At 38.9% G+C, this 112,903-nt stretch overlaps 1 protein-coding gene across 1 annotated transcript; it reads right to left on the reverse strand.

Moving 5' to 3' along the window:
* Positions 1-13,454: 13,454 nt before the first annotated feature.
* LOC124079746 (zinc finger protein 724) lies at positions 13,455-93,302 on the reverse strand. The gene is made up of 4 exons (XM_046425442.2): positions 92,563-93,302; positions 36,556-36,682; positions 34,216-34,335; positions 13,455-33,214 (listed from the first exon to the last, which is right to left on the reverse strand). Exons 1-4 carry the CDS (start codon positions 92,641-92,643, stop codon positions 31,515-31,517), a joined length of 2,028 nt encoding a protein of 675 aa, XP_046281398.1. The 5' UTR covers positions 92,644-93,302; the 3' UTR covers positions 13,455-31,514.
* Between the last annotated feature and the right edge of the window lie 19,601 nt (positions 93,303-112,903).

Below are 112,903 nucleotides of genomic sequence, written 5' to 3' on the forward strand. Positions count from 1 at the left end.
GTTGACTATTCCTTTTATTTTTCTGGGAAGTGCATGTTTAGTTCCTTTGCCCATTTATTGACTGGGTTTTTTTTTTTTGGTGTTAATTTTTTGAGTTCTTTGTATATCCTGGTAATTAATGTTCTAAGGATCAGGTGGCAAAGATCTTCTTCCATTCCGTAGGCTGTTTCTTCATAATTATTTCTTTTGCTTTGAAGAAGCTTTTTAGTTTTATTTCATCCCATTTATAGATTCTGGACTGTCTTCCTTGAACTTTAGGAGTCTTGTTGAGGAAGATGGTTTCTAAGCTGAGATGATGGAGAGCTGGGCCTACATTTCCTTCTAGAAGGAGCAGGGTCTCTGGTCTGTTGCCCACATTCTTGATCCACGTTGAGTTTGGTTTCTGTGCCAGGTGAGATTTAGGGTTTCAGTTTCATTTGCTACATATGACTTTCTATTTTTCCTAAAACCATTTCCTGAAGAGGCTATATTTTCTCCAATGTATGTTTATGGCATCTCTGTCTAGTACGACTGTGCTTCCATGGATTTGTTTCTGTGCCTTCTAACCTGTTCCTTGGTCTGCATGTCTGCTTTTGTGCCAATACCATGCTCTCTTGGTTACCATAGCTCTGTAGTATGATTTAAGGACCAAATCGTGTTGCCTCTGGTGCCCTTGCTAATGATTGCTTTTTGATGTTCTATGTTTCCAAAGGAGTTTCATGATAGCTTTTTATTTCTATTAAGAGTGGGAATTGTAAGGAAATTGTAAGGAATTGTAAGAAATATGTAGAGTGCTTTTGTAGGTATGACCTTACTAATTCTGTCTATGGAAGAACTTGGTGTTTCTCTCCAGCTTCTGAGGTCTTCCATTTCTTTCCTTAGTATTCTCTAGTATTTATTGTAGAGATCTTTCACCTCTTTTGTCCGATTGATTCCCAAGTATTTTAGTTTTGAGGAGACTATATATATGTATATGTATATATATGGGTGTGTGTATATATAGGTATATAAATAAAATTTGGACACAATACCTTTATTTTTTATTTATGTATTTTTATGTGGTCTAAGGATCAAACCCAGCACCTTGTCCTTGCAAGGGAAGTGCTCTACCCTGAGCCCCAGGCCCAGCCTTTTTGGGGCTGTTGTGAATGGGGTAGTTTTCTGTCTCCTTCAGCTGATTCCTCATTGGTGTAAAGGAGCACCGTCGATTCATGGTGTTGATTTTATATCCTGCTACTTTTCTGAATTTATCAATGAGTTCTAGAAGTGTAGTTTTTGGGGTTTTCTAAAGATAGAATATGTTGACAGCAAATAGGGATATGTTCAGTTGTTATTTGTATTCTTTAACTTCTTTTTATCTGAATTCTCTGGCCAGGATTTTAAAAGGACTGTTTTTTTTTTCCACAAAATAATATTCTTTATTCTATTTCATCTTTTTCGAAAATTCTGGTTGTAACCCACTAAATAGTTCAAGCCATAGGGAGCTCACCATGTACAGTTTGGAAAATGATAAGTGACAAATGTGTGACTGACTACTTTACAAATACAGGCAAATAAGTGAACTGCTGTAGGCATGGTTCCAGTTATTAGTTTTGCTTTTGGTTGCATCACTGTTTGTAAAATTTTACAAAGTTCTTCAGCTATTCTTTTCTTTTTTTTTTTCTTTTTTTATTGGTTGTTCAAAACATTACAAAGCTCATGACATATCATCTTTCATACATTTGACTCAATTGGGTTATGAACTCCCATTTTTACCCCAAATACAAATTGCAGAATCACATCGGTTACACACTCACATTTTTACATAATGGCATATTAGTGACTGTTGTCTGCTACTTTTCCTATCCCCTACTATCCCCCCTCCCCTCCCCTCCCTTCTTCTCTCTCTACCTTATCTGCTGTTGTTCAATTCTCTCCCTTGTTTCCCCCCCCCCTTTCCCCTCACAACCTCTTATATGTAATTTTGTGTAACATTGAGGGTCTCCTACCATTTCCATATGCTTTCCCTTCTCTCTCCCTTTCTCTCCCCCCACTTGTCTTTGTTTAATGTTAGTCTTTTCCTCATGCTCTTCCTTCCTGTTCTGTTCTTAGTTGCTCTCTTTATATCAAAGAAGACATTTGGCATTTGTTTTTTAGGGATTGGCTAGCTTCACCTAGCACAATCTGCTCTAATGCCATCCATTTCCCTGCAAATTCTATGATTTTTGTCATTTTTTAGTGCTGCGTAATACTCCATTGTGTATAGATGCCACATTTTTTTTATCCATTCATCTATTGAAGGGCATCTAGGTTGGTTCCACAGTCTAGCTATTGTGAATTGTGCCGCTATGATCATTGATGTGGCAGTATCCCTATCGTACGCTCTTTTAAGATCCTCAGGGAATAGTCCGAGAAGGGCGATAGCTGGGTCAAATGGTGGATCCATTCTCAGCTTTCCCAGGAATCTCCATACTGCTTTCCAAATTGGCCTCACCAATTTGCAGCCCCACCAGCAGTGTACAAGTGTACCCTTTTCCCCACATCCTCGCCAGCACTTGTTGTTGTTTGACTTCATAATGGCTGCCAATCTTACTGGAGTGAGATGGTATCTTAGGGTGGTTTTGATTTGCATTTCTCTGACTGCTAGAGATGGTGAGCATTTTTTCATGTACTTGTTGATTGATTCTATGTCCTCCTCTGTGAAGTGTCTGTTCAGGTCCTTGGCCCATTTGTTGATTGGGTTATTTGTTATCTTATTGTTTAATTTTTTGAGTTCTTTGTATATTCTGGATATTAGGGCTCTATCTGAAGTGTGAGGGGTAAAAATTTGTTCCCAGGATGTAGGCTCTCTATTTACCTCTCTTAGTTTTTTCTCAGCAAGAGAAACAATATTTAGTTTAAGTAAGTCCCATTTGTTTATTCTTGTTATTAACTGTTGGGCTATGGGCGTCCTATTAAGGAATTTGGAGCCCGACCCTACAGTATGTAGATCGTAGCCAACTTTTTCTTCTATCAGACGCAGTGTCTCTGATTTGATATCTAGGTCCTTGATCCATTTTGAGTTAACTTTTGTGCATGGCGAGAGAAAGGGATTCAGTTTCATTTTGTTGCATATGGATTTCCAACTTTCCCAGCACCATTTGTTGAAGATGCTATCCTTCCTCCATTGCATGTTTTTAGCCCCTTTATCAAATATAAGAAAGTTGTAATTTTGTGGATTGGTTTCTGTGTCCTCTATTCTGTACCATTGGTCCACCTGCCTGTTTTGGTACCAGTACCATGCTGTTTTTGTTACTATTGCTTTGTAGTACAGTTTGAAGTCTGGTATCGCTCTACCTCCTGATTCACACTTCCTGCTTAGAATTGCTTTTGCTATTCTGGGTCTTTTGTTTTTCCATATGAATTTCATGATTGCTTTATCTATTTCTACAAGAAATGCCGTTGGGATTTTAATTGGCATCGCATAAAACCTGTAGAGAACTTTGGGTAATATCGCCATTTTGATGATGTTAGTTCTGCCTATCCATGAACAGGGTACATTTTTTCATCTTCTAAGATCTTCTTCTATCTCTCTCTTTAGGGTTCTGTAGTTTTCATTATATAAATCTTTCACCTCTTTTGTTAGGTTGATTCCCAAGTATCTTATTTTCTTTGAGGATATTGTAAATGGAGTGGTTTTCCTCATTTCTATTTCATAAGTTTTGTTGCTGATATACAGGAATGCCTTTGATTTATGCGTGTTGATTTTATATCCTGCCACTTTGCTGAATTCATTTATTAACTCTAGCAGTTTCTTTGTAGACCCTTTTGGGTCTGTTAAATATATTATCATGTCACCGGCAAATAGCGATAATTTAAGTTCTTCTTTTCCTATTTTGATGCCTTTAATTTCTTTTGTCTAATTGCTCTGGCTAGTATTTCAAGAACTAAATTGAATAGAAGTGGTGATAGAGGGCATCCCTGTCTTGTTCCAGATTTTAGAGGGAATGCCTTCAGTTTTCCTCCATTTAGGATGATGCTAGCCTGAGGTTTAGCATATATAGCTTTTACAATGTTGAGGTAAGTTCCTGTTATCCCTAGTTTTTCTAGTGTTTTGAACATAAAGCATTCGACAAAGTACAGCATCCCTTTTTCTGCATCTATCGAGATGATCATATGGTTCTTATCTTTTAGTCTATTGATGTGGTGAATAACATTTATTGATTTCCGTATATTGATCCAACCTGCATCCCAGGGATGAATCCTACTTGATCATGGTGCACATTTTTTTGATATGCTTTTGTATTCGATTCGCCAGGATTTTATTGAGAATTTTTGCATCCAAGTTCATTAGAGATATTGGTCTGTAGTTTTCTTTCTTTGAAGTGTCTTTGTCTGGTTTCGGGATCAGGGTGATGTTGGCCTCATAGAATGAATTTGGAAGAGCTCCTTCTTTTTCTATTTCTTGAAATAGCTTGAAAAGTATTGGTATTAATTCTTCTTTGAAGGTTTTGTAGAACTCTGCTGTATACCCATCCGGTCCAGGGCTTTTTTTGGTTGGTAGTCTTTTGATGGCTTCTTCTATTTCTTCCTTTGTTATTGGTCTGTTTAAATTGTGTGTGTCTTCCTGACTCAATCTGGACAGATCGTAGGACTTAAGAAATTTATCGATATCTTCACTATCTTCTATTTTATTGGAATATAGGGTTTCAAAATACTTTCTAAGTATTTTCTGTATTTCCGTAGTGTCTGTTGTGATATTGCCTTTTTCATCCCGTATGTTAGTAATTTGAGTTCTCTCTCTTCTTCTCTTCGTTAGCATGGCTAAGGGCCTGTTGATCTTATTTATTTTTTCAAAGAACCAACTTTTAGTTTTATCAATTTTTCAATGGTTTTTTTGTTTCAATTTCGTTGATTTCTGCTCTAATTTTAATTATTTCTTGTCTTCTACTACATTTGCTGTTTTGCCCTTCCTTTTCTAGGTTTTTGAGGTGTAGTGTGAGTTCATTTATTTGTTGGTTTTTTCTTTTTTTGAGGAAAGAACTCCAAGAAATGAATTTCCCTCTTAAAACTGCTTTCATTGTGTCCCATAGATTCTGGTATGTTGTGTCTGTATTGTCATTTGTCTCTAAGAATTTTTTTATCTCCTCCTTTATGTCTTCTGTAACCCATTGATCATTCAGTAGCATATTGTTCATTTTCCATGTGATGTAGGATTTTTCCTTCCTTCTTTTATCATTGATTTCCAGTTTCATTCCATTATGATCACATATGGTGCATGGTATTATCTCCACACCTTTATATTTACTAAGAGTTGCCCTATGGCATAATATATGGTCTATCTTTGAGTAGGATCCATGTGCTGCTGAGAAGAACGTGTATCCACTTGATAATGGTTGATATATTCTATATATGTCGGTTAAGTCTAGGTTATTGATTGTGCTGTTGAGTTCTATAGTTTCTTTATTCAGTTTTTGTCTAGAGGATCTGTCTAATGCAGAGAGTGGTGTGTTGAAGTCACCCATAATTATTGTGTTGTAGTCTATTTGACTCTTGAACTTGAGGAGAGTTTGTTTTATGAACGTTGCAGCTTCATTGTTTGGTGCATACAAATTGATAATTGTTATGTCTTGTTGGTGGATGGTTCCTTTTAACAGTATATAGTGTCCTTCTTTATCCCTTTTGATTAACTTGGGTTTGAAGTTGATTTTATTCGATATAAGTATGGCCACTCCTGCTTGCTTCTGAGGGCCATGTTAGTGGTATGATTTTTCCCAACCTTTTACCTTCAGCCTGTGTATGTCTTTTCCTATCATATGAGTCTCCTGAAGGCAGCATATTATTGGATTTGTTTTTTTTTTGATCCAGGTTACTAGCCTATGTCTCTTGATTGGTGAGTTTAGGCCATTAACATTTAAGGTTACAATTGAAATATGATTTGTACTTCCAGTCATGTTTGTTTATTTATTTATTTTAGTTTGGCTAGTTTTTACTTTTTGGTTATTTTCCTCCCCCTTTACTGAGATACCTCCCGCTGTTAGTTTTGGGCACTATTTTTCACTTCCTCTTCTTGTAGTATTTTGCTCAAAATGCTTTGCAGTGCTGGTTTTCTGGCTGCAAATTCTTTTAGCTTTTTTTTATCGTGAAATATTTTAATTTCATTGTCAAATCTGAAGCTTAATTTTGCTGGATATAGTATTCTTGGTTGGAATCCATTATTTTTCAGCGTTTGAAATACATTGTTCCAGGATCTTCTCGCTTTCAAAGTCTGTGATGAAAAATCAGTCGTTAACCTAATTGGTTTACCCCTGAATGTAATCTGCCTCCTTTCTCTCATAGCTTTTAATATTCTCTGTTCTGTATGTTGGCTATCTTCATAATTATATGTCTTGGAGTTGGTCTATTATGGTTTTGAATGTTTGGGGTCCTGTAGGCTTCCACGATTTGGCAATCCAATCCATCTTTCATCTCTGGGAAGTTTTCTAGAATCATTTCATTTAATAGGTTGTCCATTCCTTTGGTTTGCATCTCTATGCCTTCTTCTATCCCGATGACTCTCAAATTTGGTTTCTTTATGACATCCCATATCTCTTGAATAGATTGCTCATGGGATTTAAGCATCTTTTGTGTGTTGACTATATTCTTTTCAAGTTGATAAACTTTGTCTTCATTATCTGATGTTCTGATTTCTACTTGATCTAGTCTATTTGAAATATTCTCGTTTGAGTTTTTAATTTGGTTTATAGTTTTCTGCATTTCTAGGATTACTGTTTGATTATTTTTTAAGATCTCTATCTCCTGGTAAAGCTCGTTCTTTGCCATTTGAATTTGTTTGTTTAATTCATTTTCAAAATATACTTTTATTGCTTGGACTTGCTGCCCCATGGCTTCTAATATTCCTTTCCATCTGAGTTAGGTATGCCTTGAGTTCTTTCCCTATCCCTGTTTCTGATGCTTCTAGGTCCTCCTGTAGAGTTAAGTTGTCCTGCATTGTTTGTACTCCTTTTTTCCCTTGTTTTTTCATGTTGTTCACGTTACTTTCCAGCTCTATTTGATTGCTGTGTTTCTGCTCCCTTCTGATTTATTTTGGTTTTGTATATCTCTGTTGTCTCTCCTTTGTGTTGGTAGACTATGCCTGCTAAAGTGGATTCCGCTGGGAAGGAATTCTGACGGCCGAGCTCCAGTGACGTCACCTCTCTGCTATGGCTGGCCCCAGGCTCCTTGCCGGGGTGTCCGAATGGGGGGGTGGGACTGGACTGTCTCTGGTTGGTTTCAGCTCCTGGTCGCTGGTGGGCGGGCGGTCTCCAGCTGCCCAGTCGCGCGGGCAGTGGGCGGGTGATAGGTCGCTGGTGGGCAGGCGATCTCTAGCCGCCCAGTCGCGCGGTCGGTCGCCGGCGGGCGGACTCCAGCCGCCCAGTCTCGCGGGCAGCTGGCAGGCGATCGGTTGCCGGCGGGCAGGCGGTCTCCAGCCGCCCAGTCACGAGTGCAACGGGTGGATTGTCGCTGGCGGGCAGGTGATCTCTAGCCGCCCAGTCGTGCGGTCGGTCGCTGGCAGGCGGGCGGTCTCCAGCCACCCAGTCACGCGTGCAGCGGGTGGATTGTCGCCAGTGGGCATGCAGTCTCCAGCCACCCAGTCGTGAGGGCCTGGCCTCTAGTCCCCTGGTTTCTCCTGCTAGTCCTGGTTTCTCCTGCTAGACCAGATTTCCCGAGTGATGCCTCTCGGCAGTTCAAACTGTACTCTGGCCCTGCCGTTTGTTGGGTGTGGAGGGTGTCTATTGGGAACCCCGGCACTCTATTGTTTTGATTTTTTTTCCACTTGCCCCTCCCCCAGCGCTGGCAAGACAGGTTTCGTTTTCGCCGCTAATGGGAGGGGGAGTTGAAGGTCAGGTGTCTCTAGTTTTCCCCGCATCTTTATGCAGGCTCGCTCTGATAATCCCTCCCCTGGAAAGCCTAGGAAAGATTTTATGCGAATTCCCCGCTGTATGGGAGATGAGCTGAGTAACACACACCTGTTTTATTGTTGCAATCTGTCGGAGAGTGGCGGTGGTTACTTCAGCTCTCCAAGATGGTGGCCGCTGGTTTCCTTGGTGGAGTTTCCGTTGTGAGGGATAGAACTGTACCGCTTCCTTCCCCGTCTGAAATCCCGAACTCAGCCCAGGGCTCAGTGGGGGCTCAGCCAGCAGGATTCCACAGAATCCGCAGCAACGTTTCTCCCTGCTTGCTGGTCGCTTCCCGGTGGTGCCCTGCCATCTGTAGCCGCGGGATGGGCCGCGCGGATCAGTCAGCCTGGATCTCCAGAGGGAACTAAAAAGGACTATGTTGACTAGAGGCGGTAAAAGAGGGCTTCCCTGTCTTGTTCCTACTGGGGAGGGACTGATTTCAGTTTTATCCATTGAGAATGATGTTGGCTTGGGGTGTAGCATATATACCTTTTCTCATGTTGAGTTTTTTTCCTGCTATCCTGATTTTTCTAGTGATTGGAGCAGGAATGGATGCTGTGTCTTGTCCAATGCTTTTTCTGCACATATTGAAATAATGATGGGTTTTGTCTTTAAGTCTGTCCATGGGATGAATCATATTCATTCATTTCCAGATGCTGAACTAACCTGCCACCCCTGGGATAAGGCCTACTTGATCTTGATTCATTATCGTTTTAATGTCTTTGTATGCGACAGGCCAGTCATTTTAACTTTATTTGTTTTAGTTAATTGTACAGGCACTTTGACACATTGTACACAGACGGAGCACAACTTCTTCCTCTGAACATGGTGCAGAGTCACACCAGTGGTGTGGTCATCCACGTATATAGGGTGATAATGTCCCTCTCATTCCACTGTCCTTCCCATCCCAAGGCCCCCTCCCTCGGTCCCTTCTGTGTAATCCTCAGGATCTGACTCCCCAGCTGCCTTCAGGCAGGTGTGCATTAATCCCTGATGGCACCTGTCTCAGCTCCTGGCTGGTGGTTGGTAAGCTCAGGGCATGTTCCCTGGGCAGGTTTACTGAGTCCCACAGCCTCCCTATTGGCCAGGCTAGGCGGCCTTCAGTCTCGGGGTCTCCTGTACTAAGCCTGTTTCTAGAAGTTCTCGGCTTTTCCTGGGCTGTGTGGTATTCCTACGCCTCCTGCAAACAACTTTCTCTGTTTTTTTTTTCCTTTCTCATTTAATGCATTCGCACTCATTTAATGCATTCACACTATCTATTTTTCTTGGGCTCTTTGTCCTCTATTGAGTACTAGTTCAATCCCTTTCTCATCCACCTTGGGGGAAGCAGGATTCCCACTGCTGGAGTCCCAAGCAGGTGAGCTCCGAGAAACCCTGCATCACTGAACCCGCCACCTCGCATCTCCCTGTGTACATTGTTGGGACTGGGGCTGAACTTCGAGGTGCTTAACTACTGAGGCCGCTCCCCAGTGATCTTTATTTACTTTTTATTTTGAGCCAGGGCCTCTCTAATGTGCTTAGGGCCTCACTAAGTTGCTGAGGATGGCCTCAAACTCGGAATCCTCCTGCCTCAGCCTCTTGAGCTGCTGGCATTAAAGGTGCCACCCTGCAGCCCCTCAGCTGGGCCATTATTTTAGAGCCACCCCACATCTTTTTCTCCTTAAGCCTGAGTGGTGTAGGATCACTTGGAACACATTTTCCTCCATAGTTAAGGAATCACTAGTTACATTACTGGAAAATTACTAATCATTCTTGGGTGACAGAAGGGTGTTTAAAAATTTGGGGACCTAAGGAACTGGTGTCCTTCCTAGGGACTTTTCTTCATGTTTCTGTATAAAAAGGAATGAAAATATAAAAATTAATTTGTTGGATGTACTGGTATAAAAGGACCAGCAAAACCTCAAAGGCAAAGTCAGTAAAGGTGAGGCTGGGTGCCGTGCATAATTAACTCAGGTACAAAGGCATCTGTGTGCCCTGGGTGAGGGCTCCTTCTGCAGACGGGATGCTGAGTCCACAGAAGTCCCTGAGCGTATTCTGTATGTTGCACTTAATTGACTTTATTTTTTTTAATGACATACCTGGACAGAAAAATGCAGACATACTCTAGAGTCCCCATACGGCTATCCACCACAGGGTTCTCCTTATTACTTACATCTTGCACTTCTGTGATATTTGTCACAATTACGGGGCCAATGTAATGTTGATGTGGATAGATCATCATTAATCAACCTCTTTGTTTTGTATTTCTATAAATAGTGACAAAAGCACAGCATTGAGTAGCCACCATGAGTAGCTTAGGGAGTAGGTCCACCACACCAGGCGTCCCCCTCTACAGATGTCCACCTCCCCCTTTTCCCGGAATCCCCAGCAACCTTAATGTTTCCATGGTCTACTGTTTCCCCATTTTATTGGAGTCATACAGTTGGAGCCAAAGCAATGTGACATTTTGGACCAGCTGTTTCCCTTGCGGTGCATTTATGTGCCCACGTGTCTATTAGCTCATCTCTTTTGATTGCTGTGCTTAATCCAGCCCTTGTCCCCCCAGAACTGAGGCAGGAGCCCCCCCAAGGGGAAATGCCGTGGGGACGGGCTGCCCCATCCTCCTCAGGTGCAGCTCACTAGGAGGCTATGGCCACCCAGGTTGGTGGGCAGCTCACGGCTGAGGGGCCCACCCTGACACCTGCCTGTCCCCCATGATGTCTCTGTCCTCACTGAGGAGAGTTCCAGTAACTTCCAAGATGTGTCCCCACGACCCAGATCCCCTGAGCCACCTGGCAACGTTTTTTGGCAAGACATTACTGTTTGCTGCCCGTTTGACCTGAACAGACACCTGAGCTCTTGTTAACGAGCCCTGCCCACAACAGGACAGGAGGTCAGGGCTGGCCCTGTGGTGATGGCCATTCATTCTCGTGGTCTTTTTCCTTCTTTGTAGATACACATGACAGCAGGACGCAGGCTGATGCTGATTCTTGTGGTCCCACGTGTTGTGGGGTGTCACTGGTTGTGTTCAAGATGGAAACAGGGAGGCTGCGTCCCCTTCATTGTCTCCTCTTTCCTGTCCCCTTCCCCTCTGTCCCCTTCCCCCCCCCACCCAGGGGACCTCTGTCTCCCCACTCAGTAGCTACTTTAAAAGCTGGGGCTCTTGCTGGTGACTTGCAGCCTCAACAAGCCAGGACACATGTCTCCTCGTAGCACAAAGTGACCCATGCCCCCCCCAAGCCAAAGAGATCAGGGAGCTTAAGACCGAGGGGGTCCCCCAGGACTCATGGGGCCTTGCAGGCCAACAAGGACCCCAAGGGGAGGGGTAACGCCTTCCTGTGTTCCTCTGGGGCTTCCAAGGGTTGCTAGAAGCTTCCCTCAGTCTCTTCCTGTGGCAGCCAGAACTCTGGTGGTCCTCTTAGTCATGTCCAGGGCTCGAGGGGGAATTCTACATCATCCGCAGCAAGCAATGTCACCAAGACAGGAAGCAGACGGGGACCAGGGGTCAGTGTGGCGTAACTTAAGTTAATGAAGTTTTTTCTATTAAATACAAACCACGTCCTGGTGGGAGAGGGCAGGGAGCAAAACCCAGAGTGACAGAGAGCAGGGGGCAGGGTCCCCGAATCCCACCAGGGTTTGCTCCCAGTGACCTGCTGGGCCCATCATTCCTTCCCTCTGTGACCCTCGGGATGGAGTAGCAGGCCCTGGCACGAGCTCGGCAAGTGTTCGGCCCTGAGCCCCGTCCTCAGCTCCCAGGTCCCCCCCACTGGTCCCCCACCTCCCAGCAGCTCCATCCTCGACCACAGACATTTGGGGCTGATGGAGTTTAAATTCAGAGCTTTGCTATGGCTTTAGCCAAGGACACCAAAGAGGAACCGAGCACCCCAAACCCAGGCCATCCCCACAGGATGCCCGAGGGGCTCTGCCGCCTGTTGGGGGGTTACAGGAAATGAGCAGAGTGGTCCTCGTGGGCCTGGGGGTGCATTGGGTAGCTCCCAGGGGCACCTCTGTGGACGGGACTGTGGGACAAGGGAGGCGCAGGCTGTTTCCAGATGTGCCATACCATGAAATGTCGTCATTGACAGAGCCACAGGGAAAACAAAGAAACTCCACAGGAACTTTCTCCAACAGGAAGACGAGTTGTCACCAACGCTCTCTTCAGCTTCCTGTGAGTTCATGGACCTACTTGGCTGTAGCACAGAGTTGGCTTCCCGGCAGCAGAGCCCCCAGCACCTGCGGCCACAGGTGGTGTCACCCCGTGGGACCAGGTGTCTGGGGGTTGACGTGTGGCTCATCTTTGCTGCTCCTGTTGGTAATAAAGTGCTGGAATCCACCTGGGCTAGTTGTCTCCTCCATGCCAGTGGGGCAGCCGCAGGTGTGATCACTTCTCAGCTTGGGGACCGCTTGACAGTGGCTCATCCACAATGGCAGATAATTGTGAATATAGTGAGGAGGTGATGCAATCGGTAGCAATGGTTTCGTGCCCCTGCAGGCGACTTACTGACGTCTCCAGTACTTTTTAATTCCCACTGGGAACCAGACTAGAAAAGAGTTTGCATTATATGATGGGTGGTGACGACGTTGACCGTCTGGCCTTAGTGCTGTACCCATTCTCCTCCTTTTTAAAAAGTTTATTTCATACATGACAATAGTGGAATGCATTACATTGATAATCATCCATTCACAGCACGATCTTTCATAATTCTGCATATAAAGTATGTTCACGCCAAATTATGCTAAGATACATGAGCTCTTTTTTTGCATTACAATTCTTAATACACCATTATACCCCAATTAATCATATCTTTGTATATAAGGTATGTTGACACCAAATTCACCTCTTCATATGTGTATTTTGTATGATGATGAACATCACCTTCCACCATCCTTGCTATTCATCTTCTCCTTCCCTTTCCCTCCTACCCCTCTTCCCTATCTAGAGGTAATCTTCCTCCCATGCTCTCCCTCCCTACCCCACTTTGTGTCACCTCCCCCCCTTATATCAGAGAAAATATTCGGCATTTGACTTTTTGGGGATTGCCTAACTTCACTTAGCATAATCTTTAATGCCATCCATTTCCCTGCAAATGCCCTGATCTTATTCTTTTTTAGTGCTGAGAAATATTCCATTTTGTATAAATGCCAGTTTTTTAATCCATTCGTTCACTGAAGGGCATCTAGGTTGTCTCGACAGTTTAGCTATTGTGAATTGTGCTTCTATAAACATTGATGTGGCTGTGTGCCTGTAGTATGCTGTTTTGGGGTTCTTTGGGTATAGTCTGAGAAGAGGAATAGCTGGGTCCAATGTTGGCTCCATTCCCAGCTTTCCAAGGAATCTCCATACTGCTTTCCAAATTGGCTGCACTAATTTACAGTCCCACCAGCAGTGTATGAGTGTTCCTTTTTCCCCCACATCCTCGCCAGCACTTGTTGTTTGTCTTCATAATGGCTGCCACTGGAGTGAGGTGGTGTCTTAGAGTAGTTTTGACTTGCATTTCTCTGATTGCTAGAGATGATGAGCATTATTCATATATTTGTTGGTTGTATATCCTTTTCTGAGAAGTGTCTGTTCAGATCTTAGACCATTTGTTGATTGGGTTATTTTTTTATTTATTTTTATTTTTGGTGCTTGGCTTTTTGAGTCTTTATATACCCTAGAGATTAGAGCTCTATCTGAAGTGTGAGGGGTAAAAATTTGCTCTCAGAATGTGGGCTCTGTGTTCACCTCACACATTGATTTCTTTGCTGAGAAAAAACTTTTTAGTTTGAATCCATCCCTTTTGTTGATTCTTGGTTTTAATTCTTGTGCTATAGGCATCTTATTAAGGAAGTTGGGGGCTAGCCTCATGTGATGAACATTAGGGCCTACTTCTCCTTCTATTTGCTGCAAAGTCTCTGGTTTAATCCCTAGGTCCTTGATCATTTTGAGTTAACTTTTTTTGCAGGATGAGAGATAGGGATTCAATTTCATTTTGTTGCATATCGATTTACAATTCTCCCAGCACCATTTGTTGAAGATGCTTTCCTTTCTCCAGTGTATGCTTTTGGCATCTTTGTTTAATATAAGGTAGTTGTAATTTTGTGGGTTAGTCTCTGTGTCCTCTATTCTCTACCTTTGGTCTGCCAGCCTGTTTTGCTGCCAGTACCATGCTATTGCTCTGTGGTATAGATTAAGGTCTGGTATAGCAATGCCATCTGTTTCACTCTTCCTGCTTAGAATTGCTTTAGCAATTCTGGGTCTCTTATTTTTCCAGATGAATTTCATGATTGACTTTTCTATTTCTATGAGGAATGCCATTGGGATTTTGATCAGAATTGCATTAAATATGTGTAGTGCTTCTGGTAGTGTGGTCATTTTTAATAATATTAGTTCTGCCTATCCATGAGCAAGGTAGACCTTTCCATCTTCTTTGATTTCTCTTTAGGGTTCTGTAGTTTTCATTGTGTAGATCTTTTACCTCTTTTGTTAAGTTGATTCCCAAGTATCTTACTTTTTTTTTTTTTTGAGGATATTGTGAATGGGGTAGTTTACCTCATATCCTTCTCAGAGGCTTTGTCACTGATATACAGAAATTCCTTTGATTTATTGGTGTTGATTTTATATCCTGCTACTTTGATGAATTCACTTACTAGTTCTAGAAATTTTCTGGTATAGTTTCTTGGGTCTCCTAGGTATAGAATCATATCATCAGCAAATAGTGCTAGTTTAAGTTCTTCTTTTCCTATAGTTATTCCTTTAATTTCTTTCATCTAATTTCCCTGGCCAGTGTTTCAAGAACTATGTTGAATAGAAGTGTGAGAGAGGGCATGCCTGTCTTGTTCAGATTTTAGAGGGAATACCTTCAGTTTTTCTCCATTTAGAATGATGTTGGCCTGGGGCTTAGCATAGATAGCCTTTATGATGTTGATATGTTCCTGTTATCCCTATTTTTTCTAGTGTTTTGAACATGAAGGGGTGCTGTATTTTGTCAAATGCTTTTTCTGCATCTGTTGAGATGATCATGTGATTCTTATCTTTAAGTCTATTGATGTGATGAATTACACTTATTGATTTCTGTATGTTGAACCAACCTTGCATCTCTGGGATGAATCCCACTTGATCGTGGTGCACAATGGTTTTGATACGTTTTTGTATTTGATTTGCCAGAATTTTATTGAGGATTTTTTGCATCTATGATCATTACAGATATTGGCCTGAAGTTTCCTTCTTTGAGGTGTCTTTGTCTGGTTTTGGATTCAGGGTGATATGGACTCATAGAATGAGCTTGGAAGTACTCCCTCTTTTTCTATTTCCTGAATTAAATTGAAGAGTATTGGTATTAGTTCCTCTTTATAGGTCTTGTAAAATTTGGCTGTATATCCCTCTGGTCCTGGGCTTTTCTTGGTTATCAATCTTCTGATGGCTTCTTCTTTTTCCTCACTTGATATTGGTCTGTTGAAGTTGTGTATGTCTTCCTGACTCAATCTGGGCAGGCCATATGACTTTAGGAATTTATCAATGCCTTCACTGTCCTCTATTTTATTAGAGTACAAGGTTTCAAGATGATTTCTAATTATCCTCTGTATTTCTCTAGTGTCTGTGTGATATTGCCTTTTTCATTATGATGCTGGTAATTTGAGTTCTCTCCTTCTCTTCGTTTGCATGGCTATGGGTCTGTCAATTTTATTTATTTTTTCAAACAACCAACTTCTAGTTTTGTCAATTTTTCAATTGTTTCTTTTGTTTCATTTTCATTGATTTCGGCTCTGATTTTAATAATTTCTTGCCTTCTGCTTTTTTCTGCTGATTTGCTCTTTGTTTTCTAGGGTTTTGAGATGTAGTGTGAGGTAATTTATTTGTTGGGTTTTTCTTAAGGAATGAACTCCATGCAATAATTTTTCCTCTTAGTACTACTCTCATAGTGTCCCCAGGATTTTGATGTTGTGTCTGTGTTCTCACTTACCTCTAAGAATTTTTAAATCTTCTCCTTGATGTCTTCTACAATCCATTGTTCATTCAGTAGAATATTATTTAGTCTCCATCTTTTGGAGTAACTTCTATTCTTATCATTGATTTCTATTTTCATTCCATTATGATCTGATAGAATGCAGGGTAGTATCTCTACTCCTTTTTATTTGCTAAGAGTTGCCCTATGGCAAAGTATATGGTCTATTTTAGAGAAGGATCCATGTGCTGCTGAGAAGAATGTGCATTCACTTGTTGAAGGATGAAATATTCTATATATGTTAAATCTAAGATATTAATTGTCTTATTGAGTTCTATAATTTCTCTGTAAGCTTTTGTTTGGAAGATCTATCCAGAGATGTTTAAAGTCACCTAGAATTATTGTATTGTGATCTATTTGACTCTTGAAATGATGAAGAGTTTGTATGATGAACATAGATGCTCCATTCTTTAGGGGATGATATTTATAATTGTTATCTCTTGTTGGTGTATGGCTCCCTTGAGGAGTATGAAATATTATTGTTTGTCCCTTCTGATTAATTTTCACTTGAAGTCCACATTACTTGATTTGGATGGAAACCTCTGCTTGCTTCCACAGTCTGAGTGGTATGTTTTTTAATATTCATTTTTTAGTTGTAGATGGACACAATACCTTTATTTATTTTTATGTGGTGCTGAGGATCAAACCCAGGGCCTGACACGTGCTAGGTGAGCGCTCTACCCCTGAGCCCCAGCCTGATGAATGTTTTTTTACTGTTTATTTTTTAGTTGGACACAATACCTTTATTATTTTTATGTGGTGCTGAGAATCGAACCCAGGGCCTTGCACATGCTTGGCTAGTGTACTCCCACTGAGCCACAACCCCAGCTCCCAAGTGATATGTTTTTTCCCAACCTGTCACCTTCACTCTGTGGATGTCTTTTCCTATGACATGAATCTCTGGAAGGCAGCATATTGTTGGGTCTTTTTTTTATCCAATCTGCCAGTCTGTCTTTTGATTGCTGAGTTTTGGAAATTAACATTCAGGGTTACTATTGAGACATGATTGGTATTCCCAGTTATTTTTGTCTATTTTTTGCATTTATCTTGACTTGGTTTCTCTTTGGTAGGTTTTTCCTTTAGTGTAATACCTACCTCTTCTGACTTTCATTGTTGTTTTTCATTTTCTCCTCATGGAATATTTTGCCAAGGATGTTCTGTAGTGCAGGCTTTCTAGTTGTAATTTTTTTTATATATTATGGAAGGTTTTTATTTTGTCTTAAAGATAACATATCAAAATCAAAATATAATTATTAATCAAAATTTAGTTTTGCTGGATGATTCTTGGATGCCATCCATTTCTTTCAGAGCTTGGTATATCTTGTTGCAGGATCTTGTAGGTTTCAAGGTCTCCATTGAGAAACCAGAGATCCTAATTGGTTTCCCTCTATATGTAATCTGGTTACTTTCTCTTGTAGCTTTTAAAATTCTCTTATTCTCTATGTTGGGCATTTTAATTATGATGTGCCTTGGTGTGGATCTGTTGCGATTTTGTACATTCGGCATCCTGTAGGCTTCTCTTATTTGATTTTCCAATTCATTCTTCATGTTGGGAAATTTTTCTGATATTATTTCAGTGAATAGATTGTTCATTCCTTTGGTTTGGACCTCTATGCCTTCCTCTATCCCAATAATTTTAAAATTTGGACTCTTCATATTATCCCATAATTCATGCATCCTCTGCTCATGGTTTCTTACCATCTTCACTATGGTCAACTTTTTTTTTCAAGGTTATATATTTTGCCTTCAATGTCTGAGGTCCTGTCTTCCAAAGTGATCTATTCAGTTGGAGATGCTTCCTATTGAGTTTTTAAATTGTTTTTATTTATTTTTCATTTTTCGGTTGACACAACATCTTTATTTTTATGTTGTGCTGAGGATCAAACCCAGTGCTTTGCACATGCCAGGCAAGCGCGTTACCACTTGAGCCACATCCCCAGCCCTCCTATTGAGTTTTTAAATTGGTTTACTCTTTCCTTCATTTCAAGGATTTGTGTTTGTTCTTTTCAGAATCTCTATCTCCTTATTAAAGGAATCGTTTGCTTTCTGTATTTGCTTATCTCTTTATCAAAATGATCTTTGCTGCCTATATTTGCTCTCTTATATCATCCTTTAATTCACAGAAAATTATGTACCTCCTCCACTCCTTCTGTCATTTCTCCTGCTGTTCTGACCATGGGTTCTAATAATGTAGCATCTTTGTTTGGGGCACATTCTTGCTTGGTTTTTCATGTTGTTCATGCTTCTTCCCTTCCAGCTCTGTGTTTTCAAGGTGTTACAATTTTTACCCTGTAGGCTTATAGTGTCCCCAAGGAGTTCCAATACCTTTCTTTTTTGTAAATTTATTTTTTTTAATACATGGCAATAGTGGAATGCATTACAATCCTTATTATACATATAGAGCACAATTTCTCATATCTCTGTATATAAATAATGTTCACGCTAATTTATGCCATTAAACAAGTACTCTTTTTTGCATTACAATTCTTAATACACATATATACCACAATTTTTCATATCTCTATGAAAGGTATGTTGTCACCAAATTCAAATCTTCATACATGTATTTTGTATAATGATGTCTAGCATATTCCACCGTCCTTGCTAATCGCCTTCCCCCTCCCTTTCCCTCCCCACCCCTCTTCCCTATCTAGAATTAATCTAATCCTCCCATGCTCTCCCTTTCTACCCCAGTGTGAGTCACCCCCTTATATCAGAGAAAATATTTGGCATTTGTTTTTTTGGGATTGGCTAATGTCACTTAGCATTATCTTTTCCAACGCCATCCATTTACCAGCAAATGCCATGATTTTATTCTTTTTTAGTGCTGAGTAATATTCTACTATATATAAATGCCAGTTTTTTAATCTATCCACTGAAGGATAGCAAGGTTGGCCCAGTTTAACTATTGTGAATTGTGCTGCTATAAACATTGATGTGGCTGTGTCCCTGTAATACGCTGTTTTTAAGTCCTTTGGGTATAGTCCAAGAAAAGAAATAGATGGGTCAAGTGGTGGTTCCATTCCCAGCTTTCCAGGGAATCTCCATACTGCTTTCCAAATTAGCTGCACCAATTTGCAGTCCCACCAGCAGTGTATGAGTGTTCTGTTTCCCCCACATTCTTGCCAACACTTGTTGTTGTGTGTCTCCATAATAGCTGCCATTCTGACTGGAGTGAGATGAATCTTGGAGTAGTTTTGATTTGCATTTCTCTAATTGCTAGAATGATGGGAATTTTTTCATATTTGTTGATTGATTTCATGTTCTCTTCTGAGAAGTGTCTGTTCATGTCCTTGGCCCATTTGTTGACTAGGTTTTTTTTTTTTTTTTTTTTTTTTTGTGCTTAGCTTGGTGAGTTCTTTATATACCCTCAAGATTAGTGTTTGATCTGATGTGTGAGGGGTAAAGATTCACTCCTAGGATGTAGGCTTTCTGTTCACCTCACAAATTATTGTTATTATTATTTTGCTGAGAAAAACTTTTTAGTTTGAATCCATCCCATTTGTTGATTCTTGTGCTATAGGTTTCTTATTAAGGAAGTTGGGGCCTAACCCCACATGATGAAGATTAGAGCCTACTTTTTATTCTGTTAGCTGCATAGTCTCTGCTTTAATTCCTAGGTCCTTGATCCACTTTGAGTTTTGTGCATCTGAGTTTTATCTTATATTGTCTAATATAAGATAATTGTAGTTTTGTGGGTCAGTCTGTTTCCTCTATTCTGTACCATTGGTCTACCCTCCTGTTTTGGTTCCAGTACCATGCTGTTTTTTTTTTTTTTTTTTTTTACTATTGCTCTGTGTTATAGTTTAGGGTCTGGTATAGTGATGCCACCTGTTCTGCTCTTCCTGCTTAGAATTACTTTAGCTATTCTGGGTCTCTTATTTTTCCAGATGAATTTCATGATTGCTTTTTCTATTTCTATGATCAATGTCATTGGGGTTTTTATTGGAATTACACTGAACCTGTATAGTTATTTTGTTAGTATGGTAATTTTGATAATTTTAATTCTGCTTCTCCAGGAGCAAGGTACATCTTTTCATCTTCTAAGGTCTTCTTTGATTTCTTGCTTTAGGGTTCTGTAGTTCTCATTGTATAGATCTTTCACCTCTTTTGTTAAGTTGATTCCCAAGTACTTTATCTATTTATCTATTTTTTTGAGGATCTTGTGAATGGGTAGTTTTCCTCATTTCCTTCTCAGAGGACTTGTCAGTGATATACAGAAATGCCTTTGATTTATGTGTGTTTATTTTATATCCTGCTACTTTGCTGAATTCATTTACTAGTTCTAGAAGTTTTCTGGTGTAGTTTTTTTGGGTCTTCTAGGGATAGAATCCAATTGTCAACAAATAGTGCTAGTTTAAGTTCTTCTTTTCCTATACTTTTCCTTTAATTTCTTTCATCTAATTGCTTTGGCCAGTGTCTCAAGAACTATATTGAATAGAAGTGGTGAGAGAGGGCATCCCTGTCTTGTTCAATATTTAGAGGGAATGCCTTCAGTTTTTCTCGATTGAGAATGATGTCGGCCTGAGGCTTAGTGTAGTGTAGACAGCCTTTAGAATGTTGAGATATGTCCTGCTATCCCTATTTTTTCTAGTGTTTTGAACATGAAGGGGTGCTGTATTTTGTCAAATGCTTTTCTGCATCTACTGGGATGATCATATGGTTCTTTAAGTCTATTGGTGTGATGAATTACATTTATTGATTTCTGTATTTTGAACCAACCTTGCATCCTGGGGATGAATCCCACTTGATCATGGTGCATGATATTTTTGAGATGTTTTTGTATTTGATTTGCCAGAATTTTATTGAGGATTTTTGCATTTATATTCATTAGAGAGATTGGTCTGAAGTTTTCTTTCTTTGAAGTGTCTTTGCCTGGTTTTGGGATCAGGGTGATATTGGCCTCGTAGAATGAATTTGGAAGTACTCCCTCTTTTTCTATTGCCAGAAATAGGCTGAAGAGTATTGGTATTACTTCTTTAAAGGTCTAGTAAAACTTGGCTGCATATCCATCCAGTACTTGGCTTTTCTTGGTTGGGAATCTTCTGATGGCTTCTTCTATTTCCTCACTTGATATTGGTCTGTTTAAGTTGTGTTATATCTTCCTGACTCAATCTGGGCGGATCACATGACTTAAGGAATTTATTGATGCCTTCACTAACTTCTATTCTATCAGAGTATAAGCTATTAGAGTATACGGTTTCAAAATAATTTCTAATTATCCTTTGTATTTCTGTAGTGTCTGCTGTGATATTGCCTTTTTTATGACTTCTGGTAATTTGATTTCTCTCTCTTTGTTAGCATGGCTAAGGGTCTGTCAATTTTATTTTTTTTCAAAGAACCAACTTTTAGTTTTGTAAATTTTTTCAATTGTTTCTTTTGTTTCAGTTTCATTGGTTTCAGCTGATTTTTTTTTTCTTGTTTTCCTGCTGATTTTTTTTTTCTTTTTCTAGGGCTTTGAGATGTAATGTGAGGTCATTTATTTGTTGGATCTTTCTATTAAGTTCTTTCTATTAAGGAATGAACTCCATGCAATGGATTTTCCTCTTAGTGCTGCTGTCATAGTGTCCCAGAGATTTCGATATGTTGTGTCTGTATTTTCACTTATAAGAATTTTTTAATCTCCTCCTTGATGTCTTCTGTAACCCATTGTTCATTCTGTAGCATTTTCGTCCTTATTGATTTCCAATTTCATTCCATTATGATATGATAAAATGCATGGTAGTATCTCTACTTCTTTGTATTTGCTAAGAGTTGCCCTGTGGCATAATATATGGTCTATTTTTGAGAAGAATCCATGTGCTGCTGAGAAGAAAGTTTATCCACTTGATATTGGTTGATATAGTCTATAGATGTCAATTAAGTCTAAGTTATTGATTGTGTTATTGAGTTCTATAGTTTCCTTATTCAACTTTTGTTTGGAAGATCTGTCCAGTGGTGAGAGGTGTGTGAAAGTCACCCAAGATCATGTTGTGGTCAGTTTGACTCTTGAACTTGAGAAGAGTTTGTTTGAACATAGGTGTACCATTGTTTGGGGCATATATATTTGATTGTTATGTCTTGTTGGTGATGGTTCCCTTGAGCAGTAGGTAATGTTCTTCTTTATCTCTTTTGATTAACTTTGACTTGAGTCTACTTTATTTGATATTAGTATGGAGACCTGCTTGCTTTCAAGATTCATGTAAGTGGAATGTTTTTCCCAACCTTTCACCTTTAGTCTGTCTTTTCCTATCAAATGAGTCTCCTGGAGGCAGCATATTGTTGGATTTTTTTTTTAATCCAGGCTGCTAGCCTATGTCTTTTGATTGGTGTGTTTAAGCCACTAACATTTAGGGTTGCTATTGAGACAGTTTGTATTTACAGCCATCTTTGTTTATTTTTGCTAGTTGAAGTGTTAATTATTGTTTAATTTTTAATTTGTACCTACATATAGGATCCAGCATTTTAATTGAACATGTGTATTGATCAAATCAGTGCAATTTCTACCTTCTAAAATAACATTTGGTTGTTTGAAACCTGCAAAATCTTGTTAGAATGTCCACAGTCTAATAATTACTTATACAATTCAAACTATGGGCTATAAAACCCTCTTAACTGCTTTTCGGCACTCCTTGCCAACTGTCTCTTCTAACAGATACAAAAAGCTTTTCTCTCTTGTGGTTCTTTGTGATCAACTTTTTCAGCCTCAACATATGAGTGCAAACATACAAGATTTGTAAAATATGAAAAATCAGTAGAAAAAGACAATCTCCCATGGTAAGTCCAGAAAAAAAGAATATAAATTTTAAAATTGTAAACTATAATCCCAGTGCCTTGGGAGGCTAAGACAGGAGGATGGTGAGTTCAAATCCAGCAACAGCAAGGCCCTGAGCAACTTGGTGAGATGCTGTCTCTAAATAAAATATAAAATAGGAGTGGGGATGTGGCTCACTGTTTGAGTGCCCCCGAGTTTAATCCTTGGTACCCCCCAAAATATTTTAGGGTTCACATTTAATCACTAGGCCTTAGGTCTTTTTTGGTGAGATCTATATATAAATGGCATATGCCAATTCTTATTTGTATAATATTTGACTTATGTAAAATATTTTTTATAGTATAAGCTTAAATAGATCTATATTAGCATGTAAAAATAACTTAAAATTGTTTTAGGTGAGGCTGAATGCCTGCAATCCCATTGGCTCAGGAGTCAGAGGATTGCAATGCCAAAGCTCAGTAACTTAGCAAGATTTTCCTCCAATATGAAAAGTGGCTGGTGAGATAGTTTAATGACTAAGTGCCCTGGGTTCAATCTGTGGTATACAAAGGAAAGAAACAGGGTTTTAAAATTGCCTTGTCTCAACACCAACAAAATGAAAAAACTGTATTTAAAATGAAAAACTGCATTGTATCACTTTTCTGTGACACACAGAATCTGCTTTAATTTGTTTTAAACATTTGAATCTTACACAATCCAAGTTTTCTAACAGTCATTAAATGACATGTTTTAATCACGTGCATCTCAAGGCCATTGGATGAATTTAAGGTGTGACTGAGGAATCTGCAGTCATACCTACAGGAGTGTGCAGGTGCCATGAATTTGCAGTAATAGTCAAGAACTCAAGGATGGATTGTTCATTGCCTTGAAACTGTTGGAAAATTGTTTTCTGATGGTAAATTTCAATAACTGTATCAGGAAAAATTTAGACCCTTTCCTGATAGTATGCTTCAAAGAAAGGGACACAATTTCATGCAATCATAAGGAGAACTAATCTTCATACAGGTAGTTCCAGGAGAAAGCAGTCTGCAGGATGACCAATCTCCAGTTTTGAACTACAATCATATCACTAAATAATGACCATCAAGTATATATGATTAAAATTGTGTACATATATCATGTAAATAATGAGGAGAACTAATCTTCATACAGGTAGTGCCAGAAGAAAGCCCAGTCTGGTGATTCTACTAGCTCCAGTTTTGAACCACAATCATCACTAAATGATGTGCATCAAGTATGATTAAAATTGTGTAAATATATCATGGTAGTGTTGTGAAGAGATATCTATAGTAATGTGCCTGCTGAGTTCCATTGTTGTTAAGAAGCATCCTGGAGAATGGGAATGATTCATAGATGACTGAAATCCTGAGCTATGTACCTTCCCAGCTGTGCACATTATGCCTGGCACAACATAGTCCAGGAGATCATGAGACATAACACAAGCTCTCTGACATCAGGGAGGTAATCTGAGAAACACCCCTCAAACAAGGGTCTACGGAGTGATGCTTCCAGCTTGGTCCAGGAATGCCCTATCGTACTGGGCACTCATGTCCTTTATGTACTGGAGAAATCAAGCTGCCTCCCAGCTTGATTGGGCATTCTGTGTGGAAGGATGTGTAAATCACAGGGAATCAAACAGATTTCCGACATTGATTACATTTGAAGAATTCACATATGGTAAGAGGAAGAAAAGGCCAAGTGAGGAGATGAGAAAAAACAGATCACACATGAAAAAGAAATTTTCAAAAAAAAAAATCAGAAGTTTTGTTTGTTAGAGCTGATAGTAAAGACTCCCTCTAGTATCTGGATCTAGGAAGGAGTCATGTTAGATATGGTGCTGTCACTAAAGTCAGGGGAGGCTGTGTGATACATGCACCATCATCTGTGTTGCAACCATCTAGTGAGGACTGCTCAGGCAGTGGACACGAGCTGGTGGTCAGGACAGATGTAGAGAGAATTACAGGAGAAGGACACCCTGCTGCATGTTAGGGTTATTTGGATCCTCTGGGTGGGCACATTCTAGGGTGAAAGTGAGAGGAAGAAACATCTCTTCTCCCGTATGCAGTGTGAGCACCATCCTGCTCACAGGGGTGACAGATCCTATTTCCTCAACCCTTATCAACTCAAGTGCACACTTACAGCTTGCGGTTGTCCTCATCACAGAGCTCAGCTTCACCACTACTGCCAACCCTCCCCATGTCCCCTTGGTATTCGGTAACATAAAAACAGACAAAAGGGAGATGGAGAATTGAGACTGGACTTGCTTCAAGCAAGTAGGATTGGGACTGATGTCAGCCTCGGCAGAAACCTCTGACCTGTGGCTCTTTGTGTGCTGGGAATCTATGAAGAGCACTAGGAAGAAATGACTGCCACCTCAGAGGGCAACACCATCACCCAGCACCTCTGCTTCAACACACACCCTCCAGTAACATGATGAGCAAACCCTAGGCAAGACATGACTGAATGAATGGCAGCTCTTTGTGAGAAGTAGAGGTGAGATCCATGGGTTGCTTTTGTAAATCTAAGGTATTTATATTACTATTATTTTAAATATCTCCTGAGAAAGGCCACTAGAAGAGAAATTGTTCTTTAAAGTCAAGAAAGAAGAAGCCTCAGAGGTGCTTCTCTGTGGGGACGAGTGCATGGAGTACTGCATACAGGGCATAGGTTAAAGGTGTCTGCATGGCAGGCCACTCCCCATGCTAGGCGTGTGAGTGGCAAACTGCTTACCCCATCAGCACAGCTCTGGGCACAAGGCCATGTGTTGCAGTCCCACTCCTTGATTGTTCACTGCAAGGACTGTTAGCAGACATTGCATTGGTGGTTGCCTATATTTTGCTTAGGCACTGCCTGAGTACATATACATGGTAACTACACAATAAAATCAGACCTGCTTCCTGCTTGGTGTCTGGAGGTGTTGATTAGAGACTCCACAGCCACTCTCCTCTACCCTGTTCTGTGGACCTCCTCAGGGTACGAGAGAGCCCATGCACTTCTCTACAGACCCCAAGCTCTCATTACGGGGAAACCCAAATGTTCCTACAGGAGGGTCTGTTTTCCTGACTGATATTGCGATGGAAGATGTTCCAGTTGTAGAAATCAGAAGATAGTTCTTAATCACCACCATTATCAACATGTGAAGGGTTAGTACAGGCATGATAATGAATCAAACATTTGTTCTTTCTAGAGGTAACTGGAAATTTGGACTAAATGGAAATATATAAAATGAAAACTAATATCCACAGACAGAAATTCCACATGGATGGGCTGAAGGAGGTTGTAAAACTGAAGACAAAAGTCACAATAATTGCCAAAGCATGAGAACTCCAAAACCACATGAGAGGGAAACATAAAATAGGAAGAGTGCAAGTCGTTGAACAAGTATTTCAGTATACACACAGTTAGGCAAGACACATCAAGGGCGGAGGAAAAGTATCCCCTCAGGCAGCCCCTATCCTGGACCAGCCACATGAAAGTTTTGAGCCTCTGACATGGACTCTGCCTTAATCCATGGCATGGCCCAATGATCATCAAGGTGCCACCTGAAATGCTGTCCCTCATATACACTCGCCTCCTGGGAGGCTTCTGGAATGAGCATGGCAGAGGGTTGGTGAATACTCCTAACTTTGTGGAGCCAAGAAGAGCTCTTTGGAGAGGAGAATTGCAGACCACACCTTTATTATCATGTGGACTTGCTGTGTAACTAGGCGCTGTTTAATCCAATCTTTGTGTAAGTTGCCCTGATTTTTAATAAAGAGGAAAGTAATTTCATCTCTAATTGTGAGGATTAGGCCACAATACACTGAACAAGTGGGTTCCAATCAGTTAAGGAAGGCTCTCTGGGGAGCTAGGCATGGTGGCACATGCCTGTAATCTCAGCAGCTTGGAAGGCTGAGGAAGGAGGATCATGAGTTCAGAGCCAGCCTCAGTGAAAGGATCTCACTGAGCTGCTTAGTAAATCTCTATCTCTACATAAAATAGGGCGAGGGATGTGGCTCAGTGGTTGAGTGTCCCTGAGTTCAAACTTCATTGTCCCCCCTAAAAAAAAAAAAAAAAAGTCTGGGGAGTGTGTCTCGGGCTTTGGATTTATAACAGCTTTCACGGAGGTTCTAAAATGTAGAACTAATATAGAATAAGTGTTCTGGGCCAAGCTCTGGAGTGGATGTGCATGCATTTGAAATCAGGCTTTTATATATTTTTATATATATAATGTTGATCTACTGATGGAATATTTCCTACACAAGGCATGTATGTGCTTTAATTAAAGAGTCTGAAATAGTAGATATCTATTTCAAATAATCTGAAGCTACATATTGAAAAATAACAGTCATCAGAAAATCATGCATGTGAAGCTAGATAATTTCATGACCTTTTAGAACATGTAGATCTATAAGGCAAGATAGTAAGAGAAACAATGAAAGTGAAACATTCATGAAATTGGGATGCCATTTAAAAATCTGAGGTAAATATTAATCCATAATCTGACATCCATAACAAGACCCCTACAGCACAAGAATTAAAAATCAAGAATCAATAAATGGGATAGATTCAACCTAAAAAGCTGCTTCTCAGCAAAAGAAACAATAATGTGAAGAGAGAACCTACAGATTTGTATAAAATCTATACCACATATACCTCAGATAAAGCATTAATCTCTAGGGTATATAAAGAACTCAAAACTTAATTGGTTTGTTGTTGTTTGAATTAACAAATGGGCTAAGTAACTGAACAGACACTTCTCAGGAAGAAATATAATCCATTAACAAGTACATGAAAAAGTGTTCAACACATCTAGCAATTAGGAAAATGTAAATCAAAATTACTTTAATTTTTTTATCTCACTTTAGTCAGAATGGCAAAGATTAATACAGGCAACAATAAATGTTGGTGAGGATGTGGGGGAAAAGGAACACTCACACATTGCTCATGGGACTGACTGCAAATTTGTGCAACCACCATGGAAAGCAGTATGGAGACTCCTTGCAAAACCACAATGGAACCACCATTTGTCCCAGCTAGCCCTGTCCTCGGACTATACCCAAAGGACTTAAAAACGGCATACTACAGGGACACAGCCACACCAAGGTTTACAGCAGCACAATTCACAACAGCTAAACCCTAGAACCAACCTAGGTTTCCTTCAACAGATGAATGGATAACAAAATGTGATTATATATATTCCCCCCACCAAGGGAATATTATTTAACCTTAAAGATGAATGAAACTATGCCATTTGGTGGTAAATGGATGGAGTTGGAGAATATCATGCTAAGTGAAATAAGCCAACACACACGCCAAATGTTATCTCTGATAAGTGGATGCTAACTCACAATGAGGGGTGGGGAAGAATAGTTACTTTAGAATAAGTAGAGAGGAGTGCAGGGAGGGGAGGGGATATGGGGATAGGAAGGATAGTAGAATGAAACAGACATTACATATAATATAATTATATATATATATATATTATATATATATATGGATGTTAAACCACTCAACGGTGGGGGAGAGAATAGAAATTCACTAGATTAGACAAAGTTGGAACGAAGGGAAGAAAAGGGAAATAGGAATAGAAATGACAGTAGAATGAATCAGACACAACTTTTCTATGTTTACATACAAACACATCACCAGTGAAGGTTCACACCATGTACACCTCAAGAATGGAATGCTAACTAAAATGTTTTACTCCATGTATGTGTAATATGTCAAAATTTGCTCTACTGTCATGTATACCTAAAAATAAGAAACTTTAAAAATGATGAGGGAAAGTTTGTATACAGAGAAGTTTTGTGAGTTAAAAACTCTTCAATAAATGCTAATGTCATTAAGGTTAAAGAAAAGTACCTTGAGCCCATACAAAATAACAAACATTGGTAAATAGAGTTGCCCAAGTCAGTCTGTGCAACTATCTATTATCACAAAATTTTTGGTTTGCAACTCTTTTCTATTTGTTTTACAAAGCAGCACAAGAACAATACTTACAAGTTGATTAGAGAGAAAACATTACATAGCAGTGTTATGAATACTATTAATAGTGCTGTATGCACTCAAGAAAGCATTCTCAATTTCCTCCCGCATGCAATAAAAAATCATGCAGTTGAAAGATACACTAGTTACTGATCAGATAACACATATATGTGTTTGTGACATTCAGTATGTGGGCAGTTGCTCAACTTGGCAGGTCAGGTCCAATAGATAAGGACGACACTCTCTTCACACCAGACAGTGTTTCTTTGAGTAATACTATGAAAGCAAGAGAAAGCAAAAGTAACAGACACAGGCAACTGTATTGCCAGACTAGGAAAACCCCAACACTGAACCTATGTACTGGAAAGTCCCAAACAGCTTTTCAGGGTCCTGACTGGGAAGTCCTGGGCAGAGCATCCTCTCCACAGGTGAGAGTCTGAAGTCTTGTTCTAACTTGTATTTAAAGTGCGGCTGAATAAATACAAGTTAGAAACGGCTTGCATGTCCTAGTGATCCCCTGAAGAGCACTGTCGAGAACAGGTAAGATCCCAAGGAGGGAGTGATAGCCTTGAGATGACCAAATAAATTGGGGTTCCAATGACTGAGCCAGATGTATTGAGAAATCGGCAATCTTTAGCTGTTTCATAAAGGATATGCAGACTCATAAAGGCACATGCAAAGGGAAGATCTTTAGTATTTTCCTTAGACCTCTAGTACTGAATCTTCCCTCTGGGCCTAATAATAGTTAACTCTCACATGTAAAATGAAGCCAGTTCTGTGTAAAATAACATGGCATGGAGATAAGCATGAAACCTAGAGATTTACCTCTTGGAATAAAGAATGGTGTCAATATTATTCTCCTAGAATTTATCATTTCAATATTTATTTTTCCAAATAAAGTTAAATGAAACGTTTTTGGATGGTGTTTTCTTGACCCAAAGACATATGCAGAGAATATTGTGTTTTTACTTTTTGAACAGGACTTGTAGATGAGAGTCTGGAGGTTTATTTCAATCAAAATTGTGTCTCTCTCTCTTTGGTGTCATGGGCTCCTGGAGCTGTAAGATCTGAGGAGGGACAGGGTTAGTTTATAGTATCTTATAATCACTGGTTGCAGAGGGGTCTGGGAGACCATGACACATGCTATCTATCGTATAATCCAATAAGTATAACAAACGTTACATTGTAAGTAAGTAGAACGAAAATGGTCTACAAAATCCAATGAAATGAAAAATACTATAGGAGCATTTATGCCCCCACATGTCTTTTTATTTTTACAGTCATTTTACATGTATCTGGTTACACTTTTCTACTGGGTATCGAAGACTAAAGGGGAGGTCCTATATTGTGATGTTTTTCCAACATTTGAGGTCAGTACAGTCTCCTCAGTGATGACTCTCATAGAATTCATGAGCAACTGCAAGGTTTCTTCAGTCCAAAAATCAGGATGGGCCTTTGGACCAGGGTTTTCCCCAGGAAACAATGAGACTATTTCCCCCTTCTGTAACCCTCCTTTTTCTACCTGAATATGCATGTTGGCTTCTACTCTCTGGGTCTTTCTCATCTCCCTGATTGGGAGCTTGTATAACTCTCCAGATTTGTAGATCCCTTAGGGAGTACTGCAACTGTACAAGGTGAAATGTTAAAGTTGTAATTCAAACTAGGGATATCTGGGCATCATTTTAGTATTCCTAGGTCCTTCCTGTACCTTAATTTTTGCATAATTACAAACAACAGTATATAATCTACATAAATATTCCTCAAATAAAACTTGATTAAACATATGAAATAATCCATGGAGACGATATAGCATTATTTACCCAATAGAATGTTTTGCTATATTTGATCCATTAGCAAAGTGAATATTGGGAGGTATGTGACCTAATAATGTCATTAAATGCATGACAAGGTTAACATTAAGAAATTCACTTTATTTAGTAACAAATTGCATCCGTAAGGCAAATATAAGTAAAAATGCTTTGTAAAATGGGCATGGTGGTCCATGCCTGTGACCCTAGGGACGTGAGAAGCTTTGAAAGTTAAAAGCCAGGCTCCATACCTTGGTGAGGCCCTAAACAACTTAGCAAACCCTATCTCTAAATAAAAATGAAAAAAAATCTGGGGATGCAGTTTACTGATTAAGTGTCCCTAAGTTTAAGTACAAAAATAAAAACTAAAAATTTAAAATTTCATATAAACATTAAGAGACTTCTGTAATAATCAACAATGAGAATCATGTTTTCTCCAGCTGTGAAAAATGAGAATATTTAGTAATTGTTGATTTACAGTAAAATTATATCCTTTTAGGGATGCACTATTCTGTATTTGTATTGTAGAAATAAGGAAATATCAGTTAAAGATGTTAAGAAAATTTTCAGCAAATGTCAAAAGCAATAACCCATTTTCTACATTTAAATGATTTTTTCCCTCCTAGGTCCCAAATACTTCAAGGGATGGGCTATAGATAAGAAATTTACTACAAATTTTTATACTTGTCAAGGTGTTTTTGTAAATATTTTGCTGTTATCTATGGTACATACTTTGGACAAATGGTATACCACATTTTCTACAGGTATGAGGTAAGAAACTGAAAAATGTCTGAAATTTGAATACAGTCTTGGACACATTCTCTGGGTTTCTATATGGTATAAATCCTCCAGTGTTTCAAAAATGTTTGATCAATGGCCAAAAGCTTTGCAAAAGTTTTTCCACATGTCCTCTTACTTGTATGAATTCTGAGGTGTTGAGTAGGGTGTGAACAACTGTTGGAGACTCTGACACCTATTTTACACTTGTATAATTTCTGTGCTATCATCTCTCTGGTGTGAAATAGTGTTGAACTACTGTGAAATAAGGGTTGATTCATCGTTAAAGACACTGATGCAATGTTTTCCTTGTAAAACTTCTCTCCAGTATAAATTCTATAATGTTACTAAGATGTGATCTTCAATTTTAAAAGCTTTGCCATTCTTCACATTTATAGGACTTCTCTCTAGGATGGGTTTTCTGGTGTTGAGTAAGTGATGATTTTTGATAAAAATCCCTGCCACATTCTTCACATTTGTACGGCTTCTCACCAGTATGAATCCTCTTGTGGCAACTAAGACGTGAGACGTTATCAAAAGCTTTGCCACACTCTTCACATTTGTAGGGCTTCTCTCCAGTGTGGATTCGCTGGTGCCGAGTAAGTGATGATGATTGATTAAAAGTTTTGCCACACTCTTCACATTTGTAGGGCTTCTCTCCAGTATGAATCCTCTTGTGGCAACTAAGATATGAAAATTTACTAAAAGCTTTGCCACATTCTCTACATTTGTAGGGCTTCTCTCCAGTGTGGATTCGCTGGTGCTGAGTAAGTGATGTTTTTTGAGTAAAAGTTTTGCCACACTCTTCACAGTTGTAGGGCTTCTCTCCAGTATGAATCCTCTTGTGATAATTATGGTGTGAGACGCTATTAAAAGCTCTGCCACATTCTGTACATTTGTAAGGCTTCTCTCCAGTATGAATCCTTTTGTGATAATTACGGTGTGAGATGCTATTAAAAGCTTTGCCACATTCTTTACAGCTGTAGGGCTTCTCTCCAGTGTGGATTCGCTGGTGCTGAGTAAGTGATGTTTTTTGACTAAAACGCTTGTCACACACTTTACAGTTGTAGGGCTTCTCTCCAGTATGAATCCTCTTGTGGCAACTAAGATGTGAGATGGTATTAAAAGCTTTGCCACACTCTTCACATTTGTAGGGCTTCTCTCCAGTGTGAATCCTTTTGTGATAATTATGCTGTGAGATGCTATTAAAAGCTTTGCCACACTCTTCACATTTGTAGGGCTTCTCTCCAGTGTGGATTCGCTGGTGCTGAGTAAGTGATGTTTTTTGACTAAAAGTTTTGCCACACTCTTCACATTTGTAGGGCTTCTCTCCAGTATGAATCCTCGTGTGGCAACTAAGTTTTGAAAATTTATTAAAAGCTTTGCCACACTCTCTACATTTGTAAGGCTTCTCTCCAGTATGAATCCTTTTGTGATAATTATGCTGTGAGATGCTATTAAATGCTTTGCCACACTCTTCACATTTGTAGGGCTTCTCTCCAGTATGAATCCTCTTGTGATAATTATGGTGTGAGACGCTATTAAAAGCTCTGCCACATTCTGTACATTTGTAAGGCTTCTCTCCAGTATGAATCCTTTTGTGATAATTATGGTGTGAGATGCTATTAAAAGCTTTGCCACATTCTTTACAGCTGTAGGGCTTCTCTCCAGTGTGGATTCGCTGGTGCTGAGTAAGTGATGATGATTGATTAAAACGCTTGTCACACACTTTACATTTGTAAGGCTTCTCTCCAGTATGAATCCTGTTGTGGCGATCAAGATGTGAATTTGCGTTAAAACTTTTGCCGCACACTTTACATTTGTAGGGCTTCTCTCCAATATGAATTCTCTGGTGATTTTTAAGGCTTGGTTTTTGACTGAAAGCTTCACAAAATTGTTTACATATGTGGGGCATCTCTCCAGTGTATGTCCACTGGTGACAAATAAGATTGGAGCTTTTATTTGAAGTTTTTTCACATTCTTTACATGGCATATCTCCTGTATGAACACTGTGATGTTGAATGAAGTTCTTCAGTATGTTGCATTCTTCACATTCGTAGGTCTTCGCTGCAGAATAAATTTTTTGGTGTTGAGTAAGAGTTGAACAATCTTTTAAGGCTTTGCTATACTTTTTACATTTACATGTCTTCAGTATAAATCCCCTGAAGTTTAACCAGTTGTAACCTTTCACTAAAGGTTTTTCTGCTTTCTTTGACAGTGATAAACCCTACAAATTTAAAAGTATTGGCTTGCTCAACATCTTCTAAACTTATAGGGCTCTCCTTCTCTATAAATTCTCTTGTATTGAGCAAGCTCTGCACTGTCATTAAGAGCCCTTTCACATACCTTACACTTGCACATTTTGTCTTGACTATGAATATTTGGATGAGTAATAGCTTCTGAGTACTGAAGCAAGACTTTCCCACATTTTTCATTTTGGTAAATTTCCTTTAGAAAATGACTAGGAGTTTCTCTATATTCGTAATTTTTATCAGCAATGTAAATATCCTGGTAATTGCTCAGGGTGGAGACATGGCTAATGGTGTTACTTTATAGCATTATCTATATAGTGCACTTTCCAGAAATCTGTATCAGAATTGTCATTGAGCAATAGTGGGGAAGTAGGAACCTTTCTACAATTCTTAATATTGTCTACTTGGGCACAAGGAGAAATTACTGTTTTGTTGCAGAAAAATGGACATTTTGTAAAGAAACTCTCCAAAGTATCACTTTAAGAAATTTGTCTTAAATATCTTCTCTGTGTGAATGTTTGACTGGAAGTTTAATTTAGTGCTACATTAATAATTGGCCAAGTTAAAAACTGATGCATGGACCATATTTCTTTTCAAATTTTCCACATTTACTTTCAGAGGAAATATAGTCTTTAAAATGGCTGTGGTATATTCTTAAAGACATATAAAGCTCCTCAAAAGTAAGTGGAATAAATTGAATTTTTTTTTTTTTAGATATTGTTCCTGGTGTGTTTTGACAATATAATTTTTATCATAAATAGGGACTACTAATTGGTTTTTGTCTATTATAATATAATTTTTGAACTTTACTCTCACCTATATTTTCCCATTGTTTTCTTAGTTGTAAATAGTCAAGGTCACTCTTTCCATATCTTCCCTCTCTCTCTTTTATTCCCTGCGCTGGTAAAATTTCTTGAGGATGATGAGAAGTCATGGCTGAAATAAATAAAAATAACCATCTTGTTTACTTACTGTATGGGGCTGAGCATATTTTGCAAACATAGGAAAGTACAGCAATAAAGGAACATTAGCAGGGGAGTGGATTATTAAATCCAAGTCCATCATTACTGCAGAAATATATAAATCAAAAATGTACACAGGAAATTACTTTGAGAACTTTGCAAACCATCTTAATGTTCACAGTATCCAAGATGAGTACATTCCTATGTAGAGTAATATAATATAGTAGTGGAAGATAAATTGTGTTTCACAGCCTTTCCTCCTTCACAATATATTTTAAAAATCTACCAACTTTCTTCTGTTTCATTTAAAAAAGAAAAATATGAAACATGCAAATATTTGGGGACTGTTCAAAAAGGGATTGCTGCTTACCAACAGAAAAAAAAACAGGGCTAAATCAACTTTAAGAAAAGTTATGAATTACTCAAAGGGAATAGTAAATTATCATTTAAAAGAAGTTTACTGAACTAAACCAACACACAAAAATAAAGTTTAGTCAAGAATTTTAGACATTTTCTGCTTATTACTATTAACAAGAGTCAGGGGTGGTTGTACACAGCAACATAGGAGGTTTTGAAACTATTGTAGACTAATAGAATCCCTGTTCTTAATCACAAATGGGATATTATGCTGGATAGACAAATTTTATGTATTAAAACAAAGGTTAATATTTAAGTGATAGTTATTTTGTAACCAACATGGAATAAAAATTTGAAGTCAATAGGAATGTTCAAAAATCCCTAAATATGTGTCAGTTGATTAACAACAGCATGCCCAAGAGTGTTCAAAGAATTGAAAGATAAAATTAAAAGATGTTTATATTACTTAAAGTTATCTAGAGGCTCCAGGTAATATTCATCAAATTCCCGTTGTTAAATTTTCTTTTACAGAGAAAAATTAAATTGTATGAATATCCCCCAAAATGCAAATAAAATTAGAAGAATATTTTCCTGCTAAAAAAAAAATACTAAAAGTTACAGCATTCAATTGTAAATGCAGACATGGAGTCAGGTAGACAGACTTCTGAGTGTGGTAATAAGCCCTGACATCAATAGCAAATTAAAAACATTGAACACCAGTGTTGCACAATGTTATTCAACAGAGCCATCATGGGGGATGCAAACCAGTTATCCCTTGAAAAGAACAGATGAGCCAATTTACCATATTAAACTATAGAACTTTGAAGTGAAAGAATTTATTCTAACTATATATCTTACAAAATGTATGTACACTTGGTTAACTGAAATATGTCACAGAAAGAATACTGCAGAATCATATGAATATAACATCTCTAAACTAAAAAAGAAGCTTTCTGAAAAAAAAAAAGAAATGAGCCCTTGCTTCCTAGGAATTGATTTTTTTTTTTTTTTTTTTTTGAGATGTAAACTTTTTAGAGATACATTGCATAACAATTTGAATTAATGTTACCGAATATTTAAAATTTTGGAGACAGTAAGTTTTATTGTGTGGTTTTGGTTACAATGAAAGTTAAGATAAAGAGAACTGCAACATTTCTCAAAGCTACATTTAAAATAATGTGGTCTTTATGCTATAAATAAGAACAAACTCATCCACATACAAATGATGGGTATGCATGTAATTTCGGCTACTAAGAAGTCTGAGGCAGGAGAATTGCAAATTCAAGACATCCTCAATAACTTAGTGAGAACCTCTCTCCAACAATGAGTGAAAAGGAGCTTGGGGTGTAGTTCAGCATTAGAGTATCACTGCCATTAATCCCCATTACATTTACATATAGAAAACTTCAATTTGCATGTACATGGGCAGAATGAAAAGCCAATCAAGATAAAATACAAAAGTCAGACAAAAGAGGCTTAATATTTATACAACCAGAAGCACATATAACATGATTGGCAATACAAACAAGAATCATGCATAACTTAATTTGTGAAGCAATTAACTGATATGAGGAATCCCAGTCTATAACATGGATCCTACTGTACACAATGGCTGGTTGGCTTTTTCTTTATTTTTTCAAACTGTAAATATCCATTGATGTATTAATTTACACATCCTCTTATTCAAATACAACTTACACCAACTCTCAAAAGAGCAGTCTTTTTCCATCTTGACTTTCATTCCATGGCAGATAATTTCACAGAAAATCCATTACACATATTCAGAAAGAACTCTGATGAGGACGTTTTAGTGAAAAAAAAAAAAACTTATGCTCACCCACAAAGACCAGGTTACTGTAGGTCTCCAAAATCACTTCTCTATATAAATTCTGCTGGGCAGGATCCAGGCATTCCCATTCCTCCTCAGAGAAATCAATAGCCACATCCCCAAATGTCAAAGGCTCCTGAAATACAAATTGGTAGATCAATAGCACACGGACTAAACTGTTATTCAGTTTTTAATTTGAATTAAGAGTTAGTAGAACTGACTGTCATGTAGGAGAGTGACCTTAATTATGTAATATGTATTTTCCTCTGAATTAGATAATGGAAAGTATCTTAAGTCCAAAAACATTGTATGTATTTCATATCAGAATGAAGTGAAGGATATATACCATAATCCAAGAAATGATTAAAAGCCCAACTCCTAACTCTTCTGCCATCAGTGAATGAAATTTGGGGGACATTCCAGATGCAAATCAGACTTGTCAGAGACATTCTCATAAGGTGACTGTGCCCAAGGGAGACAAAAAGAGTGGTAAAAAAGCATTTGAAACCAGTCTGGTAGTTATTCTCTCTGCTTTGTATCCATGAGATAGATTGAGCTCCTGAATATAATTAGTATCAAGTATGATCCATGACACATTCCCAATGTGTAAAATATTCATAAAATATTAACATTTGGAGACATGTAAAGTGATTCTTCCACTTTGTGAATAGACAACCTTGAAATATTTCAAGTTCTACAAGCAGTTCAACGAGTGAATAAATTTGGTTCAATAGAGGCCCAGACAGCAGCATGTATGTGTTCAAAAGACTGAGGCAAAGTAATGGTTAATAAGACCTTTTAATATAATTGTAATGGAAAAGTAATAACAATAAGTTGCTTAAAATTCATACAACTAAGGAAATACATAATACAATTATTACCCATAAAACAGGCACAGGACTGTCATCTTCCTTTTGCACACAGAAATGATGAGATCAGTAAGACACCAGAAGTGTCCACACAGGTTTTCCATGTGGGAACTCCATGTGTGGATGGATCCTAGTTACTTAAACATAGCTACTTTATTGGAAGAATTACCTTGACATCAGAGCATAATCACCCCATCTACACAAATAACCACTTAAAAATCTTCAATAGCAAAGTATTTAAATACTTGAGCCAATTGGAATTGTATGGTATCAAGATTTCATGAAAGGAATGAGACAAATCAGGTTAGCAGATGATTATAGTCACTGTTTACAAAATGCAAAAAAATAAAAAAAATAAAAAAATAAAAATCCTGACATGTTAGAATAAATATATTTTCCAAACTGTGGAGCACCCTCCCTGTAACACTGTGGCCTTCTGTGACTCATTCCTAAGCAGTGAGTCGGGCAATTCTGGGCAGCTAAAAGTAAGGTCCACATACCTCAGATTCCTTTTGCAAAGAAAGGAAATACTTAGTCTTCCAGAGTCACAATTCTCACCAGTTAAAAGACACATAGCTGCAGTCAGTTTAAGGTCCTCACCTACAATGTCCTTTAAAATTTGTTTCTCGAAGAAAATGTGTGAATTTGCAGAAAATTAAATTGGAGTTGTGGCTCAGTGGCAGAGCACTTGCCTAGCATGTGTGAGGCAGCAGGTCTGATCCTCAGCACCACATATAAATAAAGAATAAAAGTACATCAACAACTAAAAAATATTTTTAAAAAAAGAACATGTTGTTTGCACTGGTTGGCACAAATGTCACTAGTTCATGTCTCAAACTTGCAGTCTTTCACCTAATTCTGATGCCACTTATAAGTCCCAGAATGTCATTTATACTGCTGATCAACTTCCTGTAAATTGGGGGACCCTACAACTACCAAACATAGAAAGGAGCATTCAATATTAATATATTAGTTATCTATAACTCTAATAAATGAATTAAACACAACCATGATAAAATCCTAACAACCTGTTGCACAAATATTAAAAAATTGCTTCTAAAGGCTATATGGAGAAGGCAGGCATACAGAGTGATCAACAGTTCTGTAGAATAAGGTTACAGGACTGAAATATCTGATGCTGAGATTTACTATGAACTTATAGTAACTCAAAAGGTGAGATGTGGCAAGGTGAGATTAGTGGAATGAAAACCTAGAAATAAACTCAAACACACAAGAGAAGTCAGGACTTCACTGGAGATGATGATTTTTTTAATGAATTATGAACACCTTGGCATCTGTATGCAAAGAAATGAATTAGACACAGAACTTACAACTAAGATATCATCTCACTCCAGTCAGAATGGCAGCTATTATGAAGACAAACAACAATACTGTTGGCGAGGATGTGGGGGAAAAGGTACACTCATACATTGCTGGTGGGACTGCAGATTGCTGCAGCCAATATGGAAAGCAGTAAGATTCCTTGGAAAGTTAGGAATGGAACAACCCTTTGACCCAGCTGTCCCTCTTCTAGGATTATACCCAAAAGACCTAAAAATAGCATACTACAGAGACACAGCCACATCAATGTTTATAGCAGTACAATTCACAATAAACTGCAAAGCCAACCTAGATGCCCTTCAGTGGATGCATCTATAAAGAAAATGTGTTACATCTACACAATGGAATATTACACAGCAATAAAAGAATAAAATCATGACACTTGCAGGTAAATGGATGGAGTTAGAGAAGATAATGCTAAGTGAAGTTAGCCAATCCCAATAAGACAAATACTGAAACTTTTCTGATATAAAAAGGCTAATTCCTAGTGGGGATGGAAGGGAGCATGGGAGAAATAGATGAACTTTAGATAGGGCAGAGGGTGGGAAGGGAACAGAGGAGATAAGGAAGTAGGAAAGACTGTGGAATGAGATGGATATCATTATCTTTAGTACATTTATTAAAACAAATGATATGGCTACTTTGTGTACAACCAGAGACATGAAAAAAAATGTGCTCTATTAGTATAATATGAGCTGAAACGCATTCTGCGTGATATATCAAATTAGAATAAATAAAGTTTAAAAAACGTATTTCTTCTAATCCCTATTAAAAAATTGAAGAAAATTAAAACCGGGTACTTGCACAAGCAAGGCAACTTCTGTACCACATCCCTAGCACAAATGTACCTCACTAATATTGGTTATTTCTTTTTAAAAGACTTTCTTATTTCCCTCCTTCATGTCCATTGTTTTATACCATTTATTAAAATCATCTTTTCTCCTATCTTAAGTAACACTATACTATTATTATGAGTTTCTTGACACAAGCTAAGAACACCAAGTGGTCGACCACAACCTTATCCTGTTTTACACCTACTTTTTGTAGATTTGCCTGTGTGTCAAACCCAAACATCATTTCCCTGCTGATCAGTGTCCTCAATCTCAGAAGGCATTCAGTCCCAGGGGCTTTCCAGTCTCCTTGCTCTTGCATTAGCCCAAAGTGCATCTCCCTCATCCCCACTAGGACATCAGCCCTGCATTTGTACCTACCACACCTAGATACAAGATCGGGCCAGGAAGACAAAACAGAGAAACAACCCAAGGACGGTAAGCTGTGTGAGACAAGAGTAAGGTTGCCCATCTATAGGAGCAAACCAAACCCTGTCACATAAGTGGCACATAGAGAAACCTGATGTGCTATTTTCAGATTGCCCTTCACATGTATGTGCTTATGAAAAAATCCAACTTACACAATCATTGTAATTTTTTGTACCAGGAATTGAACCCAACACTTCTCCACTTAGGCACAACCCCAGCTTTTTAAAACATTTTACTTGGACACAGGATCTTGTCAAGTTGTTTAGGACACCACTTGACTGCAGAGGCTGGCTTTGAACTCACAATCCCCCTGCCTCCCTGGAATCACAGGTGTGAGTCATCAAACCCAGTTATCATCTTTCAGTTTGATCATTGTATTACCAACTCCACTCTCTCAAAATCCAGTGCCAACAGATTTGCCACCATTTGTTAATCCAAGTTCCTGAAATCATGTGAAACTGATTATACGTGCCCACATTTACCTTTCTGTTACAAAATCAGCCCTCATTTTAGAGGAAAAAAAACTGACCTGTAGTTAAAGCACAGTATACAAAAAATGGACATAACAAATATCTGAGATACTTTAACAATAGCTAATTACACTTTATTGTCACCTGTTGATGAAACTGTCTCCAAAATAGATCATATCTAAGGTCACAAATGACTTTCTAACAAATATGAACATGAAGACTTCATGCTTTGTATGTTATCAGGCCATTGTAGCCTGAAAGAAGAAATCAACAGCAAGAAAAATGCAAAATACTACAAAAAAAGTCAGTCTTATTAAAAACACAAAGGCAAACTATTCCCCAAATCAGCACAAGGGAAGAAAAAAGATCAGAAATAAAATTAAGAAAATGGAGAATGAAAGAATAATACAAATGACGGAAGAAACAGTTTGTTCTTTGAAATGAATAAAATGGAAAAAAAAAAAAGCCCTTAGACCAGCAAATCAAAAAGAAGGTTGAATTCTTAAAATCAGAGGGAAAAGAGGAGCTCTTACCAAAGAAACCAATGTAGTTCAGAGGATTATCAGGGACTACTGTAAAATATTCCAGGGACTACTGGAAAATTGAAGTACATTGGAAAGTCTAGAAGAAACGATTAAATGCATAAGTGTATATAATCTACCAAAATTGAAGCAGGTAGATTGACAAACCCAAAATAAAAATAAAAAGCAGGACTGGGGTTATGGCTCAGTGGTAGAGCACTTGCCTAGCATATATGAGGCCTTGGGTTTAATCCTCAGCACCACATTAAAAAATGAATTTAAAAAATAATAAAGGTCTTTCACCTATAGCACAAGAATTAAAAACCAAGAATCAACAAATGGGATAGATTCATACTGAAGTTTTTTTTCTCAGCAAAAGAAATAATCTGAGGTGAACAGGGAACCTACATCCTGGGAACAGTTTTTTTTTTTTTTTTTTTTTTTTTTTAACCTCACACATCAGATAGAGCTCTAATCTCTAGTATATATAAAGAGCTCAACAAGAAAAGTACCAAAAAACCAAATAATCCAATCAATAAATGGGCCAAGGACCTGAACAGACATTTCTAAGAGGATATACAATCAATATGAAAAAATGCTCATCATCTCTAGCAATCAGAGAAATGCAAATCAACACTACTCTAAGGTACCATCTCACTCCAGTCAGAATGGCAGCTATTATGAAGACAAACAGTAAGTGTTGGCGAGGAAAAGGTACACTCATACATTACTGGTGGGACTGCAAACTAGTGTGGCCAATTTGGAAAGCAGTATGGATATTTTTTGGAAAATTGGGAATGGAACCACCATTTGACCCAGCTATCCCTCTTCTTGGACTATACCTAAAGGACCTAAAAAGAGCATACTACAGGATCACAGCCACATCAGTGTTTATAACAGCACAATTCACAATAGCTAAACAGTAGAACCCACCTACATGTCCTTCAGGGGATGAATGCATAAAAAAGTGGCATTTATAGATAATGAAATATTACTCAGCACTAAAAAAGAACAAAATCATTGCATTTGCAGGTAAATGGATGGCATTGAAGATAATGGTAAGTGAAGTTAGCCAACCCCCCCCCCCAAAAAAAAAAGCCAAATGTTTTCTCTGATATAAGGGGGTGACTCAAAGTTGGGTGGGGAGGAAGATTATCTCTAGGTAGGGAATAGTGATGGGAGGGAAAGGGAGGGAGAAGGGGAATAGCAAGGATGGTGGAGGGTGATGTTCATCATCATACAAAATACATGTATGAAGATGTGAATTTGATGTCAGCATACCTTATATGCAAACAGATATGATAAATTGTGTTATAAATGTGTATTAAGAATTGTAATGCAAAAAAATCAAGAGCTCATGTATAAGGGCATAATTTGCTATGAACATACTTTACATACAGAATTATGAAAAATTGTGGTGTGAATGGATAATTATGTAATGCATTCCACTATTGTCATGAAGAAATAATAAAGGTCCTCAAAAGAATTTTTTTAAATAAAACAGTTCTATACAACAGGAATTTTATACTAAATACTGAATCATTAAGAAGGAATTAACATAATGCTTCTCAAATTATTCTATAAATAGAATAACTTTGAGAGATTTTCTTCTTCTCTATGAAGCCAGCATCACGATGTTATCAAAACTAGAGAAGAGCCCAGCTATTTTGTACACCTCTACTCACCACAATTTGGGAAGCCAAGGCAGGAGGATCACAAGTTTAAGGCCAGCCTCAGTAACTTAGCAAGACCTTATCTCAAAATAAAATTAAAGTGGAATTGTAGTTCAGAGTTATTATATTTCTGGGTTCAATCCATAGTACCATAAAAATAATTCCAAGATCAAAACCACATAATAGGAAAGAAAACTACAAATATAATTAATGAACTTAGATGAAAGCCTGCTCAATAAAATACCAAATCAAATCAAAATCAAAGCACCTTAAAAATCATTAAACATGATCCAGTTGTTTGCTTTTCAGGCATGCAACAAACACAAGTCAATTATAATACACATACAAATAGAACAAAATATAAAACTCATGTGATCATCTTAATAGGTGCTGGAAAAAGCTTTTGTCGAAATTCAACATCACCTCTTGATAAGAATCGTAAAGAAACTAGGAGTAGAAGCAACTTGCCTCCCATCATAAGCACTATATATAACAAACTTAAGCCAACATCCTACTGAATAGGAAAGAGCTGTGTGCATTTCTTCTAAAAATAATGGGCAGTCAAAGAATGTGCACCATCACCACTCCTGTACACTAGAGTACTTAATTGTTAGTTGGAGTGTTTGGCAAGAGGCAGATATAAAATGTTACAAATAGGAAAGAAAGGGGTTGGGGCTGTAGCTCAGTGGTAAAGGGCTTGCCTCACATGAGTGAGGCACTGGGTTCAACCCTCAGCACCACATAAAAATAACGCGACTGTGTTCACCTACAACTAAATATTTTAAAAAGACAAATCATCTGTTTGCAATTTATATGATCTAAACTTTAGAAAATTGTACAGTTTTCACCAGAAGACTTTTAGAGCTGATGAACAAGTTCGGAAAAGTTGCAGAATAAATAAATAATCAAAACCTTGGGCCAAAATAATGAATCTATTGAGAAACACATCAGAAAATTCATTCTATTTCAAATAACTTAAAATGCTTCATTACAAGTCTTAGCAAAGATAAGAAATACCACTACAAGCAAATTTTACAAAATGCTAAGAAAATTAACATCACTGACAGATTAATTAAAGCCATCAGATTGTATAGATTCAATACAATCTCCTTCAAATGACCCATGGTATTATTCTCAGAACTAGAAAATCCTAAAAATCATATGGAATAATAAAACCCCAGAAAAGGGAGCAGTTCTGCAACCCTGTAAATTCTGTAGACCGTCAACCCAGCGCCCTCACTGTTCCTGACTTCAAGTTCTATGACCGCACCATGGGGACAGAAGCAGAGTCCTTCTGGGAAGAGACACAGAGACCAGGGAGAGGATACCAGCTACAGCGACCTACAGAATTTCCTTCAGTTGATTATTGACAAAGGTTCCAAAGTATGGAGAGAAGAAATCCTCTTTAACAACTTATGCTGGGAAAATGGAATATTCACAGGTCAATGTCAACCGGACTGAAGACCAGAGAATACACCCCAGAACTTTAAAATTGATGAAATAAAACCTAAGGGAAGCACTGGAGTAGGCAGGTGTGGGGAGCCGCCCTGAGCCCAGGGGATTCTGGTTTGGGTTTGCAAGCAATTTCGTGGCTCCTCCCACTTAATGGATTATGCAGAGCAGGGACCTCAGTCTTTGCTGGGCCAGGGAGGCTGCTCTGGTGGCCCTGGAGTTGAGCATCACCCATTGGGCCTGGACAGCCCACCTCCTACCTTAAGTGGCCAAAGAACATTCTATGGCAAAACCTTTGCTGTTCCCCCATGTAAATAAACCAAACCTGGGCTCTCATGCTCCCCTTCCAGTGTGGAAGCTCGACCCCTAAGAGCCATTCCATCCCCACTTTCTACCATTACTTCCTGTGTACTTTATTTTACAGCCACCTCACTCCACGCAGGGGAACCCAGCTGCCATTGCCTGAGAGGGCCTTGGTGAGAGGCAGTGACACTCTAAAAAATACTCCGAGCACAGCAAATAATATCAAGGACCAGTAGTGGTTATGGCTATGCACAGCAAAGGGGAAAATAACAGCATAAAGAGACAACATACTGAAAGAGAAGATTTTGCCGTTTACTACTCTGACAAATGACTAGTATCTGAAATATCTATCTATATCTGAAATCTTGCTCACATCTCTCTGAAGTCTCTCTATATCTCTGTCTCTGAAATATAACTCTCTCGCTCTCTGAAATCTCTTTGAAATCACTGTGTCTGTCTCTGTCACTGTGTGTTTCACTGTCTGTGTCTGTCTCTCTCTCAAATCTCGGTCTCTGTGTCTGTGTCTCTCTCTCTCTCAAATCTCGGTCTCTGTGTCTGTGTCTCTCTCACTCTCAAATCTCGGTCTCTCTCTCTTGGTCTCTCACTCTCTCTGTCTCTTACATGAGATCAACATGAATGAGTTAATTTATATTTTATTTTCAAAACTTGGGCAAACACCATGATCAGCCAAAGTAAAATATTCCTTCCTCCAAGTTGTTCTTCTCAGGTTCTTTGGTCACAGTGATTCAAAGCCACCTGAAAGCAGGGGTTCTGAGAAAGTAACTGTTTATTTAATTAGTGAAATAAATTTAAAGGGTGAATGTGGCTTCCTGTGAGATGTAGTAAATTACATTAATAAATAAACGAATCATGTTTCAAAATGGAGAGAAAATAGGGTACAAACATGGAAAATATTTATAGAAACTAGTTTAGGAAGAATGGCACTAATGAGGACCTAAAATAACTTCCAAAGTATAGTGGTCAGTTTCTGAGTTAATTTTGTAGGGGTAGAGAATTTAAAAAAAATTCACCTACACATGAACCTTAAAAATGATAAAAAGAAGTGTAAATAAATGAGAAATATTCTTTCTTAGCCCATCAGAGGAATGATATCACAAGACAATCTGGCATTTTGAAGATAATGGATTTATGAAAACAGGCTACATATCTTTGATTTCTCCCTGAAAACTAAATAAACTAGTAAAGTTACATCAATATTTTTGAGCCAGTCCAGAAATATATACATGTCTGTGTGAGAAAAACTGAAGTCCTTGAGCCCAGCATGTGTATGTTCCCCACGACCATCCATGCTATTCCTCAGGAATCACAGAACATGTGTCAAGAAAAATGGGGTGACACTTTCAGAATGATTCCCACCTGGTGCTGATGTGAAGACCACTACTGACTGCTAGAGCTCTGGAGTAGTCTCTCACATATTTCCGACAGCATTAAAAAACCCTTACCTGCAAAGAAGTAGCACCAAACCTAGGCCAAATGACACATGGAGAAAACTCACGATAGGTGAGGATGTGAGAATAAGGCCATCGCCTGGATCCCTGCAAACTTCCAATTCCCAACAAAAAACCTAAAACTTTAATGTACAAAACACTATTGAAAATACACTTCTGCTCGTGGGTCTGGGGTGTTGTTACTCTATAGGTTTGTAGTGCTCTTGTAGGGTTCCAAGATCCCCCCTTGGTGGGGAAGGACAATATTAACTGATCCCAATATCAACAATATAGCATCTATGAAAAAATCATTGTTATTAAGACATTTACAGTTCAGTCTCAATGTACAAAAATGTTGGATTCAATTATTATCTAATTATAATAGTAGTTAAAATACAGGATGTTAAATGGTCAAATTTGAGGGGGGAAGAAAAATGAAAGAAGAAAAAACAAAAGGGCTATACAATACCTCTATATTATACAGATGACTCAGTCCTCCTATTTCATGCAAAGTTCCTGGTTTCACACATGTTGGGGATGTGAGGTGGGAGGATAGAGGGGCAGAACAGAAAACAAAAAGAAGAAACCAGGGTTGTTGCTAGCTTTAGAGATCCATTTCTTTTCTGTTTGTCTTCTCATCCAATAGATGCGGTTGTCTGTTTTAAGCTGGTGTCTTCTGGATGGTGTAGGTAACCAGGGTGGGAAGTCTGTTCCTGGTGTAGGGTGTCTGGAAGCGAGTAGTGCTACCCGCCAGTCTCTGCAGAGAGATTGCACCTCACGGGTCTCTTTTTGGGACCACTCGTCTGACTTGAGCACCCAGTATTGTCTCCCTCTTTTGCCTGGAGAATTCCCAGCTCCTGGTCTCTCTGAAGGGCTCCAAAGTTTATTCCCATTCCCTCTCACTTAGCAGTTCCCCACTGTGGGACCTCTCACAACCAGGCTCACACCAGGTGGGTGTGCCCTGGTCACACTGAACAGCTGCCCAACTGGTAGGAAAGGAAGACACACGTGCAACATGAAAAGACATGAAAAGAGTACCCCAAACAAATCAAGACAACATATCATTAAAATCATTGGCAGCCAGAGCAGAAAAAATGACAGAGGAAAGACTTCAGGATATACATGATTAAAATGTTCTGTGACCTCAGGGAAGATGTAAGAGAGCAGATACAAGCAGTGAAAGGTCACTTTGACAAGGAGCTACATAAACAACTCCAAGAAGCAAAAGATCACCTCAACAGGGAGATAGAGGTTCTAGAATCAAACCAAACAGAGATCCTGGAAATTAAACAAACAATAAACCAAATTAAAAGCTCAAACTAAAGCATTACCAACAGAGTAGACCACTTGGAAGACACAACATCAGACAATGAAGATAAAATAAATAACCTTGAAAAGAACATGGACCACACAGTGATAATGGCAAGAAACCACAAGCAGAACACTCAACAAATATGAGATAGCATGAAAAGAACAAATTTAAGAGTTATCAGGATAGAGGAAGGCACAGAGTCCAAACCAAAGGAATGAACAATCTATTCAATGAAAAGATACCAGAAATCTTTCCAACCAAGAAGACTTGGAAATCCAAATTCAAGGAGCTTACAGGACACCAAAGGAACAAAATCACAACAGACCCACACCAAGGCACATTAAAATAAAAATGCCCAACATGCAGAATAAGGAGAGAATTTTAAAAGTTCCAAGAGAAAGGAATCATATTACCTATAGGGGAAAACCAATTAGGATAACAGATTTTTCAACACAGACCCTGAAAGATAAAAAATCCTGAAACAACATATATCAAGCTCTGAAAGATAATGGGTGCCAACCAAGAATCTTGTATCCAGCAAAATTAACCTTCAGATTTGAAGATGAAATAAAAACCTTCCACAATAAACAAAAGTTTAAAGAACTTATAGCTAGAAAATTGGCACTAAAAAAAACATCCTTCACAAAATATTCCATGAAGAGGAAATGAAAAACAACGATAATCGGCTGAGGGAAGTAGTACCCTAAAGAAAAAACTAATCAAAGTAGAAAAATCAAGTCAAGTTAAACAAAAATACAGAAATATGTCTGGAAATACAAACCATGTCTCAATAATAACCCTGAATGCTAATGGCTTAAATTCACCAAACAAAAGACATAGGCTAGCAGACTGGATTAAAAAAAAGAGACCCAACAATATGATGCTGACAGGAAAAGATATACACTGACTGAAGGTGAAAGGTTGGGAAAAATCATGCCACTCACATGGACTGCGGAAGCAAGCAGGGGTGTCCATACTCGGACTTCAAGCCAAAATCAATCAAAAGGGATAAAGAAGGACACTACATACTGCTCAAGGGAACCATACACTAACAAGACATATCATAAATATAACTGCCCCAAACAATGGTGCAGCTATGTTCAAACAAACTCTTCAAGTTCAAGAGTCAAAGTCACCCAAGATTATTGTGTTGTGGTCAATTTAACACACCTCTCTCACCACTTGACAGGTCTTTCAAAAGTTGAATAAAGAAACTATAGAGCTCAATAACTTAGACTTAACTGATATATATAGAGTATTTCAACTTGTGTCAAGCAGATACACTTTCTTCTCAGCAGCACATGGATCCTTCTCAAAAATAGACCATATACTATGCCACAGGGCAGCTCTTAGCAAATACCAAAAAAAAAAAAAAAAAAGATTCTGCCATGCATTTTATCAGACCATAATGGGATGAAATTGGAAATGACAAAATTAAAAATAAAAATTTTGCCAACACCTAGAGACTAAAAATAACAATATGCTACTGAATGAACAATGGGTTACAGAAGACACAAGTAGGAGATTACAAAATTCTTAGACGTAAACAAGAACAGACACAACATAGCAAAATCTTTCGGACACTATGAAAGCTGTACTAAGAGGAAAATTCATTGCATGGAGTTCATTCCTTAAAAGAAGAAAAAGTCAACAAATAAATGATCTCATACCTCATCTCAAAGTGCTAGAAAAAGAACAAACCAACAGCAAAAGCAGTAAAAGGCAAGAAATAATTAAAATCAGCGCTGAAATCAAAACAAAACAATTGAAAAATTGACAATAAGTTGATTCTTTGAAAAAAATAAGTAAAATTGACAGGCTCTTAGCCTTGCTAATAAGGAGAAGGAGAGAGAGAGCCCAAATTACTAGCATGCATGATGAAAAAGGCAATATCACAACAGACACTACAGAAACACAGAGGATAATTACAAATTATTTTGAAAAAGTATACTCCAATAAAATAGAAGATATTGAAGGCATTGACAAATTTCTTAATTCATATGATTTCCCAGACTGAATCAGGAAGATATACACAATTTAAACAGACCAATATCAAGTAAGGAAATAGAAGCAGCCATCAGAAACTTACCAACCAAGAAAAGCCCAGGGCCAGATGGATACACAGCCGAGTTCTACAAGTTCTTTAAAGAAGAACTAATACCAATACGCTTCAATTTATTTCAGAAAATAGAAAATGAGGGAGCCTTCTAAATTCATTCTATGAAGTCAATATCACCCTGATCCCAAAACCACGCAAGGACACAAAGAAAACTTTAGACCAATATCTCTAATGAATGTATATACAAAAATTCTCAACAAAATTCTGGCAAATAGAATAAAAAAAAACTTATCAAAAAGATTGTGCATGATGATCAAGTGGGATTCATCCCAGGGATGCAAGGTTGGTTCAAAATACAGAAATCAATAAATGTAATTCATCACATCAATAGACAAAATAAGAATCATATGATTATCTCAAATGCAGGAAAAGCATTTGACAAAATACAGCACCCTTTTATGTTCAAAACACTAGAAAACCTAAGGATAACAGGAACCTATTCTCAACATCATAAAGGCTATCTATGCTAAGCTCAGGCCAACATAATTCTAAATGGAGAAAAATTAAAGGCATTCCCTCTAAAAACTGGACAAGACAGGGCTGCCCTCTTTCACCACTTCTTTCAAAATAGTTATTGAAACACTGGCCAGAGCAATTAGACAGATGAAAGAAATTAAAGGGATACAATATAGAAAAGAAGAACTGAAACTAGCACTATTTTCCAAACATATGATTCTATACCTAGAAGACCCAAAAAGCTCCATCAGAAAACTTCTAGAACTAATAAATGAATTCAGCAAAGTAGCAGGTTATAAAATCAACACCCATAAATCAAAGTCATTTCTGTGTATCACTGACAAATCCTCTGACAAGGAAGTGAGGAAAACTACCCCGTTTACAATAATCTCAAAAAAATAGTTGGGAATCAACTTAAGAGGTGAAAGATCTATTCAATGGAAACTACAGAAACCTAAAGAGAGAAATCAAAGAAGAACTTAGAAGATGGAAAGATCTATCTTGTTCTTGGATAAGCAGAATTACTATTAGTAAAATGACCATACTACCAAAAGCACTATACAGGTTCAATGCAATTCTGATCAAAATACCAATGGCATTCCTTATAGAAATAGAAAAAGCAATCATGAAGTTCATCTGAAAAAAAAAAATACAAGGCCTAGAATAGCTAAAGCAATTCAAAGCAGGTGGCATCAGTATACCAGAATTTAAACGATAATACAGAGCAATAGTAACAAAAACAGCATGGTATTAGTACCAAAACAGACTGGTAGACCAATGGTATTGAACAGAGTACACAGAGACAAACCCACAAAATTACAATTATCTTATATTAGACAAAGGTGCCAAAAACATGCACTGGAGAAAGAATAGCATCTTCAACAATTGGTGCTGGGAAAACTGGAAATCCATATGCAAAAAAAAAAAAAAAAAAGGAAATTAAACTCCTATCTCTCACCACGCACAAAACTCAAAGTGGATCAAGGTCCTAGGAATTAAACCACAGACTCTGCATCTAATACAAGAAAAAGTAGGCCCAAATCTCCATCATGTGAGATTAGGCCCCAGCTTTCTTAATAAGACTCCTATAGCACAAGAATTAAAGCCAAGAATTGACAAATGGGATGGAATCCTACTAAAAAGTTTCTCCTCAGCAAAAGAAACAATCTGAGAGGTGAACAAAGAGCCTACATCCTGGGAGCCAATTTTTATCCCTCACACATCAGAGCACTAATCTATAAAAAACTAAAAAAGCCAAGCACCAAAAAACAAAACCAAAAACAAACAAAATAACCCAATTAAAAAAATGAGCCAAGGATCTGAACAGACATGTCTCAGAAGGGGATATACAATCAATCAACAAATATATGGAAAAATGTTTATCATCTCTAGCAACTAGAGAAATGCAAATCAAAACTACTCTTAAGATATCATCTCACTCCAGTAAGAATGGCAGCTATTATTAAGACAAACAACAATAAGTGGCGAGGATGTGGGGAAAAGGTACACTCATACATTGCTGATGGGACGACAAATTAGTGCAGCCAATATGGAAAGCAGTATGGAGATTCCTTGGAAAACCAGGAATGGAACCACCACTTGACCCAGCTATCCCACTCCTCAGTTTATACCCCAAAGTCTTAAAAACAGCATACCACAGGGACACAGCAGCACAATTCACAATAGCTAAACTGTGGAGCCAACCTACATGCCATTCAGTGGATGAATGGATTAAAAATTAATATTTTATATATATCTCAGAATTTTACTAATAAAAGAGAATAAAATCATGGCATTTGCAGTTAAATGGATGGCATTGGAGAAGATAATGCTAAGTGAAGTTAGCCAACCCCCCCCCCAAAAAAAAAAAATGCCAAATATTTTCTGACATGAGGAGGCTGATTCAAAGTGGGGTAGGGAGGGGGAACACGGGAGGAATAGATGAATTCTAGATAGGGAACAGGGGTGGGAGGGAAAAAGAGGGGGCAGGGGGTTAGCAAGGATGGTGGAATATGATGGACATCATCATCATCATCCAAACTACATGTATGAAGACATGAATTGGTGACAACATACTTTTTATGCAACCATAGATAAGAAAAATTGTGCTGTATACAGTAATAAGAATTGTAATGCATTCTGCTGTGATTTCTTTTTAAAAAATCAATAAAAATAAAATACATACACTTCAGCCTGCGTGAGAGGATCAAGGAAGAATCTTTTCAACCACTCACCAAGACATTAAATTGCATTTTTGTTCTAGAGGTCAGCTGCAGGAAGAGCAGGAATATATGTGGATTTCAATAATGATACCTACTGGGATATACTTGGGTGAAATACGAGACAGAACACCGATGGGAGGAAAGGTGCAGAAAATCTGGGAGGAGGAAAGGTGCAGAAAATCTGGGAGGAAGAAAGTTATCATGAAAGCAATGGAAATTCCCTCAAGCTCAGCAGGTAGTAGCTGTGATGAAATGTCAATCCCAGCCCAATTCTTCCTAGGTTAACACAGACCCTCACTTCATGCATGGGGAATACTGCTCATCAGCAGTTTAAGAAATGAAAGAACGATCAAAATCATCATTGGAGAAAATGCCCATTTATTGAGGAACAGCTCTGCATATTTATAGAGCCGGGGGTGGTTTCAGTTATGACAGTTGAATGGTTGAACGGTTTGACAGTTGGCATGGGGTGCTTTCTGATTGGTGGGTAAGATCATGTGAGCCAGCAGGGCTAGTCTGATTGGTGGGTAAGGATCATGTGAGCCAGCAGGGCTCACCATTGGACGGCTCTTCTTGGGGGATGGGGAAGTTAGTCTTTGGAGCCAGGGAGACTCCCAACAAGAAATATTTACCCAAATTTAATATCCTACACAATGTATTTTGCTTACAATGTACATTTTTATTTAAAAGACCACATTTTTTTACTTTAATATTGAGTTATTTTTTTGCATTTTTATGATTTTTTTTTTTTTTTTTTTAGAGTCAGCTGGGTAATTTTTACAAAATGAATTTTGGATTTTGGCTTAATTATATTGAATCTGCAGACCCACTGTGAAATATTGTGGTTTTAACAAAATCAAACTTTTGATCATTGGATATTAGCTGTTTTCCAATTTTGTTTCCGTAATTTTTTTTTTATATATTTTACTTTCACCTTTACGTTGCAGTGAACAGTTCTTAATACTTTTGTTTTAAATTATTTTTCCTATATTTGTGAATGGACTTATGCCTCGATTTTCACACTGCCCATTGCTAGTGTATATAATTTACATGACTTAATGTTGACCATTTAACCCATGAAATTATTGAACCAATTTAAGTCTTCTGTTTCATTAGTGCATGGAAATTGCTTAGAAACATAGAAATAATAGAATCATCTGCATATGCTGACTGTTGATGTATAAAATCCTATTCAATGTTCTCAGAACAATATTTAGAAGTCAGGAAACAATACTTTTTTCTAAAACTAAATTTCGAAACACTTAGGTTCTCACTATTAAATATGAAAACAGTTCATAGCTGCCCTTTAGTGGATGGAAAAAGAATTTTTCTCTGGTCTTAATTGGCCATAGGTTGTACAGTAATTTGGTAAGTGATCTGGCAAAAACTTTTCTCTATGAAAATGATTTTTTGGAAACTGACCATATTGTCCCTCTTGGTCATGAAGTCCAATCTTTCTTTTTGTTGTTATTCTCAGTTTGCTAGGGGTTTGAATATCTGGGTCAACATCTATAGGAAGATGGTCTGCCATTTCTATTCTTATGCTGTGTTATCTGGTAATTCTGGCCTCACAGAAAGAATTAGTCAACTTTCTTTTATTTTTAGATGTAATCATGAATTACTGTTACTGATTCCTTATTACATGTTTGGTAGAAATGAACTGTGAAGGCGTCTTTTTAAAATATGATTGCTGTTTGGTTTTTTGGTGGGTGGATTTTTGGAGCTGGGTTTTTGCCAGGTTGGCCTCACATTCCTTAGCCCAAATCCTCCTCCTGCTGTAGCCTCACAGGTAGCTGGGACTAGTGGAATGACTACCATATCAGCTTTTCAACTTCTCAAAAATATTTGCAATTAAGTTAAATGTTGATTTGTAGGTTTATTTTATATTTCTTCACATCTGGGTCTACTAATGTATTCTCTTGATTCCTGAGGTAATTTTCAAAGTTCATGATTATCTAGCAAATTATCTATATTTGGTTGTTGTCCAGGCTTGAGACTTTCTTGGCAATTAAGATGGAGTGATGAGCAAGCAAATGTGGGGAAATGAGAACCTGGCATTTTGTGAATTGAGCAATGTCTCAGGATGCCCTGTGCATGTTGGAGACTGTGCACCCATAATACTGTGAGACAAATGAAGCAGAAAAGCTAAATTATCATTTTATTTAGCCTAGTAAGTGACCTTGAGTTGCTTTTATATGTCTTTACACACTTGTTTAATTTTTAGGGCAGAATCTAAGTATTTTACCATATTTAAATTAGGTTATTAAAGGTTTTTTATTTTTTGGTGAGGTAAGTTAACAACAAACAAAAACAACCCATCAAAAACAATCCTTGTATCTTCCTTTGATATTCTTTTTCTCTTCTCTCTCTCCCAATTCTTCCAACCTCACATCCCCAACATTTTTAAAACCAAGAAATTCTCATGGATTAGGCTACTGAGGTCTGGGAGGTGTCAATAGTATACCACAGTTGTGTTGTATTCTTTTATCTCCTATTTCTACATTTTTTAAATTTTTATGCTTGTTTTTTGTTCTCTCTACTGTCTTTCCACCTACATGTCTCCTCAAATCACTTTCTTCTTCTACTACTATCCAACTTCTTTTGATTTCTGTTTCACCCTTCCTCAGATCTAATAACTCTATATCCTTAACTCTTACTCCCTCAACATCTCATCCTACACCCTACTCGTGGTTCTCCCTTTGTCCACACTAGAAACTGCAGCCCCTTTTGCAAACCTACTATTTATATTGTGGATAATGATTGAACTCGCCTTTTCTGTATATTGTGAAAAAGCCATAAACACCTTAATAGGAGCAATTTGTTTTAAGTCTTCATATTGTTTGTATTGGATTCTGTGTATATTGATCTCCCCCTTAAAGGAGAGGTATTGGAATCCTGCAGGGAAACTATAAGCCTACAGGGTAAAAACTGCAACCCCTTCTAGCTCTGTTTTCAAGGTAAGATGCATGAACAACATGAAAAACCAAGGGAAGAATGTGCCTCAAACAAAGATGCTACATTATTAGAATCCACGGTCAGAACAGAAGAAGTTACAGAGAAGGAGTGGAAGAGGTACATCACAACAGATCTACACCAAGGCACATTATACTGAAAATGCCTAGCGTACAGAATAATAGAGAATTTTTAAAGCCACAAGAGAAAGGAATCCGATTACTTATGGGGAAAACCAATTAGGATGTGTGCTGACTTCTCAACTGAGACCCTGAAAGCTACAAGATTCTGCAACAAGATATACGAAGCTCTATAAGAAAATGGATGCCAACCAAGAATCATATCCAGCTAAATTAAACTTAAGAATAACATCTAAATTGAAATCTAATGACAAAATTTAAAAAAAAAAACTTCCATGATACACAAAAGTTAAAAGAATTTACAGCTAGAAAACCTGCACTACAGAACATCCTTGGCAAACTATTCCATGAAGAGGAAAAGAAAAACAATGAAAGTCAGAAAAGGGAGGTATCACTCTAAAGGAAAAACCTATCAAGGAGAAACTAAAAATGACTGGGAATGCTAATTTCTAAAACTCAGCAATCAAAAGACAGACTGGCAGATTGAATGAAAAAAAGAAGATCCAACAATATGCTGCCTTCCAGAGCCTCATCTCACAGGAAAAGACATCCACAGACTGAAGGTGAAAGGTTGGGAAAAATCGTACCACTCACATGGACTGTGGAAGCAGGAAGGGGTTTCCATCCTTATATCAAATAGTGTGGACTTCAAGTGAAAGTTAATCAGAAGGGATAAACAACAACATTTCATACTGCTTAAGGGAACCACACACCAACAAGGCATAACAATTAGAAATATATTCCCCAAACAATGGAGCATCTAAGTTCAAACAAACTCTTCTCAAGTTCAAGACTCAAATTGACCACAACGCAATAATTCTGGGTGACTTTAACAAATCTCTTTCACCCTTAAATAGATCTTCCAAACAAAAGCCAAACTATAGAACTCAATAATACCATCAATAACTTATATTTCACTAACATATATAGAATATTTCATCCTTCAACAAGCAAAGACTTTTTTCTTAGCAGCAAATGGATTCTCTAATAGACCATATATTATGCCACAAAACAACTCTTACCAAATACAAAAAGTAAAGATACTACCCTGCATTCTCTCAGATCATAATGGAAAGAAATTAGAAATCAATGATAAAAATAGAAGCTACTCCAACACCTGGAGACTAAATAATATGCTAGTGAATGAACAATGGGTTGCAGAAGACAAAGAGGAGATTAAAAATTCTTAGAGGTGAATGAGATCACAGATACAACATATCAAAATCTCGGGGACACTATGAAAACAGTACTAAGAGGAAAGTTCATTGCATGGAGTTCATTCCTTAAAAAAAAGAAAAAGTCAACAAATAAATGACCTAGAATTACAACTCAAAGTCCTACATGGAAAAAAAATCACCACCCAAATCAGTAAAGGACAGAAAACAATTAACATCAGAGCTGAAATCAATGAAATTGAAACAAAAGAAGCAATTTAAAAATTGACAAAATGACTGGGAATGGAACCACCATTTGACCCGGCTATCCCACTCCCCGGTCTATACCCAAAGGATCTAAAAACAGCATAATACAGGGACACAGCCACGTCAATGTTTATAGCAGAACAATTCACAATAGCTAGACTGTGGAGCCAACCCAGATGCCTTTCAGTGGGTGAATGGATAAAAAAATGTGGCATATATACACAATGTAATATTACTCAGCAATAAAAGAGAATAAAATCATGATATTTGCAGGTAAATGGATGGCACTGGAGAAGATAATGCTAAGTGTAGTTAGCCAATCTCCAAAACAAATGCAAAACGTTTTCTCTGATATAAGGAGGCTGACTATAGTGGAGTATGGAGGGGGAGCATGGGTGGAATAGATGAATTCTAGATAGGGCAGAGGGGTGGGAGGGGAAAGGGAGGGGGGTTTAGCAAGGATGGTGGAATGTGATGGACATCATTATCCAAAGTACATGTATGAAGACACAAATTGGTGTCAACATACTGTATATACAAACAGATACAAAAATCATGATGTATATATATGTATTAAGATTTATAATGCAAAAAAATAGCATTATGTTAGATTAGGTAGAGGGAAGTGAAAGGAGGGGAAGGCAGGGGATGTGGGGATAAGAAAGATAGTAGAGTGAAACTGACACTGTTACTTCATGTATGTATGTGGTTGTATGACCAATGTGATTCTACAATATGCATACTCATATAAATGAGAAATTATATCCCATCTATGTATGATATATCAAAGTCTATAAGTGCATTCTACTGTCATGGATAACTAAAAGAAATTGCTTTGAAAAAAAGACCCCGGTAGAGCCAATGGTGCAAGTCCACAAAAGCTGGAGAATCAACCATTCAAGAAGCTTGGAGCATAAGCCCGTGACGGCTTCTCTTTTTTCCCCCAAACCAAACCAAATCCGAATATATATGTTCATTACAGGTATTCCCCATGCTTTCTGACTCAGCCTTCTGGAAGCACACTCAGACATCTGCAGAGATCTTCCACACCAATTCTCTGGGTATCTCAATCCACTCAAATGGACAGCTGCCATTAACCACTTCAACAACTGAAGGAAATGGAATCCATCTTTAGGAATGTCTACACTCCTAAGTTAACCGCATCACTACCCACAACCTAAATTTCCATCAAAGAGTAACTCAGAAGAACCTATAGTATATTATAGATAATAAAGAGAGTCATCATTGTGTTTCCACACAGACATATCACTATACATCTATAACCTTTTCAGTTTTTTACAATTATCTTGAGAGAAGATCTTTTAAGGTGCAGAGGGTCTCACCAACATGCAGAGCTGGCTCCAAGATAGTGATTCTCCTTCCTCAGCCTCCCAAGTCCCTAGCATGACAAAAGAAATGTGCCTCCACACCTCACTTATTGCTCAGCTTTCAAAAGAAGGATGATGTATGTGGCAGTCGTGGCAAAATGTGAAGGTCAGCCTCAGGAGTTCGGTAACATTCTGTCTTAAAACTGAAAAACAAAATGACTGGGGATATCTCTCACTGGTAAGGCAACCCTGGGTCCAAACCCCAGAAACGAAGGAATATTCTCCAGTAACACAGATGAAGCTGGAGGAGGTGATCAAGCTAAACGAGGTGATCCAGGCACAGAAATACACTGCACACTCTATGTGCAGAGTCTGGAAGAAAAAAAATGGATGTGTAGGGAGAGCCTGGTGGTTATCAGGGAGCATCATCAATAATATCACATCATATACTGGAAATTCCAAAAGACAGGATTCTGTTCTTAGTGCGGAATTAGGTAAATATGAGATATGATAGGTTTCATCATCACATAGCAATTGCACATATTAATGGGATTCAGTGTGATGGTTTTATATATGCACATACATCTATTCATAATATCCAAACACCCTCTTCCAACCGTGATGGCCCCACACACTCCTCAGCCATACTAATCACTATTCCACTTTCACATGATTTTATTTTGGTTAACATATGAGATGTGACACTTTGTGTGTGTATATTTCTTCACTTAGCATGACCTCATCCAATTCCATCTGTTTTGCTGACCATTAGAGGAGTTTGTTTGTGTTGATGGCTGAGTAATATGCCATGGTGAATATATAACATACTTTCTAGTGGATATGTTAAATTGCTTACCTACATCACTGACTTTTCTCTGAATGTATATTGTTAAACATACTGTTATTGAACTTGAATTTATATAACAAAAGAGAAATAACTACAAAAGAATGAAGAAACCGGGAGTGGGGGCACATACCTACAGTCCCAATGGCTTGGGAGGCTAAGGCAGGAAATTCACAAGTTCAAAGCCAGCCTCAGCAAATTAGTAGGGACCTATATAATTCAGTGAGACCCTGCTTCTAAATAAAACTTTTTTAAAAAGGACCGAGGAAGTAGCTTTGTGGTTGAGTGACACTGGGACCAATCACTAGTACAAAAAATAAAATAAAATAAAGAAACTAGGAAACTGTCCTGACCTGATTTTATCAATTCAAAAGAAGTCAAGGCATTAAAAACTTATGTCTCTAATACAAAGATAACAGTCTATTCTCTTTGAATTTTTAACAAAGTGCAACAATTTGAGAGCACACAGTAGATTATATTACATGGAAAAACTGCACTTGTGCAAACAATGAAATGAAACCTTAGCCAGGTATGCCGGTACATGACTGTAATTCCAGTGTCTCTGGTGGTGAGTTCAAAGCCAGCCTCAACAATTTAGCAAAGCACTAAGCAACTCAGTGAGACCCTGTCTCAAAAATACAGAAAACATCTGGGATGTTGCTGAGAGGTTGAGTGCCCCTGGGCTCAGTCCCCAGCACCAAAAACAAAAACAAAGCAGAAGAAATAAAACATAAGGCTGCTGAACATTTATGTTTTCACTGTTCCAAATATTTGGCCCAATACTCCCAAGTTCACTTCATTCATCAATTTATAATTGAAATCTCTAGTTATTTGTTTGTGAGAGAAAAGAGACAGAGATGTTCCTGAACCCTGCCATTCCTTTGCTAGTTTCTGCCATAAGCTAGGCAAAGATCTGCCCTTTGTGATCCTCAGGGTACTATGGCTCAGTCCTTTCTTTTCATGCAAGGATGCACCTTGAGGAGTGGATGTTGGCTTGACTGCTAAAGTGGGGAAGAGGTAAAAGGGATGTAATGGCGTGGGTGTGCGGGTGGAGTGTGATAATGATGGCTTCTGACCAAGACCTATCCATGATCATTATTAAAAATATACCCACTAAAAGGTTTATTTTCTTGTGTCTTCTGTGATCCTATAATTAAGTGTGAGGGACACTGTTCTCCATACCCTGGTAGCTTAGCATTGATTTTCTCAGTCTGCTCCCTCACAATTTGAAATACCTAGTCCCCCTTCCTCAGAGCCTTGACCTCATGTTGCTTGCTTATTTTTTTAATATCTGGGCAATCTTCAAATTCTAAGTTGCAGGTGAATCCACATTTGATGTTCCACTTCCAAGGATAAGGATAAGACATTTTCTCTCATTGTGGCCTCTACCTTCTATCCACAAGATAATGGGGACATTATAGAGATTTGGAAACCTAGATATTATCCTGAGCCAACCTGTAATGTGAAAGTCAAGAATGTAATCCCTGGGGCTGGGGCTCACTTGGAGAACACCTGCCTAGCTCATGTGAGGCACTGGGTTCAATCCTCAGCACCATCTAAAAATAAATATATAAAATAAAGGTACTCTGTCCACTACAACTAAAGAAAACAAAAAAGTCTGCAATACCCAGCAGGGGTTGTGGTGGCACATGCATGTAACCCCAGCTGCTCTGGAACCAAGCCTCGAGTCTAGCCTCACTAACTTGGGAAGACCATATCTCAAAGAAAAATAAGAATGGGATGATGATAGAGCTCACTGGTAAAACACACCTGGGTCCTATCCTCAGGCCACAGGGGGGGAATTTTTAATTCCTGTCATCTTTCTATGAAGTTAAGGTCCTCACAAACAAGGAAGTTGCCGAGGGATGATCTTATATTTTCTAAAAACAAGCCATGTGAAATGTTCAAGTGTTCACATCTTTTGAAAAATTCCCAAGCATTTTGTTTTTGATATTATGGTCATTAGAACTGTGTCTTTAATTTTATGTTTGCTATTTGTTATGCACATAAACAACTGATTGATCTTGAATTTTGTTACTGTTCTGAGCTCATCTGTCGCTTCTAACAGTACTTAGTGAACTCCCACCTTAAAAATATCCACGTTAAAACCACTTCTATCTCATACCTCATTTTGAAAGACTTGTGTTTCTTGCTGTCTCAAAGACTACAAGTAATTTGCAATACCCCTTTGACAAAGGCAAAGATACTGGTGAGAATCTCAGCAAAACTCTATTCCCTACAAGTCAGAAACCAAGAGAGCAAGACCATAGTCTGCCACAAACACATTAACAGGCACAGGAGATGAGACACACCCCAGCCAGCAAACTTCTTGTTTTCAATTTAGATGAAGACAGAATCAGGAAAAAATCCACCCCTGTTTAAAACTAAAAACAGGTGTTATCAGGAAACCTATGAGTATCAGACTTCCCCTTGTTTAGATCAGGGTTTTTCACTGCAAATTTTTTAAAAATGTCACATTTAGCTTCATAAGTTATGAGACATAGTCTTAAGGTGGGGGGGAGGGGAGTTATGTCCACAGGGTAGAATATCATTCACATTTCAAATGAGTTGCAATTAAGGAAAGAAGCATGGAATATTAATAATTCAGCTTGGAGTTGTCTGCCCAAGGATTTCCTCTTTAAAAAAACACACACACAACAATATTATAGTAACCTTCAACCATATTTTGGAAAATATTTGCACAACTTTGACAACAACTACCCAGCTTTAGCAACTGTCACATTAGCATGAGCATTTGGTCACATGGTTAATTTAAATTGCAGAAAACAGGGAGAAATCGAAGATGTGGGCTAGAGGGAGACTACATGCTGTGTTGCTCTGTGACCTAAGATTGAAGCAGTGGAAATACTGTTTCTCTGAGAGTTCTTAGAGGACCCCTGACCACTGCTCCCATGCAGGAATGCCAGCCACAAAGCCCACACAGGTCCCCCAGCCACCGTGCCCAAGCAGGACCACCAGCATCAGCACCCACACAGGACTCCTAGCCGCGCACCCATGCAGGAATCCTAGTGGCCATTGGCCCACAGGATCCCCACCCATCACTCCTGTGTGGACTGTCATTACCAGCATCGGGATCCCCCAGTTGCCTCCATCTTGGAACACTGCAGCCACTGCCATAGTCCCCTACATGTGGTAGCCTGCACCTGGGGACACTGGACAGGGTCTGGATACAGCCACCAGCCACAACACTGCATGCCACAGAGCTGTATCTTAACATGTTACCCACATGCCACCACCTAGCCCAACACAACTGACACCCCCATCTCTGAAAGCACACACCTCCAACTTGGGACACCTTTGTCACCATCATTAGTTAGGGCAAATCCCAGCTTGGGACACAGACTGGTGCCTACAAGCAATATCAAGGTACCTATAGTCCCCAAATACCTCCTCTCCCCAGGAGCCCCTAACCTGGCACAGTGCCTGTGGCCACATGGCCAGTCCATAGCTTGCAGAGCCTGGTCCTGGTCTGCTCCACAGCTCTCCAGGACAGGTGCACAGCCCCCAGATCACAGCCCACAAGACCTCTGGGGAGAGAGGTTTCTAACTGGGAAGCAGAAAGGGAGGGGCACGTGAGACAGAGTTCAGAGACTAAATTAGAGACCAGGAATTCTGAGGTCTCCAGGTGGGCCCCAGACCAGAACCTTGGGGTGCAGTCTGCCATGGGGACTGGAAAGTGCTACACCCCACTTCCAATAATGCCACCCCCAAGACCAACCCTCCCACCCTAATAACCTTCACCATCCTGAGGGTGGAGACACCAGCAAACACCAGACAACCCCAACTCTGTCTCTGGCATTGGCTTTTTTTTTAATATACCTGAGACTGGACACTTTATTTTTATTTTTATTTTTTTTTAGAATTTTAATATTTATTTTTTAGTTCTCGGCAGACACAACATCTTTGTATGTGGTGCTGAGGATCGAACCCGGGCTGCACACATGCCAGGCGAGTGCACTTCTGCTAGAGCCACATCCCCAGCCCTCTGGCATTGGCTTTTAAACAGCATGATCCTGACATCATGCAGCTAGTAGACTGCTTTATATCATGGTACATAAGAAGCAGGAAAGATACCGAATTCCAACAAAAACAATCCTTTTATCTTTAAGATTCTTTTTCTCTTTTCTATCTCCCTCTTCTTTCCTCTTCACATTCCCAATATTTGTAAAAACCAAGAACTTCTCATAGATTAGGCCCTTGAAGTCTGCACCATATATTACAGTTGTGTTGTATATTCTTTTATCTCCCGTTTGTACATTTTGTATTTATTTTTATGTTTTTTTTTGTCTGCTCTACTGTCTTCCCACTAACATGTCTCCCCCAAATCACTTTCTCTCTTCTCTTGCTAGTATGCAACTTCATTCCTCTTTCACTCTTCCTAAGACCTAATAACTCTATATCCTCACCTCCTATACCCTAAACATCTCATCCTACACCCCACCCCTGGCTCTCTTTGTCCACACCAGAAACTGCAGACCCTTTTGCAAACCTACTGTTTATATTGTAGGTAATGATTTCTGTATATTGTGACAAAACCATAAACACCTTAATAACAGCTATTTGGTTTAAGGCTGCCTATTGTTTGTATTGGGATCAGTGAATATTGATCTCCCACTTAAAGGAGATGTATTGGAACCCATTGGGGAAACTATACGCCTACAGGATAAAAACTGTAACACCTTGAAAACCCAGAGGTAGAAGGTAAGATGCATGAACAACATGAGAAACCAAGGAAAGAATGTGCCCCAAACAAAGATGCTCCATTATTAGGATCCATGGTCAAAACAGCAAAAGAAATGATAGAGAAGTAGTAGAGGGGTATACTTTTCTTTGAATTAAAGGATGATGTAAGAGCAAATACAGACAGCAAAGCATTATTTTGATAAAGATATACAAAAGCAAATACAGGAAGCAAAAGATTCCCTCAATAAGGAGATAGAGATTCTGGAGACACACACACACACACACACACACACACACACACACACACACGAGAACAGAAATACTTGAAATGAAGGAAACAAAAAATCAAATTAAAAACTCAGTAGAAAGCATCTCCAACATAATAGATCACTTGGAAAACAGAACCTCAGACAATGAAGACAAAATACATAATCTTGAAAAAACAAAGTTGACCACAGTGAAGATGGTAAGAAACCACAAGCAGAGGTTTCAAGAATTATGGGTAACAAGACCAAATTTAACAATTATTGGCTAGAGGAAGGCATAGAGGTACAAACCAAAGGAATAAACAATCTACTCAATGAAATGATATCAGAAAAATTTCCAAACATGAAGAGTGATTTGGAAAATCAAATACAAGAGGCTTACAGGATGCCGAATGTACAAAATCACAACAGATCCACACCAAGACACATTATAATGAAAACGCCCAACATACAGAATAGAGAATTTTAAAAGCCACAAGAGAAAGGAATCAGATTACATATAGGGGAAACCAATTAGGATCTCTGCCGATTTCTCAACCCAGACCCTGAAAGCTACAAGATCCGGCAACAACATAAACCAAGCTCTATAAGAAAATGGATGCCAATTAAGAATCATATCCGGGCTGGGTATGTGGCTCAAGCGGTAGCGCGCTCGCCTGGCATGCGTGCGGCCCGGGTTCAATCCTCAGCACCACATACAAACAAAGATGTTGTGTCCACCAAAAACTAAAAAGGAAATATTAAAATTCTCTCTCTCTCAAAAAAAAAAAAAAAGTCATATCCAGCTAAATTAAACTTTAGATTTCGATTTAGATGTTATTTTTAAGACAAAATAAAAACCTTCAATCATACACAAAAGTTAAAAGAATTTACAGCTAGAAAGCCTGCACTACAGAACATCCTTGGCAAAATACTCCATGAAGAGGAAATGAAAAACAATGAAAATCAGAAAAGGGAGGTATCATTCTAAAGGAAAAACCTATCAAACAGAAAACAAGTTAAATACTAAAAATAAACAAAAACAACTGGGAATACAAATGATGTCTCAATAATAACCCTGAATGTTAATTTCTAAAACTCAGCAATCAAAAGACTGGAAGATTGGATGAAAAAAAAGACCCAACAATATGCTGCCTCCAAGAGACTCATCTCATAGGAAAAGACATCCACAGACTGAAGGTGAAATGTTGGGAAAAATCATACCATACACATCGACTGCAGAAACAAGCAGGGGTTTCCATCCTTATATCAAATGCTGCGAATTTCAAGGGAAAGTTAATCAAAAGGGATAAAGAAGGATATTACATACTGCTCAAGGGAACCATACACCAATAAAACATAACAATTATAAATATATATGCCCCAAACAATGGAGCATCTATGTTGAGCAAACAAACTCTTCACAATTTCAAGAGTCAAATAGACCACAACACAATAATTCTGGTGACTTTAACACACCGCCTTTACCACTCATACGTCTTCTAAACAAAAGCTAAATAGAGAAACTATAGAGCTCAGTAATACAATCAATAACTTAGACTTAAATGACACATACAGAATATTTTATCCTTCAACGAGTGAATACACTTTCTTCTCAGCAACACATGGATCCTTCTCTAAAACAGGCTATATACTATACCGGAGGGCAACTCTTAGCAAATATAAAACAGAGATACTACCACACATTTTATCAGATCATAAAGGAAAGAAATCGGAAATCAATGATAAAAATAGAAGCTACTCCAACACCTGGAGACTAAACAATATGCTATTGAATGAACAATGAGTTGCAGACATCAAGACATCAAAGAGGAGATTGAAAAATTCTTGGAGGTGAATGAGAATAGTGATACGAAAGCAGTACTAAGAGGAAAGTTCATTGCATGGAGTGTATTCCTTAAAAGAAGACAAGGTCAACAAATAAATGACCTAACATTACATCTCAAAGCCCTAGAAACAGAACAAATCAACACCAAAAGCAGAAGACAGGAAAAAATTAAAAATCAGAGCTGAAAGCAATAAAATTGAAACAAAAGAATCAATTAAAAATTTGACAAAATGAAAAGTCAGCTCTTTGAAAAAATAAATACATTTGATAAGTCCTTATCCATGCTATTGTAGAGAAGGAGAGAAAAAAACTCCAATTACTAAAATCCATGATGAAAAAGTAAATATCACCATGAACACTACAGAAATACAGAAGATAATTAGAAATTATTTTGGAAATTTGTACTCCTATAAAACAGAAAATGCTGAAGACATCAACAAATGTCTAGAAACATATGATTTAGCCAAACTTGAGTCAGGATGATATATATAAGTTAAACAGATCATTTTCAAGCAATGAAATAGAAGACACCATCAAAACCCTACCAACCAAAAAAAGAGCCCAGGACTAAATAAACACAAGACCTCCAAAGAGAACTAACACCAACACTTGTGAAATTAATCCATGAAATATAAAGAGAGAGAACACTTACAAACTCATTCTATGAGGCCAAAGTCACCCTGATTCTAAAACCACGCAAAGACACAAAGAAAGGAAACTTCAGACCAATCTCTTTAATGAACATAGATGCAAAAATTCTGAATAAAATTCTGGCAAATCAAATACAAAAACATATCAAAAAGATAGTGCATCACAATCAAGTGTGGCTCATCCCAGGGATGCAAGGTTGGTTCAACATACAGAAATCAATAAGTGTAATTCATCACATCAATAGACTTAATGATAAGAATCTTAATCACCTCAATGGATGCAGAAAAAGCATTTGACAAAATACAGCACTTTTACGTGTTCAAAACACTAGAAAAACTTGGGATAACAGAAACATATCTCAACATCATAAAGGCTATCTACACTAAGTCCCAGGCCAACATCATTCTAGATGGAGAAAAATTGAAGGCATTCCCTCTAAATTCTGGAACAAAACAGGGATGCCCTCTTTCACCACTTCTAGTCAACATAGTTCTTGAAACACTGGCCAGAGCAATTAGATAGATGAAAGAAATTAAAAGAATAACTATAGAAAAAGAAGAACTCAAACTATCGCTATTTGCTGATAACATGAATCTATACCTAGAAAATCCAAAAAATTCCACCAGAAAACTACTAAAACTAATAAATGAATTCATCAAAGTAGCAGGTTACAAAATCAACACCCATAAATCAAAGGCAATCTGTACATCAGTGGCAAATCCTCTGAAAGGGAAACTAGGAAAAACTACCTCATTCACAATAAACTAAACTAAAACAAAACAAACTTGGGAATCAACTTAATGAAAGAGGTGAAAGCCCTCTACAATTAAAACTATAGAACACTAAAGAAATTAAAGACGACTTTAGAAGATGGAAAGATCGATTTTGCACTTGGATTGGCAGAACTAATATTATCAAAATGACCATACTTCTAAAATCACTATTCAGATTTAATGCAATTCCGATCAAAATCTCAATAGCATTCCTCATAGAAATATAAAAGGCAATGATGTAATTATTCCCAGAAAAATAAAGAGATCCAGAATAGCTAAAACAGTCCTTAGCAGAAGAGTAAAGTAGTGGGCATCATTATACCAGATCTTAAACCATACTACAGAGCCATAGTAACAAAAACAGCATGGTATTGGCACCGAAACAGAGACTAACCACATAAATACAGTTATCTCATAGTAGAGAAAGGTACCAAAAACATGCACTGGAAAAAAAATAGCCTCTTCAACAAATGGTGCTGGGAAAACTGGAAATTCATATGCAGCAAAATAAAATTAAGTCCCCATCTCTCACCAAGCACAAAACTCAACATCAAGTGGATCAAGGACCTAGGAATTAAGCCAGAGACCCTGAACCTAAGAGAAGAAAAATAAGTCCAAATCTTCATCATGTTGGATTAGGCCCCTTATTAAGACTCCTATAGCATAAGAATTAAAACCAAGAATCAGTGCGTGGATGGATTCAAACTGAACAGCTTCTCTGCAAAAGAAACAATCAGTGAGGTGAAGAGACAGCCTACATCCTGGGAGCAAATTATTACCACACACACGTCAGATACAGCACTCATCTCTAGGGTATATGAAGAACTCAATCTTAACACCAAAAACAAAACAAAACAAAACAAAAAACCAACAACCATCAAATAACCCAATTGATAAATGGACCAAGGAGCTGAACAAGCACTTCTCAGAATATAATATACAATTGAGCAACAAATATTTTTTTAAAGTTCAACATAGCAATTAGAGAAATGCAAATCAAAACTAAGATCTCATCTCAGTTCAGTCAGAATGGCAGCTATGAAGATAAAAAAACAAGTGTTGGCGAGGATGTGGGGGAAAAGGCACACTCATACATTGCTGGTGGGACTGCAAATTGGTGCAGCCAATATGGAAAGCAGTAGAGAGATTCCTTGGAAAACTGGGAATGGAACCACCATTTGACCCAGCTATCCCTCTCCTCGGACTATACCCAAAGGATCTAAACATACTACAGGGACACAGCCACATAAGTGTTTAGGGCAGCACAATTCACAATAGCTAAACTATGGAGCCAACCTAGATGCCCTTCATCAGATGAATTGATTAAAAAACTGTGGTGTATATACACAATGGAATATTAGTATTGAAAGAGAATAAAATCATGGCATTTGCTAGTAAATGGATGGAGCTGGAGGATATTATGCTAAGTGAAGTTAGCCAATCCCCCCAAATCAAAGGCTGAATATTTTCTGATATGTGGAGGCTGATCCATAATTGGGAAGGGGGATCATGGCAGGAACACAGGGACTGTAGATAGGGCAAAGGGGAGGGAGGAAAAACAGAGGGGGCATGGGGGGGAAGAAGCTGGTGGAGTGAGACGGACAGCATTACCCCAATACATGTATGAAGACACAAATTGTGTGACTATCTTATGTTTAACCAGAGACATGAAAACTTGTGCTCTATATGTGTACTATAAATTGAAAGGCATTGTGCTGTCATGTATCACAAATAAGAAATCTATCAAAAAAATAAATCCCAGAAAACACACTTTTGTATTACTTTTGAAAGAAAACATCACAAATGTTATCACTTAAAATAATAGTAATGCATTACTTTGTAACTTGAATGTTTTAGGTGTCCTAACAATGAAATGATTTCACAGTGTTAACATTCACCCTCCTTCAAGAATTTGTAAAAATAAATAAATAAATAAATAAATAAATAAATAAATAAATAAAATCCCAGTTTCTAGTAACTTCTGGAATCTCCTCTCCTTATGTTGATGTAGTTTTCAAAAGTGAGATGATGGACAAGTCCATCTCATATAAAACACAAAGGGCACTGATGGCCACCCTCAACCTTCACACAGCTGAGTCCCTCAGGAACAGGAGCTGGAAGGTCTCCAGTGAGCTTGTCCTTGCTCACAATGTTTACCAGAAAGTCAGAAAATGCAGCTGTAAGCCCAGGGAAAAGAAAGCCCTGGTCTGCAAACTCAGAATGGCAGAGACAGATGCCCAACACAGTGAGATGGGAGTCACCTGCCTCGGACAGTGACACCAAATACTTAGTAGAGAATTTAGAGCTCTCAAAACCTGAAAATTCTCCTAGGAGGGAGGAACACCCAGAAGTTGAGCTGAGAAGGGAGTCATGGTTAGATAACTGGTGGGACCGTGACCTCAACAAGACCTGATCACTTTCCCAGTTGCTGTAACCTTGGGTCAAACCACTTACTTAGTGTTGTCCTCACCCACAGGGAAGGTCCCTGGTCATCTTATCACAGAGCACATGAGCCACAGTATTCACCTAAACATTCTGGGGTTTAGATTCACTTCATTCTTCTGATTTTTTTACTTTCTCTTTTCCAAGATTCCCTTCTGAATATTTCTAGGACTTCACCTCTGTGAATTCTACTTTGGTCATTTTAAGGCACTGGATCTCAATGTTTAAAGGAAGATCTAGAAAGGGAGATGTTGTCCATGAACATTTTTAGTAAAGTGCTTAGAGTGCAGAATATTCAAAGTACTTCACATTTTTTTTTGGGGGGGGGGGGTGGAAGACATCCTAACAGAGCCCAGCACAGATGAGAAATTTCAAGAGTTTTCACAAAGGAGAAAATATTTACAAGGCAAATAAATATATGAACATGAGTATCGAGCAGGACTCTTCAAGGAAGCTACTAGTCAAGGCAGCAGAGACTACTGTAGATTCACCAGCAAGGGGAATAGTCACCCCCCCCCACACACACACAACTATAAGACTGATGGCCACAGGGACGTTGAGTGATTGGAACAGCCAAGTCTGCAGTGGCAAAGGTAAATGGTAAAGCACTTTGGAAGATAGTGTGGTGCTCTGTACTCAGGCATGTTCTATGAAAGTGCAACTCTACTCTGACAGGAGAGAGGTGGGAAAAGAGTTCTATGAGGGTGCTCCAACCGGCCCCCACCACTGCCACTTTTACCACTGTGGAAGGTCCCCCAGTTGCCACCACACTCTGCACTACAGGACCCTTTCATCCAGACACAGGGACCCAGTTTGCACACCAGCCCAAGCATGGCCCCAGCCCCAGCTCAGACCAAGACCATGAGGCCGCGGTCCATTTAGTGCCAAGGACCTGAAGAATAAGAGGTGAAGGGTAAGGCTGAGAAGAGCAAAATAGAGATGTGGAACAGAAGGGCCAAGGCTCAGGGGCAGGGAACTTGCCTGGCACGTGTGAGGCACTGGGTTCAATTCTCAGCACACATATAGGTAAATAAAGGTCCATCAACAACTAATAAAAATACAGACTTATGTTAGCCCTTAAATGACTAAGAATTTATTAGCAAATTATCTAAATACTTTGGAAAAAGTAAATTTTATAAAAATACATGTAGACAAAAAAAAATCCTAAGGAAAGGAGCAAACTTAGAAGATATTGAAAATGAACATACCATAGAAAGATTTTATGATGTCAACATTGGCACTTTTAAAGAACAAGTGAAATTGACAGATTCTGATAGATCTGACAACTAAGCCTTATGTCAGTTATGTACTAGACAGCTGTATGGCAATATGTTACAATATGGTAATAAATTGTGTCCCCATTTTACAACTTTTAAGTTTGCTCTTTTCCTTAGGATTTTCTTTTCTCTACATGTATTTTTTATAAAATTTACTTTCTACAAACTATTGAGAAAGGTAATTTGCTAATGATGGAAATAAACTCTGGAAAATTTATCCTAAGATGATTCTGCATTTTCCAAACCTCTGAGTGTGATGACAGGTACCCAAATGATACAGACAACTACAGGCTGGGGCTGTTTGCTGTAGCCATTGTGGTACATAAAGTCTATCACCAACTAGACACCATGATGCTACTGGTGATTGGTGTCACGGAGATGCAGCAATCAATTTAGACCACCTAACGAAATTAACTAATGAAATGAATGATTTGCAGACCTCAAGGGAAAGCTTTATCCCTGTCTACATAGGAAGGACTTATTAATCAGAGATTTCAGAGAAGGAAAAAGAAAAATGGCATCTCTCCAAAGAAAGACGCTGGGATAATAGGAAACCTGTGTGATGAGTATTGTTCCCTTTACTCACACCACACGCCGACTCATGCTCACCTACTAAATACTGCAAATGAAAATCATGAGTAAATAATATTGAAATAAAAAGGAAAAGAGAAAGCATTCAAAAACTGACATAAGAAATGGAGAGAGAGGAGGATCCCAGATGGTGGACTAGAGGAGATCCCGTTTCTGCTGCTCTGTGCATGACTCTGAGAAAGCTATCAGGCACCTTCTCCTCTGGTCTCGCCTTGATGAAACACAACATCTCAGAGCATTTGACAGGACCCTGTACAGCAGATTTTCACAGAATCCACCAGAGCTGTGAACACCGAGCAGATCTCAGAGCCTCTGTTTTCCAGTGAGACTCCAGACCCGGGTCCCAAAGCCTGCAGTCGGAGCACAGGCGCGACTCTCAAGTTGTGGAGCAGAGACACAGACCAGCACCTCTGCAGGGCCACAGAACTGCAGACCATGCTCCACTCCCACGCAGGTCACCAGACCAGGTTCTAGCCACAGCATGAGGACATCGCAGCTCCCCCCGCGTCCGTTTCCCTGCACGGGAAGCATACCGACTGTATCTTGGAAAACGTGTCTCACCATCTTTTGGTGGGCATGGTGACCAGGGCACATCTGCGACCGAACAGGTACCTGGTTCTAACTCCCCTCCCCCAGCTGTGATAACTCAGTGCAGTGACTATCCACACAAAAGCAGCTCTAGTTGAACAGGAATGCAGGGCCACTAGGGTGCTGCCCACCTGGTGCTAACTGAGGGTGGAGGGCAAGAGGTCTTCCAGCTGAGACCTGATAAGCAAGAGAAGGGAGTGGGCTAAAAACTGGGAGCAACTCAGAGAGACCAAGATTAGGGAAGTTCCAGGCAGGAGATGGAGAGCTCTGGTCTTCTCACGCTGGACACCTCCACCACCTGAGGGCAGAGACTCAAGCTTGGAACAGACAACTCCACCTACTGCAAGGGAAGAGAAGAAAATGGGACTCTAAGAGTATTTTTTTGTGTGTGGATGGGGTTGTTTTCTTCTTCTTCTTCTTTTTCTTCTCTTCCACTTTATCCTCTTTCTCCTCTACCCTTCCTCTTCTGGTCCTCACAATCCCAACATATGTGAAACCAAGAACTTTGTATGAAATACAACATTAAAAAATGAATAATATAGAGGAAGTGCATAAGCCCCTTTTTTCATTCTTTCTCTTTTTCTTTCTTTCCTTTTTAATTTTCTTCCTCCATTTCTTCCTCTTTCAACCTAATTTTTACTATTTTTGCTTCTTGTAATTCTCTAAATACATGTATGTGTTTGTTTTTATGCATTCTACTGTCCTCCCACATACTTATCTACCTAATTACCTCCTGTCTATTCCCCCTGCTACTCACCCTCTTCATTAGAGTTCTCCTCCAAATTTCCTAAGTTATATTAACTCCATACCCTCACATCTTTCCCCCTTAAGAAAACATATGACCTACACCCAGTTATCTGTCCACCAGAAATTTTTTATGAAACTACTGATTGTATTTTAAATAATAATTGAATCCAACATTTCTAGACATTGAGACTAACTATAAATGTATTAATAACAATGATTTACTCATAGGTGATGTATTGTTGATATTGGCAACAGTCAACATTGTTCTTCCCCACAAAGGAGGGATATTGGTACTATATAAGAGCACTACAGATCTATAGGGTAAAAACAGGAAAACACCAGTCCCACAGAGTGGGAAAGAAGTGGGAGCATCATGAAAAGACAAAGGAAAAAAGCACCACAAACAATTCAAGACAACACATTAGAAAAATTAACAGAAACAGAAAAAAAAATGAAAGATTTCAGGATTTACATGATTCAGATATTTTGGAATCTCAAACAAGACATCAGACAACAAATATAGAGAGTGAAAGAGCACTTTGACAATTTGCTACATAAACAAATCCAAAGAACAAAAGATCACCTCTACTGGGAGATAGAGGTTATTAAAAAAACCAGAAATACTTGAAATGAAAGAAATAATAAACCAAAATAAAAACACAAATGAGAGCATCACCAGAAGAGTAAACAACTTAGAAGTTATGACATCAGACAACAAAGACAAAGTATATCATCTTGAAAAGAACATAGATGGCACAGCAAAAATGATGAGAAACCATAAGCAGAACACCCAAGAAATATGGGATATCATAAAAAGACAAAATTTAAGAGTTATTGGGATACAGAAAGGCATAGAGGTCTAAACCAAAGGAATGAGCTATCTGTTCAATAAAATAATATCAAAAAGCTTTCCAGACATGAAGAATGAATTTGAAATCCAAATCCAAGAAGCATACAGGAGGCTGAATGAGCAAAGTCACAACAGACCCACACCAAGACATATTATCATGAAAATGAGCAACATACAGAATAAGGAAAGAATCTTAAAAGTCATGAAGAAAGGGATCAGATTCCATATAGGGGAAAACCAGTAAGGATAACGGCAGATTTTTCAACACAGACCCTGAAAGCTAGAAGATCCTGGAAGAACATATTTCAAGCTCTGAAAGAAAATGGGTTCCAATCAAGAATCTTGTATCCAGCAAAACTAAGCTTCAGGTCTGAAGATGAAATAAAAACATTCCACTATAGTCAAGAGTTAAAAGAATTTACAAATAGAAAACTGGCACTGCAAAACATCCTTGGCAAAATATTTCATGAAAAGGAAATGAAGAACAATGAAAACCAACAGTGGGAGGTAGCACACTAAAAGAAAAAAAAAAAAATCAAAGAGGAAAACCAAGTCAAGTTAAATAACAAAAATAAACAAATATGGCTGGAGATACAAACCATATCTCAATAGTAACACTAAATGTTAATGGCTTAAACTCACCAAAAGATATAGGCTAGCAGATTAGATTTTCAAAAAAGATCAAACAATGTGCTGCCTACAGGAGACTCATCTGATAGGAAAAGACATACACAGACTGAAGTTGAAAGGTTGAAAAAAATCATACCACTCACATGGACCTTGGAAGCAAGCAGGGTGTCCATACTCAAATCAAATCAAATAGACTTCAAGCAAAGTTAATCAAAAGGGATAAAGAAGGACACCACATACTTCTCAAGGGAGCCATTCACTAACAAGACATAACAATATTTACTATATATGCCCCAAACCATAATGCAGCTATGTTCAAACAAACTTTTCTGAAGTTTAAGAGTCAAATTGACCACAACACAATGATCTTGGGTGACTTTAACACACCTCTCTCACCACTGGACATATTTTCCAAACAAAAGTTGAATAAAGAAACTATAGAACTCAATAACATAATTAATAACCTAGACTTAACTGACATATAGAATATATCAGCCAGCATACCCTTTATTCTCAGCAGCACAGGGATCGTTCTCAAAAATAGACCATATACTATGCCACAGGGCAGCTCTTAGCAATACAAAGGAGTAGAGATACTACTATATATTTTATCAGATCATAATGGAATGAAATTGGAAATCAATGACAAAATGAAGAATAAAAAATTCTGCATCCCATGGAGACTGAACAATATGCTACTGAATGAACAATGGGTTACAGAAGACATCAAGGAGGAGATTAAAAATTCCTAGAGGTAAATGAGTGTTAGAATCTGTAAACAAGTCAAAAATAACACCTGGCATTTTGCCAGGGGAATGTTAGAGTTCGTAAACAAGTCTGGATGGTGCCTGGCAAAATGCCAGAGGGAGTGGTTTGAGAAGTAACAAAAGCGAGCCATTAAGTGTGGAGATTCCTTATTGGTTGACTGATGTATCTAGTTTATGCTAATTAGATAAGCTGTGTGGAATGTATAAATACTGCTCCTGTCCTGCAATAAACGGCTCCTACTCCTGCTGTATCAAAGTACACAAGTTATTCGTCACCCCCCTGATTATTCTGCTGCAGCCGGACTGCGGCAGATGGTGGCCCGTTACAGGGAGCCCCGGGACACTTGGGGGTAAGTGACGAAAAAAAGCTGCCCGTCCATAGATAGGACGGGAGCAATCTGCTCGTCCCTAGGCAGATAGGGCCAGAGGAAAAATGGCCATTTTGAGAAAATGGAGAAGATTGATACAGTATGTTTGTGTCTTGTTTTGTCTCAGTGTATTGTATTGTCTTTGTGATGAAAATATGGAAGGGGTGAGAAATAAATTACTAAGGGAAGAAGGCACCCCAGTGGAACCAAGAATAGTTAGGGCATGTGTTGATAAGAGCCCAAGAACTCTAGTCAAAAAGAAAAAGAAAGTTCAGAAGAAGGATTATCAGAAAAAAAGTTGCAGCAAAAGGCTATTACTAAATACTTTTCGTTTCCGGAGGGTGCGTGAAGCACAGAGGCGGATAGTAATGCCTCGCCTGTCAATCAATACTGTTGGCAAAATGCCAGGGGCCATACAGACTCGGCCGTGGCTCTCAGCAAATGAGAGCACAGACACAACATATCAAAATGTTTGGGAAACTATGAAAGCAGTACTAAGAAGAAAATTCATTGCAAGGAGTTCATTCCTTAAAAGAAGAAAAAGTCAACAAATAAATGACCTCACACTACATCTCAAAGCTGTAAAAAAGAACAATTTAGAAGCAAAAGTATTAGAAGGCAAGAAATAGTTAAAATCAGAGCTGAAATCAATGAAATCTAAACAAAAAAAATTGAAAAAAATGACAAAACTAAAAGTTGGTTCTTTGAGAAAATGAATTGACAGAATCTTAGCCATGCTAATAAAGAGAAGGAGAGAACTCAAATTACCAGAATACATGATGAAAAAGGCAATATCACGACAATATAGAAATACAGAAGATAATTAGAAATTATTTTGAAACCTTATACTCTAATAAAATAGAAGACAGTGAAGGCATTGATAAATTCCTTAAGTCATATTATCTGCCCAGATTGAGTCAGGAAGATATACACAACTTCAACAGACCAATATCAAGTGAGGAAATAGAAGAAGCTATCAAAATATTACCAACCATCAAAAGCCCAAGACCAGCGAGTTCTACAAGACCTTTAAAGAAGAACTAATACGAATACTTTTCAATCTATTTCAGGAAATAGAAAAAGAGGGAAAATTTCCAAACTCATTCTATGAGGCCAATATCACCCTGATCCCCAAACCAGGCAAAGACCTTCAAAGAAAGAAAACTTCAGACCAATCTCTCTAATGAACATAAATGCAAAAATCCTCAAAAAAATTCTGGCAAATCAAATACAAAAACATATCAAAAAGATTGTGCACCATGATCAAGTGGGATTCATCCCTGGGATGCAAGCTTGGATCAACATACAGAAGTCAATAAATGTAATTCATCACATCAATAGACTTAATGATAAGAATCAATATGATCATCTCGATAGATGCAGAAAAAGCATTTGACAAAATACAGCACCACTTTATGTTCAGAACACTAGAAAAACTAGGGATAACAGGAACTTATCTCAATATCATAAAGGCTATCTACGCTAAGCCTCAAGCCATCATCATTCTTAATGGAGAAAAACTAAAGGCATTCCCTCTAAAATCTGGAACAAGACAGGGATGCCCTCTTTCACTCTTCTATTCAACATAGTTCTTGAAACACTGGCCAGAGAAATTAGACAAAATAAATTAAAGGAACAACTATAGAAAAAGAACTAGCACTCTTTGCTGACGATATGATTCTATGCCTAGAAGACCCCCCCCCAAAAAAAAAAACTCCACTAGAAAACTTCTAGAACTAGTAAATGAATTCAGCAAAGCATCAGGATATAAAAGCAACACCCATAAGTCAAAGGCATTCCTATATATGAGTGACAAATCCTCTGAGAAGGAGATGAGGAAAACTACCCCATTCACAATATACTCAAAAATAAAATAAAATACTTGGGAATCAACTTAACAAAAGAGGTGAAAGATCTATACAATGAAAACTACAGAACCCTAAAGAGAGAAATCAAAGAAAACTTTAGAAGATGGAAAGATCTACCTTGCTCATGGATAGGCAGAATTAATATTATCAAAATGACCATACTACCAAAAGCACTACCCAGGTTTAATGCAATTCCAATAAAAATCCCAATGGCATTCCTCATAGAAATAGAAAAAGCAATCATGAAATTCATCTGGAAAAATGAGAGACCAAGAATAGCCAAAGCAATCCTTAGCAGGAAGAGTGAAACAGATGGCATCGCTATACTAACTTACACTATACTACAGAGCAATAGTAACAAAAAAGCATAGGCTGGCAGACCAATGGTACAGAATAGAGGACACAGAGACCAACCCACAAAATTACAACTACCTTATATTAAACAAAGGTGCCAAGAACATGCACTGGAGAAAGGATAGCATTTTCAACAAATGGTGCTGGGAAAACTGGAAATCCATATGCAACAAAATGAAATTAAACCCCTCTCACCATGCACAAAAGTTAACTCAAAATGGATCAAGGACCTGAGAATAAAACCAGAGACTCTAAGTAGGTCCTAATTTCCATCATGTGGGATTAGGCCCCAACTTCCTTAATAAGACTCCCTATAGCACAAGAATTAAAACCAAGAATCAATAAATGGGATGGAATCCAACTAAAAAGTTCCTTCTCAACAAAAGAAAATCTGTGAGGTGAACAGAAGGCCTACATTCGAGAAGCAAATTTTTACCCCTCACTCATCAGAGCACTAATTGAGGGTATATAAAGAACTCAAAAAGCTAAGCAATAATAATAATAATAATAATAATAATAATAATAATAATAATAATAATAATAACCCAATCAAAAGATGGGCCAAGGACCTGAACAGACACTTCTCAGGAGAGGATATACAATCAATCAACAAATATATGAAAAAAGTTTCATTATCTCTATCAATTAGAGAAATGCAAATTAAAACTACATATGATATCATCTCACTCTAATCAGAATGGCAGCTGTTTTTAAAGACAAATCTATAAGTGTTGGCCAGAATGTGGGGAAAGGCACACTCATACACTGCTGATGTAACTGCAAATTGGTGCAGCCAATATGGAAAGCAGTGTGGAGATTCCTTGGAAAACTGGGAATGGAACTGCCATTTGACCCAGCTATCCCACTCCTTGGATTATACCCAAAGGACTTAAAAACAGCATACTACAGGGACACAGCTACATCAATGTTTATAGCAGCACAATTCACAACAGCTAAACTGTGGAGCCAACTAGATGTCCTTCAGTGGATGAGTGGATAAAAAAAATGTGGCATATATACACAATGGAATTTTACTCAGCAATAAAAGAGAATGAAATCATGGCATTTGCAGGGAAATGGATGGCACTGGAGATGATAATGCTAAGTGAAGTTAGCCAATCCCCCCCCCCCAAAAAAAAAAAAAAACAAATGCTGAAAGTCTTCTCTGATATAAGGAGGCTGACTGTAGTGGGGTACAGAGGGGGAGCACGGGAGGAAGAGATGGATTATAGATAGAGCAGCAGGGTGGGCAGGGAAAGGGTCAGGGGATTAGGAAGGATGGAGGAATGTGATAGACATCGTTATCCAAAGATGAAGACATGAATTGGTGTCAACCTACTTTATATACAGAGATATGAAATACTGTGCTGAACATGTGTAGTAAGAATTCTAATGCATTCTGCTGCCATTTATTTTTTTTTATTTTTTTAAAGTTTTTTTAATTTTACAAAATGAAAAGTTGGCTCTTTGAAAAAATAAATACATTTGATAAACCCTTATCCATGGTAATGTAGAGAAAGAAAAACAAACCTCAAATTACTAGAATCCATGAAGAAAAAGGAAATATTACCATGAACACTACAAAAATACAGAAGATAATTATTTTGAACAGTTGTACTCCAATAAAACAGAAAATATTGAAGACATCAACAAATGTCTAGAATCTTATAAAATCACCCCGAGTCAGGATTATATACACAAGTTACACAGATCACTTTCAAGCAATGAAATAGAAGACACCATCAAAAGCCTACCAACCAAAGAAAGCCCAGGACTGGATGGATACCAGACCTTCAAAGAAGGACTAACAACAATACTCCTCAAAATTATTCCATGAAACAGAAAAAGAGGGAACACGTCCAAATTCATTCTATGAGGCCAAAACCACCCTGATTCTAAAATCAGACAAAGACACAAAGAAAGAAAACTCCAGAGCAATATCTCTAATGTAAAAATTCTGGAAAATTGAATACTAAAACATATTAAAAAGATTGTGCATCATACTCAAGTGGGATTCATCCCAGGGATGCAAGGTTAGTTCAACATACAGAAATCAATAAAGTTAATTCATCACATCAATAGACTTAAAGATAAAAATAATATGATCATCTCAAAAGATACACAGAAAGCATTCAAGAAAATACAGCACCCCTTCATGTTCAAAACACTAGAAAAACTAGGGATAACAGGAACACATCTCAACATCATAAAGGCTATCTATGCTAAGCCCCAGGCCAACATCATTCTAAATGGAGAAAAATTAAAGGCATCCCCTCTAGAAACTGGAACAAGACAGGGATGCCCTCTCTCACCACTTTTATTCAACACAGATCTTGAAACACTGGCCAGAGCAATTACACAGATGAAAGAAATTAAAATGATATGGATAGGAAAAGAAGAACTCAAGCTACCACTATTCGCTGATGACATGATTCTATACCTAGAAGCTCCAAAAAATTCCACCAGAAAATTACTAGAACTAGTAAATTAATTCAGCTAAGTAGCAGGATATAAAAATCAACACCCATAAATCAAAGGGAATCTGGACATCAGTGACAAATCCTCTGAATGGGAAACTAGGAAACCTACCCCATTTACAATAGCCTCAAAAAACCCCGCACAATTTAGGAATCAACGTAATGAAAGAGGTGAAAGACCTCTACAATGAAAATTACAGAACGCTAAAGGAAAAAATTAAGAGAGACTTAGAAGATGAAAAGAGCTCCCTTGTTCTTGGATAGGCAGAAATAATATTGTCAAAATGACCATACTAACAAAAGCACTATGCAAATTCAATGCAATTCCAATCAAAATCCCAATGACATTCCTCATGGAAATAGAAAAAGGGATCATGAAATTAATCCTGGAAAAATAAAGAGACCCAGAATAGCCAAAGCAATCCTTAGGAAGAAGAGGAAGGCAGGTGGAATCGCTATACCAGACCTTAAACTATACTTCAGAGCAATAGTAACAAAACAGCATGTACTGACACCAAAATAGACATGTAGACCAATGGTACAGAATAGAGAACACAGAGAATAACCCACATAAATACAGTTATCTCATACTAGACAAAGGTACCAAAAATATATTGAAGAAAAAAATAGCCTCTTCAACAAATGGTGCTAGGAAAACTGGAAATCCATATGCAGCAAAATGAGATTAAGTCCCTATATCACCATGCACAAAACTCAACACAAAGTGGATCAAGGACCTAGGAATTAAACCAGAGACCCTGCATCTAAGAGGAGAAAAAGTTGGTCCAAATCTTCATGTAGGATTAGTCCCTAACATCTTTAATAAGATTCCTATAGCATAAGAATTAAAACCAAGAATCAATAAGTGGATGGATTCAAACTGAACAGCCTCTCAGCAAAAGAAATAATCAGTGAGGTGAAGAGACAGCCTACATCCTGGGAGCAAATTCTTATCACACACACATAAGACACAGCACCAATCTCTAGGATATATGAAGAACTCAATCTACACACATACACACACACACACACACACACACACACACACACACAAATAACAAATAACCCTGATCAATATATGGGTCAAGGAACTGAACAAGCACTTCTCAGAATATGATATACAATTGAGCAACAAATATGTATAAAAAAGTTCAACATAGCAGTTTTAATTTGCATTTCTCTAATTAAGATTTCATCTCACTCCAGCCAGAATGGCAGTTATTATGCATATAAACAATAAGTGTTGGTGAGGATGTGGGGGAAAAGGTACACTCATACACTGCTGGTGGGGATGCAAATTGGTGCAGCCAATATGGAAAGCAGTATGGAGATTCCTTGGAAATCTGGGAATGGAAGCACCATCTAACCCAGCTATTATCTTGTTGGACTATACCCAAAGGACTTTAAAACAGCATACATAGGGACACAGCCAGATCAATGTTTATAGCAGCACAATTCACAATAGCTAAAATTGTGGAGCCAACCCAGATGCCCTTCAGTGGATGAATGGATAAAAAAATATGTGGTATATATACACAATGGAATATTACTCAGCACTAAAAGAGAATAAAATCATGGCATTTGCCAGTAAGTGGATGGAGTTGGAGAATATAATGTTAACTGAAGTTAGCCAATCCCTAAAAATCAAATACCAAATATTTTATCTGATACATGGGGGGGGGGGTGACTCGCAGTGGGATAGGGAGGGAGAGCATGGAAGGATTACATTAATTCTAGATAGGGAAGAGGGGTGGGAGGAAAATGGAGAGGGAAGGGGATTAGGAAGAATGGTGGAATATGCTGGACATCATTATACAAAAATACATGTAAGAAGATTTGAATTTGGTGCCATTATACCTTATATACAAATAGATATGAAAAAATTGTGTTATATATGTGTATTAGGAGTTGTAATGAAGAAATGAGTACATGTGTAATGGCATAAATTAGCATGAATATACTTTCTATATAGAGATGAGAAAAATTGTGCTCTGTGTGTGTAATAAGGATTGTAATGCATTCCACTGTTGTTGTGATTTTTTAAAAAAATAAGTAAATTTTAGAAAAAGAAAGGTATAGGAACCTGTTGGGGACACTATAATCCTACAGGGTAAAAATTGTAACACCTTAAAAACACAGAGCTGGAGAGGAAGATGCATGAACATGAAAAAAAACAAGAATGTGGGCAAACAATGATGCTACATTATTAGTACCCCATGGTCAGAACAGCAGGAGAAATGACAGAGAAGGCGTGGAGGAGGTACATAATTTTCAGTGAATTAAAGGATGATATAAGAGAGCAAATACAGGCAGCAAAGATCATTTTGATAAAGAGCTACATAAGGAAATACAGAAAATATTCCATCAATAAGGAGATAGAGATTCTGAAAAAAAAAAAAACAAACAGAAATCATTGAAATGAAGTAAACAGTAAACCAAATTAAGAACTCAATAGGAAGCATCTGCAACAGAATACATCACTTGAAAGACAGGACCTCTGACAGTGAAGGCAAAGAATATAATCTTGAAAAGAAAAGTTGACCACAGACAAGATGGTAAGAAACCAAGAACAGAAGATTCAAGAATTATGAGATAATAACATTAAGAGACCAAATTTAACAACTATTGGGATAGAGGAAAGCATAGAGGTCCAAACTACAGAAATGGACACTCTATTCAATGAAATAATACCAGAAAAATTTCCAAACATGAAGACTGAATTGAAATATTAAATACAAGAAGCTTACAGGACACCAAATGAACAAAATCACAACAGATCTACACCAAGGCACATCATAATGAAAACACCTAGCGTACAGGAGAAGCAGAGCACTTTAAAAGCCACAAGAGAAAGGAATCCGATTATATATGGGGGAAACCAATCAGGATCCCTGATTTCTCAACTGAGACCCTGAAAGCTACAAGATCCTGCAACAACACATACCAAGCCCTGAAAGAAATAGATGCCAACCAAGAATCATACCCAGCAAAATTAAACTTTGATTAGCAATTAGATTTTGATTTAGATGTTATTTTCATGAGAAAATAAAAACCTTCGTGATACACAAAATTTAAAAGAATTTACAACTAGGAACCTGCACTACAGCACATCCTTGGCAAAATATTCCATGAGGAGAAAATGAAAAACAATGAAAATTAGAAAAGGGAAGTATCACTCTAAAGGAAAAACCTATCAAAGAGAAACCAAATCAAGTTAAATACCAAAAATAAACAAAAATAACTGGGAATAAAAATCATGTCTCAATAATAACCCTGAATGTTAATTTCCAAAACTCAGCAATCAAAAGACTGGCAGATTGGATTTAAAAAGAAGACCCAAGGATATGCTGCCTCCAAGAGACTCATCTCATAGGAAAAGACACCCTCAGACTGAAGGTGACATGTTTGAAAAAATATATCACTTGGGCTGGGGCTCAGCAGTAGAGTGCTCACCTAGCACGTGTGAGACCCTGGGTTCGATCCTCAGCACCACATAAAAATAAATAAATAAATGTATTGTGTTCATCTATAAAAAAATAAATATTAAAAAACATACCACTCACATGGACTGTGGAAGCACGCAGGGGTTTCCATCCTTATATCAAATAATGAGGACTTCAAGTGAAAGTTAATCAGAAGGGATAAAGGAGGACCTTTCATACTGCTTAAGGGAACCATACACCATCAAAACATAACAATTATAAATATTTATGCCCTAAACAAAGGACCATCTATGTTCAAACAGACTCTTCTCAAGTTCAAGGGCTAAATAGATGACAAGACAATAATTCTGGGTGACTTTAACACACCTCTTTTACCACTGGAAAAATCTTCCAAACAAAAGCCAAATAGAAATTATAGAATACAATAATACAATCAATAACTTAGATTTGACTGACATACATAGACCATTTCATCCTTCAACGGGCGAAGACACTTTCTTCTCAGCAGCAAATGGATCCTTTTCAAAAATAGACCATATATTATGCCAAAAAGCAACTCTAAGCAAATACAGAAAACTAAAGATAATACCCTGCATTCTACCAGATCCTAATGGAATGAAATTACAAATCAATGATAAAAATAGAAGCTGCTCCAACACCTGCAGACTAAATAATATGCTAGTGAATGAACAATGGGTTGCAGAAAACATCAAAGAGGAGATTTAAAAATTCTTAGAGGTGAAAGAGGACACAGAAACAACATACGAAAATCTCTGGGACACTATGAAGACAGTACTAGGAGGAAAGTTCATTGCATGGAGTTCATTCCTTAAAAAAAGAAAAAGTCAAATAAATGACCTAAAATTACATCTCAAAGCCCTAGGAAAAAAATGAATCAACACCAAAAGCAATAAAGGAAAGAAAATAATTAAAATCAGAGCTGAAATCAATGAAATTGAAACAAAAGAAGCAATTTAAAAATTGACAAAATGACTGGGAATAGTACCACCATTTGAACCAGCTATCCCACTCCTCAGTCTATACCCAAAGGACTTAAAAACAGCATACTACAGAGATACAGCCACAATGTTTTTAGCAGCACAATGCACAATAGTAAACTGTGGAGCCAACCTAGATGCCCTTCAATAGATGAATGGATTAAAAAATGTGGCATCTGTACACAATAGAATATTACTCAGCAATAAAAGAAAATAAAATCAAGGCTTTTGCAGGTAAATGGATGGTGATGGAGAAGATAATGCTAAGTGAAGTTAGCCAATCCGAAAAAAACAAATGCTGAAAGTTTTCTCTGATATAAGGAGGCTGACTATACTGGGGTAGGGAGGGGGAGCATGGGAGGAATAGATGAATTCTATTCAGGGCAGTGGGGTGCGAATGGAAGGGAGGGGATGGGGGTTAGCAACGATGGTGGAATATGATGGACATCATTATCCAAAGTACATGTATGAAGACAAAAATTGGTGTCAACCTACTTTATATATGGAGATATGAAAAATTGTGCTGTACATGTGTAGTTAAGAATTGTGATGCATTCCGCTGCCATTTATTTTTTAAAAAATTTTAATTTTCAAAATGAAAAGTTGGCTCTTTGAAAAAATAAATACATTTGTAAACCCTTATCCATGCTAATGTAGAGAAGTAGAGAAAAACTCCAATTACTAAAATCTGTGATTTAAAAAAAAGAAATGTCACCATGAACACTAGAGAAATATAGAAGATAATTAGAAATTATTTTGTAAATTTGTACTCCAATAAAACAAAATATTGAAGACATCAACAAATGTCTAGAGTCATATAATTTACCCAAACTGAGTGAGGATGATACACAAGTTAAAAAAAGAATATTATCTGTTTAAGAGAATTTTTTAATTTTTTGTTTTAGTTTTTGGTGGACACAACATCTTTATTTTACTTTTATGTGTTGCTGAGGATCTTACCCAGCACCCCGCACATGCCAGGTGAGCATGCTACCACTTGAGCCACAACCTCAGCCAAAAAACAGATCACTTTCAAGCAATGAAATAGAAGATACCATCAAAACCCTACCAAGCAAAAAAAGCCCAGGACTCAATGAATACAACCTTCAAAGAACAACTAACACCAATATTCCTCAAATTATTCCATGAAATAAAAAAAGAGGGAACACTTTCAAACTCATTCTATGAGGTCAATATCACCTTGAATCTAAAATCGGACAAAGACACATCAAAGAAAGAAAACTTCAGACAAATATCTCTAAAAGACAGATGCAAAAATTCTGAATAAAATTCTGGCAAATCAAATACAAAAACATATCAAAAAGATCATGCACCATGATCAAGTGGGATTCATCCCAGGGATATAAGTTTGGTTCAACATACGAAAAATCAATAAATGTAATTCATCACATCAGTAGATTTAAAGATAAAAATCATATGATCATCTAAATAGATGCAGAAAAGCATTTGACAAAATTAAGCATCCCTTGATGTTCAAAACACTAAAAAAACTAAGGATAACAGAAACATATCTCAACATTGTAAAGGTTATCTATCCTAAACCCCAGGTCAACATTATTCTAAATGGAGAGAAACTGAAGGCATTCCCTCAAAAATCTGGAACAAGACAGGGATGCCCTCTCTCACCACTTATATTCAACATACTTTTTGAAACACTGGCCAGAGAAATCAGATAAAAGAAATTAAAGGAATAAGTATAGGAAAAGAAGAATTTAAACTAGCACTATTTGCTGATGATATGATTCTGTACCTAGAAGACTCAAAAAACTCCACTAGAAAACTTCTAGAACTAAAATTCAGCAAAGTAGCAGGATATAAAATCAACACCCATAGATCAAAGGCATTTCTTTATATCAGTGACAAATCCTCTGAGAGGGACATGAGGAAAACTACCTCACTCACAATATCCTCAAAAAAAAAAAAAAAAAAAAAGAAAAAAAAGATACTTGGGTATCAACAAGAGATGTGAAGGATCTATACAATGAAAACTATTGAACACTAAAGAGAAATCAAAGACCTTAGAAGATGGAAAGATATAACTTGATCTTGAATAGGCAAAACTAATATTATCAAAATGACCATACTACCAAAAGCACTCTACAGATTTAATGCAATTCTGATCAAAATCCCTATGGCATTCTTCATAGATAGAAAAAGCAATCATGAAATTCATCTGGAAAAATAAGAGACCCAGAATAGCTAAAGCAATCCTTAGCCGGAAGAGGGAGGCATGTGGCATTGCTATACCAGACTTTAAACTATACTACGGAGCCATAGTAACAAAAACAGCATGTAATGACATCAAAACAGGCTGGTAGACCAACAGTACAGAATAGAGGACACAGAGACAAACTCAAAAACTACAATTATCTTATATTAGACAAAGGTGCTAAAAATATGCACTGGAGAAAAGAGAGCATCTTCAACAAATGTTGCTGGGAAAACTGGAAATCCATATGCAGCAAAATGAAACTGAATCCCTCTCTCTCACCATGCACAAAAGTTAACTTTTTTTTTTTCAAGGGTCTAGGAATTAAACCAGAGACTGTCCAAATAGAAGAAAAAATAGGCCCTAATCTCCATCATGTGGAATTATGCCACAACTTCCTTAATAAGACTCCTATAGCACAAGAATTAAAACCAAGAATCAACACATGGGATGGAATCAAACTAAAAAAGTTTTATATCAAAAATAAAAAAAGAAAAGAGAGCCTACATCCTGGAAGCAAATTTTTACCCCTCACACATCAGATAGAGCACTAATCTCTAGGGTATATAAAGAACTAAAAAATATTAACACCAAAAAACAATTAACCCAATCAATAAATTGGCCAAGGACCTGAAAAGATACTTCTCAGAAGAGGATATAGAATCAATCAAAAAATATATGAAAAAATGCTCATCTCTAGCAATTAGAGAAACGTAAATCAAAACTAAGATACCATCTCACTCCAGTAGGAATGGCAGCTATTATGCATACAAACAAATATAAGTTTTGTCGAGGATGTGGGGGAAAAGGTACACTAATACACCACTGATGGGACTACAAATTAGTGCAGCCAATATGGAAAGCAGTACGGAGAGTCCTTGGAAATCTGGGAAAGGAACCACCATTTGACCCAGCTATTTCTTTCCTCGGACTATAGTCAAAGGACTTAAAAACAGCATACTACAGGGACACAGCCACATCAATGTTTATAGCAGCAGAATTCACAACAGCTAAACTGTGGAGCCAACCTAGATGCCTGGCAGTGGATGAATGGATAAAAAATATGTGGTATATATACACAATGGAATATTACTCAGCACTAAAAGAGAATAAAATCATGGCATTTGCCAGTAAATGGATGGAGTTGGAGAGTATTATGTTAAGTGAAGTTAGCCAATCTCCACCCAAAATTGTCAAATATTTTCTCTGATATATGGGGATGACTCACAGTGGAGTAGAGAGGGAGAGCATGGGAGGATTATATTAACTCTAGATAGGTAAGAGGGGTGGGAGGGAGAGGAAGGGGACAGGGGATTAGCAAGGATGGTGGAATGTGATGGTTATCATTATATAATGACATGATCGACATCATTATTCAAAAGACATATATGAAGACTTGCATTGGGTGTCAACATACCTTATATACAAAGAGAGGTGAAAAATTGTGATAAAAATGTGTATTAAGAATTGTAATGCAGAAAGAAATGAGTACATGTATAATGGCATAAACTGATGTGAACATACTTTATATACAGAGATATGAAAAATTGTGCTCTATATGTGTGAAAAGGATTGAAATGCATTCCACTGTTATTCTGTGTTTAAAAAAATAAAAACATATATATATGAATTTAAATCATGACCTAAAAAAATCCTATAAAAAAAAAGAAAAAGAAATAGTGAGATAGGATGCATGTGGTGCTACAAACTGATGTATCCAGTGGTCTGGAGGCTGAGGCAGGGAGATCACAATTGTGAAGCTGACCCCAGCAACTGAGTGAAACCCTGCCTAAATAAAAAAAAAAAAAAAAATAGGCAATAGTAATTTTTAAAAATTAAATAAATTAAAAATTTAAATTTTAAGTAAAAATTGAAAAAGGGCTGAGGATATAGTTCAGTAGGACACCCTGGAAATTCCATCCAGAAATAACCATTTCTGGCAATCAGCCTCATTTTGTTTGCCATATTGCATACAGTTGGACAAATACTATGAAACACCGTGTCAGTTTTATATCGATGTCACATAAATGTCACATTTCACATATAATCATACTTAAAAAGGACACCTGCAGAGTTTGAAAAAAATACAAATGCAGATCAGCACATAACAGACTGAATTACACACCCTGGGAATAGATGATAGGGCTCCTCATTATAAAGAGGACAGCTCCCCTCAGGTTCATCTATGACAACACCCCATCAAAATTTCACCATAATTTCCTTTTCATTGAAGAAGGGACCAAAGCAAACAGTTTGAAAATTCTCCTACTTATATTGATATGAAATTAGCCAAGAATTCTGAACTCTAAGAGCAAAAGCAGGAGCTATCATTACCAGTCACTAATGCATGTTATAAAATCATCATTGCAGAAATTTGAGGACCAAAAAATTTGCACACTGCAAAAATTTCATAGATGACTCCGCATGTATGTAAATGGCATTTTTATTATGAAGTGCACTGAAAAGGCCTAGATAAATGCAACCATCTCCAGCAGAGGATTTGATGTGAATGAACAAGACAACCCAACGTGAAGGGAGGTGTGGGAACTGGAGGTGCAGAGCACTAGTAGGGCTTGGGTGCAGGATGTGCGTGGTACTGGATTCTCTCCACACATGGATACACCCAATAAACACCTGCTTCTGTTTTGAGTCCCTCTTAAATAAAGTTATACATGGACTGAGAGACATATGCATTGGACCACTCAGAAAATCTCTACCATCCAAAGGGCAGGCAAAGGTGGGGAACACTTGGGCATTAGTACTGCCTTGAACAATGTGCCACATAATTGGGACAGAATACCCCCATCCAGTGTCACCCAGAGTAGAGGAAGACTGATTGGGGCCACAAATGGAGCACATTGGACACTAAATGACTTGTAGCTGGAAACGCAATTTGTGTTCTGCTCATAGAATAGCGAACTGGATATACACAAGTATCAGGACGAGAGGAAAAGGGGTGCTTTTCTATGGCTGTGGAGGGTCATGAGCTTTATCCATGGGACCAGGGCAGAAGGGGAGCGAGATCAAGGGTCCCAGTTTATCCCTAGAAGGGATTTGCAGCATGATCTGCAAACTATGGCTGCTAACAGTTGAGCTCCTCTCTAGCCAGTCCCTGAGGGTAGACAGGACAAATGCAGTCCACCCAGCAGCCCTGCCTGAGCCCTCTCCCCCCTACCTCAGTAATAACTCCAGGTCTCACCAGTTCTTTCTGGAAGGAGTACGTACAGGCACTCAGGGTCCCAACATTTTTTTCCCATCTCATGGACTCCATCCTAACCCACAAAGCTTTGGGAGCAATGGCAACTGTGCATGTGCAAATCTCCCTGGATCCCAAAGGAGGGTCTTCACATTGGTGTGTAAGTATTTCCCTGGGCTACAATCCCCCTCCCAGGTGTGAAGCAAAAGGGGTCAAAACCACAGCTCCCTGTTTCTTTCTAGAATAGGCTCACACCACCTTCCTGCAGTGAGCACAGGCAGCCTGGGTTCTAACCAACTGCATCAGGAATTCAGCCCCCAGCCAAGTAGGAGACCTTCTGCAGCCTGAGCCCAGCTGTGGGGAAGGCTCCTACCAAACAGGTGAAGGAACCAGTCCTCCAATGACATGGATATGGAGCAAGACCCGCTCACACGGGACTAGAATATAAGCTTAGTGCATCCATTTTTAAAAATAGCATGGAGTTCTTTAAAAGCTAACAGAGTAACGACCACTCTGGATGCATTTCCAGAGGAACTTGAACCAGTGTGTTCATAAATGGCTGCATGCCCATCGCTGTTCCAGGATCCACAGGAGCCAGGAGGAGGGAACATCTGAAGTGGCTTCTGGATAAGGAGACTCCTCCCAGCTGCAGGGCCATCACCTGCTCCCCCGAGAAACTACTTCCCCTAAATGCACCTGCTCAGAGGTCCACAGGTGGCTGATATTTACCAGACGCTCAGGAGACCTCAGATGTGCCAGGTGTGGGATCCTCATGTCAGGCAGAGCCAAAACAGGACCAGGAAAATATCACAGAGGACATGAGACCCCTGGGACATGCAGTCCACAGGGGGGACACTCAGCCCAAAGACATTCTGACAAGGTATCTGGCCTGGGAGAGAAAGGGAGAATACACATGCACGTGCACACACACACACACACACACACACACACATATTTTTACTGGAAATGGGGACAGGGGACTTGAATTTGAGGAATTCATTGATACAGGTGTAAGGTTTCATCAGGGAGACGGGGTTCTGGATCTGACACTTTGCTTTTCTTACATTTAGAACATTCAGGGGGACCCGGGCAGGAGGGCCTCATCTGTAATACCAGCCACTCGGGAGGCTGGGGCCCAAGTTCAAGGCCAGACTCAGCCTCTCAGCTCTGTCCCAGATAAATAAGAAGTACGAGGGATGTAGCTCAGTGGGAAAGGATCTCTGCATTCAATCCTCTATGCCCCCCATGCGCCCCCCAAAATAAAGTAAAGCTCAGGGGGAAGAAAAACCTGAGACCCCTGCAGATCCCAGCCCCCTCGGGTCGGAAAAGGGCCCACGGACTGGTGATACTCACGGTCACGACACTCTGAAATCCACCACCAAAGAAATTCAGGGAGGAGACTTGAGCTGCCAATTTGTCCAGGAGATACCCATGTGTTCAATAATAATGAGAATAAAAAGAATCCAACATCTTTAGAAACCTGAGAAATGTAAACTAAAACCCTATCAGAGAGAAAATGAAATACATCAATGAAGATAGGAAACAAGAGAATTCTAAGAAACTCAAGGAGTTTAAGTGCTTCTTAACTATTTGTGGAAACTGTTTTGCCATTACAGACACATGATAGTCCCCCACCGCAGGGACTTGCTGCAATCAGTTCATATGACCAGGATAATACATTAATAGTCATGGTACATTCAGCTTAAAAATAGTATAAAATACCATGGGTACGTTTTACACGGGTGCCATATACAGGTGGTATTATGTGTAACTATGATGCACTAATAAACAATCCAGCATGCTTTACTCCTAATGGAAGCACCGGGTCCTAAAATTCATCCACAGTTAAATATATGTAAACTGAACCAAGAAACTTTTGAATTATAACAGCAAAAAATTATAAGAGAAAAAAAAAAGAAGTTATTACCTAACACGTGCATTGGGAAGCTGTTCTGTTACAATTGTCATTAAGGAATCACGAGTCAACAGAGTCCACCCACGAACCCACGTGGATGTAAAAATCATACACTTAATTGCAATGGAAAAGTCATTATCAATCCAACCCTAAAACCAGGCCACCCTCAGCAACTTAGCTAGACCAGTGGGCGGAATAAAAACTAAAAACTACCAGGGACAGAGCTAAGTGGAAAAGCACCTTCTGTTAACTACAAAACAAAACAAAACCCCACAAAACAAAAAACAATAAATTCCACAAAACTAGCTCAGGTATAAGCGAGGTCCCTGTACACCTCAGCTCCCCTCCTTCAGGAAAACTGGGTTTGGAGATTGGATTTTTTTTTTTTTTGGGGGGGGGGGGTACCGGGCATTGAACTCAGGGGCCCTGGACCCCTGAGCCCCATCCCCAGCCCTATTTTGCATTTCATTTAGAGGCAGGGTCTCCCTGAGTCTCTAAGTGGCTGGCCAACTTGCCGAGGCCATCAGCGCCCCCGCCCCAGCCTCTGGGCGGACAGGTGTGCGCCATCGCGCGGCTTGGAGATTGGCTATTTCCAGTGGTTCCACCTGTCAATCACCTCAGCCCGGAAGACGCCGGGCACCGCGCGCACCTGCCACGTAGGACCTGAGCAGGGGCTGAGGCTGCCCCAGGGGAGGGGGAGGCTGCAGGAGTCTCCGCTACTGTCACGCTCCCCACCCGGCTGGCCAGGGGGACTGAGGGGCGCTGTCCCCGAGGGGCTCAGTCCTGCAGACGCAGAGAGCGCCCGGAGTCCGGGTCGGCCAGCTCGGGTGGTTCCCGCCACAGCAGGTCCCGCCGGATGGCCTCCCTGCCCCGTCTCCCTCCGAGCCTCCCAGTCCAGGCTCCAGGGGCCACCGCACACTCACCGTCTCCTGGTGCCCAGCAGCCAAGTCTGCCCTGGGGAGCTTCGGCCCCTGCATGGCAGAGCCACCCGGGATCCCGGGCATGGAGTGAAGCCTGGAGTCCAACTGCAGGAATCTGAGTGGAACCGCGGACCGCGGAGAAATAAATTCCAACTTGTTTGCGGAAGTCCGCCTCCTGCTCGCTGGCTGCACTCAGGATTGGTCAGCGCTCAGCACGGGGGCTTCTGATTGGACAGCGCGTCCGTCAGTCTCCACTCTCCCCTGCCTGAGCCCAGTGAGCCTTCTTTCTGAGTGACAGGGGGGTGATATCCGCTCCGGGCGAGGAGGAAACAAGAATGGCCGGGTTGGGCTGCAGGTTTCTTCTTTTCCTTTTGAGGTCTGGGCATTGGGTTAGGGTCAGGGTGACCAGAATTCTGAATTCTGTTGGGCTTTGATGTTAGGAAATTGAAGTCATTTCTTGAAAGTGTCACCACCTGGGCCTCCTCCTATAATAAGACCTCCCAGAGCGTCTTCAGGTGCTGACTTGTCCTCTGTTCATCTGTGCAAAATTCTCCGAGCAGAACTGGCCTTTCGCCCCTTGGGAACTGCCCAGGGCATCAAGGCCAGCGCTGGTGAAGGCTCACGGGAACCTGGCAGGTGCTTTGGAGGAGGCTCCCATCCGGTTGGCAGCCTGAGAGCTGATGTTCCTCCAGCTGAGTTGATTCTGTGTCTGGAGCCCACGTTGAGCCTGAGGCAGAGTAAGGAGATCAGCACAGAAGAGACCCCCCGAGAGCACAGACCTGGGTAAACCCCAGCTGCACCCGGGCTCCCCCGCTCTCTGGACACTGGGGGTTGAATTCAGAGGACTCGACCTCTGAGCCCCTTCCCCAGCCCTAGCTTGAAGTTTAGAGACAGGGTCTCACTGAGTTGCTTAGCACCTTGCTTTTGCTGAAGCTGCCTTTGAATTCGTCATCCTCCTGCCTCAGCCTCCCCAGCCACTGGAATGACAGGCAATGGGATCCTGCCTCCTCCAAAAACCAGAGACCCCCTGCCCAGGTGTGCATCCTTAGTATCAGCTGAATACTCTGCACTTGACAAGAAAAAAGAAAAAGACAAAAGACAGACCCTACCTGCTTGTCTTGATGCAAACAAAGCCAATATGTCTCCAAAGAGAGCTCTGCTCTTGTCCCCCCAATTCAGGGATGCAAAAAGTCACATAATCCAGAGAAGACTTCTCCTTAAGAGGGGCTCAAGGGTCTCTCTCTTTAAGGAAAAACAATTTGGGTTTGACTGGGAGTCCAGGAAAGCCAATTCCAGGTTTTCCTAATTTGGTAAATAACTCCATAGACTCCAATGCACCCTGCTCCTCTCTGCCTTGGTTAACCGTGGAGGCCTCGAGATTACCTGCCCCTGGGACCTCTGCACCTGCAGATGAATGCGGGTGGGGGGGTCCTTTCTTCTCCATGCAGCGCCCTGAACCTTCCCTTCAGGCTCCAACACCTTTGGCAGCACCCAATGGGGGAGCGGTTTAGAACATTCTGGAATGTACCTAAGGACATTTCCTCATCCAGCTAGGATGCTATCAATTTGGTCCCATGGTCCTTTTCAGTACTTTTTATTTTTTTCTGTTTTATTGGTTCGTCTTAGTTATACATGCCCATAGAGTCCATTGTGGTAAACTTATCCAAACATAAAATATACCTTATTCTCCTTAGGACCCCATTCGTGTGGGTGGCATGATGGGCCCATTCACTTAAGTATTTTCATATATTTAAATAGAAACATTATGGTGGATTCATGCTACTGTGTTTCCTGTTCTTATCTCCTCCCCATTCCTGTTGCTCCCCTTTGTCTCATCTACTGAACTTCTCTTTGTGCCACCCCCCTTCCTTGTGATGTAGATAACACACGTCAGGGAAAACATGTGACCTTTGTTTTGGGGGGATTGCCTTATTTTACTTTAGCATGATAATCTCCAGATCCATTCATTTACTGGCCAATGTTATGAAGTCATCCTTTTTTAAAGCTGAGGAATATTCTACCAGGTATATATACCACAATTCCTTTATCTATTCATCTGTTGATGGGCATTTAGGCTGCTTCTGTAGCTTAGCTATTGTCAGTTGTGCTATCACGAACATGGATGTGGCTGCGTCCCTGCAGTATGCTGATTTTAAATCCTCTGGATATATTCTGAGGAGTGGGATAACTGAGTCAGAGGGTGGTTCCAGTCCTAGTTTCTTGAGGAATCTCCATCCTGCTTTCCAGAGGGGTTGCACCCATGTGCAGTGCCTCCAACATGGTGTGAGCATTCCCTGTCCCCCACATCCTCACCAATTTATTGTTACTGTATTCTTGATCATTGCCAATCTGACTGGAGTGAAAGAGAAGCTCAGTGCAGTTTTAATATGCATTTCCCTAAGTGCTACATACGTTGCCTTTTCGTATTTATTTTTTAAAATATTTTTTCTATCAGAGTCAGACCCAATACCTTTATTCTATCCATTGATTTTCCTGTGGTGCTGAGGATGGAACCCAAAGCCTTGCCCGTGCTAGGCGAGAGCTCTATGGCTCAGCCCCAGCCCCAGCCCCATCCCCCATCTTCAGTATTTTTTTCTTTTTCTCAGTGACAGCAGCCCAGGTATTTGGGGGACCTGCATTTGTGAAATGGGAACATTTCTCTCGAAGGAAAACTGAGAAGGTCAAGCCACATGCCCAGGATTCCAGGGATGAGCAGTACACAGTTGTCTTGCCCAGGATGAGGAGAAGATTATGTGGCTGAGAAGAGGGAAAGAGCCAGGGACACTCTGAGGCCAGAACCCCCTTCCCCCATGAGGGAAATGATTAATTATTCTTGCTGTTAGTTTTCTTCACCACAATGAGAGATTTTCCTAAGCTACCAGTGCCACTAGACATAGGTCCCTGCATGGAACTCAGATTTGTCTTGAGAGGCAAGGAAAAGTGAATAACCAACCCAGTGGTTCCAATAACCAACAAGCTAGACCTTGGGCTCCTTGGGGGCAAAACACTGGGTTTTACCCAATAATTAACAATCCAACAGCACCTGACACCCAATTAACAGGGGATAGAGAATTGGATCAGTGGGTGTGGGGGCCTGTGGGTGGCCAGCTGCAGGAGCTTGCCTCTGGGGTGCAGTCCTTGCATCTGAGAGGTTTTTCCACACCAATGAGATAAACAAAGTGGTGAGAAAACTGGCAAAACCCTCTGCAATATTCTAGCCAGGAAAATTCACAAGCACTTTAAAGGCATCTTACTGTTTACCCTTGGTCGAATGTGCCTCAATCAGAATGCAACCATTTGACAATAGCTGTCAACATGAAAAGTTTCTGAAATCTGCTGGATTGTGGACCACGTTTGTGGATCCCTGCAAAAACCATATGAGTCCATGGCCAAATACATAAGTAAAAATAGAAATCTAATAATGAGCATTCTCTGAAGACTTCCGTCCTGAAAACACTGCCCTATAAGCAAAGGACAAGGTTTGGTAGCACATGTCTGCAAGGCCAGGCATTTGGGAGGCTGCTGCAGGAGGATCTCAAGTCAGAGGCCACAGTTGGCATCTTAGCAAGACCCTGCCCCTCAAAATCAAATATTCAAAGCTCTGATATTGGGTGAGTCTTCATGAACAACTGAGGGTCAGAGTTCCTGTCTCCACAGTCTCCCTGATCATGTCACCTTGACACATATCAGTAGGTTCTCGTGGTTAGTTCAGAACACGGTTCACAAAGCACCTGGGCAAGGAGCAGAAGCGTGATCTCGGCCATTTTCTCGGGCCTGGCTCTTGCTTTGGTCAACAGCATCATCTCCACCTGCGTCTTTATTGCAGCGAGCTCCAGGAGCCACGTGCCCCCCTGGGAAGCATTAGCTTATTGAAACACCTTAGCACCATCTTCAGACTCACGCTCTCAGTCCCGTGGACACAAATTCATCATTCCTTTCTGATGTTCTGTGTTGCTGGCTTGCCGTCTTCTTACCTTAGGATGCTGTGTGTGGGTGTGTGACTGCTGCCTTCCAACAGGACCCAGAGCGGTGGCTGGTGCCCACCTGTATTAATAAATAGATCAAATGAAGTGAGTAAATAACTAAAGCAGTAAAAGATCTGACACTGTGGCTGGTCGTGATCCCAGGGATATGGAGGTTAGGTGGTGTTTCTTGGCTCTTGTGTTCTTGCAAGAGAGGATTTTAGATAATACATAAAATGTGATCAAAGTAGAGCAAAGTTTAGAATCACTATCAAGAGGGAGGGAGGAAAACAGTGAGGCTTCTCTGACATCTCTAGGCCTCACTCCCTCTTTGCTCCTCAAGTTTATGGGAGATGCTGTGGGTGATTGCAGAGGCCTGCCATGGACCAAGTCCTAGTTCTTAACTGGCAGTAGGATGACATCGCATTTGTAGGTTCCTAAGCCACATGGTCCTGTCCAGAGACACCAAAGAAAAACCCAAGTGTGTGTGTGTGTGTGAGAGAGAGAGAGAGAGAGAGAGAGAATTTCACTGTAGTAAAACTTTTATTATGGCAGCTATTATGAAGACAAACAACAATAAGTGTTGGCGAGGATGTGGGGAAAATGGTACTCTCAAACACTGCTGGTGGGACTGCAAATTGGTGCAGCCAATATGGAAAGCAGTATGGAGATTCCTTGGAAATCTGGGAATGGAACCACCATTTGACCCAGCTATCCCTCTCCTCAGTCTATACCCAAAGGAGTTAAAAACAGCAACCTACAGGGACACAGCCACATCAATGTTTATAGCAGCACAATTCACAAGAGCTAAACTGTGGAACCAACCTAGATGCCCTTCAGTGGATGCATGGATAAAAAAATGCATTATATATACACAATGGAATGTTACTCAGCAACAAGAGAATAAAATCATGGCATTAGCAGGTAAATGGATGGAGTTGGAGAAGATAATGCTAAGTAAAGTTAGCCAATCCCCCCAAAAACAAATGCTGAATGTTTTCTGTGATATAAGGAGGCTGATTCATAGTGGGGTAGGGAGGGGGAGCATGGGAGGAATAGATGAATTCTAGATAGGGCAGAGGAGTGGGAGGGGAAGGGAGGGGGCTGGAGGTTAGCAAGGGTGGTGGAATGAGGTAGTTATCATTATCCAAAGTACATGTATGAAGACACAAATTGGTGTCAACCTACTTTATGTTTTTTAAAGAGAGAGAGAATTTTAATATTTATTTTTCAGTTTTCGGGGGACACAACATCTTTGTTTGTATGTGGTGCTGAGGATCGAACCCGGGTCGCACGCATGCCAGGCGAGCGCGCTACCGCTTGAGCCACATCCCCAGCCCTCAACCTACTTTATAAACAAACAGAGGTATGAAAAATTGTGCTGTCTTTGTGTAATAAGAATTGTAATGCATTCTGATGTCATTTAGTTTTTTAAAAAATCAATAGAAAAAAACTTATTATAAAAGTTTAAGATGACATTCTAAATATACAAATGCAACTCTCAAGTCACCTTGCTCTGCACTGACCAGTCCTAATTGGAGATTTTCTGGGACCAGTAGGAAAATAGGGGCACATCATACTACCTGAGAGGACACTCCCTCTTGAGAGTGTCCCTCTGTCCCTTCCCTATGTCTTTAAATAAACTAATACCAGATAGAAATACTAGTCAGCAGATGCACACTAGTGACAGGAACAGGAGTTGACATGCCAAGATCCAGGACAACTCTAGGTCACTTTGCCCACGCTAGTCTGGAACGGTTCTTACATATTTGATGGTCAGGAGCAATCATCCTATCTCCTTGAGTTCTGGAATCTGGTCTGTGAAAGTGTCCCAGAACTTGTCCCCTCCAGGTTAACTTGTGTTCTCACTGGTAGACAAGAAATCACTGCTCACAGAAACCACAGGTTGTTGGCTGAGGAGTGGAATACAGCACATTGACTTGGCCAAGGCAGGGCTCTAGGTAAATTACTTTTCTAAAAGAAAAGTGGGGGTCTGCACAGTGGGCCAAGTTCACAGAATGACTCCCTGACCTGCATGATCCCATCAATCACGTCTGCATGCTACCCATCCATCACTATCAGTGTGTAGCTGAGTGGTAGAGCCACCACCAGCACTGAAAATAGATAGACAGACAGACAGATAGATAGATAGATAGATAGATAGATAGATCAAGGCAGGGATGAGCTGCACCTTTGAGAATCAATTATGTATCACCCCATAGAGTTCCCTAATAATTTTGCATTTTAAAAATACCATCACTGGCTTATAAAATGTAGTATCCACTGGTAGGCCAGGTGTTAGATATTCATTGAAAATGGAAAAAAGTAGAGACCAATACTGTGTGACCAGAAACTCGAGAAAACCTTATTTAAGGGCCATAAATCATTTTCAAAACCAGTGAACATTTTATCAGTTTTCTAAAAAACACAAAAACAAAGACAAAAAAACCCACTGTGGGTTCTGCTCTGAAAGGGGAATGCAATCTTCTGGAATGGAGGAGGAGTTTGAAGGTCAAGACTTTCTGAGCTTCTAAATCTATTCTGTCCCCATTTTTTATTTTATTAACGGTGACGTCTTTTTTTCTCCATCTGCTTCCCCAAGCATTAAGTGTTTCCCCGTCTCAACATCTGCCCACGCCCCTGTGTCCCCAGAGGTTCTGCCTGTCCTCTTTGCCACCCCAACACTCAAGGCTTCACCTGTCAACCCCTGCTTTCCCAGGTGCCATCTCTGACCCTCTACTTGCCTCTCTCTCTGGGCCAGATGTTATTGGAATTCCTACAACATATTTCAAAACCTTTTCCAGACAACCTGCCCTGGGTGTTCTCCAGGGATTGGAAATACCTGTGGCCATATGCCTGGATTCTGCACCCAAAGTCTCAAACCCTGGGGGATGGGAAGGATTTGAAAATGAGTTGCTCGTGTACCAAGTAAATGTTCAGACTTTCTCCCAAGTAATGACAATGGCATAACGGCTACTTACATAGCGGTTACTTTGTACCAGTTTTTTAAAAAATATTTTTAGTTGTAGATGGACCCAATACCTTTTTCTATATATTTATTTCCAGGTGTTGCTGAGGATCAAACCCAGTGCCTCACAAGTGCTAGGAGAGTGCTCTGCCACTGAGCCCCAGCCCCAGGCCTTTAGCAAATTGTACTAGTGACCCAGAGATCATTTAACTTACAGGAGGAGGTGAGCAGGCTGTCTGCAAACTGTATACATAAATTGATGCACTTGGCAATGCTTTGGGGATTGCTGGCCTGGAACAAGTCTCCCACTTATGCTCAATGGAAACTGCAAGACATCTCCACTGCTGGACTAAGTCTTCACTTTTATCCTCCCACAAACTTGTGTTTTTCTTTTTAAATCTGGATTCTCACATTTTGTCACCAAGAACTTTGAAGTGGCCTTTGACTCCTTGTCTTGGCCAGCTGTCCATTCTATTACTTGCAATCATTCACATGGAAGTTTTTCTGCAACTCTCTTCTCATCCAGCACTGGTACGGACCCTTACTGGCTCTTGCTTAAACTGGTGGGGACCAAAAAACAAATCAAAAACAACTTCTCTCTGACTTTTTGACTTCAACCATTGTCATCGAAACAATCATTATTTTTATCATTAAGGAAAATTAACTGAGCCAGGCAGAGCGGTGCATGCCCATGATCCCAGCAACTTGGGAGGCTGAGGCAGGAGGATCGTGAGTTCAAAGTCAGCCTCAGAAACTTAGTCAGGACTAAGCAACCCAGTGAGACCCTGTCTCTAAATAAAGTATATATTCTTTAAAGGGGGGGAGGGGCTGTGGATGGGGCTCAGTGGTTAAGCAGCCCTGAGTTCAATCACTGGTGCCACAAATAGTTAAATAAATAATGAGCAGAATTGACCACTAAAATTCCTTCTAAGAAGCTTTCAAACTCTCACAGCCAAGTAATCAGTGGAGGTTGAGAAATGTCAGCCCAGGATCATGAGAAATATGTGCTTCTGCCTGCATTACATGGTATGAGAATGAGGCTTAAATTCTCCCATGGATGACGACTATAGCATTTTCCTTTTGGAGAGAACAAGGGCCTCCACTGGCTCCTCGTTATGCCCAGGGACTGATACCTCATCCCTCAGATCATGGTGGCATTGAGGGAGTGGTTACCTTGTGTTGTCAGATGAAATCAGGTTCAATCCTGGGAGTTAGGCATGCACTGGACTGCCTTGGTTACACAGGAGCCATTCTTAAGGACACTTTGGCATACAACCATACACTATGGAAACAAGGTTCAACTTCCTTCCTGGTGGACATTTTAGCATTACAATGAAGTAGGATAGACTTCCCAGTCACTTGTACTTTCTCTTGAGGTTATTTATGAAAGAGGTTCGTCCTAAACGTATTAAACATATCTCACCTTCTTGGGTCAGAGTCTCATGGGAAATCATGTTTTCCCTTAGGAGAGGCGCAAGGTGTGTCTTCTATTCTTAGGATCCAAGTGCTAACACTGCAACATGGGCACAAACAGAATGTGGTGCATGAGTAATTGGAGAGATGTTCTCTTCTACACAGTGGAGCACTATCACGACAGTCAGTCTCTCGACAAAGATGGCAACTAGCCACTAACAGGAAGTTATTCCAGAAACAGTATATCAACTGGGAAACTGCTGGAGAAGGCAGAGGCCCGTGCCCTGGAGGGCTGGGGTGGGGTGGGGGGAGATTGCATCATGCTCCTCAGAACACTTTGCAATTTAAAACTCATGAGTTGCTCATTCTGGAATTTTCTAAAGCTTACAGAAAGGGAAACCATGGATAAGAGGAACTATGAAGAAGAATTTCTGTAAAACAAATACCAAGAGGCAATCTTGTGAGTGGTCAGAGAGAAACAGTTGTTCAGGTACAAGACAGCATTAGTGGGTTTCCCTGGAGAATCCAAGAAGCTGGAAGGCAGTGGGAGGACATGATGAAACTTGTTGTTTAACCATCAAGAATTTTATACCTTGCTAAACTGTGCTTCAAAAGATAAGGGGAGATTTGTGCAAGGAAATGTTTGTGGTGAGTAGACAATTCTTCCAGAAATGCCAATAGAGCCATCAAGGTTAAAGGAAATGATAAAAGACAGAAAATTAAGTCCACATAAAATAATGAGAAATAATTGTAGATGTAGCTCAGTAGCTCTATATGGTAGCTAAGTATAGCCAGTGCCATGGAGTATTTAGTTTCTAACTCTTTTCTATTGGTTTTAAAAATATAAGTGTAAAAAATTGTACTCTATATGTGTAATAAGAATTGCAATGTATTCCACTGTTGTGTATTTAAAAAAATAAAATTTAAAAAAATTTAAAAAATTAAATGAGTGCTAAAATAACACTTACAACACAAAAATAACATTTAGAACCAAACAAACATTGATGCTGAATGACTATAAGACTCCATTCTTTTATTGCTATCAGGAAATACCTAAGGCGGAGTAGTTTGTGATTAAAAAGTCCTTTAGGTCAGAATTTTAGGGTCTGAGAGTCCAAGATAAAGGGATGCCATCCACTTGGCTTCTGGGGAGTATGCACTTTGCGCTATTCCAGCATGGTGGCTGTCATCAGAGTGGGGACAAGTGGAAGAGGAAAAATCATATGGACCAATATGAGCCACAGAGCAGAGAGGGGCAGTCTTGATTTTTCATAACAACTCATTTTCTCATAAACTCATTCCAAGAGACTAGCGTCCATTCTTCCTGAGGGTGGTTTCCCCAATGACTTAATTGATGCCCAGTAGACAGCACATTTGAAAGGTTCCCCTGCCTCAGTTCTACCACAATGAGAACAAAGTGTCCAGAACATAAGCCTGTTTGGGGAAAAATGCTATCCAGGCCATAGAAGATACACGATGCATGAAGTTATAGTCTAAGACAAAGATAAAAACCAGGACTGAGGGACAAATCTGTAAGATTAGCAAAATTTTTCTATACAATTGAAACTAATTTGGCATGAATAAAAACTGATTGTCATAAGTTTAAGATGTTAGAGCTCCCAGCACAATCGCTAAGGTAAAACTAAAACATGTGCCAAAAGAAGAAAATAAAATAAAAATGGTACACAAGAAAAATGAATAATGGGAAATATGAATGAATAAGCAATAATGGGAAAATTGATAAACCAAAAACATACAGGTAGAAAACAAGTGGCAACATAGAAGCACTTTGTTCATTACTATTACTTTTTTCATTACTATTACTGCATATAGATCCAATTAGTTCCAATTTTAGAAAATATATTGATCAAGTTGGGCATGCAGCACACCTCTGTGACCCTAGAAACTCAGGAGGCTGAGGTAAGAGGACTGCACGTTGGAGGGCAAACTCGGTGACTTATGGAGAGCCTGTCTAAATCATCATCATCTGGACACAGTGGCACAATGCTGTCACTAAGCTACTTGTGAGACTGATCTAGGGTATCACAAGTTTGATGCTGGCATCAGCAACTTAGCATAACACTGTCTGAAAATAAAATATAATAATATTAAAAAGTGGCTGGGGATGTAGCCCAGTGTTAAGGCACCCTTGGGTATAAGACCTAGAATCCAACCAAATTATTCTGCTGTCTACATCAGATTCACTTTAGTTTCCAAAACAAAGATGGGATGAGAATAAAAAGTGCTAAATAAAAAGAGCAATCAAGAGCCCACCTCAGTGATTCAGGCCTGTAATCCCAGTGAGTCAGGAGGCTGAGGCAAGAGGATCATGAGTTCAAAACTGCAGGTGGTAAAAATAGAGTTCCTCTTGGTGGAATGGTCTGGCTGCAAAATAAAAGCTAAGAAAAGTAAAGCAGAAAAAAACCCCACAGCATACAGAAAGTGATTTTTAAAAGCGGGGGCTGGATGGGCTAGCTGATCTTAGGGATGAAGCTTCCACACTCAAAAGAGCAAAATGGAGCCCATATTTGCTTTATTTATATCAGGGAATATCAAAGGTTTTCCATGGAATGTTCTTTGCCAAGTAAGGTAGAAGAAGGTGGGCTTTGCAGTTCCCAATGGGTTATGCCCAACTCCAGAGCTACAAGAGGGTCATGTGCCTTGGGCCATCTAGTGCACTCTGGGGGGATGTGGATAGTTCCTAGGTTAGACCTAAGTCTCCATGGCTCCATACCCAGAGAAGACCCTCAAGTAATTCATGGGTGGCACCCTGCATATCCCCCCTTTTTACTTTGCAAAAGAAAATGATGAGATGCTATTTCAAGTTCCTGGATTCTTGTTCTCAGAGGGTGACAACCTATTATCACAATACAAAAAAGAACTAGGAGCAAACATCTCATTCCAATAATATTCCATGCAGAGTGTTTCAGCGTGTTTCCAGGGTTACGGCCATTCCTTTCTTGAAGTATTTCCGGTTGGAGAAGTAGGAAACAAAAGATTTTGCTTTTTGTGAATATCCTGGATGTTATGATGTATCTCCATAAGATTCAGGCTAAAATTATTGCTATGTGAAATACCCATTAGATGATATAACCTTCTCCAAATCCCACAGGGAAGCCTTATATTTGGCTGCAGTAACACAGGCCTTCATAGTCAGTTGGCATTTAAGCGTTTCCTTAAAACTTGAGAGTGGAAAGCTCATTATCAATATTTATGACAGAAGTTTCTAAGGCATTCAATTTAGTTTCAATACTTTCATCAATATTTATGATTATTGAAGGCCTTGGAAGTATTTTGAGCCAAATCATTAAGAAAATTTGCATGTTGAATATGATGAAATATAGCCACTGAGGCTATAACTGTAGAAGCAATGAATTAAATTAACATTTAAAAATTATAACCAAGAATTATGAGTCCAAGAGCTCGCTTAAGTCTGGTCACCTGAGCATGTGTCTGTTGTAAAACCTCAACACCAGCATCAGCATGCCATGGCTCTGAAATGTTGACTGGTAGTAAGACAAAGGAAGGCTGGTGAAGGATTAATATTCCTTTCCCTCTGTTATATCTAGTGATGCAGTTAGGTAAATTGCACTTTTTACAGGCTACGAGATTTTTACAATCCTTTCTCTTAACCCTTATATTGTCAGTAATTAAAGCATAAAGAGATTGAACCATGCCTGCAGGCCATACCAGGAACCCTCTTTACACCCCCTGCCTACAAAGTCAGGCATAGGGCTGTCAGTGTAATATAGGAAATCTGAGGCTGCAATTAAACACCAAACATCTTTCTGGATACCGCCTTCACTGAAGGTTAGGATATTAGCAACAAAACCCCCAGGGATCATGCATCCTTATGTGATTGTCTTTTGTCAATTCTTGGAGACCAGTCTAAAATCTGTCCACTATTTCTAGAACCTTTTTGTTGTACTGGGAAGACATCTGCACAGTCTATCCATTTAGGAAAGGTGCCAAATTCTATTGTAGAATGATTAGGACAGTAAGGTATTGGCGGACGTTCTGTGGCAATGACTGGCTTGTTATGAGAAAGTCCCATTTTAATAACTGTTTGGACATATTGCTTAGAGTCCCAGGGTCCAGTACTATTGGCTGGTCTAGACCCCCATATGCTGTATTTTCTTCAAAAGGTACCCCTGGATAGCCAGCTGCTTATCATGGGACCAATATATACGTAGTTGCCCACTGTAACCAGTATAACTAAATCCAGTCACAAGGATGGGTGTAATCTGAGTATCTGTAAAACCGCACATTACATGAGTATCATTGGTAAATACTGGGATGGATTCTCTGGTCCATACCACAGGGTGTACCAAAAGTGGGTCTGGAACCTATGTCCAGTTGGTTTCTCCCTGGACCCCATTTACTGGACAGCTCAACAGAGCTAACATGGCCACAAACATTGTGGCTGAGACTTAGTTCCTCCTTGTGTCAAACTATCTGTTCAGGTTGTAGCATTAGATTCTCCATTGTTTCCATGATGGTAGTTTCAACATTCGGTCTCTCTGGGCCTTCTTCATCCTCTTCCTCCTTTGTAGCTCTCACTTCCTGCTGGGGGTCAGGGCTGATATCTCTGGATCAATCTTCAGTATCTGAACCTCGGTTCCAGGTCCTTCATGTCTGATAGCATCTTCAGGTACCCCAATAGGATGAGAGGCACCTTCTGGGAAAAAGCAAGCATGACCTCTACCCCACATTATCACTGGATCTGATCATTCCTGTTGTTATGTTTGTAAATCTTTCCACCAAACTTGGACCAAGGAACCTGTTGCCATGGAAGATGTGTCTTTCAGCTGCAGTGTGACTTTCAGGGTCACAATTTGGAAAAAAAAAATAAAACAAAGCATGATTAAGGTCATTTTGTGGGGCCTTATTTCTCCCCTTTTTTTTGTAACTGTAGCTTAATTCATAAAGGAGCTCATTCTACAATGGCTGGACCTTGAGGCTTATGGGGAATACCTGATTTATGATCAATACAAAATTGATGGCAAAACTGCTGGAAAGAAAAATTAGTATAAGCTGGAGTATTATCAATTTCAATCTGTAAAGGACATCCTAATGCTGCAAAAGTAGCTAGACAGTGAGAAATAACATGCTGAGTATTTTCTCTTACACAGGCAGTGGCAAAAATAAATCTAGAGTAAGTATCAACAATAACATGAACTTAACACTGTTTGCCAAATTGAGGGGCGTGAGTTACATCCATTTGCCATAACTGATTTGGTAATAAACCATGGGATTAACCCCAGTTGGTGAAGATAAAATATGGATAAAACATTGTGAGATTTGATGAACAATTTGACAAGTTTTTCCCCAGGAATATTAAATTTTTTATGTAAAGAAGAAGCATTCTGATGATGTAAAGAATGTGAGGCTTGTGCACAATCATATAAAGATATTTATTCACAAACAGCAACGAGTTTATCAATCTTATCATTACCTGATGCTAAAGGACTTGGAAGATCAGAATGTGCCCTACTTATATGGCTAATGAAACATGGATGGTGACACATTTGAATTGTCTTTTGTAAGTTCTAAAACAAATTAAATAACTCTTGCAATGGTGTGTTCCCAGTAGTTGATGTTTCAATATTTTTTGTAACACGAACTGCATGTAAACTATCTGAATAAATAATGTTTGGCTCATTTAAAAAATGAATTAAAGCACAATGAGAGCTTGAAGTTCTGCTCATTGTGCAGAAGTATAAGATGTCTGTATTATCTCTGTATGACCATGGCTATAGAAACCTACTTTTCCTGAACTCGATCCATCAGTAAATACTGTTAGTGCTTCAACTATTGGTTAAGCACGTACAATTTGGGGAAAAATAAATGCAGTCACAAGAGCAAACTGAATAATTTTATCATGAAGGTAATGGCTTTCCATTTGACCAGGGAAATTAGCAAAAGCTATCTGCCAAGTATTAGGAGATTGCCAAAGCCAATCATGCTCTTGAATAGAAAAAGGGGCAACAATAATATTAGGCTATGACCCAACTATCTGCAAAACTCGTGTTCTTCCTTTAAAAACTGCACAATAAAGCCATGGAATGGAGTCAATGACTTTTGAGGAGAATGAGGTAGGCAAGGCCACTCAATAATTCCCAATTATTCCCACATTGCTCCTGTAGGAGTATGAACAGTGGGAAATGTTAATCAATATACAGGCTCTTGTGGATTAATTCTAGTAAGCTGTGCAGTAATCATGGCAGATTCAACTTTTGTTATGGCAATCCTTTCTTCTGCCAATAGTTGATGAGAAGGTAGAGAAGGATTTCCCTGTACAATCTGAAACAAAGGACTCAAATCTACACTGGGTAGTTTTAAACTTGGTCACAGCTAACTAATATCACCTAGTGACTTTTAGAGGTCATGTGCCTTGGGCAATCTAATGTGCTTGAGGGTGCCTCCATAGTTTCCAAAAAAATCTAAATCCCCATGGCTCTATACCAAGAGAAGACCCCCAAGTAATTCATGGGAGGCTCCTTGCAACTTAGTGAGGCCCTACCTCAACATAAAACAGAAAAATGGCTGGGGACAGGTCTCAGTAGTAAAGTGCTCCTGGGTAAAACCCCCAGTATAAGAAAAAACAAAAAACAACTAAGATAACAGCTGGAGAGCCATGCACATGTCAGACAAAATCAGCTGTGACAGAAATTGTTATATAGAGGCAAGACCATTATATATACTTGTAATTACATATATTAAATTATATATTAAATACATATGCATATTTATGATAAAACTGAAATATATATTACATATCAATAGAGTGGGCAGTCTCACAGCTAAATTATAAATGTATACATGTCTAAAAACAGAGTTCCAAATTGCATGAAATGAAAACTATCAGGATTAAAGGAAGAAAAATTTCTACAAAACGGGGAGGATAATTTGTGATATCCCACTTTCAAGAAAGAATGAAATGACTAGCAAAAAGTCCATGTAAAACAAAATGACTTGAACAATAATATAACTACACTAGGTCTAGAGGACTATACAGAATATTCTGCCCAAAAGGTGAAATACACATTTTACTCCAGTGTGTAGGAAACATTGTGCAGAACTTGCCATTTTAAAGCCATAAAAATGTCAAGAAATTTAAAAGCACTGAAATCAAGACAAGTATCTTTTGTAACTACAATGAAATTAAGTTAAAAAAAAGAGAAAATTTAAAAATTTGCAAACATGTAGCAATTAGACAGTATACTCTGTAGGAAGAAGAAAAAGAAAAAAATAGAAAATAGTTTAGGTAGATAAAAATGAAAGCAAACAAGCCAAAACTTAGGCAGTGCAGCTAAAGTAGCCCCCAGAAGAAAATTCATAACTACAAAAGCCTACATTATAAAAGAAAAACTTCCCAAACAAAAACATAATTTTACACAGTAACTAGACAAAGAGAAGCAAGCTGTAGTCAAATTGCACAAATGATGGACTACAAGATTCTTAGCAGAAAACATGTAAAATCTCATGACCCTGCATTGGACAATAGATTCCTAGAAATCACTATTTTTCTTTTTTCTTTTTGGTACCAGGGACTGAATCCAGGGGAGCTTAACCACTGAGCAACATTCCCAGCCCTTCTAACAATTTTATTTAGAGGCCAATTACTAAGTCTGGCTTTGAACATGTGATCCTTCTGCCTCAGCCTCCCAAACTGCTGGGATTATAGGCATGTGCCAAAAGATACTGCTTATAATGCCATATATTTGGAAAATATCTACAGGATTTTAGATATGAGGTTTATGATGTGGCATAATAAATTTTTTGAAGGGTAAAGATAAATATATTTACAATTTAGTCACTATGATTTTTTAAGCTATAGACTTCATCTAGGCTTCTGTATATGCTATTTGAAATTTCACTGTCCCCCAATGGGGACTTCTATCTGAAAAACTCCAACCACATTTATCTTGTATAAGTCAAACCTGGTCATCCATTTTTCTTAATCTATAGACTTAAATAAAATTGAAATTTCTCAAGAGTAAAGATTATTCCTCTGGAGCCAAATGATCCCTAGCATTGTGTGGAGTCATATTAGCTGAAGGGCTGTCTAACAAATAATATTAATAATTACCTTCTGACTCCAAACTAACATCTGTATACTTGTGACTTCTTCATATAGTCATGAATGTATTGTTGAGTCACAAAAAAGAGAAATCTTATAATTTTGTGGGCATATTTTTTAACAATTATGAATTATCATGAAAATGGCTCTCATTTTCACCAAACTCACAGAAGCGTCAACAGAGACAAGATTCAGCCTATTACATTCAGAAATGTCTTTGTTCCTTTAATAATTATTTGTTGGTACTGAAAATTGAACTCAGGGGTGCTTTACCCCTGAGCTACATCTCCAGTGCCTTTGTTCATATTTAAATTTTATTTTTTATTAGTGAATTTCAGTTATACGTAACATTAAGGTTTATTTTGACATGAAATCATACCACTTTTAAACGGGGATTATTCTAACTGATTAAAATAAATACAAATATTACATAGCCATCAGCACATCCAAAGTAACCAAAATCTCCTCAACTGTTTTTTATGAGTTTTATGCTTCTAGCTATTACACAAAGGACTTTGATCCTTTTAAAAAAAATTTTACTTTTGTATATGATGTGAGGTACATATCCAAATACTTTTTTTTCTTCTTGTGGATATCTAGTCATCCCAGGGCCATTTTTGCTTTTGCTTTTACTCTTGAAAAATATAAGGGGTGTGTGTGTGTGTGTGTGTGTGTGTGATCCCTCTGAACACCAGTTACAAATTACTGCCCACACAGTTACAAATTGCCACCCCCGACCTGCACAGTCAGCTGAACTTAAGGTCACTCGTGTGAAATTCCAGGGACACCAAATAAAACACAGACACACTTTTCCTTTACCCAAGCTTCAGGACGGCTTCTCCACTCTTGACCTCAGGATCCCCAAAAGGGAGGGCAAGAGAAAGTCACGAGAGGCTGGTGAGAAAGTGACACATTCAGAAGAGAGCTTTTATTGGGGAACCCTTGTTCTTAGAAAGTTCTATTCAAAAATGGCCAGAGGGGGCAGGGTTTCAAGAGACACATGAGTATAACTCAACCCTCATGAGTAACGCCTACATCTGAAGACCCCCCTCTTTATCTGAGCTGGGACAACGCCCAAGTCACCAGAAATGTAGTGACTGGTCAGAGCCTCCTGCTTCAGGACGAGAAGGCGTGGGTCATTCAGAGGGGCTTCCCACATAGCCGTCCTTCTTTCTTTGAAAAACCAGGTGATGGGTCATTATTTTGAGTCCCTAAATTCTTGTTCTGGGGGCATGACATCCTATAATTACAACACAAGAGAGAATTAGTAGCAACGAGAACAATACAAGGATATATCATGCAGAGGGATTAAGAATGTTTCCAGGGTTAAAGCTGGAAAGTATTTGATCAGCTAAAGAAGTAGGATCTGAAAAATCAATCTTACTTTTTTGTATATCTTGAGTCTGATGATGCAGCTCCAAAAGATCCAAGCTGTTATCATTCTTCTGCCAAATACCCAACAAATGGTTCTGAACCTTCTCCCAATACCAATAAGAAGCATGGCATTTGGCAGCAGTAACACACACATACTTACACCTAGCAGGACATTTAAGTCTTTCCTTGAATTTCAAAGTGGAAAGTTCATTACCTATATTCATGACAGCAGCCTCTAAGGCATTTAGCTTGGTCTCAATCCTTTCATCAACATTTATTTGATTGTGAAGAGCCTTGGAAGTATTCTGAGCCAAATTATTAAGAAAATTTGCATGTTGAATATTTGAGATATGGCCACCAAAGCTGTGACCACGGAAGCAATAAAAGAAACCAAGGCAACAACTCCCACTATTATGAGCCCAAGAGCACATTTAGGTCTCGCTAGCTGGGCGTGTATTTGTTGTAAGACTTGAAGCATCAGCATCAGCCTACCGTGGCTCTGAAATATTTACTGGTACTAAGACAAAAGAGGGCTGATGGAGTATCATTGTTCCTTTTTCTCTAGTATTTCTGTTGTTACAATTAGTTAAATTACATTTACTACATGTAACAAGATATCTATCGTCTTCCCTTTTAACTTTTACATTTCTAGTAATTAAAGCATAAGGAGATTGAACACAGGCCCATAAGCCATAGCTAGAACCTTCCTTCTAGTTCTTGCTTACAAAGTCTGGTAAAGGTTTCTCAGTAAGATGTAAGAATTCTGAGGCAGCAATTAAGTGCCAAACATGTTTCTGAATGCCACATTCGCTGAAGGTCAGGATGTCAATAAGTATGGAGACTCCTTGCAAAACCAGCATGGAACCACCATTTGACCCAGCTATCCCTCTCCTCAGACTATACCCAAAGGACTTAAAAACAGCATACTACAGGGACACAGCCACACCAAGGTTTATAGCAGCACACTTCACAACAGCTAAACCATAGAACCAACCTAGGTGTCCTTCAACAGATGAATGGATAAATAAAATGTGATTTTATATATATATATTCCCCCACCAATTGAATATTACTTAGATTTAAAGATGAATGAAACTACGGCATTCGGTGGTAAATGGATGGAGTTGGAGAATATCATGCTAAGTGAATTAAGCCCCCCCAACACACACATACACACAACACAGAGGCCAAATGTTCTCTCTGGTAAGTGGAGGCTAATTCACAATGGGGGGTGGGGAAGAATAGTGACTTTAGATTAAGTAGAGAGGAGTGCAGGGAGGGGAGGGGATATGGGGATAGGAAGGATAGTAGAATGAAACAGACATTATATATAATATATATGGATGCTAAACCACTCAACAAGGGTGGGGGAGAGAATAGAAATTCAGTGGATTAGACAAAGTTGGAACGAAGGGAAGAAAAGGGAAATAGGAATACAGATGACAGTAGAATGAATGAGACACAACTTTTCTGTGTTCATATATAAATATACCACCAGGGAAGGTCCACACCATGTGCACCTCAAGAATGGAATGCTAACTAAAATGAGTTTTACTCCATGTATAATATGTCAAAATTTGCTCTACTGTCATGTATACCTAAAAAGAGTAAGAAATTTTAAAAAATGACAAGGGAAAATTTGTATACAGAGAAGGATTGTGAGTGAAAATCTCTTCAATAAATGCTAATGTCATTAAGGGTAAATACAATTATAAAAGAGTACCTTGAGCCCATACAAAATAATAAACAATGGTAAATAGACTTGCCCAAGTCAGTCTGCGCAACTAGCTATAGTCACAAAATTTTTGGTTTACAACTCTTTTCTATTTATTTTACAAAGCAGCACAAGAACAATACTTACAATTTGAGCAGAGAGGAAATATTACATAGCAGTGTTATGGATACTATTAATAGTGCTGTGTACTCAAAGAAAGCATTCTCAATTTCCTCCCCCATGCAATAAAAAATCATGTAGTTGAAAGATACACTAGTTACTGATTAGATAACACATACATGTGTTTGTGACATTACATATGTGGGCAGCTGCTCAACTTCGCAGGTCAGGTCCAATAGATAAGGAAGACACTCTCTTCACACCAGACAGTGTTTCTTTGAGTAATACTATGAAAGCAACAGAGAAAGAAAAAGTAACAGACACAGGCAACTGTATTGCCAGACTAGGAAAACCCCAACACTGAACCTACGTACTGGGGAGTCCCAAACAGCTTTTCAGGGTCCTGACTGGGACGTCCTGGGCAGAGTATCCTCTCCACAGGAGAGAGTCTGAAGTCTTGTTCTAACTTGTATTTAAATTGGGGCTGAATCAATACAAGTTAGAATGAAGCTTTCCTTGTTCTAACAGCTTGCATGACCTAGTGATCCCATGAAGAACACTAGGTCCTCCTTCAACAGGTCAGATCCCAGAGGAGGGAGTGATAACCTTGAGATGAGTAATTAAATTGGGGTTCCAATGAGTGAGCCACCGAGCCAGATGCTTTGAGAAATCGGCAATCTTGAGCTGTATCATCAAGGATAAGCAGACTC

This window comes from Marmota monax, unplaced genomic scaffold (genome assembly GCF_021218885.2).
Source record: "Marmota monax isolate L192 unplaced genomic scaffold, Marmota_monax_Labrador192_F-V1.1 WCK01_AAM20220418_F8-fsc00028, whole genome shotgun sequence".
Classification (NCBI taxonomy): domain Eukaryota; kingdom Metazoa; phylum Chordata; class Mammalia; order Rodentia; family Sciuridae; genus Marmota; species Marmota monax.

Bases quoted from the DNA above. Each gene is read 5' to 3' on its own strand.
- LOC124079746 (XM_046425442.2), bottom strand. From the start codon at position 92,643: ATGCCCGGGATCCCGGGTGGCTCTGCCATGCAGGGGCCGAAGCTCCCC. The intron at 34,336-36,555 runs GTGAGCATAAGT...TATTTATTTCAG, and splicing joins CAGTAACCTGGTCTTTGTGG to CCATGACTTCTCATCATCCT. The intron at 33,215-34,215 runs GTGAGAGTAAAG...TTTATTCTGCAG, and splicing joins AAAACAATGGGAAAATATAG to CGAAGACCTACGAATGTGAA.